Genomic DNA, 134,648 nt, shown 5'->3' with positions numbered 1-134,648 from the left:
AGGGATCAGCCCTGAGCCCCTTCCTTTTTGCAGTGGTGATGGATAGGCTGACAGATGAGGTTAGACTGGAATCCCCGTGGACCATGATGTTTGCAGATGACATTGTGATCTGCAGTGAAAGCAGGGAGCAGCTGGAGGAACAGTTAGAAAGATGGAGGCATGCACTGGAAAGAAGAGGAATGAAGATTAGCCGAAGTAAAACAGAATATATGTGCATGAATGAGAGGGGTGGTGGGGGAAGAATGAGGCTACAGGGAGAAGAGATGGCAAGGGTAGAGGACTTTAAATACTTGGGGTCAACCGTCCAGAGCAATGGTGAGTGTGGTCAGGAAGTGAAGAAACGGGTCCAAGCAGGTTGGAACGGGTGGAGGAAGGTGTCAGGTGTGTTATGTGACAGAAGAGTCTCTGCTAGGATGAAGGGCAAAGTTTATAAAACAGTGGTGAGGCCAGCCATGATGTATGGATTAGAGACAGTGGCACTGAAGAGAAAACAGGAAGCAGAGCTGGAGGTGGCGGAAATGAAGATGTTGAGGTTCGCTCTCGGAGTGACCAGGTTGGATAAAATTAGAAATGAGCTCATCAGAGGGACAGCCAAGGTTCGATGTTTTGGAGACAAAGTTAGAGAGAGCAGACTTCAATGGTTTGGACACGTCCAGAGGAGAGAGAGTGAGTATATTGGTAGAAGGATGATGAGGATGGAGCTGCCAGGCAAGAGAGCTAGAGGAAGACCAAAGAGAAGGTTGATGGATGTCGTGAGGGAAGACATGATGGCAGTTGGTGTTCGAGAGGAGGATGCAGGAGATAGGCTCTCATGGAAAAGGATGACGCGCTGTGGCGACCCCTAACGGGACAAGCCGAAAGGAAAAGAAGAAGAAGAAGACATACATATATATATATACACACATACATATATATATATACACATACATACACACATATATACATATATATATATACATATATATATACACACACACATATACATATATACATATATATTTATATATACACATATATACATACGTGTGCGTGTGTATGTGCATATATATAGATATACACACACACACAAAGTGAGTACTGTATGTCTTGTATTCTTTCAGTTAGCTGAAGTCTCACAAAATTTGCTGACATCATGGATGCTGATGGTTGGAACTAAGTTTGGTTTGACTTTTGAGGCATATCCATCCATCCATCCATCCATCCATCCATCCATCCATTTTCTTCTCCTCACTAGGGTCGCGGGCGTGCTGGAGCCTATCCCAGCTATCATCGGGCAGGAGGCGGGGTACACCCAGAACTGGTTGCCAGCAGGGCTCATATAAAAAAAAAAAACATTCGCACTCACATTCACACCTACGGGCAATTTAGAGTCGTCAATTAACCTACCACGCATGTTTTTGGGATGTGGGAGGAAACTGGAATGCCTGGAGAAAACCCACGCAGGCACGGGGAGAACATGCAAACTCCACACAGGCGGGGCCGGGGATTGAACCCCGGTCCTCAGAACTGTGAGGCAGACGCTCTAACCAGTCGTCCACCGTGCCGCCCTTTAGAGGCATATTTTTCTTCCAAATTCTAACAGATTTGAAGTGTTTGTCTTTGGAAGCTCCAGGTATAAAGCAGGCGCTACAAATGACAGTACTGTAATGACTTTTGATTTATTGTAATAATAATAATAATAAAGTAAATAACATGATGGAAATCAGATGCATTCCTTACAGAGGGAATATATGCTGACAGTGGGAAAAAAATCTGTCAGCCAGCACGCAGTCAGTCAACGTATACACGCATGGTTCATCACTGATTGTGCGTACAGTACGAGTTGATCGATGTAGCTTTAACAAGCAATGCAACATGGCTTTTGTGTACCACTCTAACATTAAATGTACCGTCATTTTTTACTTCGGCTTAGTTCACAGTCATACTCATGTTTTCTGTGAAAGGGAGCAGAATCAAAGACGGAGGACATGCCTGGCGCGACAAAGCGAGCCTCAACATGTCCCGACTCCAACACAAGCACTCAGCGCTCCACAGGAAGCTCTGCAATTCCTAAACACGAAACCGCCCACACTGAGACCAGCAAAGTCAAGAACAGAAAAGAGCACTGGGAAGAAAATCAGCAGTAAGAAAGACAAGTGGGAGGTGGGGGCAAGTGACATGACTGTGGGTACAGTGTTTTGGAGTATAATCTATACACACACTGTGCTATGAGATTGAGGGCAGTCCAGATTGATTTGTCGAGCATGCACAGTTTTGATTTGTTCTCTCTGGTGAATTTAGAAGTTGTGTACCTTTCTCTGAAAATACATGCCCTCACCAACTTATCCCCATTCAGCGGCTCATTCCACTGAATGACACAAACGTGTGGTTGCTGGCAAGGACTGTTTCTTCATCATTGCACAGACAATCTTAGCTAACAGGTTTTGCGATTACAGCAAAAGAACAGTTCTGAACATTAAAAGAACATTGCATGCATGACTCGACCACAGTATAAGGCAATGGTTCTCAAAGTTTTTTACCTAGTACCTCCTAAAAAAATACTTACCTCTCCAAGTACCACCATCATGACCAACAAGCGCTACTCAAAAACAAGAGGTAACATGTAAATGCAAAAGTACTGTATATAATTTAAGTTAAATACAGCTGAACTGTGCTTAGGCAGTGATTCATTCGCATAGCAATAGTGGGAACCAAACTACACTTTGAAAATCATGGTTGCTGCAAATGTGCTAAACAATCATGCTGCAGAAACTCAACGTTAAAGCTATAATCCGCAATTTCTGGCACCCCCTAACACTGGAATTCAGCATTACAACAAAGCCTTCGTCACATCAATATGAGATAGGCTAAATGCTTGTCCGGCTTCCTCCTTCTCCTTCCAACCCCGCATGCTTTCTCTATGGCTCAGTTGACCTGCGCGCTATCCATATACAGTATGGGCCTGCCTGTTCGAAGGTAAAATATGTTATTTCCGCTACGTCATTTTAGAGCCCCACCAAGTGATGCAGCATGGGAATGTATAGGATAGTCACTAAATATAAAAAATGTGTCAGAAGCTAACAGGCTTAATCAGCATTCTGTCATCTACTCTTGTAGTGGCTTGGGTGAAAATTATTAGGATATGTATGAAAATATGGAAAATGTTTTATTTTAATGAATAAAATACTTTGCAATTCTTATTTTGACATTCATAATTTCATTATGACTAATTAACCAATTATTTAGTAACAAATAAAACTTTTTTCAGCAAATATGTAACATTTTATAATTTTTTTAATTGTACAATTTACAATAAATACCTTTAGCAATTATTGAATGAAAGAAATTAATAAAAATAAATTCAATTAAATTGTATTTATTTAGCACCAAATGAAACTTATTTTAACCCACCAATTTTGACACCAAATAAGAAAAAACAAATTTATTTCACAGATATTACAGGACTCTTAATAATATAAATGCACGGCAAAAAGAAAATAGCGGCGCACTGCATTTACTGCATTGTACCCCGTACAACAGGACTCTGGTTGTTACCATCTAGACTGGACCATTTGCACACCGGAATGGGTGGACAATTTGATTCTGACTCGAATGGCAAAATGTTTTAAAAATTTTTAGTCATCTGCAATTTAATACAGATTTGCTCCGAAATGGACTGGGTTCTTACTACCCCACAGCAAAGATGAATAAAAATCAGTTATTTTTAATGTAATCCTACTAACGAACTAAGCACGTAAGTAAATAAATAAATAGCTTAAAGTGTGCCGAAAAGACAGCTAAAAATTGATCGAGAGGAAAAAACAAAAACTACATCTGCTATGCATAGCATCTTTGAACACACCTTTGTTGTGTTAATCCCGCTCACTGGTGAGGTGTCACAGTGTGGGAGATATTTTCTCGGCACACTTTGAGAGTACACACAAGTGAACAGCATCATCATCTTGAAGCTGACAGGACTACAGCTCCTGACTCTTTCAGAACACAAATACTGTATACTCTGAAGGAGATTTGCTGTCACACAACTCATAATATTACAGCCTATAGCCATCTGATTTTACTCAAAGAGCATCTTCAGTTACATTTGTGACTTGGAAGATAACAAAGGCAGGTCAGTAAATCTCCAGCAAATATCATGCAACCTCCAAGTCGAAGGCACCAACAGTCGTATGGTTTGGAGTGGGGCCACACAATTAATCGAATTTTAATCATGATTGCGATTTCAGCTGCCACAATTAAATTAGCCTGATCGTCGGCAATTTTTTACATTTAAAATGCAGCACTGCTGCATATGAAAAGTGTTTCAATTGCAGCAGTGCCCGCATCCTAGTCAACCAGCCACCAGGGGGCAAACGTATGTTTAAGGCTATTAAAAATCGTTGTCGCGGCTGCCTTGACTTGAACTTTTCAGCTGGCCTGACCGCAATGAAAAATAACGTCGGAAGTAAATCCAGAGGGAAATCACAACTGTCCAGTTGTTTGCAGTTTGTGACCGAGCACGACTGACCAATCAAGCAGAACAACGGAGACGTACCTTTTCTTGATAATTAACTATATTGACAGGGATTTTCAAATGAAAAGTCGATCCTTACAGCCTAATGTTTTTGCGTTTTATGGCTTAACTGTATTGCTTCCATTAAGTTGCAATTCCTGATTGCACTTTGTAATAGCCCATTTATTCAGTTAGCACTTGGTAGAGCGGCACGTTGGACAACTGGTTAGAGCGTCTGCCTCACAGTTCTGAGGACTGGGGTTCAATCCCCAGCCCCGCGTGTGTGGAGTATGCATGTTCTCCCCGTGCCTGCGTCGGTTTTCTCCGGGCACTCCGGTTCCCTCCCACATACCAAAAACATGCATAAATTGGAGACTCTAAATTGCCCGTAGGTGTGAATGTGAGTGTGAATGGTTGTTTGTTTGTGCCCTGCGATTGGCTGGCAACCAGTTCAGGGTGTCCTGCCCAATGATAGCTGAGATAGGCTCCAGCGCGCCCGTGACCCTAGTGAGGAGAAGCGGCTCAGAAAATGGACGGATGGATGGATAGCCCTTGGTAGAGTATAATTTTTTCAGGTACATTTATTTTATATTATTATCTATCATTTAATTCTTATTTAAAGATTAATTAACGATACGGCTCGCAAGGAGGCAACAAAACCTTATGTAGCCTAGCAAGCTAGTGCTAGCACTAACGGTTGTACGTAAACATGTTGCCGTTCTGTCGAATCATGCTCTAAGGTTTCTGTGTGGGTGAAGTAATTTAATTACAATAAAGTAATTTAATTACAGTAAGTTATCACCCATTATGGCAGTTAGAGCGTCTGCCTCACAGTTCTGTGGACCAGGGTTCAATCCCCGGCCCCGTCTGTGTGGAGTTTGCTTGTTCTCCCCATGCCTGCGTGGGTTTTCTCCGGGCATTCCGGTTTCCTCCCACATCCCAAAAAACATGCATGGTAGGTTAATTGACGACTCTAAATTGCCCGTTGGCGTGAATGTGAGTGCGAATGTTTTTTTGTTTGTATGTGCCCTCCGATTCGCTGGCAACCAGTTCAGGGCGTACCCCGCCTCCTGCCCGATGATAGCTGGGATTGGCTCCAACACTCCCGCGACCCTAGTGAGGAGAAGCGACTCAGAAAATGGATGGATGGATGGATAGCACCCATTATTTCTGTCATGTTGTAATGTTGGCTAGACCACGATCTGACTAGAGCAGTGATTTCCAACCTTTATGGAGCCAAGGAACAGATTTTACAATTGAAAAATCTCACGGCACACCAACAAACAAAAATGTCCCAAAAAGTGGATACATTATTTACTGTATGTACTTCCTGCCATCTAATAGAAGACCACTCATTTGTTCTGTCTGTCACAATGCCTCACTGACAGATAGAACAATTGAGGAACAAAGATACATTATTTATTGTGAATATAATTTTTTGAGCAATTAAGGACACAAGTATATACAGTAAATGAACAGGTCATTTAAATAAGACACAACTACTACAAGAGTGTACTGTAGAGTGGTACCCTGACTTTTGCGAGTTTAATTTCTTCTGTGGTCCTAACAGTAAAATCAATTTCTCCTACTGAAATAAATTGAAATGCGATTAATCTGTCCAGAACCCCAAAAAACACCACATTTTTGTTTTAAATAAAGAAAATAAGAGAATGTAAACAAAGAAACTGGTTTATTAAACATAATTACTTTATGTACTGTAATATTTCATCCATCCATCCATCCATTTTCTGAGCCGCTTATCCTCACTAGGGTCGCGGGAGTGCTGGAGCCTATCCCAGCTATCATCAGGCAGGATCTATCTAGCCAGGCGGGGTACACCCTGAACTGGTTGCCAGCCAATCGCAGGGCACATATAGACAAATAACCATTCCCACTCACATTCACAGCTACGGGCAATTTAGAGTCTTCAATTAACCTACCATGCATGTTTTTGGGATGTGGGAGGAAACCGGAGTGCCCGGAGAAACCCCCCGCAGGCACGGGGAGAACATGCAAACTCCACGCAGGCGGGGTCGGGATTGAACCCCGGACCTCAGAACTGTGAGGCAGACGTGCTAACCAGTCGTCTACCGTGCCACCTACTGTAATATTTGTGTGTTGAATTGGAGTCGCTCCTTGCGAGTGTTTGACTTTGTCCCATTCAATTGATGGCTAAAAGTGCATAGCCGACTGTGGCTCTCCTTGCCCACCTGCGAGGGTATAAAAGTACCTTAACAACTCTATTTTTTTCCACTTCACTCGAGTGGCACCGTATCTGGAGCCCGCTCAAAATGGTAACGCGAAAAAATCGTCACGGTACCACTGTACTTTGAGTGCAGTGTTTCCACACCTTTATTGAACCAAGGGACATATTTTATGAAACATGTCATGGCACATTACCAAACCAAAATGTCACAAATGTTAATTACGTACCTTCTAATAATGGAAGAGCATTCAATTGTTCTGCCTGTCACTAAACGTCATTGGCATAGCAAATGAGCAAAAATAAATAAACAATACACACATTTTGGACCAATTAAGCGAAATTAGATCATTTCCCAAGGAACCAGTGGTTGGGAATCACTGTCCTATTGTATTTTGAAGCATATGCATCAATGCATCAGTCTGGACTGCTACTTCTGTTGAACCCCTCACACACCCCTCCCTCATACAGAAACACCCTGTGCCCTGTGTGTGTTACAAGCCTGTTATTTCAACTGCTTGTAAATAAAGCGTAGTGAGTGGGATGAAAAGCAACTCAAATGCATCTGACTGAGTTGGCCAATAAAAACAGTACACCGTAATTAGATAGATAATGCGCCAATGGCAAAAGTTGGCGGCCGGTTTGTTCGGTGGAGCACTTCTTTTTTTCTTTTTTTTTTCCGTAGTCGACCGGGTAGAGGCAAAGGCGATGTGACAGCTCACATATTCCACCGCATCCAGGCAGCATACTGACTTTGCAAACACTTATCAGAATAAAGCAACGTCAGGACAACTTTCGCGTTATCTAAATAAGCAGCCCATGCGTCGTCGCCCACATACACGTTCATATGTGAAGCTAGCTTAGAGCGCATAGGCTTCAATGAGTGACAATTGAAGGGGTGCCATTAAAGTCTCCACGAGGGATGTTTTCCACACGCACACGTACAAGCCCCAACTCGGCGAAAAAACTCGGAAAATTAAGGCAGTGAAGGACATGCTCACCTCGTCCAGCAAACTGTCTGTTATTCCGTCACCGCCGCACGGTCCAAAGTTGTTCTTTCTTTCTTTCTTTCTTTCTCGTCGCCTTCTTTTTTTCACTGTGATTCTCTTTGAGGAAGTGTGGTGCGGTGCGGGCGCGCTCCCGACGCCCTAGTGACGTCTACCTGACACACGCACGTGGGCGCGGACGCACGCGCCACTATGTTGGTGCATGCACGGTCGACGCTTTATAAAAAATAAGTCATGTTTTCGCCCTTTTACGATTAAAAAAATTAATATGGAGACATGCTTTTTCTATGTGGATCTTTAAACAAACAAACTAATTATTATAGGATATTAGTCAAATAATTATTACGTCATCTTTTCTTATTAAGTTTTTATTTTGTATAGTATTATCTGTTGTTTTTTTTATCCACTGTAAAGTATTGGTGAAGGAAATTATTATTATTAGTAGTAGTAGTAGTAGTAGTCGTGGCATTGGCATTATAGTATTAGTATTGGAAATAGTATAACTACTAGTATTAGTATTGGTATTTTATTTAATATGTACTGTATGTGTGTTTTGTTACACATACACTGCTCAGCTGCAAGGGCAATATTAGGTACACCTGCGCAATTTGATGCTGCGATACTCACTTTTGTTTGATGTTGACACAGAGGGGTTAATTAAATTACAATATGGTATTTATTATTACATTTGATGTGTCTAATAACACAAACAATTTAGTTGCCTTATTTAGCGAAATGAGAGGTATTCTGCATGTTTCTGTCCCACTGCATCAGTCTCAATCAACAGTGAGCACTGTTTTCAAATATAGAATATTGATAGCGCCCTTGTATTGGAACTCATTAGATTTGGTAGGTGTGTACATACTATATGCTGTAGCCAAATAGTGTATACTTTAAAAGAAAATAGATACAGTCCCTATGGGGGCGGTGGATGAGGCTTTGGCAGTAAACAAGGCCGCACCGCATACACACAAATGGACATAACACATCACACATTTGCTTCACCCTAATGAGGAGGTGGCAGATTTGGTTCCTGTTGCCAGGGGATCTTTTTTTGTCCATAAACAAAATGTCCTCCCACTATAATCTATTTCATGCCTGGATGGCACATGCCAACAATCATATAATTTCCCAAGGCAAAAACAGTTTTTGTGGTCTGAACATATTGGCAGACCAGCAGATTGTGTTCAACCCAACCCTTTGGCTAATACCAACAATCCCGGGTTAAGGGCAGGCATTTACACTGTCACATGGGTTCAGTGTGGTGCATTGCAGCCAAAAGGCAAGTGGACCCAAATACATGAAAGCAGGCTTTCAGATCATAACATACACTTACCTTTAATACAATCCCATCAGTCTATGATGAAAAAAGATAAATAAATGAACACAGAGATGCAGCTGACAGAAGTGAGTTTATGTTCATGATAGAGCGTTGAGTGCAACTTGACCATGTGGTATAACAATGGACTCATACTCAGCTATCTTGCTCCCTTGCAGGGGTATCCTTCACCAATTAACACATGTGGTTAAATATTCATAAAAGTTTCATGTGAAAAAAGTATCATGTGTCTGTGGTTTATTTGTTTACTTACTTGTGTGGCCTCATGATAACAATTTGTGCTTGTCAGAGGTGGGGAGGGTAGCCAAAAATTGTCCTCAAATAAGAGAACTTTTATTTTAGAATTATACTACTTAAGCAAAAGTTAAAAGTAGTTTTCCAAATAATTACTTGAGTAAGAGTAAGTATTCGGTGAAAAAAGTATTGAGTACCTAACTCGTAAGTACTTCACTTTTTAAATAGTGCATGAATGTCAAATAGAAAAAAAATATATATATATAAAATGGGAAATTCAAATATTGCCCCAAAAATCCCCTGATGAAAATATTTTGTTTGTCATAAAATAGCAAACTAAAGAAAAGTCTGCCACAATAAACGGTCTTAACCTTTTTGTTTGTTTGTTGACACGTGAAACAGCACAATAGGCTCACCAGGCAGAGAATATTAATTATATATTAATTTGATTATATTGAACTTCACCCACATTTACCTACAATGCTAACATCTATTTCATTATTTAAAAAACAATTGTTTTGCCAACTTACAACTTTATCTTCAGTACAGTGTATACATTGCAGATTGCTTTTTCTCCCTGCTCCTTTTGAATGTGCAACAACTGCAGTTTGCATTTCCGTGCTACGGTCGACTTGCTGGTTTTATTCCACAGAGCATTACATTTTGAAAATGCAGGCTGAGACAGCCACTTGTTTTCGTCTCAAGTTCCAAGAAGAGTTCTTGTAGGCTGAAATGCTAATATGTTGGATTGGTGAAATAGAGCTATGGGACACAAGTCTCTCTGACTAACTAAAATAGATTGCGCAAGCAACAATAAATACCTGTCAATAAAGATACAAGTAGTGATCAGACTGTAGCTCAATGTAACGGAGTAAAAGTATAGTGTTTCTTCTTAACAAGAAGCCCTCCTTGGTTTTGTTTTATATTGCTTTTAGCAAAGCATGAGAAATAGTGGTACTGTACATGCATAGTTTGTTGCATATGCATCAAACACCCCCTCATATATGCTAAAATTAGCCAGTCCTTAAAATGTGTTGATTTCAGCCTACGAAGTTGAATGTCTTGCTGGTGTGTGCCAATGTACTTGTAGATGACAGAATGGTCACATCACAACAGATAGTATCTAGCTGGAGAATGAGCAGAAGGCTGTGTAGGTTTGTGTCCTGTGGATGGAAGGAGAGCTATATTTAAAGGTGTAACATCCCCTTAGTAGCATGGGCTGCAACGAGTTTGCAAAGTGGGACATGAGAGTGCAATGCGTTCCTCTTTGAGCTTTGCTGCATCCTATTTCCTATTTCTGGAAGGTGAAGAGCAGCACAAGACAAGGCGCAAACCCAGAAATGTCAAGACAACATCAACTGGACACAGTTGTTTCTTTCAATCCCCTCAGCCATTATGTAACATAATCTTTCAATTCTCCCCTGAGGCCGTGCTACCCACACACCCCAGTGAAAGATGAAAAGCAATGTGGTTGAAGTGTCTTCTCAGGCAAGAACAGAGAAAGTCTAACTAAAGGTGCAGTGGTGGGAAGTTTATAAAAAAAAAAAAAATACTTCAATCTCAGTAGATTTATCAGGTATCTGTGCTATACATGAGTATTTATTTTTTTAATGACTTTTTGTGAGTCCCTACGTTTATCTAATTTCTACTCCTTGCTTTCTCAAAATAGGCTGGTTACATATTCTCCATCCATGGCCTTATTTAGGAGATTTGTTTGATGTTGTTGGCTACAATAATGATTTGTGTCTAAAAATGATGAGCTTCTATGTTCCAAAAATTCTGCACGACAAATAATGGACACCTCGTCAGTCATGCCTGCTGTTTCTGATTGGTTGTTTTTCTCAGTTACGGTAGTTTCTTGCAAATCAAACTAGCGGCACAATATGGTGCCAAAGATTACTTTAATCATGTACTACCGTCAAGTCATACTGACAGTTTTAACATCCATCCATTTTCTGAGCCGCTTCTCCTCACCAAGGTCGCGGGCGTGCTGGAGCCTATCCCAGCTCTCATCGGGTAGGAGGCGGGGTACACCCTGAACTGGTTGCCAGCCAATCGCATGACACATAGAAACAAACAACCATTCGCACTCACAGTCATGCCTACGGGCAATTTAGAGTCTCCAATTAATGCATGTTTTTGAGATGTGGGAGGAAACCGGAGTGCCCGGAGAAAACCCACGCAGGCACGGGGAGAACATGCAAACTCCACACAGGTGGGGCCGGGGATTGAACCCGGGTCCTCACAACTGTGAGGCTGACGCTCAGTCGGCCACCGTGCCGCCACAGTTTTAACAAATATGACAAATAGTGATTTGTTTTTAAATTGCAAACTTAACCTTTTAGTAAAGAAGTTTAATCAGTAGTTCCACTTTTAGTCTTTTTTGACACAAGTATCTGTACTTCTACTTAAGCACAGAGTGTGAGTACATTTGCCACCTTTGCAAATGTGATGTGAGACGTCCATGTCCCAAAACTCATAAGAATCCCAGTAAAGTTTACATTTTTGTGGTTGTGTCAGTTGTTCATGTTTTCTTAGTTGAGCGCATTACAGAGGAATGTGTCCAATGTGATCATAGGCAGTGTGGAAGTGGGATTGATTATTTGTTCCACTCTGCATTGCTTCTCCCTGCGGCAACATGTAAGTGGGCTTGGATGATCACACATGCTATTGCAGCACTGAAAAAAAAAACCATCCTCTGTCCACACATCGCTTTATTAGCCCAAAGAGAGCCAATTAAACCAAAGGATTATAATTTCACAATGGATTTTGGCAACTAGTTATGAGCAAACCTGGAAGGTCTGCTTTTAGTTGAAGAAGCTGGTTTCACTTTGAGATTGCACAGTATGCATCTTGACACCTTAACACCATCTCATTACTCTCCTAAGAGGTTCAGAAAGTGCAAGATATGTTTCTTCACACTCATTACACACAGATGTCATTATGAAGACTACACTACACTACCCCGCAGTAAACCAAAAATACACTTAATGATATACTGTGTTGTCCTGACAATGGAAACTCATCCTTCTAAACATTGCCAATGTGGTTTTCATTTCCATTTTCTCCACCGCTTATCCTCACTAGGGTCCGCGGGCATGCTGGAGTCTATCCCAGCTAACTGCGGGCAGGAGACAGGGTACAGCCTGAACTGGTTGCCAGCCAATCGCAGGGCACATATAAACAACCATTCACACTCACATTCATACCTACAGACAATTTAGAGTCTTCAATTAACCTACTATGCATGTTTGTGGGATGTGGGAGGAAAGCGGAGTACCCGGAGTAAACCCACGCAGGCAAGGGGACAACATGCAAACTCCACACAGGCTAGGCCGGATTTCAACCCGGGTCCTCAGAACTGTGAGGCAGATGCGCTATCCAGTCACCCACCGTGCTGCAATGAGGTTTTCAAAACTATTATTATATTTTCAAAACTAGCTATAAAAATTGTCAGACTTGATAACGTAAAATCTCGGTAGGCCAGATAAAAAAACGGAGCAGCCCTATTTGCCCCACGGGCCATATTTTGCCCACCCCTACATTAGAACATGCCGGTGTACCTAATTAAGTGTCCAGTAACCTTGCATGATGAGTTTACTGCAGCAACAAGGTCAAACAAAACCTGCTTGAGATATCCAAATAAAAAGCAACAGAATGGGGTTTAGAAATGGAGAGCAGAGTGATGAATGATCCATCCTCTATATAGGACGAGCCTGTCTGCAACTTCTCAGGCGCCACAGAAAGAAGTAATCCCGCTTGACAATATTCTGGGTCAGCGAGCCTCAGGGAGAGCAAAGAGGCAGAGCAGACATGGCCTTTTCACTGGCCATGCTGTACACTGTTGACATCAGTAAGGGCTTCTGAAAGCACATCGAGCAGATGTTTCCATAATGTACACATACGGTTTGTGTTCTGTCATTAAGTCAATAAAGGCCTTCGGAATGTCAATATTAAGACCGACAGAAATCAAAAGGGTGCAGATGGTTTCCATTGTTATGCTCTTCTTTGCTTTAATGTAATGTTTTGGAAATAGGCTCGATCATTCAACAAATACAGTACAAAGTGCAAAACGCTGGTTATGCCGATCAGTAATTATTGGCTGTCATTTATGTTTACTACTGACTAGACTAGACCAGTGATTTCCAACCAAATGCTGTGGGAAATTCTCAAATTTCACTTAATAGGTCTCAAAATCACTTTTGTTTTACTACAATGAATGTATTTTTGTTCATCGATCTATGCCACCGATGTATAATGACAGATAGAATAATGAAATGCTTTGTGTTCAACTAAACAGGTTCACATTTGACACTAAGTCATTTTGTGAGAAGAGATCATCATTATTTTAGTATATGTAGTTTTTCTGACATTTTCGTTAGGTGGTGTGCCGAGAGATTTTTCTACTGTAAAATACTGTATGTGCCTTGGCTCAAGCAATGATATGTTCCACATCAAAATGGATGAGGAGTATGGCTTTGTTTATGAAAGTATAGCTTTTCTGATGTAGTCATTTTTCCAACAGTGCAAAAAAGTGAAACAAATATTACAGTACAAGACAATACTTCAGATGCTTAATTTTATATAAATGAAACAAGTTGTTGTGTTAATACAGTCAAAGAATATAAACATCAAGGGGAAGACTAAATTTTCTAAAAATGCCTTATTAGGAGGGCTCTGCATTCGTCAGTATTTTTTCTCACCCAGTTAAACAGTGACAATAACCCACCATGCCATGCCCTGGAGTCAGTTAGTGTGCCGATCGGCTGGCAGGTATTTGGGTCAGCGCTTCATGTGGTGCACAGCATCACACCTGCTGCAAGGTTGCAACAGAAAGCAAAAGTGTCCCCCAGATCGCAAAGAACATGGTGTCTTTTTCAATACTTTCCTGCAGTATTGGCCACGGAAGTTCCAGTTTGCAGCCATAATCAAGTTTTCTTTTCCCTTTTTGGCCTCACAGTTTGTTGTTGTTTTATGGAAGGGTGGCATGATCTGCTCCTATAAAACTGTGGCTTCTTCCATGGCGTTGACCCACCTGTGCGAGGAGCAGGTTTTACATGAGGAAAAACTTCTTATAAAATTAGAAAATGCTACTCCCTGACAAATGCGTGCTAATACTGAAGCTGAAATGCCAAATAAAGACATGAATTGAGAATTACAAATTAGCATACAGCAGTGCCTTAAGATACAAGCGACGTGACTTACAGGTTTTTCGAGATGCAAGCCATCATTCGGCTGATTTTTTTGCTTTGACTTGCTAGCAAAAACCTATGATGCGAGCGGTGTATGGTGGAATTTCAGTAAAGTGAGTACCAACTCCTTGCCAGAAGGCTGATGGCCATTGTCATCATTTGAAGTGGACAAGTACGAATGTTTCTCACCTCTGGGCTGTGTAGTTGTCCTCTGCTTTAAACGTGTAGTACAAAGTGTTTTTGTGATAAAGTTGGAACACATTGGAGGCGTCGTCATCTCCTTGGTGGTTGTCTGGTAGCTTCACCGTGAAGCCCAACAAAGGCAAACTCTCTGAGGCCACCTTCTCCTGCAAATGCAACATCACAATGTACATAACAGTTCATATTCCATTGAATGCGTTTTAAAATGTTCTATTCAGGTTCAAGGGGAGTGCATGTGTCCCCTCACCTCTTGGCCCCGGTAGGTGTAAAGCACCTTGTCTTTTAGGAGGAACCACAGTCTCTTCCAGTTCCTCTTGCTCTTCTTGCTGCGATGTAGACTGCCACTGATGGAGCCCTCATCGGACACAGTCATCTGCGGAAGGAGTTTCAGCGTAACAGCGTTTCTGTTTATTATCACTGTGTCTGTGTCTCTTGTGCACAGACAACAATGCAAATCCAGGTGGGCAATGTGTACCTGGTCGAAGGTGAGCATGCCTTTGCGATGCCTCCAAATGTTTGGAGGGTGGATGCTTTGGAACACAGAGGAGAGCGGACGAGTGGAGCGGCTCACACGAGGACTGCTCTTTGCTGGGACGGTGCACGTGTCTTCTCCTGCAGTGTAGAAGACACTTTTTAAACAACTGCGTGTCAAAGTGAAACTGATGATTCACTTCTTTAGAGTGAATAAGAGTACAGTTGTGCTCATAAGTTTGGGGACACTGGAAATTGTGAAATATGGGGGAAAATATGACTGATGACTAAACGGGGACAATCTCATTTTCTTCTTTTTTGCTATGTTTTGTTTAATGATCGTGCTATTCTGAAATGCCTTATAGTTTAATTTGAATCCCATTAAAAAAATAAAAAAGTGTTTTGTCTGAGCGTTCATGTTTTCTTTAAAGAATGGTGCACATCTTATAAGTTCAGCCATGTATGTAAACATATAAGCACAACGGTATGTACACCATATCACCAAGAATTTACTTAACTAACTTAAAATCGAACTTAAAATCATATGTATTTGCAAATGTTAATCACAGTACTTACAAGCTTTTGGTCATATTACAAGTAAATGTTTTTTTGTGTGTGTGTGTACTTAAGATTGGATGCACAAATTGCCATATGCATTCACCAGCCATAATATTAGGGAGACCGGCACACAATTTACAAATATAATAATGAAAAATTTGGACATAATTAATACATAATGCCTTAACTGCACTGCATTTAAGAGGGGGTTTCCATCCATCCATTCGCAACACTGCTTATCCTGTTCATGGTCGCGGGGTGCTGGAGCCTATCCTGACTTCGGGCGAAAGGTGGACTACACCCTGAACTGGTCGCCAGTCAGTTGCAGGCCATACATAGACAAAGACAAACATTCACATTCACACCAACATTAAGTGGGAACTGAACCCACGCTGCCTGCATCAAAGTCAGGCAAATGTACCACAAGACCATCAGTGACTAAGAGGGGTTTCGAATAATGTACAGTATTTTCCATACAGTATTTAGCTTCATGAGTAGGGCAAAGATATTATTAGAATATAGAAATGATATTATTTACAGTAGAAGATGGCTATATGAGAAGATAATAATGTTCAGTTTTTGTGTGACACTGTAAATTATGATTTCACAATATGTTAAATACTAAATATTAAATACTCTTTTAGACCTGCACTGCTCCTCATATAATCAGCATAGTTTTTGGCACATCTTGTCCTTTACTTTTGGACATTATTTTAGAATTTACATTTTTAAAAACCTTATCACTTGCACTTTTGGTCATATTACATAATACCTTGTTTTTACTGTGATTTTAATAGTATATTGTAACCATTTTTAATTCTGGGTGCCAGACTTCTGTTTAGGATAAATAAAGTATCTCCCTAACAGCTCTCAGCACAATGTGCACTCCATTACAAATTACAACCACAATAATGAACATTAATTAATACATTAAGCACAACAAGTCATTATTATTTGTAAGGGCACCATTTTTGATACAACTCTTTTATTGGATCTCATTAATTAATGAGGTGAAAAACACCCTAGCAACGTTATGTATTTTTACAGCGCCTTCTAGTGTTCACAAGAATAATAGCAGTTTTTGCCTCAAATCACCAGTGAGAAAAAGGTGTGGTAGTGATCCTAATTGTAATAGTGAGTCATTTCACACCTCTCTTCTTGAGCTCGTTGTAGCAGTGGTCACACACTTTGGTCAAGCGCTCCTTCATGTACTTGAGTGGATATCTGTTCTTGGAGCAGCTCCTGCAAACAATCTGTGCCACCAGGAGGATATCCACCATAGGGAGTATATTATATATATATATATATAAACAACAAACATGGACATATAATATGCACTATTATTACTAGGCTTATTATGTGCATTGCCACTCACCCTCCCACAGCTGTGGCAGTGATGTCTACGGAGAGTCAGGCTGAAGTCTGACGTGCAGTTCATACACATCATCACTTGGGACACTGGAACAAGTGTGGGGGGCTTTTCTCCTAAGGTGACACGCAGACGATTTCTGGCCTGGACACACACATTTGTACGTTCATCCCAGTATATGGCGTAGTATAGTATTGTGACATAGTGAAGGAGTAATTCTTGTTTACCTCCCCTGAGCAGTTGTTGAATAGCACAGACCCTCGGTTGTGTTCACTCACAGCGCGACTCAAAGTGTAAAACCAGTCCTCCCTTTCAATGAAGGAGCTGTCAAATAGTACACAAACTCTCACTACATAAAGTATTTAAAATAACACAAAGTTTCATTTATTTTCACTGATGATCATCCAATGATCATTCATCACCTACCTTGCAGACAAAGTGATGGAGATGTCAGTTCCCTCCATCCGCAGTGCATGTTGGACATTTTCTATAATGGGTTTACTAACCTGGGCAATCGACCCATGACGTCAATGAATGGGGATAAAAACAACAGATAAGCACACAATGTGAGTGAGAAATACTCATTGTAAAATAAAGTAACATTTGCATTAAAAAACTAGAGAGAACCTTGGGATTAGTTTTCTGGAAATATTTGAACTTTTCATGAGGATTACTTATATCCGGATTTAAACCCCGGTCCTCTGAACTGTGAGACAGGACCTGTGTTCAATCCTCGGTCCCGCCTGTGTAGAGTTTAGATGTTCTCCCCGTGCCTGCGTGGGTTTTCTCTGGGCACTCCGGTTTCCTCCCACATCCCAAAAACATGCATGGTAGGTTAATTGAAGACTCTAAATTGCCCGGTGTGAATGTGAGTGCGGATCGTTGTTTGTTTGTATGTGCCCTGCGATTGGCTGGCAACGAGTTCAGGGTGTACCCCGCCTCCTGCCCGAAGATAGCTGGGATAGGCTCCAGCACTCCCGCGACCCTTCTGAGGATAAGCGGCTCAGAAAATGGATGGATGGACAGATGTAAAAAAACATACAGCATATTTTTTTTTACCTTCAACCCAGTGAGTGACAGAGTGTTCTTCAGTCTGTATTTGCCATCCTGTTGTGGGTAAGTGTAAAGTAACATATCATTCATCTAAAAACACAAAGAGAAAAAATAACAAATTAATAGATTGGCAGTAGAAACACTCTGTTTCATGCAGAACAGTGAATATCATTATTTATTTATAGTCCAAGGAATGCAAATGTAAAACTACTGTATATTTCAGAAACTGCAAGGGAAGCTATTCTCCATTAGGTGGGAGTGTAAACTCTTGTATTGAATCTCAGTAGCTTGTAACTTTGTACCTTATGTCTTGGCTAGTGTGTACACTTAAGGCTCTTTTTCCTAATCTAGCACGTAGAACTTTAGCACGCACTTTAATCATCTGCCACACATCATTGTGATCTTTTGATATGTATAAAAATTTATATACACTTCGCTGTTAACCTTTGTATTATATCAAGTCGGTGTGAGTTTTAGTGTCATGAAATTCGAGCTCCAGCAGGCATGTTTTATTATGCTGTTAATAATAAGAGCTGATAAAACTTGATCACCGTCAAGGTAGAAATACTAGCACGGTAGAAGACAGGCACAACAAACCTTTCTGAGCATTCTTTAAGTGTTTGTGAGTCCTGACAACATATTAAAAACAACTTGGAAGAAGGAAAAGTACTGAATTTTAATGTTGGTATCATTTCTCCGAAATCCGAACATATGGAAATTCGACCATAGTTCTTTGTTTTGCTTTCACTCAAAGAGTGACTAGTACACTAATGAATATATCAGCAGACACCATTAGAGCTCTATAGGTAGCGGTAATTTTGGTCTCAGTCACTAAGTATCTAGTTTTGCTCTTCCCTGTGCTGTCAGTAAATAAATAAATAAATAAATAAAGTGTGTCAGGAAGTCAGCATCCAGAAACATCCTGTCAGGAAACTCTGCTCTTAATAGAGCAGTCTGCACAAAGAAGTAGGCCAGAGGGAAAAAGGTCTGGCTTCTTAAGTCTTTGTATGTACATGACCACGGTTTCTTCATAAAGCAAATACAGTGGTGCCTTGACTTACGAGTTCAATTCGCTCTGTGACCACGCTCGTAATGCAAAACACTCGTATTTCGAATCATCTTTCCTCATTGAAATGAATGGAAATCCCATTAGTCCTTTAAAGCCCACAATAAAATGCTAACCAAAATATTGTAATGGGTTTACTAATAAGAAATATAGCACTTTACATTATTGTACTTAATAATAGCATACAGTAATAACATAATTAAACACAATGCACAGAATTAAAAAGTTTGTTTATCCTGATTAAGTCATTGTGCAGCTCCTTCTAGTCTTTCAGATGTTTTTCGGATATAATAAAGAATATATGCATATGAATAGTTACATTGTCTGCCTACATGTGTTGCTGTACAGTTTGTGTATACTTGTTCAAGTATACGTTGCTGAAAGAGATATAACACTCCCACTATCGATGATATCCGTTAGCCCATCTATGGTGCTTTGCATTATGTGTTCGTATTAGCTAGCGGACTTTCCGAAGACAAAATCCATCCATCCATCCATTTTCTGAGCCGCTTCTCCTCACTAGGGTCGCGGGCGTGCTGGAGCCTATCCCAGCGATCATCGGGCAGGAGGCGGGGTACACTCTGAACTGGTTGCCAGCCAATCGCAGGGCACATACAAACAAACAACCATACACACTCACATTCACACCTACGGACAATTTAGAGTCTTCAATACCCCGCATGTTTTTGGGATGTGGGAGGAAACCGGAGTACCCGGAGAAAACCCATGCAGGCACGGGGAGAACATGCAAACTCCACACAGGTGGGGCCAGGATTTGAACCCCGGTCCTCAGAACTGTGAGCCGGATGTACTAACCAGTCGTCCACCGTGCCGCCTGGTTAAATACACATTGTGTAATTCTCTTTGCTTTGTTTTGTTTGCCAGTAACCCTCAATTGGGGGTTGGAACAAACAGCTTGCAGCAAGCACTGGGCCTCTTTTTTGACAAAATGTCACTATCTCACAAACAGCTGCTTGTTGTGATGTGAGTTGAGCCTCAATTTTGGCTCACAGGTGAACGCAAAAATATCTTACGAGCGACGGCTCGTATCTTGAAAAACTCCCAAGTTGGGTCAGTCATAAGTCAAGGTACCACAGAACAATGGAATGTAAATGTTAGTATTTGCTTGGCATGGGAAACTAAGCATGTCTGTTTAAAGAAGTAACATTCACCAAAAACAGGTGACGAGGCTGTCGACTCCTCCTGCTGACCTTCATCAGGGTGCCCTCCTTCACAAACACCTGGCACGAAGAAACACACCAAAAATGACACACACAATTATTAGTCACTTAGTAATTGCTAATATTAATATTGTTTCAACTCAGGCCAAAAGGGGATTCCCAGCTGAGTCATTGTGCAAAGGCCAAAAGGGGAGCGGCCCACCAAGTGTGGACTGAAACAATACAATGTTATGAGATTCATACCCGACCAGGCTGCAGCAGGTCCCGCTGGCCGTGAACACTGTACTCGATGTTGATCAGACGCAGTAAGTTCTCCTAACACACACAAATAGAAAATAAGACAAAGACGAATGTGGAGCTTTTACCATTACCTTCACCAAGGAAGTAAATTTGCCATTTACTGTGTCATCAAAAACTTCTTACCAGTAATTGTTTTTCTCAAAATTTACTGGACGGCGGCACATTTAATTGTGGTGCAGCATCAACTAAAGGTAATAAGGTATAGTAATAAGTAATAAGTCAGGGTATACGTATGGGGTAAGGTATAGTAATAAGTAGTAATATTAATAAATGAGATGCATCTGCAACACAAATCAGGCTCTAATACTTTGACAGACCATCAGTGGAGTCCAAAACAACTTCTCTCAGAACTGATGACTTCAGATAAAGGCGTCCATGGGGTCTAGCTGAGTTGTGTTGTAGCAAATCATTGTATTTTTACTTTTAGGTTTATATTGCTTTCTTAAAACTTCCTTTGGCCTGCTCCCTTGCTGGTTATTTTGGAGGTGAGGTCACATCCAAGAACTAAAAAGTTGTTTTTTGTAGCTGTGATTTTCCAAACGTGAGTCTTTTTTTTGGCTTGCTCCTTGACTCAGAACAAAAGACCAGCTCATGGGAGAGTCAAGCAGAGAAAGGAGCTGTGCATGTGTCAGTTCCCAGCAGTAGAGTATTGTTGGAGGTAACATTGTGCTCAGCGTCCTGCCCAGTCAGTGTGTTGAGCCATGAAGACACTCACATTCTTCATTTAGGAAATAAATCACTTTCTTGTTCTCCATTTTTTTTTCTTTTTAGTATTTCTGCATAGAAACAGCCATGTTGTCTTGTCTTGGTGAAATTCTCCCATTTAATCATTTGCCAGCATGAAAATGAGCCAGCCACAATAAATGCAAAGTATTTCATATATTAATCAGCCACTTCAAAGCAACACATCTCTTTTACTAAAATTCTAAGTGAATTATTATTTGCTAAAAACAATAAGGTTTATCAGTTTGAACATTAAATATCTTGTCTTTGTAGTGTATTCAATTAAATATAGGTTGAACATGATTTGCAAATCATTGTATTCTGTTTTTATTTATGTTTAACACAGCGTCCCAACTTCATTGGAATTGGGGTTGTACATGAAAGACAAAGGCCTTAGAATAATCCAGATTTGTCAGAGTCAGAACATGTGTAACCAGCATTCAGTCAAATCATCTTGAAAAAAAATATGACATGATACTCACCCCGTGTCTTAAACTGTCATTTGCCTGGTCTGCAATGTCTGCCACAATCACAACAGCAGCTGAATGAAGAATAGGAAAAGGAGGGAAAAAAAGAATAGGAACATTACATGTCATGCCTGCATTAAATGTGTAAGCCACTGAGGAGTAAAGCTAAAGGTTAACTTTGATTGTCTAATTGGCCATTTAGGTTAGAAAGCACATGCCTCATTCTTATATACAGTATTCTATATATTCTCTCCTCTTTGCTCTGTGTTGGTCTTCGCCAGCTCTTACAGTACGGGACTGTTAAATCCTCTATGTTGTATGAAGGGAAGTCAGTAAGTGTGTTCACCTGCTATTTGGCAGACCTGACAGTGTCAGAGCCCTGCACTTCATTTATTATTGTGGTGAAGAACTACTACTGTGGTGAAGAATTGCACCACCAAAATGACAAAAATAACCAAAATATTAGAAAAAGCACTCATTATGATGCACTGCAGTTCTAAACCACTGGAAAACTACGACCACAGTAACAAAGCAATTGCATGGCTCTTCATCACAGATTCTTTTATGCATGAAGCACCTTGTTTACTTGTTTGCTGCCACTGCGATGATTTCCAGTCATAGCAAAAATGACCACTGGTGGCTCACCTTCTTTCTAGTAAAGTCATCTAAATTGGCTCTCTCAAGGCCACCTCTCTATGCCAAATGAAATAAATTCTCCATAAAGTCACGGGCAACAACAATCATACACAGGCCAGTAAGACTCCCTTGTGAGCAACAGCTTGTGTCCATACTGTCTTTGTTCAGCATGTTTATTGTACCTTGGGTGTCCTCATATTCTTGCGAATCAGGGGAGAGGTTGTTCAAGTAATCTGAAAGCAAGAGTGACAAATAAGTTTACTCATAGAATGAAAAAGAAAACTTATTTTTCTTAATAAGTGTAGTACCTGTAAGGATCATGCGGTACTGAGCAACACGCACAATCACCTGCAGGAGTTGTTGCTTGAGAGAAACAGTTTGGCCAGATGGACTCTGCTGCTGTGAACACAAAACATCCTCTCTGTAGTGCTGCAGTTACACCAGAATACTACATTAACTGTGGACAGTAAAAACAGTTTCAGCCTGTTTGCTGAATGTGCAAAATAAATATTCTTCAAACAAACACAAACATTTCAGACAGATTTTACGACGACACACTATTTCAGCTCAGACAAATGGCAGAATTAAACAAGAACGAGGACCGATGATATACAACTACAGTACTTCCATCCATCCATTTTCTCTAGTGCTTGTCCTCATTAGCCTATCCCTTGCACTGGTCACCAGTCAACTGCCGGATCATATAGAAAACAACCATTCACACTTACATTAAACCTATGTGCAACTTAAGAGTCTTCAATTAACCTAACATGTAACCTGTACAAAAATAATACACGTAAAGACATCTACTGCTACATGTTCTTGTGAATGGAAAAGCAGGCGTCTGTTCAAAGTTAATGACGCACTCTAGGAGCATGGTGTATGTTAGCGCTCAGGCCACTATTTGAGGAAATGCAGCATTATCATGTTTGCAGTCGTGTAGAACTACACTGCAGTGCATTGAGGGTTGTTTCTAATGTTCTGCCCCCTCTCATAGAGCTCAGTAAGGTGACCGACATATTAGGAACATCACCCAGTATACTTTTACTCTACAGCAGACCTTAGAATCTTTTGGAGACAAATACTGTTAATGATTTGACTCCAGCCTTTTACAATAGTACAACTACCCATCATCCAGGCTTTAATGCTTTATAAGTTCATATTTCATTTATATTTGCATTCGCTTACACATTTTTCACAAAATAAAAAAGACAAAACTACAGTTTATATTATATTTCTTGGGGACTGCATTGTTTGCCACTGAATAAGGGCAGAGGGCTGGTGCAGAAGAGAGGCAGCAAGGAGTGACACACCATTCTTCAGGGTTGAAAGACCTTTACAACACAGGAAAGTCAGAAAGCACGTGTATGTTGAAATGTCAACTGCATTAAAAGCAAGCTGTTACTGAACTAAGCGGAAAAAAAGCACAGTTGAGTGCTACCCTTTGAGGTTCTGGGGGAAATTCAATTTTATTTTTTTGTGTACCGAGGAAGGATGAACTTTGTATTGTTATGTAGGCGGTACACAAGTGGTGGGCAAAGGATGGCCTGGGGGCCACAAACAGTCAAAATCAAATGTGGCCCTTGACCACAAATGTCTGCAACCCACCTCTGATCTTGACGAGTGTTTCCCAACTTTTATATGTCCCAAATAAAGTATTTACTGTATACTGAAATATTTTATTAATATTTTACTCACAAATGTACTTATTCAGTGTGAAATCTTGGCCTGTTTTATTGAACACAGAACTGATATAATTACAGGAAGGCAGCAACGACATTCATCTATGAATGGCAATATGAATACACAGGATATTATACTTTCTGCCATCTAATGGAAGAACATTTAATTGTTCTACCTGTGAGTTCACATCACTGAAATAAATAAAGAGATATTCTTTATTAATAATTAATCATTTTCTGATAAATAAAGTCAAATGTGATCATTTCTCCGCGGCACCTCTGATGACCTCTTACAGCACACTAGGGCCTGCTGGAGCCTATCCCAGCTATCTTCGGGCGAGAGGCGGGCTACACTCTGAACTGGTCGCCAGCCAATCACAGGGCACATATAAAGAAACAACCATTCACACTCACATTCACACCTATGGGCAATTTAGTCTTCAATCAACCTGCCACGCATGTTTTTGGGAGGAAACCAGAGTGCCCAGGGAGAACCCTAACTCTAACCCTAACGCAGACACGAGGAGAATATTGAAACGCCACACAGGCGAGGCCTGGACTTGCACCCTGGTCCTCAGAAATGTGAGACAGATGTGCTAACCAGTCAACCACCGTACTGCTTTGTCGACATTCATTTTAAATGAAAAAGTATTGGGACACCTGGCCATCACATTGAACGAATGTCCATTCATCCAGAATGTTCACAATCTATGTTCTAGTTCACCCCAAAGGTGTCTGATGGGTTTTAGATCTTCCACACAATCTCATCCAAGCATGACTTGGACACAGTCTTGCTGGAAGAAAGGGGAAAAGGCCGTTCCCCACACTGTTCCCACAAAGTTGGAAGCATGCTTAACTGAAGTACTCCTTAATTATGTGTCGGGCATGCACTGACCTCAAACTGGTGGACGATGGCCGCAAAGGCAGGTGAGGTTCGACAGCTCTCCTCCAGTAGGTTCATACTTCGGTCGTAGTGTCCAATGTAGGTGGTAAAGAGCAAGAACTCTGCCTTCCTGGAGAGGAAGATGTCTGCGATCCTCTGGCACTCATCCCTGCAGTGACAAACAGAGGACGAGGGGAACATACATCTCAAGCTCTCTGAGCACCATTAGTATGTGCAATGAAAGATGTGGAAATTCAATTAAGACGTGACATACTGCATAAAGTGTGTGAATGTAATTTGAACAGTCGCACGTCTCACCACTGCCGTGTTCGATTCTCCAGCTCGGTGAGGATTGTGCGGTGTAGGAGGTAAACATCAGGCAGCTCATTGAGAACCTCACAAAGTATTTTTTCATCCAAAACAGGCTCTCCATTATCCCCAACTGCGGACCCCACTGCTTCCCGAAAGTCCTGTGGCACAGGGGGGTGGTTTATTTAAAAAAATGTACAACCTCTTCATTAAGAAATGTCCAATGAAGGCACACTTTTCTTTTGTGTATTTTCACTTCCTTTGTCTGCAGCAATATAGGTTGTCTGGGTCATTAAGCTAACTAGCAGAATTAAAAGGAAGTGAACCTAACTCGTTAAGCCCTCATTAAAAAAAAATGCAGCTAACATCGGCAATGAGTCTCTTCTAGTGTTCCTAAATGACAATAAATTAAAAATAAAAGGAAAAAGTACATTTCCATTTGATGTTCCTAAATTGGAACTTGCTTTCTAAGCAGAGGGACATTCTTGAGGTGAGTAAGCCAGGAAAAAAAACTAATGAATTGATCAATCACTTACTTCCTGGAGAGACTTGAGTGCTTTTACATGTCTATGAAAAGAGAAAAAAGAAAGATTTGAGCAGGAACACAATTGAGTTTTAATGATGATGAGGTAACTTACAGTCTCTCAGTATCCAATAGATCCATTGCGATGTAAAAAGCTCGGGATCGACCATCGATCTGTAAAGGTTTGCATATGGATTATAACATTTAATTGTTACAAGCCCAGCATAGAAGTAGGAAATGTATACTTTGGCTCCCATCCTAACATAATATGGTCCACAAGCGGACATAAAAAGGTAAATAATAACGGCCTTCGGATTGCAATCCTGTTCAAATTATTTAACGCATTTTACAGGTCCTGTCCCAAACTCAGTCAGTAGTACCCATTATAACGTTAGAAAGATCTTGCCCCCAACACCAGTTCTACCAAGCAACACGAAATTGCGTGGACGTGTATATTATAACATGACACATAAAAACAAGGACCTACATTTGCCCGAAATTGAACAGAAAGTCAGTCATTTTGTTTTGAATCCACCATTTTAGGAAAATTCCATAGTTGGTGCTTGAGTGAACTCTGCCGAGGGAATTCGCCCAAATGAGCTCTGATCGGCAGCAGGTATACTAGACTGTTTGGCAACACTACATTTTTTTGTCTAGGCCAAGGATAGGCAAACTACGGCCCCCGGGCCACATCCGGCCCATTGATCATTTCAATGCGGCCTGCCAAAGATTGGTACAGAATTGCCCAAATCATATCAAATTCATGACTACATTCATTTGACCTTATCCTGTAATGCCCAGTGGGGCCACCCGGTTGTGCTGCAATGCCGAGTGGTTCCACCAGGTTGTCCTGTAATGCCCAGTAGTTCCACCAGGTTGTCCTGTAATGCCCAGTGGTTCCACCAGGTAGCGCAGTAGGTACAGTGATACATTGACTTGACTTTGGCTGTTCTGTTTTTAGTCTGCTACTGCTCTGAACCCTTCTTCAACCATGAGTGGGCCAAAGAAAAGAAAAGTCGACAGTGAGTGCCAATTGTTTAATATAGAATGGACTACTAAATTATTTTTCACTGAAGTCCGATCAAAGTCTGTATGTCTAATTTGTTAAGAAACCATTGCGGTTTTAGAAGAATATAACATCAGCCGTCACATTTCTACCAACCGTGCTGATTATGCTAACAGCCAATCAACACAGGGACTGATGGCTACAGGTCAGCGGTTAAAATCAAGCTTGCAGGCTCAGCAAGACCTTTATCAGACAAACTGCTATCCAAGATTCAGTCACACAAGACCCTGAAACAGCGCCACGAGAGCTGCAGATGGAACTGATTGATTGCCAATGTGATACTGTCTTAAAAGAGAAGTTCAACTCTCAAACTCAGTGCGTTTTATTAAGCGCAGACAAATTTCCAAAAATATGGAAGCCTTTTTTCTTTTTTTTATTTAATGTAAGCATTGGGTCCTGGCTTGCCTCGCCTTTTTTTTTATTTTATTTTTTTATTTAATGTAAGCATCGGGTCCTGGCTTGCCTCGCCTGTCAAATTTTAAACGTCAATGTGGCCCCTGAGCCAAAACGTTTGCCCACCCCTGGTCTAGGCCCTTTAATTGTTTGTTTTTTAATTTAAACATCAAACTTGGATTCTCCATAAAAAAAGGACGTTGCAACCAAAGAAAAACAGCCGTGGATTCTTGCATTTGTACCAAATCATATCTAGCTGATGGTGCTGTGTTTTGGAATAATTTCAAGTGTGTGACTGATTTGGATTGTCTTCTCCACTTCTGTTCTCTGCTGTATGGTGCAGGGGAGCACTCCGTCCCAAGTTGCTGAAGAAATGTTTGTTGGGCTTGCCTAGCAACAACTCATCAACCAAACGTGACAAGACCAGGACATGACCGCAATTGTGATGACCTATACTGCTATCTGCCATATGGCATACATCTTATTGATATTACAATTCATAATAAATAACCTCAATTTAAATAGAACACATTCTTTTTATGGATTCGTTTAACTTAAGTGTAAATAAAAGACTGTTGTTGTTCTTTGCCCAAATGTACCTGTCTGTCATAGTTGGTTTCGCCACCTGCGTCTTCCTCCTCGGAGGTGCGTCCGCCATCTTCATCAGCTGCTGTGTGTCCATTGACAGCACTAATCGGTTTACTTTGTGGACCAGCAGGTATTGCACACACTTTGTAGGCTTCTGTATAGGCGCTGCAGAGACAGAGTGACGCATACAGTACTTTGTTTGTCATCATGGGTTTGCAGCCTGGGATGGATGGCATTAATTTCACAAAGTGAAAATATTAATATGATGAAATTGTTTTGAGTTATGATTCGCCAATCACCCCTGCTGATGCCATTCTGATTAGATGCAATATGCATTTTGCTGCCCTGTACTTGTGACACGTCATATGTAATGACAATAAAGTTGAAGCAATCTAATCTAATCTAAAATTAATTTGAAAAAAATACTGATTTATCCTTTGGGACATTTCAATAATGCTTAAAGGCAAAAAATGTAGGTCTTTATATTCTTTATTCACGCTAAAAATTAAGCAACACGCCAAGCTTCATATTCTCTCTGCTGATTTAGGATCTGTAATGCAAAAATATGTCAAGTTACAAGAATAAAGTCTCAAGAAAAGATACAAACATATAGTTTGAGTCCGCCTTGACAAGATTCAAGATGCGGGTATGATTTTAATACTATGACTTTATTTTTAAAAAAAAGACTACTATTGTATAATTTTTAGCTTTTCTTGTAATATTATAAATTCAGTCGATAACAAAATAATGACTATTATTGTATAATATTGAGTTTTTTCCTCATAATATTATGACTTCAGATTTAGTTTAGGTGGATTAAAAAGATAATTCCAGTATAAAAGCATTGACCCTCCCTCGGATTGTTTCATTTTAATGATTCATAAACATAACCAAAATTAGGCTTGAGATGAAACCATAACATTAGGTATACCTACTGAAGCCAATGAAAACTGGTCCATTTGTACAGTTTAAAAGTCTTTATTCTTATTGATTCTGTCATAGAGCTCATTTAATGGTTTTTACTGTGTATAACTGAAATGGCTCATTTATTTTTTCCTCTGTAAGCTAAATGAGATCACCACATGATTAGAAACAGTTGTGAAGTTCTACACCTCAGCAAACTACACAACAATATTGTATATACATTACTGTAATGCAAGAACTTTGCTATAATTTCTCCATAACTCTTATACTGATCTCATTATTTTGTCCAGGTGTGCAGGTGTGAAGTGTCCAGTGGGTTTACGTGATTAAGGTGCAAATGATTAACAAATCAGATCATTTTTATTAGCCATCCAAGTCCTTCGTGATCCCTCATGTTGAAATATCACCACAATAAACATTTTGAGTGTTCGAAGCGAGTGTGAATAGTTGAAACGCTGCAACTTTACTGCGACCAATAAAGTGGCCCCAGCAAGGCCTGGAGTGACAACTGCACTCAAGAAGTAGAGTCTATTGGCCCTCCTCTACGGGGAGCCTTGGCTGTATGCGTTCATTGGCTGCAACTCGACAAGGAGTATACGCCATATGCAAATAAACTGCCTCTTTACATTACAGCGGTGATGCAATTGTGATCACGGCAACCATCAGTGGATTTCAACCCCACTGAGATGCAAATGAGCCACATATGAACAACATATGTGAGCATCATTACAGCGTCATGGCTCATTACTGACTGCCAGATCAATCTTTGGAAGAGGTACCCAAAGTTGCGCAATGCTCAAATGACATGTGGACACTTTCTATATTTATTTATGACTGGCACTTCCTAAATGTGGACACAGAGCAAAACATACTGCCATAAAACCCTTAAGGAGAGACAAACTATTCATTCTCCTTCTAAAGCAGCTGCTAATAGTATGCTTTCAGGCTATTGCACAGCTAAAGTAAACTAGACTAGCACAGAACTTTTTAAGAGACCTCATGTACTACACTATGCAAAAAGTAAAGTGGCTCCTTGATTACGAGAGACCTGACATACAGTACAAGTTTTTCGATATACGAGCCAGTGCTCTGCCGATTTATTGAAAACTTTGAGATATGAGGCTAGTGTGTTATGTTGTGATGATATGTTGGCAGCAAACTCAACTCACACCACAACAAGCAGCAGTTTGGCAGATAGTGAATAATTGTTCAAAAAAGAGGCTTCAAAGCTATTTATTGTCTCTCCAAGGTGGAGTTTACTGTTAAAGTAAACATAAAACCAGAGAATTACAAATTTTGTATTTAAAACAACCACATAACTTTGCTTTAGGGAAAGACCGTAGCTTAATGTTAACATACGATGCAAAATGTCATAGTAAGGTCGAATGAATAGCATCGATAGTTGTGGTGTTATAACTCTTCGAGCAACAGATATTTGAACACAAACGGTGCAGCAACACATGAGGACAGACAATATAATCATACTCACGGGCATATATTCTTTATCCTCTGCAAAAAAAGAACTAATATTACTGCAGTTTACTGAGTAAGTTGTGACCATCTTCTTTGTTTTGTTTTTTTTGTCTGTATTATACTGGCCCCTGGTGGCCAAGGCATGCACACCAGGAGCAAAATGTGAGTGTGTAATGGATTAATGGCATTTCTATTCATTTCTCCCAGAACGAGTATGGTCACGGAACAAATTTAACTTGTAAGTCAAGGCACCACTGTATTTTATTGAATTAACATAATTTTCAAGATTCCAATGCCCATCAACACTCACTTTTGTCCATTCATCCAGGTACATAGGTTTGCCTTTAAGTTTGCAGAAGATAAAGTGTTTCTTATTCTTCTTCCCTGATGAAGACACGGTGGAAGCGCTACTAAGGAATGCCTACCATCTAGTGGTGAATGGTGTTATTATAACTTAACACTGTTCAGATATGGTAGATGAAACATTTTTATAATTTGAAAAAAATTAATGGCGGGCCCATTCCGAGTGTGGGTGTGTTTCCCATCCCTGCTCTCAATTGTTCACAGGTGTGAATGTGAGTGTCAGTCGTTGAGGACAATGAGGACAGGCGCCATAGAAAATAGATGAATCATGGATGTAAAAAGAACAAAAGATAGCTTTTCATCATTTTTCATTTACTAGATGTATTGACCATGACTGAAGTAAAATCCGTCTTGTATTCAACATCCAATCGATGTAGCTGCACTACTAATTTAAGAGCTTTTTCTAGTGCAGACAAATCACGCTAGCGAGAGAAGAAAGCAGCAGAATGCAGAGAAGATGCCGAAATACAATCTCGTGTTCCCGAGTGTACCACAAAGAGAAATGGCTCCAAAATGCTTTGACTATTAATCATCCCAAGTGGACTGTATGACTGAAGGGGCATTGCTAACAGGAATGCAGGGGAGGTTGGTTTAATGTCTGCACAGCATTGCTGATCATACCAATAAATGCGCTTTAAGCTATTTGTCGAACACACGCTTTATGAATCAAAACATCTCCACAATAACCAAGGGTTTCCTCTCCAAACAGGTGAGGAGAGAATATGTGCATTGTGGTATCACAATATGCATGCAAACGATAACCCAATATTCATGCAATATGATCGTACAAGAATTCATTAAAAAAAACATTAATACTTGGTTGTTGTGATGTCACTGTTTTTTTCCAGCAATAGCTTCATGAGGCTACATCCCCAAAAAAAATTTGAACTCTAAATAAAAAAAATTTGAACTCTAAATTTAGGGATGCATTTCATGGGATGTTTAGCTTTGGAATTTTGTAAATATGACCGAAATTATACAGTATTTTTTTCAAATGACATGAATGTTCATGTCATAAAAATCATGAATGTTCAATAAAATGAATATTCTGTATTCCTATGATTAATTCAGGAATTTTCTAACCATTTTTCACTGACAAAAAAACAATTCTAGTTCTGCACTTTTAATCTCGTATACTGTATGCATACAAATGTGATAGGCTCTTGCTATTCTATTAAGTACAGGCCATAAGTTTTGCATGACAACTCAGGCTTAGTAAGTAGTATAAAATAGCGTGTGAGACCCTGAAGAACATGATTTGCCGTACTAGAATAAAGGGTCGCACATTTTTTTCTTCTTCCTGGGGGGGTCGTAACAGAATACAATTGAGAAGCACTGAGTTAACCTAACATGCATGTGTATGGGATGTGGGAGGAAGACCCACAGGAAAACCCACACAAGCACATGGGGAACATGCAAACTACACGCAGGAAGGCCGGAGAGCTTATACGCAGCACCTCATAGCTGTGCAACACGTTATAACCAGTAGTCAATTTTTCTGAAATTTCCATTCGCTCTTATGGGAAAATTGTATTGAAATTTGAACAAATCAGAGTTTTTACAAAAGGATCATGTTCAACCTCCCACTCTTACTAACCTCTATAATTCCACAAAGACTCAACAACTCACCTCTCTGCTTCCTGTACAGAGGACTTAGTCTTGACGTCAAAGCCAGGGAGGCTACTCATGTCCACATAACCATCCGTCTCATTGGCAGACGACAGCACCCGTGTGGGACGCTCAAAGAAGTCACCCAAAGGCCGCGGTCGCACCGGCCTCCACTGCGGGACCTGAATATTCTCATAGTCCGAGTTAACAGCAGGAACATTTTCATAGTCGGAGGTATCTGCATTGGGGAAGGAGATGGAGCGAGGCTTGGTTAGGGGCAGGGGCGAGAAAGGCACACGGGAGCGCTCCTCGAAAGACTCCACCCGCACCACGCTGCGATTGAGGAAGGCCACGGAATTTCCTGTTCTTGTGGCGTTCGGGTAGAACAAGAAGGAGGGTGCTGGCTCAGGTGACACTTGAGGTTGGCAAGCAGAGTACTGGAGGAGCCGCGGAGAACTAGCAACGCTGTGTCTATCCGGTTCTAGCAGTCCGCTAGTAGTCAGCTGGCTGGACTCTGTTGAGGACTCAGACAAGGACAAGTTGGAGGGCTTGCTCTCCACTTTACGCCTAAACTTCAGCATCAGGAAGCGCTTGATAGAGGATTTCTTCTTTCTGTTCTTCTCTGGGGAGTCTACGTCAATGAGGAGCGAGGGCGAACTCTTGGCAATGGGTCTCTTGGTGATGTAGGCCAGCTCAAAAGGCGGCGGGATGTCCACCACAGATGTAGGTGTAGACATAGCTGAGAATCTAGAGAACCTTCCACAAGGAGAGCCTTCAGTGTCTCTGTGGGCACACACAGGTGTGGATGTGGAGGAGGTAGGGTACAGGGGCAAATAATGAGGTTTTGTGTAGACCTTCAACATGGGGCTGCTACTCAACACGGGTCCTTTCTGACTGAACCTGGGTCCATGGATGAGGCGCCCTCCTGCCTCGCTGTTCATGTGATGTGACATGGAGCGAGAGCGCATTCCCGATGTGGTCCTGCTCAAAGGAAACACATTTTCACCCTCGGAGCTATCATCTCCTGGATCCTCATAAAGGAGGTCATCACTTATGTCTGTGTCAGTGATGTCATCGCCCACAGCATGCATGAAGAATTCAGACTTTCCTGGTACAATCAGTTGGTTTCCCGCGAAAGAGGCGGACAACGAGGTATCAGAGTTGCAGAGCAGACGGAAATTGGGTTGACAATGCATACGATTCAACAAGGCATCCAGTTTGTGCTCTTCACTTGTAACAGACCTACTCCTCTGGTATCCTACAGGGCTTTTTTGGCCTTGACTCATGTGGTATTTCCCTGCTAAGACACCACATTGCCTCTGGGGTGAGAGTGGACTGCCTTGTACACCACAAGCTTTATTATGATTTGGGATCATCTCGCGCTTGATAATGTTCTCTGGAGACACATAATAGGGCTCGTGGCTTTGACAGTCCTCCAAGGCAATGTGCCTCTTAGCTTCATGACAGATCTTCTTCTGGTCACTAAAACGAATGTCATGGTCTTCCTCAATTGAACTGAGCTGCAGGTTTGCAGCATTTTTGTGGTGACCCTTAAGGGTTTTACAGGGGTTTACGTCATCAGAAGTGGGTGCTTGTTCGCTGGGTTCACTAAGGAGATCATCAGTGAGCGACTCGGCTGTGTCGTCCAACTCTTCTCGCCTCAGCGAGATCTTCTTTATCCCGGCCCCTTTTTCCTCATCCACGCTGTTAACGGAAATATCTCCCATTGAGAGGCCGTCCGTATCGGCCAGTGCCTCGCCCGCGTCCTCGTCCATGTCCTCTGTCACATCAGTGGTGTCGATCATCTCCACCGCGTCCTCAGAGTCCGTGGTGAGTCGGTCGCTGCTGGTCCACAGCGTGTCCAAGGAGTCCACTTCCTCTGTGAGGGCGGTGTCGGTTAGTCTCCAGTCCTCGTCCATCTTCGGAACCATCTCTTCTTCCTGGTCCTGTTGGTTCCCTCTTGTGGTTCGTTTTGGTGACAACACTCCATCTTGGTCAGAAACCTCCTTGTTTAAACCTGTCACTCCATTGAGACCCCCATTAATGTATCCCTCTGGGAATCCTGATAGGAGAGGTTCCCTTGAATGGAGCTTCAGGATAGGTTTGGGGGCAACAGAAGGTTTGGGACCCCTGGCTGCGGACATTAGCGTCACACGGGCTTGACAAACAGGTGTTGGCTTTGGAGCGACACAGGCCTTGTGGGCGCAGTCTGAAGGAACAACAGGAAAAGGAAACGGTAAGATGATGTGCCTTAAAATAGAGTACAGCTCACTCGAGGGGTGTCCCTGAAACGTCAAATTGTAATGCGTGTGTGCATATTAATTACAATTCTTATCAAAGTTTCATATCACTGTCAAGTTTGAAAGAATATTTTTTGTCCTTTAGGTATATTTTGAAAATGCTCCTACACCCTTTGAGGAACAATAATAGAAAGGGATTTCCCTGAGTGGCTTCCTGTGATTCAAAGCTTCTTAAAGCAACTGCTCATGCATTTAGAATGCAACCACTGTACTGTATCGTATGTATTAGACAGTGACAAAAGAGGCACTGGAAATGTGATAAATGTGTTTCATTTAAACTTCACCACTCTCAGGGGAGGTCGCTAAGCATGGCTTTGCTAGTAATTTCCATTTAAAAAGACAATTCAAGCGTCTATACGAAGAATTAATTCCTATTGTTGTGAGATAAGCAAAGATAGCAATCGACTAAAACCAATGAGTTATTCAATGCTGCTAAACTCGCATTTTCTTCGAGGTTGACAAAACAAAAAAACACCTGAAATACATATACTTAAGAACTTAATACAGCAGTTGATGAATTTATAATTACAAGAACGTCAATTAAAGCTTTAGCTTACCTGTGCTCATTTTGACGAAGCGAACGTCTCCCACATGTTGTCCAAAGAAGCAGCTTTACACTAACTCAATGTGAAATAAGACCACAAGAAGAAATAAAATGTTCAAATGTCGTTTTTAAGGTGGGAAAAAAAAACCACACCCAAAAACCTCATCTTATGTTCGCTGTGTCCTCATCATTGAAGAGACGCCGCTGCTCTCCTCATGGTCACACACTAACTCCGGGTGTGCGCGTGCGCGTTGGCGCGCGCGACTGCGTGTTTGTGTGTGCTAATGTTGAGCTCAACTACAATATTAAACTCACAGCAATTAAAAAAACACACACATTTGACAACGACACAACAGAATTATTTGAATAGTAATATGATTAATTAATATTAAATTCTAACCATTCATTTATTATTATATATATATATAATATATAATGGTACCTTTCAATTATTTACTAACATACATTGATATGCAAGTATATATTCTGTACTTTCTAATCTTGTAATCATAATTATGAGAGAAATCACATGGCAGTAACCAAATATGGACGGACCGTTGGCCTATTTACCACATATCACTTACTACAGTACATTCAAAACACGCAGAATTGTACACATAACAAACACTCACTGTGTGGTAAATGAAGATAAATAATGATAATGGTGCAGTGTTATGAGAATGAATTTGTAATATTGAGAGGTAAAATGTATTTTTTTAAATAAAGCATAGAAATATTTTTTAAAAATGTTATAGTCAAGTATAGTTATTCGAATTCCTGCATGACTTTAAATGCAATATCCAGCAGCCACTGTCATGTATTCATCGTGCAATATCATCCACAGTTCTTATTTGTTGAAATGTTTTGGAATATGACCACCTTATTCTCATAAACATGTTTGTGTAATATAGTAAATGTATTGTTTATTTTTGTGGCATACACACAAATGTTGAGAATGTTCATACCACATTGTCATCGATATTTGGAAAACAACGACAAAAAGTTAAAATGACTAATTGTGGCATATTTATTTAATAGGTGTAGTGCTTCAAATAAGCACCTTCAAATAATCTGACATAACATCAACATACATATGCATATGCTATGCTCTCGGAGTCTACATTTTTGGATAATGTGCTTCCCTAATCCATTTCCATTTTCCCATAGAAATCTATACAAACACACACCTGATAGTCAGATTACTAAACAATCATCTTCATAACAGGAAGCTGCTCTCCCTGTTTCCTGTACAAGCAAACCTCACATCCTTATAGACATGACATTCACATGTAAACAGCCCGAAATGCAGTTGTGGCTCACCGGCAGTGAAGTCAGGCACATTGTTTTTTTGTTTTTTTTAACTTACAGTATGTATTGTGGTTGAAACAAATGAAACCATTCCCAATGGCTCCCTAACAAATTACACAGTAGTCACATATGAATCAGCACAAGTCGGTTAAAACCCTGCAAATGCAATAATCCTTCACTGTGGCCTTAAACAGCAATGTCAGTGGTGGGCTTATTGACAGTCATAACGAGGCTCCACTTTTGACCCCCATTGGTTGGTGCAATCATTGTGTTTTTATACCAAGCCAATAATTCTATCAGTATGTAATGACAGCTGAATTGAATTAAAGTGAATTCAAAGATTTGTTTCCTAATACATGTTTGAAAATCTGCGATTGGCTGGCGGGCAGTTCAGGATGTACCCCGCCTCTCGCCCAGAGCCAGCTGGGATAGGCTCCAGCAGTGCCGCGACCCTAGTGAGGATAAGCGGTACGGAAAATGGGACGGATCGATGTTTGACAAGAATTGCTGAAAATGTGCAAAGACTGAGAACTATATCGTACAGTACTCAGTTGTGGAGCTACTGCGTTAAACTGTTTTTCAACAGTTCACTTTTTTTGACGCTGGTATGAGTCCACCCTCCCTCACGATATGAGAACTTGAACGCCTTCATTCGTACCAGTGATTCTCCTTTGCAGTTGGAAGTTACTTGACATTACTTTACTTTACTACTTTTTCTTTGGTATTTCCCCTTGGTATTTCTGAGAGAAATTGCCATTTCAATTCACCTCCTTTAAGCACAAACCCAAAGAAGAGGTAACCTTTTCATGCTTTCGTGCTTGCTTGTTTGTGTATGATCCTATTATATTCTAACAAGCTGCGAAGACATGGCAACGCAAAGCCTTGCACACAGTCCAGTTGGCTGTGATCCTTTAAACAGAACAGTGAGAATATACCCTCTCTGGGAACAGTCTTCACTCCAAAGAGGAACAGGAAACAGAGGAAGTACTTCCTGCGGCAGCGTGAACAAGTGCAAACCCACCAGTGACGTTGTCATCTTTTTTTGTAGATACTGTATTAACAGCTCCACCACCTCATTTGGCCTGCACACTGTGTGAATACTAGACTAACCTTCCCAATATTATGATGAAACAGTTAACGTTTTGCCTTCAGTTTATGGAATCATCAGCAAGGCTACATTAACAGACAAACCTTTGGAGGAAAAACAAACTTTCTCTGATCATTCTCAACTGGCAAACTAGTATACATAGGAGTTAACCACTGTGTACTGAAACAAAAGAAAAAAAGTGCATGCCATAGCAATAAATGGTGCTACACCCTCTATGTCGTGTGAAAACCTCTAAAAGCCATTTTAGCCACTTGAGCCACTGAGAACTAGAATGCGCTAACACAAATGTTGTCGTTTTTCAGGAGAGTGAGTTGAAGTTTCAATACAATTTGGGGCATTTATAGTATGGTGATTTATATGACAATGATTTATTCTTCTGGGTGCTTCTTTTTACAGAATTTGTGGTTTTCCTTTAGTGTATTTTAAACATTGGTCAAATTTATCATTATTTGATGAATGATTATAAATAACATTAAGGTGGAAAAGGTTCTTGAATTTTTTTAAGATCACAAAAACCTGCCATTTGAACAGGGGTGTGTAGACTTTTTATATTCTACTGTAAGTTGCGTGTCTGTCGAGTCAGCACGCAGCCTTAAAGAATACATCTTAAGCTTTTTGGTGGTTTTACTATTGTTTAAGAAATTAAGAGTCAACATTGTTGGTTATGTATTCAGCACAGTAAAATGTATGTCTTGTATGATCATTTTTATGCTGGTAATTAGTAAATATGCTTTCAGCTACATGCTATTTATGTTAGCATTTACTTAATCAAAATTATTGTACGGTAGTACTGTTTGTAATTGATATATCATTAATTATTGTACTGAGTGGTCAAACCACATTCATTTATTTTGTTGATATTTTTCCAGATAATTTGAGTTAAACTTCAAATTGTTCCATTTCGGAAGAGTTCTACTGTAAGGTTTCCTCTGTGTTGTTTTATGAATAGCTCTCTGATAGTGACAAACAAAAGAGAGGGTTACCATTTCTGTAAAGGCAGTATATTTTTTGCTATTTTTGTTATAACTTTTGTATTGATGCAAGTGTACCTAAAGCATTGATTCTCAACCAGTGTTCCGTGGCACATTAGTGTGGCATGAGAGCTTTTCAGGTGTGCAATAGTAAATTATCAAATGTCACTTAACGGGTCAGAAAATTATTTATTTACAAGAAATTATATATATATATATATATATATATAAAACAATATTTTCTAACAATGTTTTTGTTCATCTATTTATGCCAGCGATGTATAGTGACAAACAGAACAAATAAATTATGGCAGAAAGTATATAATTGACTTGTGACATTTTTGTTTGGTGGTGTGCCGTGAGATTTTTGGAAGGTAAAATATCTGCCTTGGCTAAATAAATGTTGGGAATCACTGGCCTAAAGTGTGTCACACGTGTCAAACAATCAATCAGGGTGGCTTTCAGACAATTAGTTGGTGGTCGGTCTCTCTCCGTGTCTCCTGTTTGCGTCAGGCGAGGAAGGAGCGTGTGTCCTCCTCTCTGCTGCTCGGAGGTTAAACAATAAGAGAGGCTTAAAAAAGGAACTCCATCTTGATATACTCCTTCCTGTCACTGTTTTGCTGTTTTTCACTCAAACTGGAGCAGGGAGGGTGGAAGTAGGATTGGTGCGCCACCTTAAAAGATCATCAGAATGAACCCCTGTGGGCTTACTTTAAAGGGAACATATGATTAAACTTGACTTTATAATGTTTATATAGAAATAATTAGGTCCCTATTGTATCTGTAGAAATTATTTTTATTATTAGGGCCCAAGCAGTGACCTGCGAGATTTCTTCCGATTGACTTCAAACTTGATCAGTACCATCGCAACAGCTGGGACATTAAAAGTTATCAAAAGTTTTTTTGTCCGATATTCTTTATGCCAGTGGGAGCTCTTCAACCGTAGCTTTTCTGAGGTCGCCGAAAACAGAACATGGTGACAGTTCATCAAAGACCTATTTGCGCTACGTAGCACCTACGCCTACGAAACAAGGAAACAAAGAAATGAGGAAACAAGGAAATGAGGAAACGAGGAAACAAGGAAACGAGGAAACAAGGCAACAAGGAAACGAGGAAAAAAGGAAAGGAGGAAGCAAGGAAATGAAACACTGAAACAAGGAAATGAGGAAACAAGGAAACGAGGAAGGTAAGAAGGAAGGAAACAACAAGGAAGGAATCAAGGAAACAAGGAAGGAAAGAAACAAGGGAACAAGGAATGAAGGAAACAAGAAAACAAGGAAGCATTGTTCCTCAAGGGCCTGATTATAGCTGCTCGAAGCTCTAGTTATTAATTATAATTACTTATCCTTTGTGTATTTTCATTGAAGAATGTTCAAGACACCTGGGGCCTCGTGTACAAAAGGTGCGTACGCACAAAAACGTGGCGTACGTTCTTTTTCATGGCAAAGGTCAGATGTATCAATGACCGTGAAAATGTGCGGTGCCTCACACCAACTGCATGGCTGGCGTACGCACGTTTCTACAGCTTTTGGTGCGTCGGCGACACTTAGAGGTGATGCTGGGAAACTGTTATCATAAATCTGCACATCACAAATGCTGATGTGCTTCTATTTGAATTCAAAAGTTTTTTACAACTACCATACATACATTTATGCATTAACCTTTCTCTCATAGGGCTGAGTGTAGGTTACTGTATGAACACATTTGTTGTGAGTTATAAATATAAATGGTATTTACCTTGGGGGTAATCAGTCAGCCACGTCCTCCCATCACCGCTGAGAGAGCAGTGTCACCCACGATTGCAGCGATTCTCTCCTCGAACAGGGTGAGGGCCTCCGTGCCAGTTGTTCCGTCTGTTTTGGCCACACTTTGGCGGTGGCAGCTGTCCTCTGCTTCACATCCACCTTAATGTCTGACCACTTCTTTTTTTTGTGTGTGCTGTTCTGACTCAAGAGCATTGACATCCGCACACACGCTGTGCCACTCACTCCTCTTTCGCTTGTTGTTAACGCCGGAGGACAGCGTGCCAAAAGACGATTTTCTTGCGTGCAACCACTTCATTGAGCAACTTCACATTCAGAAAAAAAAAAATGTCTTCATTACCTTGCTCATTTTCTTTTTTTCTGATCATGCAGAGATCGGGATCTCAGATGCAGGGTTCATTTTAATATGATCTGCATATTTAAATGTAGGCGTGGACAGGGAGGAGTTCAGAATCATCTTTATTTGCCAAGTATGTCCAAAAAACACACAAGGAAATTGTCTCCGGTAGTTGGAGCCGCTCGAGTACGACAACAGACACCTTTGAGACATAAAGACATTGACAAAAAACAGTCACTGAGCAATAAAGGGTTGCTAGTTATCTGGTAATGCTGGTACAATTATTATTATTATTTTTTGACAATTGTGCAAAAAGATGCTCTAGTCCTCTAGCACTTAGAGCAGTTTGAATGACTAATATAGCAATAGTCCAGTGCAATGACAATTGTGCATAGAGCGCCGATACTTCAAGGAGTGTATGCAGTTCAAAGTGACTTGTAGCGGGATAATTTGGGACAATGTCTATTGTGAAAATGTTGCAGATACTGCTCAATCAGTGTGCAAATGGAGCAGATGCTACTCTGGCATGAGTGGCCAGTATTGGTCAACAACAGATATGCAAATAGTGCAGCGTGGCGAGACTACTACAGTGAGTGCGCGAGTAATGTATAATTGGCCCCACATAAATGTGACAACAAACTCAAGACAAAACAAATTGGCAGCATGTTGCAATGGAATTGTAGGTTAGCTGTTTAAGAAGTTGATTGCAAGAGGGAAGAAGCTGTTGGAATGTCTGCTAGTTCTAGTTTGCATTGATCGGTAGCGCCTACGGAGTACGGAAGGAGCTGGAAGAACTGGTAACCGGAATGTGGAGGGTCAGAGAAGATTTTGCACGTTCTTGTCTTCTTTCTGGCACCGTGCAAGTCCTCAAGGATGGGTAGAACGGTACCGACAATCTTTTCAGCAGTTTTGATTGTCCGTTGCAGTCGGAGTTTATAATTTTTTGTAGCAGCACCAAACCAGATTGTGATGGAAGAACACCGGACTGATTCGATGACCGCTGTGTAGAACTGCCTCAGCAGCTCCTGTGACAGGCCGTGCTTTCTCAGAAGCCGCAGGAAGTACATCCTCTGCTGGGCCTTTTTGAGGACGGAGTTGATGTTGATCGCCCACTTCAGAGAGACTGTAATTCCCAGGAACTTGAAGGTCTCGACGGTTCACACAAGGCAGCTGGACAACGTGAGGGGCAGCTGTGGCGAAGGATGCCTCCTGAAGTCCACAATCATCTCTACAGTCTTGAGCTCCAGGTTGTGTCGGCCGCACCACAGCTCCAGCCGCTCCACTTCCTGTCGATATGCAGACTCGTCACCATCTTTGATGAGGCCGATGACTGTGGTGTCATCTGCAAACTTCAGGAGTTTGAGGGCCGGGTGCACTGAGGTGCAGTCGTTTGTGTAGAGAGAGAAGACCAGCGGAGAGAGGACACAACCTTGGGGTGCCCCAGTGCTGATGCTGCGTGTGGATGAGGTGGCCTCCCCCAGTCTCACCTGCTGTGTCCTGCCCGTCAGGAAGCTGTAAATCCACTGGCAGATGGCAGGCGAGACGCTGAGTTGGAGAAGCTTGGAGGAAAGGAGTTCAGTGATGATGGTGTTGAACGCTGAGCTGAAGTCCACAAACAGGATCCTCGCGTAGGTCCCTGCACTGTCGAGGTGTTCTAGGATGAAGTGCGGTCCCATGTTGACGGCATCATCCGCAGACCTGTTCGCTCGGTAGGCAAACTGCAGGGGATGCAGCAGGGGACCTGTGATGCTCTTGAGGTGGTCCAGCACGAGACTTTCAAAGGACTTCATGACCACAGATGTCAAGGCGACAGGCCTGTAGTCATTCAGACCCGAGATTGTAGGTTTCTTGGGGACTGGAATGATGGTGGAGCGTTTGAAACAGGATGGTACTTCGCACAGTTCCAGAGATCTATTGAAGATCTGTGTGAAGACTGGAGCGAGCTGGTCCGCGCAGACTTTGAGGCAGGATGCGGACATGCTGTTAATCTTTTGTTGTTTAAAGTCACAGGTGTGATTGTGGTCGCTGATGTGGCTGTGTGGGTGTGGGGTGTGAAAGTGTCCTTTTCAAATCTGTAGTAGAAGGTATTCAAGTCGTTGGCTAGTGTGCTATTGTTCTCAGCTTGGGGTGATCGTCGCTTGTAATTGGTCAGCGATTGTAATGCATGCCAGACTGATTTAGAGTCGTTAGCGCTAAACTGTTTTTCCAACTTTGATGCATAGTTTCTCTTTGCAATGTTAATTTTTTGAGTCAGCTGGTTTCTAGCTCGATTATACAGTTGTTGGCTACTCCAACCTGCGCTCATTTCCACGTTGAATGGGATGTACAAAGGAAATGTGCTTGGATTCATGCGTATCCATAGATTCATACATCTGGATATTTTTGTGCGTACGACGTTTTCTGGATTTGAGCGTACGCCATGTTTCAGTAGGAAATCTACGCAAGTCTCTGTACATGAGGCCCCAGGGAACTGCTTTAAATTTCAGAAAAAATGCATGTGTCTCCTTTGAGCTTAGCTGGAGAGAAGGAAGCGCCACAAAAAACAACAACAAAAAACAGATGGACTGTTTAAGGTGTACTGTGTAAGTACTGTTTACTGAAATACTGCTGACGTTAACTTACCAAACCATTATGAACCTTAAAAAACAACAGTGTAAATTTAGTTGGCCTTCACAGAAAGAAAACACAGCTGGGAGGTTGTTTGTGCTCTGTCATGTCATGTGTACTATGGCAGTCTTACAAAGGAAAAATGTTTAAAAAAAAAAAAATTAAATAAAAAATAAAAAAAAAAGTCAGATAGACAGCATGACGTACAAGAAAATACCCTTTGTTTTCTGGAAGAACTTGATGTACAGTAGAAGTAATTGTGTTTTTCCTCTACTCTAACAGGCACCAAGCAGTTATGTATGCACACACACCACGGTCCATAAACAAAGCACACAACGTTAATATGAGAATTTATTCATTAGCTTTGACTTTTGGCCAATTACTCATCACAACTGATTTAAGTGACAGTATTTAAGTGAACGTGGCACCGCCATTAATCTCTTGTAAACATGTAATGACAATATTTATTGGCATACAACACATCACACAAGAACAACATTTTACTGTATAAAGTATATAATCCTTTAGATACTCACTGAGGAAGTTTGAATTCTATTCGGATTGCACAGTGGAGTGTGTTTCAAAGGTTTAGTTTGACAAAATGCAGTAAAACAGCTTCATCCATAACAAATAGGAACAGACAGTTTTAGAGGGAAGATGAATCTTGTAAGGACACAATGTGAAGCAAGCGGTCCATTTGGAGCACGCGCGTACCAATCAATAACGGCCATGCCAAAGTGGAGCATGCAAGAGTGACATCAGAACTGCCAAGAGACATCATTTTCTCCTTTGCAACAGCTCAGTCTAATATTCTATCTGCTTTTTATAGTGTTTGTCCTCATTAAGGTCACGACTCACGAGTGAGCTGAAGCCAATCCTAGCTGACTTTGTGCGAGAGGCAAGTCACACCCCGAACTGGTCGTCAGCCAATCGCAGGGCACATATAAACAAACAACCATTCACACTTACAGACAATTTAGTCTTCATTTAGCCTAAGAAGCATGTTTTTAGAATGTGGGAGGAAGTTGAAGTACCCGAAGAAAACCCAAAGTAGCGCATTTTAGGTTCATCCGGAAATTTCACTAACTTTTTGTGAGCAGTGTATGCCACCTGAGAGTCTTATCAATGCACCAAAAAACACGTACCGTAGAGTAGCAAGCAATCATCAAAACCGAACCACTTTTGTTGCCATCCTCTCCAACTCATCATAACACTGCTCACCAACGCCCAGCACAACAACTCGGACACCACTCGGCATACGGGGCTGTTAACGTCGCAGTACATTTCTGAAAAAGTGACATTAAAATTCAAAGAAAAACCCAAAACATACACAGATTTGACCGTTTGATACTGGCTGAAATGAAGTCTAGCGATGTGGAACCCCAGCAATATACTAGAAGTTCACTGACCCCCATGTGTCCAAAAAGTGTGTCGTTTCAAGACCAGTACTGTGTAAGTAATTAGTTCATATAAAAGAAAGGACCCCCGGAGGTCTGACGTGCAGAATCAGGCTTGATGTCAAAGAATACTTAGAGGACTCGTTGCTGCATCTGTTCACAGCAGGCAGCGAGCATGCTGGGCACTTTCCAGCAAACACAACCACATGTCACTTGAATTCCTTTTTTCTTCAGCTCCCCTTTGCACACGAGCGCAAATGACGAGGCCGTTAGGAGCGTCCATGCGGTGTCAACACTGACCGGCTAATGTCTTGGAAGAGGAAGGAAGGGGGGGGGGGGGGGCACCACTGCATATACGCCACGCTGGAGACTTCACACACAGCTCCACACCTCTCACATGGACATGAAACATGCTGTGGCATTTCTAACACTTTTTTTTCAAAGTTACTCTTCCATTGCATTCATTCATATCTATTCTTTTAGGGTGGGAAGTGCAAGCAATCCATGTTAAAGATGCACCAAAGAGGCCAAAAAATATCTCGTAAATTTCACACGCCACAGAGAAGAGTGTTTTTAATAAGCCTGCCAAAATTGAATGAATTAAAAAAAAAAAAAAATCAGCATGTATGTAAAATAAGGCTCTGAAATCATGAAAAATAAGGCTCGCCCTCGAGCTGCAGGATTGTGTGCTGTGTGGGTGTGTTCCAGTGAATGACAATCAAATATGTTCACTCGTACGCTGTGTGCTGCTGTGGTTACGGTTGCTTAATAAACAGTTAACTTTCCCATGTTTCTGTTGTGTGGGGAGACCCACATACACCAACTCAGAGGGAGGCGCTGACGTATTAAAAGACCCCATCCCGGTTAATCAAGCCTCTTAGCTCTTTAGCTCGCGGGCTAGCGAACATAATAAACAGTTAACTTTCCCATAAGTGTCTCGGTTGTGTGGATCTACACGCGGCGCATGAAGCAAGGCTGCGGAGTATTGGGCGGAGCCAACGCCGGTCCACAAGCCCACTAGCAGCTAATATGTACTAGCCTAGCCGCTAGTAGCAGGCCACTTTGCAGTGGATTTGTCTAACTTGCCGTCGGCTGGCTGCATGAGCTGCACGCGAGTCACCGCAACAGAGACACTAGCCCCAATAATACAAAACACTTCAGGGAAGATGCAATTTTCGGTTTGCAGGCATAACTTGATGGCTAAAAGCAGGATCTAGTGGTGCTAGAAATAGGCCATGATATTATTACTGAGTAATTAAGCAATTCCGACGAATAGCCACACACGGCATTTGTTACTTGTATAGTGCTGTTCCCTGATGGTGATGTCAGAGTGACCCCGTTTTAGCCCCGCCCAAAAAAAAGAGTTTTAAGATATATCTCAACAATTCAGTAATAAATTCAGTTCAATTCAGAACTGTGAGGTAGACACTCTAACCAGTCGTCCACCATGCCGCCATTGTGGGACTAATAAAGGATTATTCTCTTTCTATTTTAAAACAAAATCTGTAAAATTGAATGTCTCAAAGGATGTAAAAGGAAGAAATATTGCTTTAAAGTTACACAAAATTTAAAACCTGAAGAACATAAATTGACCATCGGAGTCATCGGTTTGTGTCAAAGTTAATGCAGAATGTTTTGTGGCATGTCGTGTGAGGCACATCTGCAACTTGAATCACCAATATTATATTACACATTCACCATTTAAGTTAAAGGGGACATATTATGAAAACAGACTTTTGCATTGCCTGTATACACATAGTTGGGTCTTTGGAGCGCCTGGCCACACATCAAGTGTAAAATTAAATAATGGTGTAAATCGTTGACAACAGGTCAAGCTCCACCCCGGTCGTAATGGTAATGAAACTGGTTAACTTACTCTTACACTTATAAGAATGTAAAAACATCAGCTACGCATTTAATAAAGGTTTTAAAGTTTGACCTTGGAACAGTTTTATTTACTTTCCACCATTTCTTATTGGACTACAAAATGCAGACTGTATTATTAATGGACTTGAAATGCACTGAGGATGAAGTAATTTTTTGCATTGTGTATCATGGTTTCAAGTGTGTTTGATAATTTGGACAACCTGATTTGTTGCATTAAGTTGTGTTCACACATAATTCTAGTGAATGAATAGCTTTGATGAATCCTTCTTCAACTTTAGCTCTTCAATTCAGTTCAATAACCCATGAGACATGATCTATAAATGGTCATAAATTGCTATATTTTAATGTAGAGCAATAATAAAAAGGTGTCACTGTAAATGTTAAATTTCACTATGGGACAATAACGTAAACACATTACCTGTTAAAAATATGTTGTTTAACTGATTTTAAGGACACTTTGGTCATGGTTCACGCTCAAACAAGGCCCTCAACGGTGGGGGTTTTTTAATTGAGCCTGAGGGCATTTTTACGATGCTGCACTTTAATGGCCCGAACAGGAAGTGAACTTAACAAACTGAAAGTGGAAATCAAAGCCGTCAATTGTTAACCTTAGGGAAGTTACCTGAGCAACCTGTATCAACACAGAGAACAAAAGCAATTTTATAAAGCAGCCAATTGAAGACAAAAATACATTATGAGGTTTTTGGATTCCTCTTCGAATTGCATGCCATGAACATAAAAACAAGTGGAGCGTATACTGAGAGTGTCATTAGGGATAATAGGTCATTAAAACTCAACTGGTTAAATCAAGCATATTGAGGCAACAAACACATTTACACAAGCGCCCCGGGATATTAAGAGATGGTCTCTTAAAGGAAGCCAATAGTTTTGATATCAGGTTTGAGTATATTTGTAAGGGACTCAACAGTCATACGCAGTTTTCAAGATACTTCATTCAAGTCAGACGCCCCAAAAAGTCATACAATTTGGGTTTCTATCAAATTTTCTGGAAAAATATGTTTCTGTAAAAGATTATCTCCACAAGTGTTTTTTGCTTTTTCTGTGTTATGGGATGCTGCCGCAGGTTTTTGTGATGAGGTATGGTGCTCTTTTGGTGATAAGAAGTGTTGTGTTTGCACCAAACATACCTTTTGCAATTATAGCCAAAAAGTTCAACCTTGTTTTTATTGTCCCATGACAAAATCTCCCAAACTGATGTGGGAAAATATGTGGTGGTGCCACTCATCCTCACTATATTAATATTTAATAGTCATCAGAACAGAGTCAATATGACATGTGCCAACGCACCTGGCGCTGCCAAAACATGATTAAATTAACAGTGTAAAAATGACCACGGTACATATACCAGCGGACATTGCGTCTCGAGAGGCTTCTGTATGCTGACAGTCTTTTTTTTTTTTTTTTTTTCCATTAAGAAAACAGCAGGAAGTCTTGGTTGGATTAAAGTGACATGTCCCTACGCTGACATCATTTCTCAGTGTGGTGGCGCTATGATAGGCAGGGTGGGGAGGGAATGTGTCACTATGACCCCCACCCCTACATAAAAGTTAATAGATGCACTAAAGTGGCCAGTCAGCAGGCCGCTTTTTGAGTGCATGGCAGACTGTCACCTCTGTATCAGTTCGTTTATGGGTGAGAGTGTAGTGGCTGCAAAGTGCCATTTCTATTGTGTTGTATGATGAAGTTGAATAGCAGGCAATTCTTTTTTTGTTTTTTTGAGACAATCACACACAAAAAAAAGTGAGAGGTGCACCATTTGTGATTCGAGCCACATCTAACATCACAGTAGCCATCTAATTGTTCCCCGACTGGCAGTGTAAAACCATCAAAGCTAATGCATCATCCATCCATCCATCCATCCATGCATTTTCTGAGCCGCTTCTCCTCACTAGGGTTGCGGGCGTGCTGGAGCCTATCTCAGCTATCATCGGGCAGGAGGCGGGGTACACCCTGAACTGGTTGCCAGCCAATCGCAGGACACATATTAACGAACAACCATTCCCACTCACATTCACACCTACGGGCAATTTAGAGTCTTCAATTAACCTACCATGCATGTTTTTGGGATGTGGGAGGAAACCGGAGTGCCCGGAGAAAACCCACGCAGGCACAGGGAGAACATGCAAACTCCACACAGGCGGGGCCGGGGATTGAACCCTGGTCCTCAGAACTGTGAGGCAGACGCTCTAACCAGTGGCTCACCGTGCCGCCGACCTTTCTAGAGGAAAGGAACTAACTTCCAGAAAAGAAGTTCTTGAGCCAGACTTGAACCCAGTAGCAGAAAACTCCTAAGTCATCTAAGTCGACTCCAAAATGGACTCAGTGTGCAGGTGTGATCTTACCTGCTGGTGCTGGAGGAGCAGCTGGAACTGGCACAGGTGCTGGAACTGGACTGGGGGTCAGGATGGAGCAGGAATTGGATTCAGACCAGGTGGAGCAGGCACTGGATTCGGTCCTGGTGGCGGAGGCTTTGGACAAGGTGGTGCAGGAGGTTGGTGTTGTTGGTTTTATTAGAAAACAAAAAGAAAGTATCGACATTCACTCTGCCTCTTAAAACCCTATCACCCGACTGGCTTTGTCAGTCAAGGACCAGGAGGGCTCCACCCCGGCACCTAGAGTCCAGGCAGTGGAGTGGGAGGTGTGCCTGCAGGTTTTGGGGCTGGTATGACAAATGTATAGTTTATATGGTGCAATTTTCTAAGCAATATCACTCAAAAGTTCTTTTGGTGTCCTCATCAGTATCACGGAATCATCGTGAAAATGTAGTAGAACGAAACTGAGGTCTTATTATAAGTGGCCAAACACGCACACTTACCAGTACAATGTCTCTTAAAATATGTTTCCTTCATTTTATACCCATTTTTATTTCCCATTGCATGTAAAGAATTTTGGTATGTCTGACAAACTCACTCTGCTTGCTTCAGTGTGTGTAATACGTGGTTAACTGACACCAAAACACATTTTTGCATTTTCTTATTGTCAACAACTTATTTGATAAAACATTTATCATCTATATTACATTTGCATAATCATATTGAGCATTTTACATATGCACTTGAAATTGTTTTCCATGGGGTAACTGCCCCTTCAAGAAACCCTCTGATTTTTTTAGTGACATCACGAACAGAATTTTCTACAATGGAGGCTCAAAACGGGGGATATCCATCCATCCATCCATTTTCCTCACTAGGGTCGCGGGCGTGCTGGAGCCTATCCCAGCTATCTTCGGGCAAGAGGCGGGGTACACCCTGAACTGGTCGACAGCCAATGTCAGGGCACATATAGACAAACAGCCATTCACACTCACATTCACACCTACGGGCAATTTAGAGTCTTCATCATAATGTGTGTAGTTGGATGTTGTCAAGCTTAAGATGCTTACTTCATCATGGTGAAATATTAAGAAGAAAAACCTTTCAGATATTTAAAATATATTTGTTATACATTACAGTCAGCTTGTTAACTGAATAAGGTTACTAGGTGAGGGACTCCCATGTGCTCATTAATTACTAACATTAGCCCAAAATGCCCACCCAGTTGTTGTCCACCTTGTCAGCAAACTCAAACAGTTTGCTGTTTGCATGTACACTGTCTGCTTGTAGTTACTTATAAAATAAATAAATAAATACAAATAAAAATAGTGTGGGAGCTTTACCAATATGCATTTCTAACAGCATAACATCTACTTAACAAAACAAATATTAAGCTCAATGGAAAATCTCAACTTTTTGGGGTAAATTGTGGAAGCCACAAAGGCACGTTATGATGATTTTGACTATCATTGTCATATCCTACTGAGTTTAATTCCATGTACTGTAAATGCTCCCGTTTTAAACCACTGCAGTACTGTAAACAACTTTTTGATAGCAGCAGCATCTAGTGGCTGTCGCTTTAATAGTCACACACTCACTGGCCTCATCAGGAACACTTACACCATCTACACATCCATTTTCTCTAACACTTGCCATCATTTGGGTTGTGGGTGCGCTGGAGCCGATCCGAGCTGACTCTAGGCGAGAGGAGAGGTATGCCCAGGATTGGTCGCAAGTCAATCACAGGGCACATAGACAAATAACCATTCACATTCACATTGACTTGCTGTACTGACAATTTAATGTTAATGTGAGAGGAAGCTGGAGTAGCCTGAGAAATCATGGGGAAAACATGCAAATTCAGGATTTCGACCCAGAATCTCAGAAATCCACACTTGATCATCGTAACAACAAAGATCTTGCCTTTACAAAGATGGGAAAGGTAAGTTCTGATTGAAGCACTGATTTAATTTTTCACTGTGATTATAATTCACCATGATGTGCAACTATTCTTTATTATTTGTCTATCAAGGCACAGCTCTTGTATTGGAACTTACAGAGTGGATTTGAGGTCTTCCTCTATTTGTGTTCTCCCAAATGAACCAAATCACAATCATGTCAAACCTGTCTATTTATTACATACTTAAACCACAGAGGTGTAATATTTCACAATAGCCCTGCAAGGCCTGAGGGGTAAAGTGTGCCAAATATCATTGCGGGTGATACAGTTGCTTCCTCATGTGTGTCCTTGTTGTGAATTTCCTATAAGAAATAAGCTTTTTTCCCCCTTTTCCTACACACAGGTATCAGGTGGCATTCCTATAGAAGGACAGCATGTCGTCCAGACTTTGGGAGGGACTCTGAGGTGGCTGCTGAGCCTGGTCAGACTGACTTGGTTGAGGAGGTGCCTCAGGCTGGCTGGGCTCTGTGGGTTTGGGTGGCAGGTGGGGCTGGTTGGGCACAGTGGGTTGGTGGGGCACCTGTGGCTGGAACTGGCTCGGCATTGGGGATGGACACTGAGGGGGATACTGGTTTTGGTAGTGTAGGGGAAAGTGAGGAAATGGGTAAGCTGGGTGGATAAAGTGTGGAGGAGCAAATGGAGGGTAAAAAGGAGGAAGGGGGTACTGGAGGTTGGCGGGGGGAGCTGGAGGGCGACATGGGGGCGGAGGCTGTGGCTGGGTTGGAGGATTTTGTGGTGGCGAAGGATATGGAGGGGCAGCTGTGGGGGGAGGGCGTGGATCATCATCCTGGCTTTCAGTGCTCCCACTTGGGACTTGTGCCCACGTGAAAGACATTTGGGGATTTTTCTTCTCTGGTATTTGAGTCTTTGCGGGTCTTGGGCGCTTCTGGTCGGTAAAGTATGCAGAGGGAGGTGCAAACTCCGAATCTCGCTCTGACTGGCGCCGGCTTTTCCACTCACTAAACATGGACTCTTGAATACAAAAAAAAAAAAAAAAGTTGGAAGAACGTGAATTGAAATGTCAGGAGGCAAAATCTCTAATAACTTTTATATGACTGTTTCTGATGGTCTTTTTTTTTTTTTCCAAACCAGCAGAATACTTTTCACAGCAGGGGCTCGAGAGTTGTTAATTATAAATAAATAGTATGCCCTTTCCACAGAAAAAGGCACATTTTTCTATGCGTTTTAGCTATTTGTTCACATGCAAAAGTTGTTTTTTTGTTTTGGAAAACTGTCTTCAATGTTCGTGTGTCAAGGGGAAAACTGACACTTTGTGGTTTATATAATTTGAAACTAGCAACATTTCCTCAGGTATCTAAACATTATTTGTAGAACATGTCAAATAATGTCATCACTTTACCCGTGTATAAATTTTGAGCAATGATGCAAGCGCGACAAGCCAACACACACAGATGATTAAAGAAAATATATTCATTCATGTTGTCTCTCGAGCACTGACTTTAAATATACATGAGAATGATGGCAACATAATGCACAATTAAGTCAGCTGACATTGATTCTGATTAGCCAAAACGTACTTGAGACAAATGTTTCAATGTGAATAAAGATCTTTTTTTTTTTTTTTTTTTAAACTGTTGTGTGTGCGTGCACGTGGACCTTTTTTTTTTTTTTTTTTAAATATAAAAGTATTTTGTTCTTAACCATAACTTGGTTTCCATGACTCCTTTACATTTTTATTGTTCATGATAATCTACTTTCAGAACCAACTAAAGGACTTGATGCCTTGTGACAGCTCTAGGTGAGTGTCTTTGGACGCTGTAATGCAACAAGAGCAATACGCAAATGTACCTTTGCCTCTGTCCCACTCTCGGACATGAGGGACTCCAGGTTTGGTGTCCCTTCTTTCCTGAATCTCCACTTCCACCTTCTTCACTCTGCTGACCTCTGGTGGATCCCTGGGTTGAGGCGAGGGCACCAGCACGTCCTCGTCTACAAATTCACCATAATCACACAAGCAGACGTTTTACCAAATGAAACAACCAAATCGGAATTTGACATTGTGGTGGATTGTAACCTTTATTCTCCTCCTCAAGCTGCTCTTCCTCTACAATACCGCCCTTGGCCTTCAGCTTCCTCTGCTTTATTTTGGCCAGCCGTGCCTGCAGAATGTCCTTCTTCTTCTCTTTCAGTCGCTCTCTCTTGCTCCGCTGGTCGGTCGTCTGAAAGATGGGACATCATGTTTTTCAATGGAGCATACTAGGTTTTTTTTCTTACTCAACTGGCATTTTGCAGGCAGGGTAAAGGCATTACAGGAGGAGGGGGAGGGGGGGGGGGGGGTGTCAATGCATACTGTGAATATTTTATAAAAATGTAATGTAATTTTAGAAAATTGCATACTAATGTATCTGCAGGTCTAAAGTGGTCAAATGTATGACTAAGACAACTCATTCATAATTGAGGCCTTTAATAATAACGTCACAAAATAACTTTTGTATTACCCGCTCTGTTGCTCCCTTTCTCAGTTTTTGGGACATAATGTACAGTGCAAGCTTTATAGATGCCAAGTCTGTTATGCAGGTCGTGCGTTTGTGATAACAATGTCTACCATGGCACATGCTACCAGTTTTAGTAAAAATAATTACAGCCACTGTGTGGGTAGCCTACCACTTTTTTTTTCATAGTGTAATGTTTTTTTTACATTACACATTGATACATTAGTTATAAAATGCACACATCCATGATGAGCGGCTCACCTGATCCCTGAGCATGTCCAGAGTCTCCCTCTGCTTTCTGCGGTGCTCCTCGTCGTGAGAGAAGGCAAAGTAGCCCACGCCAAGCTCCCGAGCCTCTGCAAGATGACACAAAAGCACCGAAGTGAAGACAAGGACTTGCGCCCCCCACCAGAGGAGCCCCAACAAGAACTAACCTTGAGCCCTGATGTCCTCGTAGTGGATGGGTCCAACTGGCTTCTTCATGGCTTCCTCTTCTTCTCGTTCCCACTCTTGTCTTTGCAGCTCTCTGCGCATGTCCTCTGACAGCAAGTCAGCGGAGACTTTTCTACATACAACAAACACATACTCAACTCACAATCCACTGCCTATTAAAATATTTTACCCATTTGATTACCCATTTCCCTTGAATTCGTGGTCCATTTTCATAAAATCTGGCAAGTCTTTCTTCATACACCTTCGAGATCGTCCCAAAGCATCCACAAAGTCCACCCTTCATAAAAATAAAGTACAACATTTCGTTTTGATGACTTACCTGATCATCAGTACAATAATGGAAGCAAACTCATGGTCAAACACATAAATGAATATCACCATTCTTCATCTGGGTTCTGAGGAGGAGGCATAGGGGACAACCTGCCCGTTTCCTCCTCCTCACTGCCAGTGTCCTTCTGTAAGTGCGTCTCTCTTCTTTTGTCAAGAATCTTCTGTGCAAAGTCCACTAGGAACAACCCCTCAGTTTCTTCATCTGACAACAAGTTAAATATCATTTTCAACAAAGCATCATTTTAAACCAGATATAGGTTGCGCGTCATTCATAATCGACCTGGAAAGTTTCCTTTTGTCATCTCTTCGTACAGTTTGGCTTTCTCCTCCAGCTTGCTCCTGATAAGAAAATAATTACATATATGATGGTTTCAGTGCTGTATCGTGACTTCAGTACTGATAACTTACTTTGCATTATCCAAGCTTCTCTGCTCCTCAGCCAGCTGCTCCGCATCTTTCTCAGCTCTTGCCGAAATGCCAGAGTTTTGCTTGACCCAGACATTTGGTTTCTAGACAGGGGATACGGCAGCAACTTCAGTAGACAGCCCGTTTTAACATGGCAAAGTTTAAATTTACATTTAACCAACCTTAACTTTGGGTTTTGGTTTGTGTCCAGTGCTAGCACTTTCTTGTCCAAGTCGCTGCTGTTTGAATTGTTCCTGCTTTCTGTACAGCTCAGCTTTAAGGTCCACCAGCTATGAGGAACCATACGCGTTCAATAATCAAATTAAGACTTTCTGACGCTACTTTAACTAGTGCAATTTAATTGTTACCCAACTAGCATGTTTGCTAACATGAGCTGGGTTTCTCGCGTCGTTAATCGTCGTGCGACATCGATAGTATGCATACTAAAAGCACAACTTACCGAAGAGGCAGTCACGTCAAATGGTCTTTTTTTATCCATTTTAAAATCTTTTCGCCATCAAATTTGGAGAGATTTGTCGTAACTAACGTATAAAATTATCTTTGATCTTCTTCTACGGTTTTTTTAGCTGGTAAATTTTATATTACCGCCAACTAGTGGTAATGCCGATCGACTGCCCCAACCTTTTTACTTGACATTTAGAACCGATTTTGTCAATTCAAAAATGGAAGTTACAAAATGACATGTGTTAAGAGTAGTTAATGCATTCTATATTGTATTATTCAGAATTACAAATACCGATTTAAGAATGTAAAATTGTAGTTTCGTTTTAGTAACAATTCTATTTTATGTACTTATATTTTAGTAATAATTCATATTTTTTTATAATAGTTGTAATCTACCAAAGTAAAAAAAACAACTTTTTAGTGTTTCATTTACAAATCAATTGATCAATTACTGATTTAAATTAATTTTTAAAAATACTTTAAAAAACCGCAGCACGGTGACCGACTTGTTAGCGCGTCTGCCTCAGTTTTGAGGACTAGGGTTCAATCCCCGGCCCTGCCTGTGTGGAGTTTTCATGTTCTCCCCGTACCTGGGTGGGTTTTCTCCAGGCACTCCGGTTTCCTCCCACATCTCAAAAACATGCGTGGTAACTGACAACTCTAAATTGCCCGTAGGTGCGAATGGTTGTTTGTTTATATGTGCCCTGCGATTGGCTGGCAACCAGTTCAGGGTGTACCCCGCCTCCTGCCCGATGATAGTTGGGATAGGCTCCTGCACGCCCGCGACCCTAGTGAGGAAAAGCGGCTCAGAAAATGGATGAATGGACTTTGAAAAACCAGCTTAATTGCAATAATGAGCGGCCTGTTTCCCCACCTTTGCATTCAAATACTCACTCTTTTAACACACAGATTTCATCTAATTTGTTTTGAATCTTTGTGGCACATTCCCTTCAATTCCACTAACACAAAACATTTATTACCCATGATGCTTTGAAAGAAAAAAAAAAAAGGTTAAACTAGCAGAGAAAAACTGCAAAACCTTCATTTCTGTCTAGAGCAAGAAGGTCAGACATCACAGCAGAGGTGGATGTGTTACCGCATGTATTGGGCACATGTGCTCTGACCTACATGTTGGACTTGTATTTATTTACAAACTGGGAACAGCACACCCCAAACCGTTTTCAATGAGTCAGAGCCATCAATGTCAATTCTAGACCTTGCTTGCTCAAAATCAAAAGCCCTCAAACTGAACATTTAAGTGGAAATGTGCTTGTCCCTCAGAGGTACTTCATTCCTGAAATCACTAATGCACTTTAAATACATTTTGCTTGTCTACTTCACATCTTAATGTACTGCTGTGTCTTCTTGTGAGCACCGCTGCATCAAAAACAAAACTACATAAGTATTTAATTTATTTGACATGCTGTCAAACCAAATCAAAACAGACCAGATAAAACATGTTAAACCAAGTAAAACAACAACAATGTTGGATTCTAATAATAACTGCTTATAATGCAACAGCACAATGTACACGTATAAAACTAGAGCTACTCAGAATGATTAGTACGGAGCCACAAACAAACCAGCTCCAAGCAAGTTGACTTTTCTAACATACAACACCATCCTCTCTGGCACTCAGATGCCGTAAAGTTGAGTGGTGTTGTTTCGGATGGTGGTGAGCACGGTGGGCATGTCCTCCCCCTTAAGCAGACTAAGCTCCTGCAGTGTGTGGATGCCCAGTCCTGGATGGGAAAATCTGCAGAGATCTTTGTTCACCTGTTAGAATGCAAGAAAAATATGACCTCTGCTGCACAATAACAATAAAATTGTAGCCCACGTTTAGCGTGCTAGGATAAAATTACTTGTGAATCAATAAATTAAAAACAATTCCCTTCAACCTCTAATGTGACTACATTACGGAGATTTTTCAAATTGGCATTTTCTATTTAATACAGAGCAGTGATTCAAGTGTATAAATAAAGATAAGGTGGCTGCAAACTCAAAAAGTAAGTGATCCTGCTATATTACCTCATCAATTTAGCCTATCTTGGTTGATTGGTCATGCTTACGAAGTGTTAGTAAATTGATCAAGCTGCAGCACCACTAAATATGAAGTACTATACCTCATTTGAGAATGTTCTGTTTGTGAAAGTGTAGCGAAAGTAAAACAAGGTAACTCATCTGGTGAGACTTGGGAGCGAATCAGCAGTTTACAAGAGAATACATTTTCTTCAATGCAGTAAAATTACAGTGAGTACGGAAAGGTTTCAGACCATCTTAAATTTTTCACTTTTTTATATTGCAGCCATTTGCTAAAATAATTTAACTTCATTTTTTTCCACATTAATGTATACACAGCACCCCATATTGACAGAAAAAAATAAAACAAAATTTGCAGATTTATTAAAAAAGAAAAACTTGAATATCACACAGCCATGAGTATACAGACCCTTTGCTCAGTATTTAGTAGAAGCACCCTTTTGAGCTAATACAGCCATGAGTCTTTTTGGGAATGATGCAACACGTTTTTCACACCTGGATTTGGTGATCATCTGCTATTCCTCCTTGCAGATCCTCTCCAGTTCTGTTAGGTTGGATGGTGAACGTTGGTTTGCAGCCATTTCCAGAGATGCTCAATTGGGTTTAAGTCAGGGCTCTGGCTGGGCCATTCAAAAACAGTCACGGAGTTGTTCTGAAGCCACACCTTCGGTATTTTAGGTGTGTGCTTAGGGGTCATTGTCTTTTTTGAAGGTGAAACTTCAGCCCAGTCTGAGGTTCTGAGCACTCTGGAGAAGGTTTTTGTCCAGGATATCCCTGTACTTGGCCACATTAATCTTTTCTTCGATTGCAGCCAGTCTCCCTCTCGCTGCAGCTGAAAAACACACCCACAGCATGATGCTGCCACCGGACTGTATTGGACAGGTGATGTGGCCGCATTCATCTTTTCTTTGATTGGAACCAGTCTCCCTGTCTCTCCAGCTGAAAAACACACCCAAAGCATGATGGTGCCACCACCATGCTTCACTGTTGGGACTGTATTGGAGAGGTGATGAGCAGTGTCTGGTTTTCTCCACACATGCCACTTAGAATTAATTCCAACAATTTCTATCTTGGTCTCATGAGACCAGAGAATATTGTTTCTCACCATCTTGGAGTCCTTCAGGTGATTTTTAGCAAACTCCATGCAGGCTTTCATGTGGCTTGCACTGAGGATAGGCTTCCGTCAGACCACTCTGCCATAAAGTCCTGAGTTGACTTTCTAGAACTTTCGCCCATCTCCCGACTGCATCTCTGGAGCTCAACCACAGTGATCTTTGGGTTCTTCTTTACCTCTCTCACCAATGCTCTTCTCCCCCAATTGCTTAGTTCTAGGAAGGGGTCTGATCGTCCCAAATGTCTTCCATTTATGGATTATGGAGGCCACTGTGCTCTTAGGAACCTTAAGTGCAGCAGAATTTTTTTTTGTAACCTTTGCCAGATCTGTGCATTGCCATTGTATCTGAGCTCTTCAGGCAGTTCCTTTGACCTCATGATTCTCATTTGCTCTGACATGCACTGTGAGCTGTAAGGTCTTATTTAGACAGGAGTGTGGCTTTCCTAATCAAGTCCAATCAGTATAATCAAACACAGCTGGACTCCAATCAAGGTGTAGAACCATTTTAAGGATGATCAGAAGAAACGGACAGCATCAGAGTTAAATATATGAGTGTCACAGCAAAGGGTCTGAATACTTTTGGCTGTGTGATATTTCAGTTTTTCTTTAATAAATCAGCAAAGATTTCAACAATTACGTTTTTTTTTCCTGTCAATATGGGGTGCTGTGTGTACATTAATGAGGACAAAAAATTAACTTAAATTATTTTAACAAATGGCTGCAATATAACAGAGTGAAACATTTAAGGGTTTAAAATTTAACGCTCCGTACCCACTAAGTTTTTACATCATTATATGTATTTTTGAATTTTTTATTTTTGCATCGTGTGATACAATAAGGTATTCTTCACTGCCAGGCGCAGGATTATAACTGAATGGATATCAAAGCCAAAACTGATGGTGATGTTAGAAACTGCAGTACGGCCCGCCTAATTCCACAAACAGCATCAGTAGAGCCACAACTCAATTTTGTTTAACACATTTATTCATCGTTTGATATATGTATAGAGTTTAATGCTGAAGGAGTCTATTTAATGAAGTTCCATATTTTGGTATACACGATCATTTATGAGGATTAATAATATTTAATGTTATAATAAAATACATCAACATAATGTTGCTAATGCTCAGTTTGTCGTTAAACACAGAACAACTGTTTACATTTTAACACTTAAATGTACACATACCAGTCTTGGCAGGAAATACGGTGCGTCTGTCTCCAACACAATGCGGTCAAGAGGGATTTTGCGGACAGCATCTCGGGCCTCCATGGCACTGTTATAGGTGATCAAGGCTGTGAAGCCCACATACAGGTTGGGGAACTCTTCCAGGAAAGGCTCGATCACTCGATAGCTGTTTGTAAAACAGTGCCTACAATCAAACATAAAAGCACAAAAAACACGGCGAACTTGTCAAGGAAAAGGATTGTCGCAAGGAAAATGGGCGAGAATAGGGAGAGACTCCGGATATTATGAGGCTGTTTGCAATGACCAATTATATACAGTATATAAATTAAATCGCAGTATGCTGCAGGGCTTAAGTTTGATATCTTGTATCATTCCATATGTGTTACATTTTTTTTTTTATTTAAAAAAAAATAAAATAAAAACATATCTTGTAACATGGAACTTCCATCCATCCTTTTTCCGGACCCCTTATCCTCACTAGAGTCGCGGGCATGCTGAAGCCTATTCCAGCTATTTTTGGGCGAGAGGGAGGGTACACCCTGAAGTGGTCGCCATCCAATCGCATGGAACATACTACTACATACAAACAACCATTCGCACTCACATTCACACCTACGGACAATTGAGTCTTCAATTAACCTACCATGCATGTTTTTGGAATGTGGGAGGAAACCAGAGTACCCGGAAAAACTTACGCAGCCACGGGTAGAACGTGAATTCCACATAGGCGAGGCCAGATTTGATCAGAACTGTGAGGTAGCTTTGCTAACCACCACCAACATAGAACTTTTCAATTTATTTTCATCCATCCATCCTTTTTCTGAGCCACTTCTCCTCACTAGGGTCGCAGGCGTGCTGGAACCTATCCCAGCTATCATCGGACAAGAGGCGGGGAACACCCTGAACTGGTTGCCAGCCAATCGCAGGGCACATACAAACAAACAACCATTCGCACTCACATTCACACCTACGGGAAATTTAGAGTCTCCAATTCATGCATGTTTTTGTGATGTGGGAGGAAACCGGGGTGCCCGGTGAAAACCCACGCAGGCACGGGGATAAATGCAAACTCCACACAGGCGGTGCCAGGGTTAATTTATTTTCATTTTAAAAAATAAAAATAGTCAATACCTCATAAAATTCTACTTTAAAAATGTTAAAAAGCAGTGTAATATCCTGCAACATTTTTTGTTTTAATTCCAAATAAAAAATACAAATAAAAAAAATGGTGTCAAATGTTCATTACATTTTTTAAATAAAAATAAAAAAAAGTGAGGTTATCTTTTAATGTGAAGCTTTCTTCACTATTTTAACTTAAAAATAGTGTCATAGCTTTCAACAGTTTCTCATCACAAGCGGGCAATGTATTTCACTACTGATGAGAATACGCAACAGGCCAATAATAAATAAATAAATAAATAAAAACGTGTAGCGTGCTGAAAGTGGCCCCTACTTTGGACAGCCCTGAAAATCAGGTAGTAAAATGTCAAGAGCCAAAAAGACCAAGTCAATACAAACCTGTGAATTTTGTAATCTCTGGGGACGCACTTCTTCAAGATTGTCATCAGGTCATCATCTGCATCCCTGCAGTGGATGACCAGAGGCTTGTTCATGGCCACAGCCCACTGCAGCTGCCGCTCAAACACCTTCACATCAAGAGAAGGAGTCATGGCGACTTTATTCAATTCAATTCCGATTAGAAATACCGACCCTACCTCTTTTTGCTTGCGGGTGCAGGTGGAGTTTTTGTGGGAATAGTCCAAACCCATCTCGCCAAATGCCACGGCTTTTGGATGCCCCATGGCTTTCAGTATGCTGCGCTCATTGACATTGGAGTACTCGTGAGCAAAGTGTGGGTGGCACCCAAAAGCCCCCCAAACAATGTCTTCATCCAGGAGACCCTCCCACAGGGCTTCCTTGGACATGAGCCGTGGGTTGCAGAAGTCCGCAATACAGCCTTGAAACTCAGACGGAAAGCTGCTGCGGTAGAGACTTCGGAAGCGGCCAAAAGAACCACGGAAGCGCAGTTTTCCGTACAGCATGTCAAGATGGCAGTGTGCATCTATAAAGCCACCGGCACTGTGGGGGTAACTTGACCAAAGGTGTTGAGGCTCCCCCATGGACAGTCTTGTTTTAGGTGGCCTGTCATGTTGAAATGAGTAGCGCGGGGAATGGACGGAAGAGCCAGCGTATGACTGTCTGCGTGTGGCTGCGGTGGTACTCTGGCTACTGTTCGAATATAGTGGCAGAGCAAAGGGGTCTGCTGAATCCACAATGCTTTTAAAGTCGAAAGTATTGGGGTTTAGAGTCTTGGGATCCACTCTGGCCACTGCTGAAGGACTTCGGGTTTCTTGCTGCGTGTATGAGACAACAAATGCTCTCTGTGACATGGGGAAAGAACTCATCGCCCTCAAGTTTCCACTGCATTCTGTTGGGGATGAAGAGGGAGCTGTAGCACCAAAGCTATTATTCACTGGCGGACTCAGACATTTCCAGCCGTCAGCGGGCTCATCCTGAAGAGTTATACAGCAAGACAAGGAATCTGGAAGATACTCAAGAGGAGGGAATGAAGATTCAATGTCCCGTGTTTGAGGTTCAGTCTCTGAAGCAGGTACGTTGTCTTGGGAGTAATGACGACCTATTACAACTTCATCCAGCACAACACCCTGAAAGACAACAACAACATTGAAACTATTATGAAACATCACTTTAACATAAATATATGGAGCTTGACAGTAAATCACGTCAGCGAGAACAGAAGGATTCGAGATGCAGTTTTGAATTAAAAATAGTAGTGGTAATACTGAAATCACAGAACCCATGAAGCACCTGAGGCTTGCAGGGCTTATACAGAAAGACAACCATTCACACTCACATTCACATGGACAACTTGGAGTCTCCAAACAACCTAACGTTTGTTTTTCAAACGTGGGAGGAAGCCGGATTACCTGGAGAAAATCCACGCAAGCATGAGGAGAACATGCAAACTCTACACAGATAAAGGCCGGAGCCCAGATTCAAACTCCCAAATTCGTAACTGTGAGGCCGATGTGCTAACCACTCAAACAACGTGTCACCACCTGAGGTGATGCAATCTTGGCGGATGTGGTAACCACTCAAACGCGTTACTACCTGAGGGGATACAATCTGGAAATTGACAAACACTTGTGGGGAAAAATGCACATCTTATTCTAAAATATAGAGACAGACCAATATGTTTTTTCATGGCAGATACCGATACTAATTATTAGTAGTCAAGGAGGCCGCTAACCGATATGGAGCCGATATTACTTTGCAGTAAAAAGGAAAATATTGGCGTCTTAAATTTTTGGGCAAGACAAACTCCAACAGTTAACATTTTTTAAATTCCTTTTCAGCATATGTTTATTGAACAGCTTTTCAGATTTGCAACGTGTGAAAGGTTTTATTTTATTTTTTGTATCTTAGACCATAGACATTTTTGTTTTAAAATTCTAACAAAGTGCAAGGAGCACCCAGGCTCAGCAGCATGTGCACACAGTAAAATGAAAACTTAAACAATAAACAGCTTTCTAAAGTTTTACAAATTATCTTTTTTTTTCCAATTTTTTTTAAATCCAACTGAAATGTTAATCTTTCACATATCTTTGTTTTACGTTCAAACAGAAACATATGTTATTCCTTCGGTCAGCAGCAGCTCTTGTAGAGTTAACTGAAAATGTAAATAGTTTCCTAAAGTTTATCCAATTTTAAATTGCTCTCTTATGAGCATTTTTTTTTTTTTTTTTTTTTTTTTTTTTTTTTAAAAAGGCAGACGCCGATATGAGTCAATGTCAAACATAGGCGCCGATAACTGGTCTCTCGCTATTAAAATATGGACCACTCTCACTTAGTTGTGATAAGATGCATATACAGTGTTTTACTGTCATACCATTTTACATTTGAATTGTTCAGCGCTTTTTAAATTTGTGTGACATATAAGAATGTTAATAAAACTCCATGACATATTGTACATTTATCATTTAGGATAAGACTTTTAACATCCAGCTCACACCCAAATGTATGTGACTCTAAAAATAAATAAATAAATAAATATTTCCGGCGGCCGACTGGTTAGAGCGTCAGCCTCACAGTTCTGAGGAACAGGGTTCAATCCCCGGCCCCGCCCGCCTGTGTGGAGTTTGCATGTTCTCCCCGTGCCTGCGTGGGTTTTTCTCCGGACACTCCGGTTTCCTCCCACATCCCAAAAACATGCATTAATTGGAGACTCTAAATTGCCTGTAGGTGTGAATGTGAGTGCGAATGGTTGTTTTGTTTGTATGTGCCCTGCGATTGGCTGGCAACCAGTTCAGGGTGTACCCCGGCTCCTGCCCGATGATAGCTGGGATTGGCTCTAGCACGCCCGCGACCCTAGTGAGGAGAAGTGACTCAGAAAATGGATGGATATTTCCCTCACTCCATTGCTCAAATGCCTCGATGATATAAAGGCCTGGCTGGCTCTGAACCTTTTATTTAAGTTGCAACGCTTTGGTGGCTCTACTGGGAACACTGTTAGATCTGGGTTCCTTGACCACTATAACCAAGCCAACCATTTCATTAGATCCATTGAAAATTGTTGTATTTGCTTTTAAATCACTAAATACTCTTGTCTCTGCCTACCTCTCTGAGCTTCTTCACTCGTTAGAGCCTGCTTCCTCTTTCAGCTAAGCTGGTCAGCTGATCCTGACTGGGAGAAAAACTAACCAGGGTGAGAGGGGAGCTAGTCTTTGACGTTGCCAGTCCAAAATAGAACAAACATCCTCAGCACAGGACTCTTCTTTATCCGTTTTTAAATGTCTACTACTTGGCCTTTGACAACTGCGATTTTGACTTATTTAAATTATTATTTTTTATTCCATTGATTTTATTTCTCCTTTTAAGACCGGCATTGGTATATTTATTTATTTACCTTTGTTTTATGTGAACCTCTTTCGTCTTACGTGTTATTTATTGCTTTATATATCAATTTGGTGCAATGTGCTTGCTTTAAAAGTACTTATTAAAGTTGAATTCGATTCAATATTAACAGCGGTTACCTTATTCTTACACTTGTATAACGATTAAAACATTACAAAAACATGTCTGTACAGTTAAGAAAGGTTTTACCAGGGCAAAAGTAATTTATAATTCAGATTTTCAGAGGCTTAACAGTAACAGATTGGATTCAAACTTCCAATGTACTATATAGCTCAACTAATCAAAAGGCTCCAGGTTTGATGCCCTGACTGGCTTCAGCATATGGGCCTGTGGAGTAAAAAAGCCCCTGTATTCCCTTCCCGCACTGGCAGAGGTGCCCTTGAGCAAACAATTTACTCAACTGCTCCCAAAGCAGTACAACGCTGGGCAATGCACCACCATGCGTTGTTGTTTGTTTACTCGAGCCACTTTTACACCGCCAGTGAAAGCCTGCAGTTTCCACTTTTTGGTCACTGTCATTTAATAAACATCAAGGAAATCCAAGACAGAAAGTTGGCCAGCAAATATATTACCTTTGAGGTAGCATCAGACCTGTAACACAGGCGGGAGGTACTGCGTGATGCTGGGACCAGGGCATATAGTTTAGTACCCGAGATTACAGTTCTGATCATAGGCAGAATTGCCAGGACCACTTTGTCTTCCCATTCTGTGGCAATACCTCTTATACAGAACAGTTATACGGAAACAAGGTGGAAAAATGCCACCTTTTACGTCTCCGCCCAGTCCAGAGTGAACCGGCCTCTCAAAAGACAGCTAGGATAGACTCCAGCTTCCCTGTGACCCTGAACAGGATAATCAATATACAGTATGAAATGACTGGGTTGATGGAAATTTGTATGTACAATACCCCTTTGAAAAGTAAGCTTTTAATCCATTACTCTGAAAGGGGACTCAAGGTTTTCTAACCAATTCGTTTGGGTGTCCTCTTTTATGACAAGCACTGTATAGAAGAATAAAAACAATCGGTTTCTATTGATTAATTGGGACTTACCCTTTCACCCCCTTGAGAGACCGTGCCATCTTTTTGGTCAACTGAAATCACAACAGCCCGAGAAGTTGAGATCTGATCTTCACTGACATCACACTTTTTTCCCAGCTGTGGTGACCAGCAGCGTGTGAGCGAAGTCTGACTGTGTTCTTCAGTCTTCATATAAGGGCTTGCAGGGCTCAAAGACCGGCAGCCAGTGTCAGTGCTGCATTTTGCAGGGGTGCTCTTCAATCCCCTGCTCCTCACGGCTCCAGATAATGCCATCTTGTAGATTGCCTTCAAGCCCTCCTCTGGCGCGCTGTCCTTCTTCTTGAAGAATGAGTGAGAGGGAAGCAGGGATACGTCGCTCTGTGTAGCCTCCAGCAAATCGGTGTCCTGTGAGATGCCCAAAGAACAAATATTGTTAATTAAGTCGCAGGATTCCCCCGTAACATCATACACGGCATTTCTACTTGGCTTCCATCTCATAATGTCTGTTCATGTGAATTTAATTGTACAATAAAAATCATCAGGATGACTTACTGCACATAGTCACCTGGGATGTGAATGTTTCGAAAGACTTCTTGGTGCGCTTCCTCAGCTCGGCTTTGCTTTGCGAGGCAACAGCATCAGGGAACGCCTCGGCTTTCCTCTTTGGGGTGTCCAGACTCAGCTCGCCAAAGCCGCCTGGTCCTGGAGAGTCTCTGAGGGACAACTCTGCTTTAGGGAACACTTTCGGAGGTGTGAGTGTCACATTTCTTTGACTGGCACAAAGGGGTGTGGAGAAAACTCTTTGAAGCTTTGATATCTTAAAAGCCACCTTCTTCCTGCTGCTGTCCATCTTGGATGACCTAGATACAGATAGATAATTCAGGGGGAAATTGACCATAACGACCTGTATTACAAAACAAAACAAAAACACACAACAGTCACAAAATAGGATACAAAAACTGCATCAAAGATTGAAGCATGCAATTTAACAATTTTTTTATAAATGTGGTTGTAAATGTAGCTTTAAGCAGATGTTTCTAATATTTTGTTTGGAAAACAGGGCCATAATATTCGAACGAAAATTAGTCCTAGCTGGGATAGGCTCCAGCATACCCGCGACCCGAGTGAGGATATGCAGTGTAGAAAATGCTTGAAAATAGTATGACGCAATACTGTAATGTCCTTGTACAAAATGGAGTCCACCAAAGATTAAGCCACTTGGTAAACATTCTACTGCCAGTGAAACATAACAAAAAATAACCCAGGAATTATGTAATTTTTGTGCGGCAACTAACAAATATATCGGAACTTTAATATTCTCGGTAGTCAGCTCGCATTCGGCTATTAAACCGACTAATGAGCTAGCTCAGCATTAGCCATTTTTGAGCGCTACCTGTAGGCCGACAGTAGACTGAAAAAGGAAACATGACATTTTAAAGCGAAAACATAAATAACCGCACGTTTCTAGTTTTGAAAGGTACGCACATGAAAATGAAAGTGTGTGTAAATTAAGTTTTAAAATATATCATCGACAAAAGTTACCTTCTCTCGACGGAATAAAATGTAGGAATGTTAGTAGATTTCGGATTACAATCATCTGTGTCCACTCCGTTTCGGTGAGTCAATATCTACCATAAAGCTTGGACAGTTTTTTTTTTTTCGACAAGAAACTTGACATGTTTTATTTACGAATAAAATGTTTGGCTGTAGCGTTTTCTAACGCTCGATGGAGACAGTTGTGTGTTGGCCTCGCGAGAATTGGTCAAGAAAACAGGTGCGACCATTAGAGTGGGATTTACTACTACTACTAATACTACTTTCATTCATTCGTTTTTCATACGAATATTTTGTTGTATTTGGGTCATTCCTGGCTATTGGTGCCTTTTCCGTCCCAATAAAAACACTAATTTCCACACTGTTAGGCTAAACTATGAAAAACCTAAACTACATTATATACACGCACACACGTATACAATGAAAAAGTTCTTTGTGAACAGATAGCTAGCTAGAATTTGCTGAGTCACAGAGCACTAATCTGATGAAAATAAAATCCACCCTGGTTTTAATCATCAAATGCTAATACTAAATACTAATACTATTTTTTCTCCTTGAGTTCTACCAATACATGTTCCCGAGGTTAAACATGTCATATCTAATATAATTTTAAAAAATAACAAATGTCTACTATAATTATGACATTTTGAGGTTACAAACTGTGTGCAATGAACTACAGTAGATCACTGGTGTGAGACGTTATGCTGCACAACAAGGCATGCTCAGTTACCGCCGTACTTAGTTTTATATTTTGATTGTTTGATGTTAATAGGGCGGCACGGTGGACGACTGGTTACAGCATCTGCCTCACAGTTCTGAGGACTGGGGTTCCACCTGTGTGGAATTTGCATGTTCTCCCCGTGCCTGCGTGGGTTTTCTCCGGGCACTCCGGTTTCCTCCCACATACCAAAAACATACATGGTAGGTTAAGTGACAACTCTAAATTGCCCGTAGGTGTGAATGTGAGTGCAAATAGTTGTTTGTTTATATGTGCCCTGCGATGGGCTGGCAACCAGTTCAGGGTGTACCCCGCCTCCTGCCCGATGATAGCTGCAATAGGCTCCAGCACGCCCGCGACCCTAGTGAGGAGAAGCAGCTCAGAAAATGGATGGATGGAGTTAGGTAGGTTAGTGATACAGCACGTTCGAGTTTAGTTGAAATTCGTACATAGCCACTGTAAGAACAGAACTCTGTCATAAAAAAAGGACCCATCAAGTTTTAAATAGTACATACAGATGGATACAAAGTTTTAAATTAGTGCACTCGATAACTGGCAGTGAGAATTCATAATGCAATTTGTTTCTTTTACGAGAAAATAAATATAAAAATTTACACAACTAGCATTTCATAATATCCTACTAGAAAGGAAATTAACATATTGCAAACATTACAAAGTAAACAAATCACACTGGGGTATAATTAATTTTAAAGGGCTTCAGAAACAACTCATAATAATTAATATGCAATCAGTCACTGCAAGATTAAAAATGTTGGATACCTTATTTAGCTCCAATGTAGCGACAAAATATCATGAACTACCAAGCATCAAACCTTACTGAACACATCCACTGAAATGTCGTCATACAGCTGCATCTCAACAAATTAGAACGTTGTTATGAAAAGGTCATTTATTTTAGTTTAACTCATAATGTAAAACTCAAAATTAGATAAACTACTACTACTTTTTACTACTACTGTACAATAGTTTCCCCCTTGCAAATAATGGAAATAATAATCCATTGCAGGGTGAAACTGTTGCCATTGTAAAACATTTATTAACTGTTTGAAATAACATTTTAACATTCTTTACTGTCATAGAAGTGTAAAAATAAGCTAACCACCATTACCAGTCACAAGAAAGCAAAACACTGCACAATAACGTTGATAAATGGTGGAAATGTGTAAGTGTGGTCTCAAAAAGCCAAGAAAAAACATTTCGAGTTTATCATTTCATGCTAACTAAACTGTGGTCCTGGGATATTTACTAATGTCTTGCGTGATTCATGATGATTCAAACCTGTACAACCTGTTCAATCAGCACATGATTGAAATTTTTGAACTGTTCAAGTCAACGTAGTGGTTAGAAGTACTGTACTGTCGAGAAGTTTGAATCTCGGCTCCCGCTTCCCTGTGTCGGGTTTGAATTTACTTTATGCTGGCTTCCTCTCACATTCCAAAACATTCATGTTAGGTTAATTGGAGACTCCAAATTGTCCATAGGTGGGAACGCAAGTGTGAATGGTTGTACAGGGTGTTTCAAAAATCACTCATGGTTTTTGTATTGTTTATTGAAAATCTAATTGAAAGAAACTGGATGAAATTCACATGGTCAACATTACATTAATTGAGAATATTTGTGGTACCATTTTTGATTTGCAATGTTCATCTATGCCTGACCAACATCAGACAACTTGTCGGTAGTCACTGAAGCACATGTATTTCTGATGTGTTCTTCAAGCTTTGGGAGAGTCTGAGGGCTTGTTCCATAGACTTTGGACTTGATGTAACTCCACAAGAAAAAAATATGGTGTATGATCGGGTGAAAGGGGAGCCCATTCCATAGGACCACAATGACCAAACCACCGATCCGGGAACTGCTTATCCAGTAATGCTCGAACCTCATGCGAATAACGCGCTGGGGGACCATCTTGTTTTCCTCACTAGGGTCGCTGGCGTACAGTAACCTATCCCAGCTATCTTCGGGTGAGAGGCAGGGTACACTGGCACATAGAAACAAACAACCATTCACACTCACATTCACACCTACGGGCAATTTAGGGTCTTCAATTAAGCTACCACGCATGTTTTTGGGAGGTGGGAGGAAACCGGAGTACCCGGAGAAAACCCACGCAGGCACGGGGAGAACATGCAAACTCCACACAGGCGGGGCCGGGATTTAAACCCCAGTTCTCAGAACTGTGAGGCAGATGTGCTAACCACACGTTCACTGTTCCGCCGTGCCAAATTCAGCCACATCTAAAGACAAGTTCCATCCAATAAAAGTTCCACCTTAAGTGCAAAGGTGAAAAATAAAAATAAAAAAGAATGTGTGAACGTTTTTACTAAACTCATTAAACACAAGGCATAGGATTGGGAAATTAAAATCCTCTCAGACTTTGGGTAATCCCAGGGCTGTTTTGTAGGTACCAAGGCTGTATCGTTTATCTGTAATTGGATAAATATTGATGTTTTTAAAACTATCGTTATTTCAAAGAACATTAAACTTTAAAATGATACCTAATGGATATCATAGACAAGAGATTGGTCTAGATTACTGCATCGGAGGTGGGACCAAGTCATTGCTTTGCAAGTCACAAACCAGTCTCAAGTCCAGAGTCAAGTACGGTAGGAGATATGTTGCAGAAGGAAGTCAGACCAAGACTCACATGTGGAGTCTTTCTTTTCCACCAGCCAGTAGCAGAAGCCCCTCCCGGCACGTTCATTGAATACATTCCTGTACTGAGGCATGTTGAGGCATGTTGAGGTGGGAGGGAGCGTGTCACTGTTTTACAACACTGACCTACAAGAAAGGATACTGCCATTGAGACAATGATTAAAAAACAGTGTCAAAAATTATTTCAACAACTGTGTGTTTCCTTCCAATTCAAAGATGGTAATATTCTGCTGGTGGTACAGTTTACAGCACCTATGAGGAAAAAGCAGTTTAAAAAAAAATAAAAATACTGGGTATACAGTACATTGGTATAACATAACTAAACTTTGGTCAACTACAGTATGTCAGTGACTCCCAACCGTGTTGTGAGCGATGCTGCAGAAAGTCACCCACTTGCACTTAATTGGTCTGAAAATTACTATTTATTTACTACAAATCATGCATTTTTATTAATCCATTTGTGTCAGTGATGTAAAGTGGTACCTCTGCTTACGGCTTTCAATTAGTTGTATATCAAATCAGTTTCCCTATTGTAATGCCATTAATCCATCCATCCATTTTTTGTAAAAAATAAAAAACATTTTTAAATAGCACTGTATTGAGGGTGATTCATCGAAAACAGTGGACCCACACTATTTGCGGTGGATAGGGACTGGGCCTGACCAAGAATAGTGAAAATCCGCCAATAATTGACACTCGACATTCATTATAATTGCCATGGAAAAAAACAACTAAATGGGAGGTCAGGGCTAAAATAGTGAAAAAGCGAGGTATCGTTAAAATAATAATAATAATAATAATAATAATTAATAAATATATATAAGGCAAATTGGACAACGGGTTAACACATCCGCCTCACAATTCTGAGGACCCTGGTTCAAATCTGGTCTCGCCTGTGTGGAGTTTGCACTTTCTCCCTGTGCCTGCGTGGGTTTTCACAACTCAAAAACCTGGCATTTGAAAAGGGGTGTGTATATACTTTTTATATCCTCAGCAGCCTTGTTCCTGTTTTTGTAATCTGCCTGGTGAGCCTACAATATTGTGCTGTTTAACAAGTGGGAACAGTATAGTATTAGACCATTTCTTGGAGCTGAATTTGCCTTATTTTGTTATTTTACAAAGATTTTATTTGTTTTAGATTAAGTGATATTGTTCAGCAATGTGAACTTGCCCATTCATATATTATTTAGTTATTTTTATTTTATTTGACATTCCTGCTTTGATTAAAAAAATAAATCCAAAGTTACACACTAGTTCGTACTTGAGTAGCTTTTTCACTTAATACTTTCTTACTCTTACTCAAGTAACTATTTGGAGGACTACTTTTTACTTTTACTTGAGTCATATTATTCTAAAGTAACAGTGCTCTTACTTGAGTACAATATTTGTCTACTATAGCCACCTCTGCTTACAGTGGTCTCATAGGGAGCTTTTTAATTTCGTATTTGTGTGTTTGACTGTTTGTCTCATTCCATAAACGGCTGAAAGTGCATCAGCCACTGAGCGGTCATATATATATATTGACCAAATGGCAGCTCGTAACTGCAAAAACACTAAAGAACAGGCTCTCAAGAACAGGCCCAGATTTCACAGTGAGCAATTAAAGTTGTGCCGTGAGATTTTTCTAATGTAAAATATTTGCCTTAGCTCTATAAAGGTTGGAGAACACTGATCTATGGAATAGTTTACACACCTGTCTTTCAAAAAGGCAGATGGAAGTGATGTAAGATACACTGGTACCTATACGTGGATATAACATTAGTGACGTTACGCCAATGTTAAGAAGAGGAACATCTTACCATTGTTTTCATCTTGCTCCAGTGATCAGTCTGGAGATGGGGAAGCATGACAAGATCATTCCTTGGCCAAAACGTCATGCTGTGAAAGCATCATGACGACGATATTAGTTGGCTCACAGCAGCAAAACAGACGTAGTGTATGACATCTCCGCTCGCCTGAAACGACTCGAGTCATAGCTTTGTTGCTTTAGTCCGGCCTGCATATCCCTGCCGTTTCTGCACCGAGCTCACTCGCTCTCACAGAGAAATTGATTGTGTTGCTGAATGGTCGAGCGACACTATTTGCAACCCTACCGCTGCAAAATCAAGTGCACGGTAATGTGAGCTTTCAACATCCATTCATCCATTTTCTGAAGTGCTTGCCCTCATTAGGGAGAGCTACAGCCTACGCAGCTGATTCTGGGTACACCCTGGACTGGTCGCCAACCAATTGCAGGGGTGAATATAGAGAAACAACCATTCCCACTCACACATATGGACAATTTAGAGTCTTCAATGAACCAAGGTTTTGGAATGTGGGAGGAAACCGGAGTACCCAGAGAAAACCCACACAAGATCCCATAACAGACTGCATTGAAACCTCCACTGTATTATAGTTCTGGTGATGAAAGGGCCCCAGGTTTTATCCTGACTGGCTTTAGCAAATGGCCGGGTGGAGTGAACGAGCCCCTGTATCTCCTCCCTACAATGGCTGAGCAATGCAATTTACTCAACTGCTCCCAAAGCAGTACAAAGCTGCCCACAGCACCACCCTGTCATTAATTGTTTGTTTACACAAGTCCCTTTTACAGTGCCTATAAAAGTAAGATTATTCTGTTTGTTACCCCCTGCCGTTGTTCTTAATAAACATCAAAGATATGGAGTGATTTGGAGCCAAACATAACACATCTTCCCAGGTGTTTGGGAGATTTTGTTATGGTCCAGTGAAACCAAGGTTGAACGTTTTGGCCAGAATTCCAAAAGGTAGGTTCGGCGTTAACACACAAAGAACACTACAGTGAAGCATGGTGGTGGCAGAATCATACCCTGGGGCTGTTTTTCTTTAGCTGGAACGGGGGCCTAGGAGGAATTATGAACAGATTGTATTAGCAGTCAGTTTTAGCACAAAACCTTCCGGCTTCTGCTCGAAAGTAAAAAACAAAACAAAAAAACAGCTGAATTTATTTGAGGTTGGCACTTTTATATGACAGCTGTGTGCTAACTACCATTTACCATACGTTTGAATAGGTTAATTCTGAACACAACCACATCCCAAGTTGTAGGACTGTGTGCACATTTGTGCAACCACAGCTGTTTATTTTTACTTCGCCTCTCAAAAAGATGTTTTTTTCCCCAATTAAGACAGACTTTTTCTACCATTGACATTAATAGTAGAAAAAGTTTTTAAATGACTTATCTTGGTCTAATTTTATTATCACAAAAACCTCATATTTGAACAGGTGTGTTGACTTTTTATATGCACTGTATATGTTAGCACCTTATTATAAAATAGATACAATTAATTTTCCACCAAAAATACACACAACACCCCATAATGACCACTTGAAAAAACTAAAATACAAAACTAAGCAATCTCATGTACGAAAGTATGCACATCCTTATACTTAATTGATGCACATTTGTTAGCAAGTAAAGCCTAAAATCTTTTCTGAAATCACGGGCAGTTTTGCCCATTCCTCTTTGTAGCACCTCTCAAGCTCCATCAAGTTAGATCGTGAGGGTCTGTGCGTAGCCATTTTCCCATCTCTGTAGAACTGTTTAAAATCAGATTCAAGTATGGGCTCTGGCTGGACCACAAAATATGACTTTATTCCATTTTGGAGTAACACTCTAACATAAAATGTGGAAAAAGGAAAGCGCTATTAATACTTTCTGGATGCACTGTACAATCATACTTGTAAAAAAAAAACGTCTTCAAATGCTTGCTCAATAGATATATGTAGCAAATATATACAAAATAGTGAGACTGACTTCTGTATTAGATTTCATGAGTGTGATTGAATTTAAATTCTCTCTCACACATTAACAGATTGTAACTTAAACCAAAGCTTTGACAAATAAAGGCACATACAGGAGAAAATGAGTAACATTTAATATAATGCAAAGTAAATAGCATATGTTTACAAAACCTACACGCCAATATATTCTCACCTGCATTTGATAAGATTTCATACAAAAGTCCATCCATCCATTTTCTGAGCTGCTTCTCCTCACTAGGGTCGCGGGCGTGCTGGAGCCTATCGCAGCTATCATCGGGCAGGAGGCGGTTTACACCCTGAACTGGTTGCCAGCCCATCGCAGTGCACATACAAACAACCAACCATTTGCACTCACATTCACACCTACAGGCAATTTAGAGTCGTCAATTAACCTACCATGCATGTTTTTGGGATGTGGGAGGAAACCGGAGTGTCCGGAGAAAACCCACGCAGGCACGAGGAGAACATGCAAACTCCACACAGGCAGGGCCGGGGATTGAACCCCGCTCCTCAGAACTGTGAGGTCATACAAAAGTAAATCTACATATATAAATATTTAACTGAGGATGAAGTCGTACATTTAAATGTTACTTATTCCAACGTAACAGGAGCATAGCACAAATAATAAGGCAAAAGCCCAGCAACAGTTAAGAATGTTAAAAAGATTACTTAAACATAACATTTAAGAGCTAATAATGGTTTTATGATGGTCGTTGTTCCCTCTGAGATGTTTTGTTTTGAAATATTAACACCTACATCCTGGGATGGATTGTGTTTGGCTTTAGAGGTTGCACTGCATTCATTTGGAATTATAATGTATAGAAGACGTCATGTTCATTCCGTAATTCTTGTCTCTCTTCTGGGTTCTGGAGGCCAGCATCTATGTCTTTGGGTGCTGAAAGCTCCTCTATAGATCATCGTCTTACTGCTGATGGTCCGGGCTGACTGTCTGGTGCCGGGTTCACAGTGAGAGAGAACCTCTGAAGACCAAGACTTGTATAGCATATTTTTGAAGCGCACATCCTACTTGGGAAGCACCCCATTTGTCATGAAGGCAGATAAGGTTGCCCATGTTCAATGGACCAATAAAAATGCAACTTCACAGAAGACATTTTTATCTAACACAGCCCACATTCCTCTTACTGAGAGGAAATGGAGCTGACAAAGAGCAACAGATTAGCTAAGTAGGATCTTCAGTCATAATGAAAGGTGGACGTTTCTGAAACAGCTGTTCGAACAATCCAACAATGAAAAGGAAAAGCTTAGTCTTTATCTGCTTGCCTTGTTGCTAAGCTACAGTCCAAGAGTGATACAGATCACTCCCCTAGGCCCTGGATTCTGTCGAGTAGATGGCGCTCTACACGTTGATTCAACCGCTGTAGACTTTTCAACAAACTGGGCGGGTCTTCCAGCTCCTCGATGAGGCACCGCGCTATTTCCAAACTTCTGTAGTCCTCGGGCCGTACCAGGTGTCGGATCACCTGAAGGGCGCGCTCCTTGAGGCTGTAAACTGTGAACACATGCAGGTTAAATATGTGGTGAAACTGTAATCATTGTTCTGATTTAGGCATGGGCAATATGGCCTAAAAATAAAACATTAAATTTAAAAACAATATAGGATTTCTGATTTTAATCGCTTCAAAAATAGACAGAGCAAATGACATTATTAAAAACATGTTTTGCCTTTGTTTTTCCCCCCTCTTTTGGGAATTTGATTCATTTCTCCTGATACCAAAAAAGCTTATGCCACCAATTACTCTAGCAGCATTTCGGCAGGTTACGAATATAACATTCATTTGACAATTGCATTCACAAAGCACCTACAAATATAAAATTATTTGGACATTAAACATGGTAACAATACGTTTTTAGCAATCTGTTACAAAACCTTTGAATTTCATTTCTGTCTTTTTTTTCCCCAAGTGTTAGATCAGGCACTGTTTTGGTGCTAGTTCCATTTTAAAAACAAATAATGGTACCCAAAACCTAGTTCTTACAAATCCAAACCTCTTGAATAAGACCACACAATATTTAAATAATAACTGAAGCGGACTCATGGAGGCAACAGCGTGTGTGTGTGTGGCTAAACTTACCTGGCAGAGTAATATTTACAAATGCAGCACTTCCACCATCTGCCAGAGCAGGCAGGAAGAGCTCTTTGTTGTTCACCCTCAACAGGTCATCACTCTCTACATCTTTGAACATCCACGGGTGGCCTGAGGAAGGGGGGGTGGGGGTGGTCACATTCACGAACACAAGTCAACAATATTCTTAAGTTACACCAGTGATTTCCAAACACTGTGCTGCAACACATTAGTCTGTCGTTAGAGACCATCAGGTGTGCTGCGGGAAAGTATCCAATTTAACTTTTTAACCATTTATGTACTCTAAATAATGCATCTTTGTTCATCCATCCATGCCAACGACGTATAGTTACAGGCAGAACAATAACATGCTCTTCCACTATATGGCAGAAGGTACAATAAACCTGTGTATCCACCAGTCGCTTCATACAACAGAATACAGTGGTACCTTGACTTAAGAGTGCTCCAATTTACGAGTTTTTAAGTTACGAGCCTTCGCTCGGTCAATTTTTTTTACTTTGTTTTGTGAGACAAAATTTGAGGTACGAGCAACATCGGCTATACTGGAGTGAAATGAGGGAAAAAAAACGGATTATTCAAAGTACAGTAATGCGCTCAAATTTGATCAAGGAGAACCTGGACAGCTGCCGATGCACTTTCCGTCGATTATCGAATGGAACAAACAGTCAAACACACAAATACAAAATGAAAACATTCACAGCAAACTGCTGTATGCTCACGCCCAAACACTCACGAGTAGACTAACCGGCCTACCCAACACCAGCTCCTGATGTAAATCACTCAATAGGCCACACCCCTTAAAAGCACACATCCAATACATGAATACTACAGTTGTCTGTACAGTAATTATACTTTTGAAAAAACAGTTTATTTAGTTGCCTTCTCTTTTATCATGTTTTCATGCAATACAGTTTTATTTGTACTTATTAAGAACAAAAAGAATCATGGTGTTTTGGGGGGCAGGAGGGAATTTATGGCATTTCAATTCATTTCGCAATTGAGTTGAGTACACTAAGTTACGAGCTTGCTCACGGAACAAATTCAACTCCTGAGTCAAGATACGACTGTAAAAGCTTTGTGTTCAGCTTTCACACCAAGTCCATTTGTCAACAAATCATCATTCAGTATTGTTGATAGATTTTTGTGACAACTTTGTCTGATGGTAAATCATGATTTTTCCAAGTAAAATGCGTGCCCTGGCTCAATAACGGTTGGGAAGCACTGAGTTTTTCCCATACAGTCAGTCACCTAACTTTGACCAGTTGTGAAGGGTAAACCTTACCCACGTAGGTGTTCATGATTCGTCCCGTTCTCGGCTGCAAATCGTTGTACGCCCGTGGCTCCCCGCGGAAATCAATCCACAGTGGCCGTACCACTCGAGGGCTGCGGTTGCAGAACACGAGACTCATGGGAATACGGCTGTGTTGGGAGCGAACCAGGGGCAGAGACGGGTCCCCATCTTCCGACATCCGGGCTGTTAGCCAACTAGCGCGAATGCTAACTTGTTTTCCGACTGCAGTACGGGGAGTCGCGTCTAGAAACGCGGACTAGCCTCCAAACGCTTACAGAAACAGAAATTATAGGTCTGTTATCACTAAGTTGCAGCCTTTAAAACGATAACATAAACACAAAACAAACAAACAAAAATCTTCCGCCTCGACTCGTTCGTTTACAAGGTTCACGTTTCCGGTTGGAAGTCACGTGACACCACACTCGTTGTTGGTTCGTGACGTCAGTGGGCGGGCGACGAGCGAGCATTTGGTATTAATGACTTCATTTTATTTCGGAAATTCTTTATACATAAGCAATAATTTTTGGATTTTAAACCAACCACAATTTTTCCTTGACTTTATCTCCCTTTAAAATACATTAGCCTTATTTAACATAGAATGGAGCCCTATGGGGGGCACAAGCCAGTGCAAATGGTAGGCCGCTCCCAAGCCCGGATAAATGCAGAGGGTTGCGTCAAGAAGGGCATCCGGCTTAAAACTTTGCCAAACAAATATGAGCGTTCATCCAAAGAATTCCATACCGGATCGGTCGTGGCCCGGGTTAACAACGTCCGCCACCGGCGCCGTCAACCTGCAGAGCGACGGTGGAAATTCAGCTACTGTGGGTCGAAGTCGAAGAGGTGGTGGTGGAAAGCGGGTTCTTCGGCAGAAAGAGAAGAGGAAAGCACAGAGCCTAGAACTGAATGTGTAGTTGTTACCATGTTTAATGTCCAAATGTTGGGACTATAACAGGAAAATCTCGGGAGTTGGTTGACATGATGATTAGGAGAACGGTTGATATATAGTGTGTCCAGGAGACCAGGTGGAAAGGCAGTGAGGCTAGAAGTTTAGGGGCAGGGTTTAAATTATTTTACCATGGTGTAGATGGGAAGAGAAATTGAGTCGGGTTATTTTAAAAGAAGAGTTGGCTAAGAATGTCTTGGAGGTGAAAAGTGTATCAGCTCGAGTGATGAGGCTGAAACTTGAAATTGAGGGTGTTATGTATAATGTGATTAGTGACTATGCCCCACAGGTAGGATGTGACCTAGAGGTGAAAGAGAAATTATAGAAGGAGCTAGACGAAGTAGTTCTGAGCATCCCAGACAGAGAGAGAGTCGTGATTGGTGCAGATTGTAATGGACATGTTGGTGAAGGCAATAGGAGTGATGAAGAAGTGATGGGTAAGTACGGCATCCAGGAAAGGAACAGATGGTGGTAGACTTTCCAAAAAGGATGCAAATGGCCTTAGTGAACACTTTTTTTCCCAGAAGAGGCAGGAACATAGGGTGACCTACAAGAGTAAAGGTAGAAGCACGCAGGTGGATTACACCAATTAGTGAAACTAATTGAAGGCAAACAGTGGTTAAAGAAATAGACGTGTGGGCAGCAAAGTATGATTATTATTATTAGTTATTGAGCCAAGAAACATTATTTCCATGAGAAAAAAATTCATGGCATGCCACCAAACAAAAATGTCACAAAAAGTGGATAATTAACATCTCGTAGAAGAGCATTCAACTGTTCTGCCTGTCACTATATGTCGCTGGCATAGATAAATTATGTGTAATAAATCAATTTACTGTAAGACACCTAATGATCTCTCGTGGTGCACTAATGAGCCTTGGGATACTCGTTGAAAGTCATACTGTGCGTAACACGTCTGCCTCACAGTTCAAATTTTGGCCTGATGTGAGGAGTTTGCATGTTCTCCCAGTCCTCTTGCGGGCTTTCTCCTTTGTACTTTGGTTTCCTCCCACATTCCAAACATGTTTATTGACGACTCTAAAGGTGTGAGTGAAAATACTTTTTTTGTCTTTACAATATGTGCGCTGCGATTGACTGGCGACCAGTCAAGGGTGTACCCTGCCTCTCACTCAAAATCAACTGGGATAAGCTCCCGCATACACGCGGCCTAAACGAGGATAAGCGCTACTGAAAATGTATGGATGGCAAGAAGGTTTGTGTTATTATGCTGCCATAGGATAAAGCTATCAATGTGGAATTTTGTTGGAGGGACAGCAAGTACAGCAACACCTGAAAGTTAAAAACTGTAACTGTTACTTTTAAAACACTTCTCATATATATTCAAATGTAATTAAAACAGAACAAGCAAATGAATAGTTGAATTAAATCAAACTGTCAAGACAACCTTATTTGACTTTTAACACCTCAAACAGAGAGGTGTGATGTGTATGGGGATGTTGTGACTCATACAGCCTTATCTCAACCCAGTTGAAGAGACTGTGTGAGATTTAAAACCCACGCCATGGGTAACGCTTACATCACGACATCAAAACACTAAATTAGCAGCTGCATTTCTAAAAGATGATTCATGGCCTGAAACTGGGGGCCAAAGATAGTTCAATCAAAAGATGTGTTCTCGAGCACTGTGGATGAGCCTACGGAGCATCCGTATTGTTCTGTCTGTCTGCCTGCCTGCGTCTGTCTGTCTTTCTACAGTGGATATAAGTCTACACACACCTATTCAAACACTAGGTTTTTGTGATATAAAAATGAGACCAAGATAAATCATTTCATGACTTTTTCCACCATTAATTGTGGTGTATAACTTGTGCAACTCAATTAATTATATATATATATTTTTTAAACTTCTCGAGGGGCGGCGTAAAAATAAACAACTAAAAATAATGTGGTTGCACAAGCTAGTGTACACTCGATTTCATAACTGGAGTAGATGTTCTAGTAAGCTTTCTTTACATTTTTCTTGTCACATCTTACAGCGCAACCGTGGTCTGCAGAGAGTTTCCATAGCACCAGAGGGATGTCATTGCTCAAAGGTAGCTGTCAGGAGAAGTGTACAAAAGAACTTACAAGGCATTAAATATACTATGGAACACAGTGATGACAGTCTCAAGTGGAGAAAATATGGCACAACAATGAGCTCACCGAGACCTGAACATCACTCGAAAATTGGTGATAAAGAGAAGAAAACTGGTCAGGGTAGCTGGGTCAGGTCAACAGCAACATTGAAGGAGCTGCAGGAATTTCTGGCAAGTACTGGTGGTTAAGTACAAACCCAATTCCAATGAAGTTGGGACATTGTCCATCCATCCATCCATCCATCCATCCATCCATCCATCCATCCATTTTCCGAGCCACTTCTCCTCACTAGGGTCACGGGTGTGCTGGAGCCAATCCCAGCGATCATCGGGCAGGAGGCGGGGTACACCCTGAACTGGTCACCCCATCTTTGCTTGTGGATGACTGAGCAATTCAGGGAAGCTCCTTTTATACCCAATCATGGCACCCACCTGTTCCCAATTAGCCTGTTCACCTGTGGGATGTTCCAAACAGGTGTTTGATGAGCATTGCTCAACTTCCTCAGTCTTTTTTGCCACCTGTCCCAACTTTTTTGGAACGTGTTGCAGCCATAAAATTCAAGTTAATGATTATTTGCTAAAAACAATCAAGTTTATCAGTTTGAACATTTAATATCTTGTCTTTGTAGTGTATTCAATTAAATATAGATTGAACATGATTTGCAAATCATTGTATTCTGTTTTTATTTATCTTTAACACAACCTCCCAACTTCATTGGAATTGGGGTTATACATCTCCCGTCTTCTTCATCTGTCTGGGCTACGCAGGCTGGTAAGATGGAAGCCTTAGCTTACAAAGAAAAAAAATCTAATTTGAAATTTCCCAAACACATTTCTTATGGTCTGATGAAACCAAGGTTGAACTTTTTTGCCATAATTCCAAAAGGTTTGTTTTGCACAAACAACAACATTTCCCATCATTCTTTGGTGTTGTTTTTCTTCAGCTGGAACTGGGGCTTTAGTCATTGTGGATGGAATTATAAACAGTTCCAAATAGCAGTCACTGGTAGCACAAACATTCCACGCTTCTGTTCGAAAGTACAAAAAAAAAAAACGTTAGGAAAAGGCATCTCGAACATCTGAACAGAGCAGAACTAATCCGAGGCATTTTTACTGACTCCCATTCAACATGAGCTTGAATGTGATTGGTTAAGTCTGAACACACACTGAGGACTGCACACTTGTGAAACCACATTATCCCAGTTGCACACCGCCTGGTACCGGTGCACCGTCATGGCCACGATCATGTAGGTGGACGAGAACATGCCCAGAACCTGCAGGTACTTCACCAGGCGGCAGACCAGGTCCGGCCCAACGAACCCGTCCGTGATTTTACTTCCCCTCTCTAAAGGGTTGTTTCTTTTTTCCCCCCATTGAATGATTTAGGTCACATTCATGGTGGAAAAACATTCGAAATGATTTCTCTTGGTCTCATTTTTTATATGACCAAAACCTGGCCTTTCAACAGGGGTGTGTAGACTTTTTATATCCCTTGTATCCATCTGTCTGTATCGAGCATCAGTATTTTTATGGATATACTGCATGTATTTGTCTGTCTAGCGACTGTATCTTTCTATTATGTTAAACATAAACCCAGTAAACTTAAAATATGAAACCGACTGTACAACAGTATGAAATGCTTAAGTGTACTGCAAGAGATGCTTCCCGCATACAGTACTCACTGTATGTCATCAGTTATAAGTTAAATGTGTAATCCGCACAAAACTGGTTGCTGTGCCAAAATAGGAAAATGAAGTTGAATTCGTTGCTGCTGTTAATAATAATGTTCCTTTATCAAATGAAGAGCACGAATGGAAGCTCCACCCATGTTTCAGAGTCACATAAACCAGTGGCGCACGCACACTTGATGATTCCAACCTGCGCTCACTCACACTCTGCACCTCTGACTTTGGAAGTGGTGCAAAGTAGCTACAATTCCACTTGCACACAGCGGACAGCAAATTCAGTGGACTTTCAGAATATTTGCATGCGAGCTGAGCTTTTTTGTTTGTTTGTTTGTTTGTTTGTTTTGTTTTGTCACATACCTCCACGTCTGGCCGAGAGGATGTCAGCGGGAATCAACGACAGCGAGCAGGCGGAGCCGAGAGACGAGACCCTGGCCAGGGTGGAGATCACTCTGCTGGGCATCATCTTCTTCAGCGCCGCCGTCCTGAACGGCGTCCTGGTCCTGGTCCTGTGGCGGCAGCGCAAGCACGTGAGCCGGATGCGCGTCTTCGTCTTCCACCTGGCCCTGGCCGACCTAGTGGTCACTTTCTTCCAGGTGTGCCCGCAGCTCATGTGGGACATCACGGACAGGTTCGTTGGGCCGGACCTGGTCTGCCGCCTGGTGAAGTACCTGCAGGTTCTGGGCATGTTCTCGTCCACCTACATGATCGTGGCCATGACGGTGGACCGGTACCAGGCGGTGTGCAACCCCATGGTCAAGTTCCAGCGGACGCAGCGGCGCGTGAACGCGGCCGTGTGCGCGGCGTGGGGGGTGTCCCTGGTGGGCAGCCTGCCCCAAGTGTTCATCTTCTCCCAGGTGGAGGTGGCGCCCGGCGTGTTCGACTGCTGGGCCAAGTTCGTCCAGCCGTGGGGGCTCAAGACCTACATCACGTGGACCACCGCGGTCATCTTCGTGGTGCCCGTCATCACGCTCGTCTTCTGCCAAGTGCGCATCTGCAGGGCCATCCAACAGAACCTGCACCGGAAGGCGCAGCGCGGCGTGGCCGGCGCGCTGCCCCGCAGAGCCAACGGCGTGGCCGGCATGTCCAAAGCCAGAGTGAAGACCCTCAAGATGACCGTGGTCATTGTGCTGGCCTACGTGGTGTGCTGGTCCCCCTTCTTCACCGTCCAACTGTGGTCCGCGTGGGACACCGACGCACCCAAAGAAAGTAAGAGTAACTCTATCAACATAAAATCAAATTAAATCAATTAATACCTTTATAAACACACTGTGTGTGAGTGTGTGTGTGTGTGTAGACTTCGATGACCACATGAATTCAACTGGGCAAAAGTTTAGTGCAGACCGATACACAGAATGTGCATGTTTTGCCAGGGGTGTATTTCTGTGGGTAATACGGCTTTCTCTCACATACAGGCACATTCCCAAAATATGCATGTTTGGGATGTCAAACCCATTTCCCCCGCGGGCCACGTCCCTAGTGACGTTATGACTGTGAAAAGCTACCCCATCATATTATTACACATACAATTGATTATTTTATACACATTGTTGCAACAAAGTCGATTTGAAATCAGAAGTCATGGAAAATTGTGGCATGGAAACATTTTAGTGTACACTGTTAACGAATTTATGTGCTGGAATTTGGGTGAAAATAAATGTTTGTAAACCCCGTTAAAGTGAAGAAAATTGCAATTTATGTACCGATTTTCTGCCAGAATGAAAAAACAAAATCAATTTAACAAGAAAAATAAAGTAGACACTTGATTTGTTGTAGTGGGCTATATAAAATGATATGGCAGCCAGATCTGGCCCCCGGGCCTTGAGTTTGACACCCACGCTCTACCTTGTGAATGTGAATGCTTTTTTTTTGTGGATATTGTATGGGCCCTGTGATTGACTGGCGACCAGTCAAGGGTGGATTCCGTCTGAAGTCAGCTGGGATAGGCTCCAGCTCACCTGCAAACCCTGAATAGGGTAAGAGGTATAGAAAATAGATCAATAAATGCACCAAATGCTCCACACCCCAAAATATCACTGTACTGCATGTTAATACGTGCATCTCGAGTATTCTAAATGTATAGTTGATTAGCATGATCCAGAATTCTTTAGAACGGTGCTAAGGATTTTCCTCAAAATTATTGAATCAGATCGTTATCTATCATTTCAATAATTAGAACATGTAACACTGCTTCTTATTTCCAGCAAACATATAACTGTTCAACAAGAAGAAAACTCAAACTGTGGCCAAACACATTAGAGATTAGAATTTTGGATACAACGTCCTTGTCATTAGATTGTGCAGGTTCACCTAATGTTGTGACCTGTTGTCATTGCAGGTGCCACCTTCACCATCCTGATGTTGCTGGCCAGTCTCAACAGCTGCGCCAACCCCCTCATCTACCTCCTCTTCAGCGGTCCGCTTCCTCTGAGGCTCCTAAAGCCAGTTTGCCAGCGGCGCTCCTTCACCAAGGACTCCACGCACGATGAGGTCAGCACCTTCTACACCAGTTTTAAAAATCTCACAAATGACAATTGAAGGAAGGGTGGAGGGGGCAGGCGGTGAGGTGAGGCAGGCGGTGTTGACGCCTGCTGCGTGCCGTACAGATCCTAATCCTCCAGGGTCTCTAGACTGGAAAGATATCATTTGTCAGTGACACAAGATATGTTAAATATGGCAGAAGTGTGTTCCAGATGCAGGATGTTGGACAATAACAAACCCAAGAAGAGGGGGACTGTGTCTGAGTGAGGTGCCAGAAAAAAGAAAAAGTCTACATAAGAGTAATGTTCCATTCCATTGTGTTGGTGTCACTTGAGTAGTAGAACATTGACCAGACAACTGCACAATGAAGAACCGATACAGTGGTCCCTTGAGATTCAAGAAACACTCGTATCTTAAATAATCTTTCCCAATTGAAATGAATGGAAACGCTAATAATCCATTCTAGCCTGCCCCCCCCAAAAAACAACAAAACTGTTTGTAATGTGCTTTCTAATAAGAAAAATAGCACTCCATAATATTGCACTATAATAAAAACATTGAACGTAAAGTATTAAACACTGCATCGACAAAAATTCATTGCGTCTCCTTCTGTTGTGCAACCTGGCCAACCGGGTGCAGTTCAATACAGTCATACGGAAACAAACGAAGAGTATCGCAACTACAATAGGTGACTCAGTAAGCTGCAGTAATAGTTGGTGGAGTATTGTTAAATTGTCTGTCTACATGTGTTGCTTCACAGTTTGCGTTCAAATATCCATTGCTTTAAGTGTTACAACACTGTCATATAAATGCTATTCGTTAGACCGACTATGGTGTTTTGCAATGTTTGCTAGCATTAAGCAAAGCGGATTTATGGATAAATTATGTGGTTGTATTAGATACACAAAGTGTAATTGTCTGTTTTATGTTTAGTTTGACAGTAAATTTCAACTGAGAGTGGCATTAAACGTCGAGAAGCCTCTTTTTTAAAGACTTGTTCACTATCTGCCAAACCTGTTGTGAAGTAAGTTTGAGCTCACTGCCACCATACAGTGTTGTCAAATTTTTGCTTGCAATTCAATGCAAAAAAAAAAAAAAATCATCCGAACAACTGCTCTTATCTTGAAATATTTCTAAGTAGAGTCACTTGTATCTCAAGGCACCACTGTCCTGTGCATTTATTCCAAGACACAGTCAATCAAGCATGAGTACCATTATCGAGAAGCTGCATTTTTGAGTACTTGATTATTGAACCTATTACATGTAGTGTCTCATGAGAGGTGGGCTTAGGTAGCCCTAAGCATGATTTATTTTATATTTAATACAGAACAGCGATTAAACTATGAAATTAGCATGAATGAATAAAATGCTCTCATAAACCTTATAATGTTGGTTTTGGAGTCCTTTCTTTGTATGACTGTCACCAGGGTTTGAGAGAGTCCACAATTTTATGATTATTTCAGTCACTAAATTACAAGTACACAAGGCCTCAACAGCCATTTTGTTATTCGTGTACATTTTGATCATCTAGTCTGAGCAATGCAGCTACAGTGGATATAAAAAGTCGACACACTCTGTTCAAATGCCAAGTTTTTGTGATACAGACAATTATGGCCAAGATAAATCATCAAAAGATTCACCATTAAATGTGACCTATGACCTATACAAAACAACAGATTTGAAAAAAAAATATTTTCGAGGGAATGTGGCTGCTCAGAATTAACTAATCACTTTCAAACACGGTAAACTGTAGTCAGCACACACCTGCCACAATTTGAAGTGCCTCTTAGTGATCCCAAATAAAGTTCAGCTGTTCTCGTTGGCCTTTCTTGATATTTCTTTGCTTTCTAGCAGATGCCTGAAGGTTTTGTGGTAACACTGAGTGGTATAAGGAGCTATTCATAATTCCTTCCACCCGATCTAAGGTCCCAGTTCCAGCTAAGATTAAAGCATTACTTAAATCGATGCTGTGACACACGACCAACCAGTTTTATAGAGCATGGGACTTCACTGGAGGGAAACACAAGCACTTGAACCAAACAAGACAGCTTTGGTATGTCAAGCAAAGAGAAATGTGCATGTGCTGCGTGTCCAGAACTCTGTATTAAACCTCACTCGGCTCCAAATGCTCCTCTTGGATGTCATCTGGGAGGCCCAGTGGGCTGCATGTGTCACCCTAGCCGCAGGGATGCGTCAGACCCTCACTGCGCCCATAAGTGAACCACCTGGTTCCTCCCCCATGTGGTTCCTCTCTCTGCACAATGTACAGTCTAACACCGCACACTAATGCAAGCCATAACACCCCATAGCTTTATACTTCTGTCCCAAATCAAATGAGTCGAGTTGCACCTCCAAAGCCGAACGCCACTGAGGTTGTACAAGTTGGGAGTTTAATTCAGGTGACCATCAAAGAACTAACTCTACACACACACACACACACACACACACACACACACAAACGAATGTGCAGTGTGTTAAGGGAAGAAGAACTTTAAGAGAGGAAGAAAATACCTTGGAAATTATGTGAAGCAGACTGATATCAAAAGACGGCAGCTTCACCATATGCATCGCGAGCTCAGTTAAGGTAGTGTTTGATTTGTTTTTACATTCAGATTCAGACTTATTAAACTTTATGTATTCCCGCAGGGAAAAGTTACAATTTCACATTACATTTTACAGTGTTAATAAAGATTTTATGTCTGCGACAGTTTGATTATTTCCTATGGGAAAAATAGCTTTAAAATGCATCCTGAAACAGATTGTTCGACCATAGAGGTTCTACTCTTACACTGACTTAAAAAACAAAACAAAAAACGTTTTCTACATTTTGTAGTTTTTGGGACAAACACACCAATATGTGCCATAAGTGCATTATATGTCAATGTTGTTATATGGGCGGCACGGTGGACGACTGGTTAGAGCGTCAGCCTCACAGTTCTGAGGACCGGGGTTCAATCCCTGGCCCCGCTTGTGTGGAGTTTGCATGTTCGCCCCGTGCCTGCGTGGGTTTTCTCCGGGCACTCCGGTTTCCTCCCATATCCCAAAAACATGCATGAATTGGAGACTCTAAATTGCCCGTAGGTGTGAATGTGAGTGCGAATGGTTGTTTGTTTGTATGTGCCCTGCGATTGGCTGGCAACTAGTTCAGGGTGTACCCCGCCTCCTGCCCGATGATAGCTGGGATAGGCTCCAGCACGCCCGCAACCCTAGTGAGGAGAAGTGGCTCGGAAAATGGATGGATGGATGGATGGATGTTGTTATATGAGAACATAATCTCTAGTTTTAACACATTTAAATTATTGTACATAACTTGGCTAGCAACAGACAAGGATATCAGTTTACTGCTTAAATACAAATGACTAGCCAGCCTAATCGTTTAAAGACATAACTGGCAACATAGTAGCCACAGACAGCAGATGGTGCAGCTACTATACTGTACAAAGCGTGTAAATACAGTAGCTAGCATTTTCTAGCTCTGGTTCTTTCCATTTTAGGAATAGAGGAGATGTTCACACATCTGTGGGTCATTCTTCACGCGTTTTGTTTTGGAGGCTAGTCATTGAACATCATAGTCCATTATGCAGTGATAACGATGTCACAGTGTGACATGATGACTTTTTGCAATGTGAAATAGCTTTCGTTTGGGTTATGTGCTTCATTGAGACTAATGCCACTGATATTCTACAGACTACACAATATCAAGTTAATCTGTCAGGACAGCTGGGCATAAACTGCGAGTTAAAAAAAGGAGTTCAATTATTCCTCACTGTGATATGATCATTTGGTGCATTTGGCTCACTGACAGAATTGAGGGCGGTCCCTCTTTTGTTTCAACATCTTAGACCGTCACAACAGTTAAAAAAAACTAAAACGGGTGGTGACACTCAATTTTCTAATTCTCTGGTTAATTTTTAAACACAGATCCAAAAGCAGTCAATGGATGCCAACAAAATATTCACGTTCTAAGCCATGGCGCATATTGCAATCAGTGCAATTTTAATTAAGATAATGTATTACCATGAACCAGCATCTTGCAGCACATTTTGTCAATGCCGAAAACAGCAGCTTTACAACCTTAAAAGAACCCAATCAAAGCACAGACTTAGAAATGACATCATTTTGCCATTTGTACATTTCTTGCTTGAGGAGAAAAACGATTCAACAGCTGTAACATTCTAAATGATGGTTAAATACTCCTCTCCCACTTAGTCGAAATTAACCTTTAAAAGGGTTGTTACGACCATTAGAGCATAAAGCACCCTCCATTCACAAAAAGGTCCTCACATAAGTAGTCCATTATAGTCATCACCAACTTATCTGCATACAAAAATACAACCCATAAAGTCAGCTTGAGCGTATTCAAGCAAACATTGACTATGACAGGCATCAATAAAGCAACAACAAAAACCAAATAAATTTTTTTTTTTAAATAATAATTAAAAAAAAAAAAAAAAAAACGCTCTCTCAATGAGATTTATGATTCTTTTTGCGCAGTACAACCGATTCTAGTGTCTGAAGCAGACTGGCTGTTCAAGCTTCAACCCCCCCCCCCCCCCGCCACGTGGAGGACAAGAGCTGGAGGGCCAAAGCGTGACACACTCATTTTGCTTTTCAGTCAGAGTGCCTTTAAACAGCTGGACAGAGGCGCACACAACGGAGCTACACGCTCAAAGGAGCACGAATGGAAGCATGTATCTTTTGTCTTCACGAGTGCATCCATATATATAAATATATATATATAAAGAAGCTTCAAGAACAATCGACCTTCCTCCTATAGCATATGCTGCTCAAGTACCATGTAAAGGTTGGATGACCTTTCCGCTAATATGATGGATTTACTGCCAAGGGTGACAGCTTGTGATGTAGTGATTATTTGGAGGCAACACAACCAGACAGGACTCAGTTTTTACATGACGAGGAAAAAAGGTCAGATGTCACAGGCAGAAGAGGCGAGAGCTGTCCCGCCCGTCGTCGCCCTCGCTGGGGGGAATACGGGGGAGCATGGCCGAGCGAGTCAGACCCCAGAAACGAGGTGGAGACAAGTCCTTCTTGGTGGCCGTGAACTTCCAACCCATGTGAGAGCCACAGGTTCGGCACTGGGCGATTGTCCAAGCGTACCTGAGCAGAAGAGGTGTACTGCATTCAGAAGTCATCCATACATAGGTTTTATTCCACCCTTTATCCTGTTCAGGATCACAGGTGAGCTGGAGCGCTGGAGCCAATCCCAGCTGATAAGAGGCGGGGTACACCTTGGACTGGTGACCAGTCAATTACAGGGCACACAGCAATTCATACCTAGCGTGCCCTAAAAAATGATGTGAATCCTACCTGATTTCAGATTTTTTTTGCTTGCATATTTAATCACACTTGAATGTTTCAGCTCATCACACCAATTTTATTATCTCACAAAGACAATCCAATTAAATATAAAACATAGTTTATAACTGACTTTATTGACAAAAAATATAAATAATATATATAAAATATTCCCCCCTTTATAAATAGAATTATTTTTTGAAATATTGTTGTCACATATAGCATGCGCATTTTATACTGCCTATTCAAGTCAGGAATTAGCACCCTTGTCTCTGGGTGGCTGTTGCCCATAAATGACAGGGACACGAAATGGGGAGAAGTCACTCTGCCAATATCCCAACGTTGGAGATATTAGCAGAGACAGAATGGCGCCTTTGTTAGTGGTGAATGTTTATTCCGTCTTAATTTGCTTAATCTTTGGTGCTTTCAGGCATGTTCTTGATTGTGTTGGAAACCAGAGTTAACAGAGAGGTCATTACTGCCATTAGCAAGCATGCAAGCGTAGCCGGCAACATTGCAAACTCCACACAAAAAGGCCCCAAACTGGAATTGAACCATGGACCTTTAGCTGTGAGCTCACCATGCTCAGGAAGCACAAGTTAGATCATGGACCACAGTATCTAACTGTAAGATGGCAAACAGAACTGAACTACATGGCGGAAAGGCAGCTTTTGTGACAGGGAGCCAGCGGCACACTGTGGCAAAACTTCAACATTTTAGTACGATACAGGAGAACAATTTGATTACATGGGATAAATAACAGAGTACCTTGTGTACAGTTAGTGTATGGATTAGAGTATTTGTATGCACTGAAAACATTGATCGACAGCAAAGGTTGTTTGGGTTCCTTGAAAGGCACTATACAAATCCAAGCTTCTGTATTATCATTATTATTAGTAGTAGTAGAACAGTACATGCTGTGAATGTAAACTGATTTGCAGACGGGCAGATCATGTGGCTTTATACCGGATAATAGCGTGTCGCTACTTGAAGTTATGTCATAGAAAAAAGCAAGATGACACTTCTGAGTCATACAAAAGTTTTCGTATTGAACTTGTCACAGCGGGGTGTGGGAGCTACGAGCGAGTTACCCTGGAAACCAGCTATGGAGCGTGGACGGCCTGCCGACCAGGTTGAGGTTGTTAGCCTTGTAGACAGTCAGAGTCTCGTGGACGTAACCGTGTGGATTGACATAGGCAGCCATGGGGCCGTACAGCGACAAGCTGGAGGATGATATAGACACACAATCGGGTGGAGAAAACAATCGCTGTATGAAAGAACAATTACAAACTGAGACCTCAGACACCTAAAATTTTTGTTTTCTTTCCGTGTTCCAGTAAGAAAGCAACAAATTCCAGTAACACTTAATAACTCCAAAAATGTATCTTTGGTATCCCATTTAAAACAATTTTTTGTTTTTTTTTAAAAAACAACAACAAAAACATCAATTTGATGGCCCAATGTCCAGAACTGCCCCTCCATCTCATTTCATGTAACCTGCAAAAGTTTTCTACATTTCTTCCATGACCACTGTTCAAAAATACTTCCATCCATCCATCCATCCCGCTTCTTCTCACTCAGGGAGCGGGTGTGCTGGACCCTATCCCAGCTAATTTTGAGCGAGTGGGCTACACCCATCCTAAATATGATAATCATCAAATGGAGGGGTAATTATGAAATATGATGGGGTGATTATTGGGTAAAATATTCGGTAAAAGACAGGATCTCTAACTATCTCATGCTCTGGCCACACACCAAGTGCATAAACAAACACAGCACAGCTCAGCTTCTGGCTAGCACACGTCGTGGCTAGCGTTAAGCTTTTGGCAGAATGTCAGTCTTTGAAATGCCATCACGCGAATGTGAATAGCAGCAGTGCAGCAGAAAAAAAAAAGAAGTAGTGCGGGTAACTTCCAGCTGCATTTAAATAGCTTCTCCCAGGCTCTTCAAGTGGAGCCAAACAAATAACGAATGCCATTTTAAGTGTGTTTCTAGTATAATAATTTACACTGTTGATACTGTTGATACAAAACATCTATCAAATGCATAACCAGTCAATGAATGCAATTATTTTAGATGGATATAAGTTCAAGCAGTTCGGCTCCAGTGTGTGTCTGGACAGTTTTAAGAGTGTTACACAAATGAAGCGTCATGTCACTGTTACATAAGGTTGGGCCATGTTATGATGTAACTTCAGCTTCCTGGGAAAGTAATAACTTCTGATGTCATTGTAATTTAGCTGATTACAGCCATAAAGGTTGGCTATCCAGAAGTGACAAAGAATTACACTTCAGTATTGTTCAAACTGACCATTAGCAGATATTAATTAGAAATGACCCAATCTGCAAAGTGCGGTTCCAATGTCGACAGCGAGGTCTTCATCACATAATGACTGTGTGGAAAATTATGTTGCAAAAATATGTTCAATGCCAATAACATTAATATAGTATTTATAAAATATTGTTCTAAGAACATTGGTGTACCTTAACACTTATAACAACCAACTAATTGGTTTCTTTTCTGCAGTATGTCTTTGTATATATTTTCCACCAAATGAATGATGGTTTCCATCTTTTAGTAGGTAAGGATATACAGCTTAGCCTTAGCATAGAACTGATGACCATCACGTTAAGGCCAGAAAAGTCCAGCATTATTCTGCAATTGTACTTCTTCCAAATTATTATTATTATTACTATTGTTTAATATGTACATTCACTGGTTTGGCTTCTTTGTTAGTCAACAAACACAATTTAGCACTGTCGCCTAAAAGTAAGTATTACCTCACAACGGAGAAAAAAATGTTTTTAATAGGTCTACCTTAAAGGAAGAGATAGCAATTTAAAAAAAACAAAAACAAACAAACTTTGTAACACTTGTTAAAACTGTCAGCCTGACTTGATAGAAGATGAAAATGAATGAAATGATCAGTGAAAAAAAACAAAAAACAGCCATCTCTGGCACCATCTTGTACCTCTATAACTTAAGAAACCACCATGCTCGAGGAAAAACAACCAAAGATAGAAGGCTTGACTGAAGAGGTGTCAATCATTTGTTGCTACAAAATATAAAACTTGAAACCCCAAAATAACATTTGGTGTTATAGTAACACACCATTACACGTGAGGGCCATCAGAGACTTGAGTTGAGTTGGTGGGGGTGATTAGGGAAGTGAGGCTACATACAACCCCAATTCCAATGAAGTTGGGACGTTGTGTTAAACATAAATAAAAACAGAATGCAATGCTTTGCAATTCATGTTCACCCTATATTTAATTGAATACACTACAAAGACAAGATATTAAATGTTCAAACTGATAAACTTGATTGTTTTTAGCAAATAATCATTAACTTGAATTTTATGGCTGCAACACGTTCCAAAAAAGCTGGGACAGGTGGCAAAAAAGACTGAGAAAGTTGAGGATTGCTCATTTACCACTGTGTTACGTCACCTTTTCTTTTAACAACATTCAATAAACGTTTGGGAACTGAGGACACTAATTGTTGAAGCTTTGCAGGTGGAATTCTTTCCCATTCTTGCTGTTCAACAGTCCGGGGTCTCCGTTGTCGTATTTTACGCTTCATAATGCGCCATACATTTTCAATGGGGGACAGGTCTGGACTGCAGGCAGGCCAGTCTAGTACCCGCACTCTTTTACTACGAAGCCACGCTGTTGTAACACATGCTGAATGTGGTTTGGCATTGTCTTGCTGAAATAATCATTGCATTCTGTATTTATTCATGTTTAACACAACGTCCCAACTTCTTTGGAATTGGGGTTGTACAACAGCTAACCGTTTCAAAACTGCTAACTCCCCTTTATGTGCTACTTTTGATATAATGAATTAATAAAAATGACTTCCAGGGGGAGGTCTTATTCTCTGGTACATTTAGCTCAACTTATGACTTTGGCTGATGAATAACATCTTTTGAAATATGATCAAATAAATGTTATGCTCTGCTGTAAAACACAATTGAGAGACTTTAATAAAATGTCAAGCACATACATGTTGCCTTACCTGAAGATCTCTTTTTTGGTGGTGATTTCAGTGTCTTGGCACTGCTTACAGCATAGTGATGTGCACTGAGGAAACAGAATAATCATTCAAAGGAAATAGAATAGAATAGATCATTAAAAAAAAGATATAGCAATCTTCCACAGGACTTTCAATAGGTACACTTGCACACGTTGTCATCTAAGAAGTATGGGGGGGAAAAGTATCATATGTTCATATGGGAAAATAAGTAAAGGGAGTATAAGAGGGTTTTTTAGGTCTTGTGCATCACACACCTCCAATAGAATAGCGGTGAAAGTGAGCATAATATGTTCCCATTAAGGCTGCTTATTATCATTTATCACACAGTAACAAAATCTGTAGTAACTGACTGGCTGACACATTCGGGAAGTACTTTTGTTATTGCTTCAGTTGGCCAGTGGCAACAACAATTTTTTTTTTTTTTTAATGTAACAGCTTCAATTGACATTGATCTGTGCAAACAATGAACTGCAGCTCCAAACATAAATTACAGAAATGTATAATTTATGCAATGACCAGATATATTAAAATTTAAAATACAAAAATCACGGTGCACCAAAAGTAGTATGAATCACAACGTAGCCCTAAAAGGTAACAGCGGATCTACTGAAATCCTTGCGTGGCTCAAAAAAAAACAAAAAAACGCTGCAAGCACTGACACACACACATAGACAAAGCAGGACAACAAAGCTGTCATTTCCATAATCTAGATCCTGTAACACTAAAAACAAAAATTTTTAAGGATTTAAAGGAGGAATATTATGAAAATAAACTTTTTGATTGTTCGATTACAAAATGTCAGGTCTCTGGAGTGCCTGCCCACAAGTGTGAAATTAATACGCCAGTGGTGGTTTTGTGCAAGTTCTATTCATTTGCAGTCTGGACGCTGAGGGGTGAACATCTGCTTTGCTGGAGGGGGTATCAGAGTCTCCAAAAGTCTCAAATAGCATCATAAAAGCTGTAAGATTTGCTGCTCACTGCTTTAATTTTAAAATTGCCGCTCGAGGGGTTGGAAAATTTGCTACCACAAAGTCGATAAGTTAGCATTACAAAATAGCCGCTTGCGTGATCGCTGTGCCCTTTTTTTCTGGCCAGGTCGTCATAGTAACAAAAGCCATAATTGTCATTTGCATGAGAACAAACCAAGGAAGAATGTCAAAAACACTTTTATTCTGACAACAGAGAACTGTTTTAAATTGTGACAGAATTGTCCCATTGTCTCCTTTAAGAAACATCACCAGCTGTTTTTCTGTGTACGCTATGCTCTAAGTAAATGCAAATTATAAATAGAGCAGAACAGCAATCAAAATTTGTTAAAAGTCAAATATATCAAACCGAATCGTGCATCTGATACACGGGTCTTGGTCTGCAAAGACTGTCTCATGGAAGCATACAACAAGTGCTATTGATATTACAATATATTTGACTGATTATTTATTCTGTCACAAATTTATTTTCATTATGTATTATACTGATTATAATCACTCAAGGGAAAATTCAATTTACACTCTGCTATATACAGCCCCCTCCAAAAGTATTGGAATGGCAAGGTCAATTCCTTGGTTTTTATACTGAAGACATTTGGGTTTCAGATCAAAAGGTGAAAATGAGACAAAAGCTCAGAATTCCAGCTTTTATTTTATGGTATTTACATCTAGATGTGTTAAACATGTACATGTTTACATGTACATGTTTAACATCAAACTACACGCAATAAAATTATCAAACACAGAAGCAGATGGCATCTGTGGCATTTTTCGTTTAGTGCGGGTTGGGTAAGTTTGGATTTTTATTTCTTAAATACGAGGACTCAACTAGACTGAGTATTTTATTTGAAATTAAGCATCAACCAAGTGTAAAATGCTTTTTGTAACATGCAGAAATAAAATTCAGTATTTTCTGCAGCAGTTCGTTGATTTCATAAATGCAACATAGTTTTTTGTACATAGCATACAGGTTTTATATATACATGATGTCAAAATGGGTTGTGGCTCCAAGTGCTTTCTTTTCATTGGGAGGCGTTCCCAAATGGCTCTGAGTAGAAAAGGTTGCCGACCCCTGGCTTAAACATTAGATAGTGCTTGATTTTGGCTTTGGGTTTCACCTTTGAAAACTGCATTTACTGTTAAGCAAACATAAAGACCAGAGAGCTGTCTATGGGAGAAAAGCAAACCATTTTGAACCCAAGAGGAGAGAGAAAATCGATCAGAGCTAGTGTACAAACATTGGGCATAGCCAGTACAACAATTTGGAATGTCCTGAAAAAGAAAGAAACTACTGGTGTACTGAGCAACAGACATCGAACAGGTCGTCCAAGGGTATCAACAGCACTTGATGACAGAAACATTGTGAGAGCTGTGAAGAAACACCCAAAGACAACAGTCAATGACATCACTGCCAACCTCCACAGAGCAGGGGTGAAGGTATCACAATCCACTATTTGAAGAAGACTTCGAGAGAAGAAATATACAGGCCACACCACCTGATGCAAACCACTCATCAGCAAAAAGAATCAGAAGGCCAGATTGGCCTTATTTTACAAAGAAGTACACAGATGAGCCACAAAAGTTTTGGAACAAAGTTTTTTGGACTGATGAGACCAAGATTAACCTCTAACAAAGTGATGGAAAGGCCAAAGTATGGAGAAAGAACAGATCTACTTATGATCCAAAACACACAAGCTTTTCTGTGAAGCAAGGATGGAGGTAATGTCATGGCTGCTTCTGGAACGGGCTCACTAGTCTTTATTGATGATGTAACTCATGATGGTAGCAACAGAATGAATTCTGACGTCTACAAAACCATTTTGTATGGCAATTTACAGAAAAATATATCCAAACTAATCGAGAGAAGCTTTTTCATGCAACAAGACAATGACCCAAAACACAGTGGAAGGTCTGATGAAAGAAACTGAAACTGAACTGCAGAAGCTGCAAGAACTGAAAGAGGCTGCATTAAAGGCCTGGAAAACCATTTAAAATGAAGGATGCAACAGTATGGTGAAGTCAATGGGTTACAGACTTGATGCAGTTATTGCAAGTAACCGTTATGCCACCAAGTATTAAATATTATTCACTTTAACTTTATTTAATAATGTATTTTCCAATACTTTTGCTCACTTGAAAAGTGGGTGGCTTCAAAGAAAAGTTGCTCTGTCCTGAGTTGTTTTTAACACATCTAGATGTAAATATGAAATAAAAGCTGGAATTCTCAACTTTTGTCTCATATTCATCTTTTGATCTGAAACCCAAATCGAAGGAATTGACCTCGCTGTTCCAATAGCTTTCGAGGGGACTGTATATTTGTGGTAAAACACCACACATAGAACAAAATCGCACACATTCACTACATCCGCGCCATTGTTAATTTACAAGACCAGATATTGCAATATATAAAGTAGTTTTTTTTGTTTTGTTTTTTTTATACCCGATCCATGATGTCCAGCTCACAGCGAAGCCTCTGAATGGCACTGCCGATCTTCAGAAGCTGGAGCCTGAGCGAGTCGTCTATGGGCAGACAGGCGGCAACTCTGTAGGAAAAGTCTTGACAGTAACCAGACAGGAGGAGAGGAGGGAGGATAGGGAAGAAGGAAGGAGAACACACAGAACACAAACAAAGAGGCAGATTCCATGCGTGTACGTGTCTGTCATCGTTGTGCAATAAACAGAGCTGGGACTGACCTACGGCGTTTGTAGGGAGAGAGTCATCCTTCAGATTCTCATCCCACTCGTGGAGTTGCTTCTTCACTCGGTTCATGAGCGACTCCTGCAGGCAGGGAGATCACAAGGTTTACATTCACATTAGAATTGCTGATATTGGCTTGAAAATTTACTGTTAGGCTCTTACAGAGTCGTAGAGGGCATAGACCCACGGTGGCCAGGGGGTCAAACTGGCACAGTAAAACTTTCTCTAAGATAAACAAAAGATGGCGATTATGTTAAAAAAAGATCAGAGCAAAAGTAAGCATACATCCACCTTCACTGTATTGTACAAATAGATAAAGTTAGACTGTTGTGTAAGATAACAGGACATGACACAAAAATTAATTAATATTGTTAATGCGATGGGAGACTTTCTTGCTGAATGTGCAGAATTCTTGTTTCAATACCAGGGTCATATGTAGAAGATTAATGCTACATAAAAGAGTTACTATAATGGGGATGTATTTAAGCTTCCAATAGTTGACGTTTTTTTTACACAGTAAACTACTCTGAACAAAAATATAAACATCACTCTTGTTTTGCTCTCATTTTTCATGAGCTGAACTCAAAGATCTAAGAGTTTTTATAGGCCTATTTCTCTCAAATATTGTTCACGAATCTGTCTAAATCTGTGTTACTGAGCATGTCTCCGTTTCCGAGATAATCCGTTCACCTAACAGGTGTGGCATATGAAGATGTTGATTAGACAGAATCATTACTGCACATATGTGCCTTAGGATGCCCACAATAGAAGGCTACTCTAAAATTGGCAGTTTTATTGTATTGGGGGTTGTCAGAGAACCACTGTGACCATCATTTGCCTCACATAGTGCAACACATCTCCTTAGCATAGACGTAATCAAAAATGTTGATTGTGTCCTGTGGTATGTTGGTCCATTCCTCTTCAATTGCTGTGCAAGGTTGCTGGATATTGGCAGGAACTGGAACACGCTGTTGCATATGCTGATCACGAGAATACCAAATATAATGAAAGGGGGGACATGTCGGGTGAGCATGCTGGTCATGCAAGAACCGGGATGTTCTCAGCTTCCAGCAGGAACATTCAATTCAAGGGCAACAGCTCTGCTCCACATTCCTGCAGTCCGCATGCCAATTGCACACTTGCTCAAAACTGTATAAAAAAACTGATAAAACTGCACATTTTACAGCGTCCACAGCTGAGATGGATGGATTATCTCAGCAAAGAAGAGGTGCTTGCTGACACACAGATTTAGACAGATTTGTGAACAATATTTGAGAGAAATGGGACTTTTGTATAGATAGAAAGTCTTACATCTTTGAGTTAAGGTCATGAAAAATGGGAGCATGCGTTTATATTTTTGTTCAATATAGTTTAGACTATCAACAGTGCGTCTGCTGGTAGTGCGCTCCAGATAACTGACAAAGCAAAATTGATTTTCCTAACAATATAGTGTCAAATAGTTGATGAAATTGCACTGGAATATTTGAGGTCAAACAAAATCCACTCCGGGGTGTAGGTCAATCACCAGTTTGTTTGAATTTAGGACTAATGTGGCCATCGGGATTTTTAATTTATTTTGAATTCATCCATTCTGAGGTCAAATACAAATTATAAAACATTCATTAACTGTAAAGGCAATGTTTGGACTAAGTAATAATTTGCAAAAAGAAGTGAAGAATACACAGAAGGATAAGTCTCTTCACGTTTAACAGTAAACTGAGCTAACTTTGCAGCATACTTTCTGTTCTACTTTTATTATTGATGTTCCGTTGGCCATATTGCACTGAGCAGCCATGACAGAGAAACCTTGACTTCGGGTTCTATGGTCACACTTTCTACATGATCAGATTTTTTCATTATCCCTTCTGTAAAAAACACAGAAATGCTAAAGATAAAGCGTGCTTAAGTGTATACATAATGGTACATACATACATATTGGTGGGTCCAACTCTTGTATTTTTTATGTGTGTGGAATATTTGCCCTCTTAGAATTTTGGTTGAACTGAATTTTATGACTGCCAGGGCGTCCGACATTTTGAAGGTTTCTTGACTGGGTAATTAAAGTACATCAAATGTAAATTTTACCTTTTGGTAGCTATTCCACCAGCATTCCGCCTGCTTGCAGCTCTGAGTTGGGGGCTTGGAGGAAGGGTGCACAACGAGCCTGGAGAGTGGAGTTAGCTGAACAGCAGATACAGGATCAGGAAGGATTCGTTCTGGAAGGATTTGGACTTTGGCCTGTCGAATCCTGGAAAAAAACAACACCACCACAATGATAGACTGTACACAATAATAAAAGGTTTCACTTTTGACGCAAAAAAGGTACATGAAGAAAGATTGTGCATTATGGAAACAAGTTCATTATGCTTTATGAAAATATCATCTCAGTCTGATTGCATATCAGCTAATTTCATTCAAGAAAAGCTTTGTAGTGGAATGACAGCTTTCATGTCACCCTCACTGGAGCCACTTGGCGTACAAAAAAAAAGGTTAACAGGATAACTTGGTACCAGGTCATTTGTGAGCATTAGAGGCGCCATTAGCAAACAGCGGAAATGTGTCTTTATGAGCAGTGAGCTTCACTTCCTTCCTTAAACGTTTGGACTGAGGGTAGACATCGTGACTACGACATAGAAGAGGGTTATTTTTCCTCATAGACGCCGTTGTAGTATGCAGCGTATAAGATATATTTCTACGCTGCTGCCTGCAGGACATTTCCCCTGCAACGCCGGCTGGGCAACTTGCTCGTAATTCCTTACATGCGCATCAGGAAGCAAGGAGGAGAAGTAAAAGAAAGCCATTGCAAAAGTTAAAGTGATACAAAAAGTGCTACTAACCTTTACAGAAATCTTTTTAAGCAACATGATACCTAATATGTGTCATTACATAAGACAAAACATATTGCGCGCATCCTCAAGAGTAAATGCAGGTGAGAAATTACTTAAAAGCTGACTACAAGACTTCTGTATTACAGTGTGTCTGTCCTCTAGGTGTTAATTGTTATAGTAGAATTTCAGATTTGCAAATCCTCACCAGTGATTATAATTGCATGCACAAATCATTATTTAACAGTTCGTTGATACTACCTACGTGGGCTGCGGGTGTCAATTACACAGAGTACAAGGATGATTCCTGCAATTAATTATTAAGCTTTACTCATGCTTATGTATGTTATAGAAATATAATGGAACACGCGCTAAGGTTTCAATTTCATTTCAAACAGACGTTCCCATTGGAATGTTTGCAAAACGATACTGACACCTATCGGTGTTTATTTTGCTGGCATTAGTGTACAGTGGAAAATCTATTTAACGGACTAATTTGAGAGGCTGTTATTTGTTTGTTAATTTGAAGTACTTTTTTCCGTGGCTTGAAAACACACAGCACCAGTATTTAAAAATATATTGTAAATAAATGTAAATAAAGTCTATAGAGTGGCTGAAATAAGTATTTAACATGTCACCATTTTTCCTCAGTAAATATACTTCCAAAAGGTGCTACTGACATGAAAATTTCACCAAATGTTGGGAACAACCCAAGTAATCCATACATACAAATAAGATCAGAAATGAAGTTGTGTGTTATAATGTGAAATGGCACAAGGAAAAAGTATATAACACACCAACTGGTATTTATTTAATATTTTGAACAAAAGCCTTTGCTTGCAATGACAGCTTCAAAACGCCTCTTGTATGGAGAAACTAGTCACGCCCATTGCTCTGGTGCAATTTTCGCCCATTCCTCCACACAAGCTAGCAGTCTTCAAATCTTGAAGGTTGGGCTACTTTAATGGACCTTGAGTTTCAGTTATTTTCCATAGATTTTCGATTGGATTCAAGTCAGGTGACTAGCAGCTTTATTTTTTTCCTTTAAAACCAATTGAGAGTTTCCTTGGCAGTATGTTTTGGATCATTATCCAGATGAAATGTCCACCCTCGTTTCATTTTCCTCATCCTCGTAGATGACAGCAAATTTTTGTCAAGAATGTCTCGGTACATTTGTCCATTCGTCCTTCCTTCAATAATGTGAAGTACCATTTGCTGTAAAGCGGCTCCACACCATCATGTTCCCACCTCCGAACTTCACTGCTGGTATGGTGTTTTTAGGGTGATGTGCAGCGCCATTTCTCCTCCAAGCGTGGTGCGCATTATGGCATCCAAAGACTTAATTTTGCTCTCATCAGACCAGACGATATTCTCCCAGTATTTAACTGGCTTCGCCAAAGGTTGTTCCGCAAACTTTAAACAAGCTTTGACATGCTTTTTTTCAGCAATGGGGTCTTGCGTGCATATAGGCCATGGCGGCGGAGTACATTACTCACTGTTAACCTAGTGGCAACAGTACCTTGCTAATTCCAGGTCATTTTGAAGCTCTCCTTGTCTCTTGGACAACTCTTATGATTTTTCTTTCCACTCCTCTGGCAGAAATCTTGCGAGAAGCACCTGATCGAGGCAAATTCATGGTGGTATGGTTAGGGTTTTATGGCCCCAACCGTGCTCACTGGAACATTCAGAAGCTTAGATATGCGCCTGTAACCAATACCATCATTATGTTTTGTAGCAATTACTTTGCAATGGTCTTGAGACAGCTCAGTGCTCTTACCCATCATGAGATGTGTCTTGACTCACACCTTGGCAATGAGACCTTTTTGTACACCATCAATCAGGACTGAACCAGCTGATATTCATTTCCACTGACACTGGGCTGGATTGCTGTTTGATTATTGATACATTTTAGGTGTTGTCTTGGCTTTCCATGCCCTTTTGCACCCCCCGTTCTTCATGTGTCCAATACTTTTTCTCTGTCATTTGACATTATTACACACGTTAATAAAGCTGGGACAGGTGGCAAAAAAGGCTGGGAAAGTTGAGGAATGCTCATCAAACATCTGTTTGGAACATCCCACAGGTGATCAGGCTAATTGGGAACAGGTGGGTGCCATGATTGGGTATAAAAGGAGCTTCCCTGAATTGTCGTCACAATTCACACATTCATAGGCAAAGATGGGGCGAGGTTCACATCTTTGTGAACAAGTGCGTGAGAAAACAGTCCAACAGTTTAAGGACAATGTTCGTCAACGTACAATTGCAAGGAATTTAGGGATTTCATCATCTACGGTCCTCAATATCATCAAAAGGTTCAGAGAATCTGCCGAGGAACCAAAACCTTTCCTCTATTACAAATAAGCTCAAACTTTAGCTCTTGGTCAACACTGGTACTTTGCTGTGACGGCGTCGAAAGAAAGATCGAAAGAAAGAAAGAAAGAACAAAATACAGGCAAAGAAAAAAGCAAAAAACACTTTAGGTGCCATGTAATAAATGATGGTGGTTCATTTCTGATGAATATTTTTTCCAGAAATTTATGATTGAACTCCATTTCTACATGGATAAGAATATAAGTTCTAATTTTTATAATTAGATAGATTTTTTGGTTCATGATTTATGAGATAATTCCAACATACCCATCTGCTTGAGTTCTTATTTCATGGACTTTGAATCTCTGTCTGCCCACAGCTTTCACTTTGACGGTCTCAATGCCGTACTCCTGCTCCTCCCGGTATGCGTAGATTTCTGCTGTAGTTCCGAACTCTGCGTCTGGCTCGCCTGCATCACTGCAAGAATCAATATACAATACTGTACTAGTGTGAACTCAAGCAAATGGCACGCACCTTTGCAAGAAAATGCAATGCCTGGTGTCCCTGAGGCAAGTGTCTTTTCATATTGTTCTCATCAACAGCCCGCAATGCCAGGTTTGTCAGTCAGTATGTCATTGTAGTTAAACTCTAGCATAAAAGAAAATTAAATCACACGACTGTATCCATGTCCACGGTCTTCAGCCCCAGCCTCTGCCGCCACCACACCGTTTCTGGAGAAGGAGCTCTCGAGTTGCTTACCCAGTTGCCCTGTATGGAGCTACAGCTACTTTGCGGCCACAAATGACTATTTTCTAGCCACAAATGAGCATTTTGTGCACATGTTATACAGTGCCGTGAAAAAGTATTGGCCATCTTCTTAAATTCTTATATTTTTGCATAGTTTTCCCACTTTGTTTAAGATCATAAAACAGAGGTAAATATCAGAGAAATTAACTTAAAATGCTGTTTTGACATGATTTAATTTATTAAGGAATAAACATTTTCTAAGTTACCTGGCCTTGTGTGAAAAAGTAATTAGCCCCCTTGTTAAATCATGAATTAATTGTGGCTAATGACAATTTTTGGTTAATTTTCACTGATCACACCCAAGCCTGATTACCTTCAGGCCTGTTCAATCAAGAAATCACAAACAGAATCTGTCCCGACAAAATCAAAATCAATCAATTAAAAAAATTGCAGCAAAATGACACGATTCAAAGAAACTCCAGAACAGTTGAGAAATAAAGTAATTGACAGTCTGGAAAGGGTTACAAAAGCCATTTCTAAAGCTTTAGGATTCCAGCAAACCATAGGGAGAGCAGTTATCCTCACATGGAGAAAACATGGAACAGTGGTGAACCTTCCCAGGAGTGGCTGGCCTACAAAGATTACCTCAAGAAAACAGCAATGACTCATCCGGAAGGCCATAAAGGAATTCAGGACAACTTCTAAAGAACTGCAGGCCTCCCTTGCCTCAGTTAAGGTCAATGTTCCTGACACAGCAATAAAAAATAGATTGATGAAAAATGGCATTCATGGCAGAGTTCAAAGGCGAAAACCACTGCTGACAAAAAGAAGATATAGGCTTGTCTTACTTTTGTGTAAAAAATTTTTAAAAAGCTGAATGATTCCCAAGACAAATATACATATAGCATTTCAGAAAGAGAACATCATACCAACAGTCAAACATAGTGGTGGTAGTGTCTTAGGTGGTAGTCTTAGGCTGATTTTCCCCTTCAGGACCTGGACAACTTGCTGTGATTGATGAAACCATGAATTCTGCTCTTTAACAGAAAATCCTGAAGGAGAATGTTCAGCCATCAGTTTGTGACCTCAAGCTGAAGCACACTTGGGTTCTGCAGTAGGATAACGATAAAAAAACCAGCAAGTCAACTTCTGAACGCATTAAAAAAAAAAATGACGGTTTTGGAGTGGCCTTGTCAAAGTCCAGACTTGAATCCAATTGAAATGCAGAGGCATAACCTTATAAAGGCCGTTCGTGCTCGAAAACCCTACATTTTTGCTGAATTCAAACAATTCTGCAAGGAAGTGGGCTAAAATATCTCCACAGAGATGTGAAAGACTCATTGTCAGTTATAGAAAACTCTTGATTTCAGTTGTTGCTGCTGAGGATGGCCCAATCAGTTATTAAGTTTAGGGGGTCATTACGTTTTCCACACAGGGCCAGGTAACTAGTATTTTTTTTCCCTTCATAAATGAAATCATCCTTTAAAAACAGCATTTGATATTCACTTGGGTTATATTTGTCTGATATGTACATTTGTTTGATGATCTTAAAGTGGGGAAACTATGCAAAAATATAAGAATTTGAGAAGGGAGCCAATACTTTTCAACGGCACTGTATCTATATTGTGGCCACAATAAAAAAAATAATAATAATAATAATTTTCCCCAGGACATGTATGGGGCTCTGTAAACATTATTTCCTGAACAGTGTAAAAAGCCAGCAGCAGGCAGAGCAGGAACACACTACACACTAGTCACTCATAGTAGTTTCTGGTATGAGCGTTATGAACGGCTACACAGGACGACATTTCTGGCGGGCGGCGACTATGCACTCCCCTTCAAAATAATGAATGCTAAGTGAAATGGTTTTCTATTGGAATCATAGCATGTAAATCATTAGTGTTGAATTTAAAATTAGCGCCCCTTGTGGAGACATTATAAGGTGTCTTCAAGGATTTTGCTAATAAACGTGTAGAGGTTATTAACGATCATAAATTGCTTTTTTCTGTGCTTTTCCGCTGCAAATTAATTGACATTACATCAAATTAAGAGTAAGTTAGTATTCTTAGAAAATGCTGGTGGTACTGCGTAGATCTACTGAAAGTTTAACAGTAAAAGTACTCAATGTACATTTGAATGGGTCCTATTTTACTGTTTATTTGTGCTCTTCCTGTATTGGCGTCGTTGAATTTATAGCATTTAACAACATGTTCTTTTACATGCTAATCCATGCATGTTCTACATCAAAATTATACTGTATTGGGAATCAGCAATATTGTGGAGCAACTCCTGTGATTGAAAATTCTCACAATGCAAGATTCATTCGTTCATTCATTCATCTTCCATTCTGCTTCTCCTCACTCGGGTCGCGGGCATGCTGGAGCCTATCCCAGCTATCTTCGGGCGAGGGACAGGATACATCCTGATCTGGTCGCCAGCCAATCGCAGGGCACATGTAAACAAACAACCATTCGCACTCACATTCACACCTACAGGCAATTTAGAGTCTTCAATGTTGCATGTTTTGGGGGATGTGGGAGGACACTGTAGTACCCGGAGAAAACCCACGCAGGTACGGGGACAACATGCAAACTCCACACGGCAGGGCCGGGATTTGAACCCCCGTCCTCAGAAATGAGGCGGCTATGCTAACCAGTCTGTGTGTGTGTGTGTGTGTGGTGGGTTTTAAATTTGAATACCTGCCAGGTAAAGACCTCTGCACAGACCTGTGTAGGAGCACGATGGCCATGTACCTGTGTGCGAGCACAGCAAAGGTTCGATCCCTCTGTATAACGCTCCTCATCATGCTGACCTCCTGCGGCCTGAAGAGCTGCAGGGGCAGGGTCTGTCCAGGCACCAGCATCACAGCAGTGTGTGGCAGCACAGGGATGGTCTGACAACTGTCATCGTCGTGGACGGTGCGGCCGTGAAACTCCTCCATGTCCGAGCCCAGGTACTGTTAACACGAGACAGTGTTGAAGCCAAACAAGTGTTGTTGAAAAAAAAAAAAAAGTTAAGGGGGGAAAAAAACAAGCTGTTTGGTGACTCACAGCGTGTGAAGTGGGTAGACTGGGGTCGAACGTGATAATGCTTGGCTTCGTTGCCTCCTCATTGTCTCGGTCTTCAGTCTCCATGTCATATTCCTCCTCCTCTTCCTCTTCCTCGTTGCCTGTTATTGCAGAGCAAGAAATGAAAGTCGCTGAAGAGGAACATTATTGCGAGGAGAGATAAAAGCAGCTGAAGAGGCTGCGTTTAGACTGAATATGGAATTATGTTACTGCGATAAAAAGAGCCAAGCTGTTAGCTGGATACAATTTCCTCCCGGGAGAAGACGAGCAGAGAATCCCTTGAGCCGGCGAGTTGTCCGCTTACCTGGAAAGAGCTGGAGCTGGTTGCCCATGTTATCGTTAACGTTGTCTTCGTCTCCACCCCTGTCGTCAGCCATATCCTTGTGTTTACAATGCAACTCTTCATCTATGGTGTGATGTTTAGTCACGCAGCAGCGCACGGGCTCACGAGCGCCCCCGTTCGAGATGGCCGAGGATACAGTGAACAAAATTTATATTGGGGTGTCCAAACCTTTACGACTGAGGGCCATTGCCACATACTTGGTGTTAATGAAACATGCTAAAAACCAATTCGATGTGCTTTAAGTCAACATATGCTTAAGTTAAACATATTTAAAGAAAAAAATAGTCTAAATGCCCTTTTGGTGTTATGGATGACAAAACAAAAAGTTATTAGTGCATATTTAAAAAAAAAAAAAAAGTTGGCAATACGTATACATCAAAACATTTTTAAACAGTGTGATTTCCTCTAATAAAATGAACACAAAAGAAACGTTCGGTTTTTTTTTTAAATTGAAAAACTAGTGCCATCTTCCAAGAGTTTCTCATAACCTTCTGATGAAACAAGCCAGTTTGAAAACCCCTTATATGCAACACACACATTTAGGTACTCTTTGCAAAATCTGGTCACTTATGCGCTACATATTCCAAATATATCCATTTGTATTTCCCAGTATAACAGTTAAGTCAGTTTTCTCTTCAAACTTGTGGCTTTGATGACATTAAGGATGTTAAAATTGACATTTAAAACATGAGCTGGAGGCTGCAATTGCTCAACACTCAAAATGTGATGTTACTGCTGATCAGTTTAGTTGACACCCTAAGAAATTGACTTTCAGCTCACCACTCTTGTGCATTGCATAAACACAGCTCTTATGGCTTATTTAACAGAGGTAACCAGCACTATTCATCAAGTTTCACACTGCAACTGCAGCCACAAGCTCAAGCATTACCTTTTTAGAAGATTAATATTTAATCGCTTAATATTGGTCACAGCCTGACTTAATCATGTTTAGACTTCCACATTTGACAAGCCGTGAGTTGATATAGCTATAAACCATTCAATCGTACCTGAGTCACCCAATTAAAAGACTGACACAGTAAAGTTTGGAACAGTGTTCATTTATTGTTCAATACACCATGACAGTTGCCAGATAAACAAGATGTTTCATGGTCCATGAAGCAAAACAGCAGCTCTGATGTCTAGTGCCAGGGTTGGTGCCATCTTGTAGACTTTCACAGGTAGGTGGATGAGGTGTTGCTGTCAGAAACCAAGTTGGAGGTGGCCCAGTGGATCCAATTCAGTCATACAAGAAAGTCCAACAGGCTGCAGCTGACACGATGAGGATTTACTTTGACCTCTGCCTCATCTTTCTCCTTTTACGCTTCAGCCTGAAAATAAGGGGCGGGGGGTAGTTTTAGGACAGTAAAGTTTAGTTGATAACACCTAGAGCACAACTTTAAAAACAAAAGCACATAATAGTTGGCACTTTGGAAGCATGTGTCATCATACATGAGACTGATGGAAGTTCACAACCGAAGTTGCTCAAATCTTACCAACATTTAAGTCGAAGCTTTAATATAGGAACCCCAACAAATTTAGTCAGTCAATTATTTTTTTACAATAAATCAGATAAAACTTATTTCCATCCTTTATTTAAAAAAAGACCTAACAGGTACTGGTTTGGTCTGTAAATGGGCAACAATGTTGATCAGTTTTCAAAAGCTAAAGCAGATGTTTGCAAATGTCTTATTTTGATTAAACAAAGAGTCAAGTTTGCGTTCGAGGACTACAGAAATCCTAGAATATTTACTGTTGAGAGGATGAAATTATGGATTTTGACAATTTGATAATTGATTAGTTGTCAATTGTTGCACCTCGATACAAACACCTCAGTAATTCTATTATACAATACATAACAGTAATCAGTTCGCTGGTAGCACCCAATCAAACTACCAAGATCATCCTGCCACCTTTAAAGAAAGGACGGTGAAACAATCGACTCAAGGAATACATGCAAATCTTAAGAACTTATTCCCATTTTAAGTGAAAATGATCAACCTTTGGACATTGGCCTACAAAGACTTGCCATACAAGTCAAATCCAGGCGCCTTATTGCCACACGAGACTACGAAAATACATTTTGTGCTTACCTGCGCATGCGCTTCTTCCTCCACTGCAAGAAAAGAAATGGTTACATGTTAACCAACACGTGCAATACATGCGCTGCATGCCTCGAACTATGAGCGAGCGGTTCAAGTCCCAATCTCAATTTAAATGAAACAATATTCCTACAGTTTCCTTAAACATACGAGACAGAAGCCCACATTGGAAGTCAACCACTCACTGGTTGTCCATTACTAGCACACGACCCAGCGGGCCCTGCAAGTAGCATTAGCGTAAACGATACTATGCTCAATTGGTTTAGTTACGCTGTTAGTTTACGAGTCGCAGACGACGAGAATAAAATGCGAAACATTTCAGCGATAACTTGCGCCATTTAACAAATACAGAACCAGTATAGCGGCAATTGTTTCTTGTTGGTGGTTCTCAATGAGGGCGACAAACAAAACGATCTCACCTTAGCTCTCATCGTGCGGAGAAGAGTCTGTTCAAAGGAGAAATAAAACAATGTTAGTGTCTGTGGATGGTGAATAAACTTTGAGGATTTGATTGGATTGCGATGGGAAGAAACAAATTCCAATACCTCACAGCGAAAAGGGCAACGGAAAGAGGATGTGACGAAATACGAGGGTTGGATTTATAACGACGGTGACGTCACTTTCAAGCGCCATCGACTAGGAAATGCAATTTGACGCTCTCACTGCGCTCTGAGAGTGCTGTGTTCAACGAGCCAGAGCGCGCTCAATTTTCTATGAATTTATGAGCGAACGAGCGCGTCCACCATATTGAATGTGTCACTTCTGCCTGTAAACATTTCGTCCTGCCTGACGTTCCGGCCGCTCTGTCTACTCAGTCAGAGCGAGGGAATGAATAACCGAACGGCACAATTTAACAACTCTCTGAGTTGCCGAACGTTCCGGAGAGAGAGCGCACTTGGAGTGAATTTCCGAACGTACCCCTAGGATGGTGTCTTTGTAATGACGGGAGTTGTAGTTTCATAGGTTGACGCCAGTGTTTCTTCGACGTTTTACATCAAGTTACAAGTACCACATCAAAAAATACTTAGCTCTCCAAGTACCACCATAATGGCTAACATTAAAATACAGTATCGTAGTAGGCCCAAGTGCTCATTAAAAAAAATATTAATTTTCAATGTAATACAACGTAACTGTATTTAACAAATGTACTGCATTGGATAAAAAAAAAAAAAGACAATATAACATGCAGTTTGAACATTTATTTCAGTGATTCTTTCACACACCACGTGAGCGAGCCTGCTTACCATGCTTTTAAAATCACTTACATCTTATTGCTCATAAAAAAATTAGAAAATAACCATTGTTAATTTTACATGAGATTATGTAGTACGAGTACCAAGTGGAATCATTGCCAAAGTACAGTTATATTTAAAGGGGGCATATTTTGTCAAGGCGGCACGGTGGACGACTGGTTAGAGCATCTCCCTCACAGTTCTGAGGACCGCTACCTTTCCGCTCCTGAGCCAGCGCTGTCAACATAACAAATGCATGTGCTCTCACAAGTGGGTCTTCTACACGGACGCAACCAATCAGAGGAAAGGGGCGGTGTTAGCCAAATATGGACAAAGCGGATACAAAACTGGGTCAAACAGAAGTAGCTGTCAGAGGGGCCTTTTCTGTACTCGTATGACAAAACCAAGGTGTTTTTTTTTTTAATTTACACTTTTATACTAAGTCCAAGTTAGTCACTCTATGGCGGTCTAAATAGCCAAAATACAGGACTTTTAACTTTTTAGTACAATTTTCTGTGCAAATACTCTGTGTATGTTACAGTGCCTTGCAATAGTTGCATGAACACTTGGACCTAATACGCCACTGTATTTTAATGTTGATCATGATGTTGGCAACTGGCGCGCTCAGTATTTTTTGTGGCACTTGGTGTAAAAGGTTTGAGAATGACTGCATTATAATGGAGAATTAGTTACATTATACATTTATGCAACCATTCACGACTATTGCACTTGGGTTGGACAGAGACCAGGAGAAATGCACATCACAATAAAGAAAATTGTAAATGTTAGGCATAAATGTGCCTTTATTGAAAACAAAGGAATATGAAAACGTTTGTTGTAGTCTGTTGAAAAGTAATTTGCCCTCTGACTGAGCTACAATGCAGGATTGCAGATTTGGACAAATCGGAACCCACAAGGTCTCCACTCAAATCTGAGAAGCTCTCTTCAGAAGCAGAAAATCTGCATAGCTTCTCTCGTCAACATTTAATGGCAGTAAATTTAGCATTTGTTCCCCAACACCCGTTTTCCCTTTTACTTTCACTTCGCAACTTGGAAGTGGGAATTTTCTTTGAAAAATATGATCTCTGACCAAGATGACGCACGTTGTCTATGACATACAAACCTTGTAAATACTGTCATTTGCACTCTACACTTGTGAAACTATTCTGTCAGTTTTCATGAGTGACAAGCACCAAATACAACCCTTTACTGCATGTCCATCGAAATGGCCGATGAACAACAGGGTAATAGGACTGATATGATTGAACAAGTCATTCAGGAATTTGAGAGAAACATGGTCACAGACACACAGTGTATTTCGATTGGATATGTGCTGAAAGCAACAGCTCCAAAAATTCTTTAATCACATTTGGACATCAAAAACAAATTGTTAGTCCCGTTAATGCCCAATGTAAGCTTTAGATGTTTTAGAGGGTGAATATTTTAGCTGTAACTAGTACAGTAAAGTAGATTATTTTTTAGAAACAAGCACACTCACTTAACCTTTCTTTATGTCCTTTCCTGTAATGCAGTAAAGGGTTTGGCATCCATGACTTCAAGAAACAGAATGTCGCTTATGAAATATTCACTTCCAGTTCTTGCTTTTATAAATTGGACAAATTGTGAAATCAGCTCTTCAGAGTGACTGGAGGACAGCGGGGTCGATTTCTTGCTTCTCTTTGGGCTCTTCTTGCATGGGTGTCATCGCAGTTATTTATTCTGCTGCTTCTGTTTCCTCACTTGGCTGTCCTGCTGCGTTTTCTGCTGTCTTTGAGGCCTGAGGGATGTGACAGCAAAGCAGTGGATGAGCAAAGTACAGCTAATTTATTCCGTTTTAACAATAGTTTAACAGCGATCAAATGTGGGTAATAACTTGATGGGACAAAGATGGTCTGTAGAGAATAGAATTCAGTTTAGAGAATACCTTCTTTTTCTTTTTCTTCTGCGTTTTCCGGCTTGCAGAGCTCTGTAACAAAGTCTAGAAAGGAGACGAGTATTAAATTGAAAAATAATTCCTGCACTTGTATAGAATCTTAAGTGGGTTGTATGAATGCTGACAATTGGGTCAAATGAGAACATTTGCTTCCAATCAAAGTCAGCAAAGGCCTGATTCTTAAATGTCAGGAAAATTTATCCTGATTTTTTTTAGTTGTATTTTTTCCCCCCTCCATAATCTGCTCAGAAAATGGTCAGCCACCAATGCTTAAGGCAGAAAATCTGACAAGTAAGCCACCCTCACCAGTTTTTGGCGCTACACTGCGGCACTTTCACAAACGGGTGAATAATCACGTGCATCAGAAAGAAAAAAAGATCCTTGTTCACAATTATATGTCATTGTGTTAAATAACATTTTGTGTATCAAAAGTACTAGTGGTATCCATACTCTGTATCAGACCACTCAAGAGTAAATACTGTTACTGTATCAGTCTGGAAAAAAAAAAGTGGTATCGAACATCCCTAAATCAAAATGATGCGGTTGTTTTATATACGCAACGTGTAATTTTCGTTATTTTTAGTTTGACAGTAAACATGATCTGGGAATGCCAAACAGCTCGACGCCTTTTTTTTAATTATATTTCCATTATGCCAATCTGCTGCTAGTTGAGTTCGCCAACACCATCTCGTGCTCGTATCTTAAATTTCTGCTCGCGAGCCAAAAAATAAATGAATAAAAAAAATTCACATGAGCAATGGCTCATATCTCCAAAAAGTTGGGTGACTCAAAAGTCAAGGTACCACTGCATTTTTATTTCGCTTAACACTACCTAACTACACACTTTTCTGCTCAAGCACTCACTCGTACCCTGAGCTCTGCGTCCTGGACTTCGTGCTCTGACTTGTAGAACTCTGGCTCAAAGGGCCCGCTGGTGATCCTGTGAGGTCCATTGGCCATCAGCAGCACTGTGAACTTAAACTGTGCTACAAGCTCTCCTGAGACAAAGAGGGAGATCAACAAAAAGTTCAATCAAAAGGTAAAGTGTCAAAGCACATCCGAGGTAAATCCTTACCCTCTTTCTCGTGTAGCACACTGAAGGGCTGCAGCAACTCATGCTTAGCACATTCCACTACTCCCAGCCGGGCTTTGGCCTCATCCTCGAATGCTCTGAGTTAAATAGAACAAAGGCACGTGGTATTGATGCCTATTTCTCAAGAAATATTTTGAATATTATAGAAGGCAGTCGTTTTTCTTTACCTAAGAGTGAAGGGCATGGCATCAAAGCGCCGTTCGACCTCACTGAAGAAAGTACGAGAAGTCTTCATCTTCAGGCCGTACTGCTTACTGGGGTCCCGCTTATAAATGGTGGTCCTCAGACCGCCATCTCGGGCCTGACGGTAGACATGATCAACATTTATGTGTTCAGCGCACAGCACTCGTGCTAATCTGACAGTTTCAGAAATGCCAACCTAACTGAATTAACAGATTACCCGGAAGGCAGAATTCAGTGCATGTTCTCTTGCCAAACAAAGTACTTCCATAAACGATGCACCTCTACATTACCATGAATTGTGAATTAAGGATGCACTCACACTGGGCTCAACACTGTCTGTGTTGCACTGTCCTGCATAGGCAAGCATACCATGGGCTTTGACTCTTGTTGTCTTAACTGTATTAAGGGAGCACACTGTGTGGGGTCGTGTGTGTACATTAACTCAAAATGTACAGTTAGCGCAGAGATGTTTGCAACCCACGTGGTGGAAGAGCTCACAGACGCACAAATGGCACATTATTTTGGAATCGAAAGGATCTATTTGACATTCACGATGCGCCTCCTGTGCATTCTGGGAAATCTGGATGGTTGGCTTTTCTGCAATATTAGGTAACTGACCTTCCCTTCTCCTGTGCTGACCAAGACGTCCACAGCGTAAACTTCGTGCACCTCAAACTCTGCCTTCTCATGATCCTTCCTGGCACCAACAAAACAGTCAAAAGGTGAGCGCGTCAAACATTTGACTGGTTCTCAACCCGCGCCCATTAGTCAAATATTAATTAAACCAGGGGTTCTCAAACTTTTTGGATCCAGGGACCCCCTACAGTGAGTATTTTTTCCAACCACCGCCTCATAATCATAACGCCAACCAAGCATAATTAGTGACAATGATTACTCCTAAATCCCATAGGAATAATTTATTTATTGAAACCTCAACACCCATATTTCCTCAGTTAAGCCGCTTCGGGTTTAGCAGCACTCGATGAAGTGGACATATTTATATTATCCATCGTCCATACAGAAACGCTGCAAGTCAAGCGATCCATGATTAAAGCGACTGAGGGAGGCATGACAGATTTGCGTGATACTTCGCAGTCATATCACAGCTTTTAATTGGCCCAATGCTAAGGTAGGAATGTAATTGGCTTAGTCTGTTTGTTTTATTGGTGCACTTTAAAAACAAATATTTTGTGGACAGCCACTAGAACCATGGCAGTCCCCGGACCCCAGTTTGAGAACCCTTGCTTTAAACTGCCGTCCTCGCTTTTCAAATGCAAGAAGTGGTTGATGTCAAGAACAAGATTCACCTTTGTAAGCATTATATTCCACTGTGTTTAAGGGCAGAACTAGCACAGCTTAAATGAAATTTGCTGGAATACAAAGAGCGATGCAAATAAAAAGATAAAAGAACCTTTGCTGGTCTGTTGGGTTCTGAATGATGGTCTTCTCTCCATCGATGACATGCTGCTTTAGCTGATGAGACAGCATACCTTCAAAACACAAGATATCTTACACATCAATAGTGAAATACCGAGAAATATAAAGTAGCAAGATTTCCAAACATGCTTCAAGCTCAAGATCAACGACGCAAAGAGGTACACATCGAGGTACTCACCCTCGATAGGTGAGCACTTGAATGACTGGGAGATCTTGCCCCATGCCTCTGTCACCTGGGTGTTCTGAATTTAAGCAAAATTAAAGCATATCTCATCTACTTCTTCGGTGGATTGAAAACACTAATGCAAACGTACCTGGTTACCAGGTTTGACGAGGCGAAGCGCGGCTTCGCCGCACAGATGGGCCGCTTTGATAACATCAGCTTTGCGGCCTGTGACAGGGTTCTCCTGCAGAGAAGTCAAGAAGTTCAAGGTGTGTTCTACGGAGATGAGGCCAAATAAAATGATACGCTGTGCTTTTAATGTCCTCACCTTAGAGGCTCCCACCACAAAGCTGTGAGCAACGTTGGCAATGAAGCCATCTACGTGAACGCCGAGGTCACTAGAAAAGCAGAGATAAACAATCCCTTTTAATGAGATGACTTTTATTCTGTTTCGATTGTGGTATCATTCAGACAGCCGTGAGGCCCATCAGCATTTGACAGTTTTGGGAAGCATAATATTCCATTGACCATAGTTGTCCAATTCACATTGAAGCAGTGATGCAAAATTACTGCCTCACAAGAAGGTTTTCAATCCCTGAACGCAGTTCAGCACCAGTTTGAGAAGGTTTATGGCCGTCAAACTGGTTACAGTTACACTATTGATGGAAAGTTTCTCAAAACAGGATTTGTTGTTGTCAAACCACGCAGCAGATGGTCTGCTACTACCACCACTGATGAAAACACCAAACTCCTAGAGCAGGTGTTCGCACAAAGCCACGGAAAGTGATAAAGCTTTACCCGTACTGACTTTAGCTTGAGCATCATAATCTTGGGCTCGAAGCCTTTGAACAGCCTGAAGTCCTTACAGGTAAAGCTTTATCACTCTACAAAGCATTCTGAATTGACCTTTTGTTGATAGCGATTCAGCGCAGCCCTCCAGATAGACTTACCCTGGCTTTGCATGAACGCCTGCTCTAGAAGTTCAGCTGGATGGCTTTTCAAGACAGATATCCTGCTTCCAGAAACTTACCAAAATGCGTTGGAGCAATGTGACAGCCATAAAGCTTCTCAAACTGTAGAAAAACTTCTTGCCAGTCAGCAATTTTGGCATTTTGCTCCATTGTCAATTGGCAGCCAAGGGCAAGGGAATGATATGCCTGCAAAGCCTAAGCTGCCAGGTGCTGATGGCCTCACATACAGTATATTCAAATGATAACTGAAACAAAATAGAAAAACGGAAGTGTAAAGTTACTTATGGGACACCCTGTATGTGCATTAAATACAAGATTGAACCATCATGGTGAACACTGCAAGCACACAGCTTTGAAATGTATTCAATCAAGAATACTTCAACTGCCAAAAATAAGCAGAATTAAATAAAATTTACTTAAGACTATGTCGGCGCCAGCTACCGTATTTCCTCAAATAGCAGCCAAGGGTGTTAAATTACCTAACTGCAGAGTGTAGCAGCTGTCCATGCCTTATTTGGTGAACTATTAAACTATTAAAGGACGTTGCACCCAGTGACTAATTCATGTCTATTGGAGTGGAGGCCACTGTTCGAGTAAATGTGCCGTATTCTTGTAAAATGAGACTTATACATCCCCAAAGTGAAATTCACTCATGTTGCATGTCAGTGAAGGTAAAGCAGGATTAATATAACTGACATGCCCGCTGGAGACTCACCTAAAGTGAGTTTACATCTCCCAGAGCCACATTAGAGCTCGAAAAACACTAAAACATACAAGCACAAAAGACATTACAGAGGGCGAACACAAGTGGCAATACAACAAATAGGATTTATCTTGCACGAAGGATGAGAATTTTGCCAAAGGCGGGCCATTGAGGATAAAGTTTATATAAAAGGTCCAACCTTACTTGTCGTTTACCACCAAGCAAGACAGGACGACAAGAAGGAAAAGGCCACAAACCCCAACAAATATGCAGGACACAAAGAGGAAAGGGACAAAAACGCTTAAGATACAGAGAGAGGGGAAGGTGTGAGGGGCACAGTGCCTACATTTTGACCAGATCTCCGTCTTTAAGTGTGTAGTCAGGGTCACTCTTCAGGGGGGAGAAGTGGCAAACACAGTTATTAACCGAGACGCTGGTAGGAAAGGCAATGCCTAGAAAAAGGAAGAAAGAACCGCTACGTTTTCATTTGGAAATCCAGATCATCAAATAACTGAATTTTGAGTTGTAGTTCACCTTTATGGTATTCTTACCTTTCTTCATGTCCTTCTCCTTCTTGAAGACCTTCCCAGTTTCAGCCATTATGTAGGCATCGCCCTTCTCACATAGGCTGAGCACAGACACTCCGGCCTTGGCCGCTTCCACAACCAGACGCAAAGCCTCTGAATGGGGAACCACGTAAAATAGGCAGCCATTAAAAGCAGAATGATAAGGAATATAACTGTGAATCAAGATCTGCAGTGTCTGTAGAAGACAAGGAATCTCCCAAATGCACTTGAATGATGATGTCAACCACCTCTGACTTAGTTCAAGTGGGTTGTTTGTATAGTTTCTATACTTAATACCTATACTGAGCGCTTGCACCAAGTTAAAAGGAGCGTTTAGATTTAAAAAAAAAATAAAATTCTGCTCTCATGGGATCTCATTAGAATATGCAGGTCTACCGATTGCAGTGTCCGATGACTGGATACTCAAGACCACTGCAGGACTTGACTCATATCTTCAAGTAGTCGCTAAATGTCAACAACATATGTTTATCAAGTCACGTTTAGGCATCTAAAGTTTTTAATTCTTTTATTCCCAACCATTGCGCCGGTGCCCATTAATGAGCCGTGAGAGATAAGCAGATGTGCTATGGAAAATTATCTAGTTTCACTGACTTGGTCTGAAAATTATTTAAAACAAACAATGTATTTGTATTCATCTGTCTATGCCAGTGTCATATAATGACAGAAACATTAAATGTTCTACCACCAGACAGCAAATCTACAGTTCACCTACGTATCCATCATTATCCAAGGATACAGTAGATATTTTCTTTTGTTTGGTGGTGTCATGAGATTTTTATAATGTAAGCCTTGGCTCAATACAAGTTGGGAAGCACTGGTTTAATACACCAAATACACACATGATCGATCTGTTACATCCATAGCTATAATAATCCTAATTTGAGCGACTGTGACACACTTTAACCACTGAATTTCCATTTCCTTATTTGAAAACATCCTTATCCGGGTAAAGTTGTGAAAAATCAGTTCATGGTATAGTACAAGAGCATTTTTGAGCTGTACATTTGTCAAATTAGTTGAATGCAGAAGCTAACTTTCCTTTAGCAACTAAATCCTGCAATGTTATTTACTCCTCCAACAGGCGTCAATATCAACAAAAGCGCTCACATTACATGAGGCGAGGCTGGAAGAGCCTTGCCTGCACCTGCTAGCCAGTTAGCATGCTAGCAGCTATCTCGAGTAGCATACGTGTGTCTCGCATGTCAACCACATGGCTGCACTTGCACAGGCCAGCACGAGCAGCTTGCACGGAAGACCACTCACGGTTGGCTATGTCGCCGCCCATCTTGTACTTGGTAACCACTAGGTCCTCGGCAATGGTCTGCTCCTGCTCGTCGTCGGACATCTCGACAGAGTAGGAGTTGCGAATCGAGCGTAAAAGTGACACAAATCCCTGCGGCTCCTCTCTGGATGGTGTCGACTGGCCTCCTCCTCACTCAGCCCGGTCGCTTGCCGCCACACCGGAGCGCGTCACCCCCCGAAAGCCCCTCCCACTTGAAACCTACGTTCTTACGTCACGTCTACTACGCCAAACACCCGCCAAAATGTGGGTGACCTTCTCTACCATAGATATAAATATTGTATATGCACGCCTCTTGATAAGATACGTCACTTTGTCTGCCATACTGGATGTGGCATTAGCTTGATGAGCCGTCAGGGTGGGATAACACAGGCAAGACCTTCTCTGCTGGGCTGGGCTAACCATAGCTACATATACCTCTATGGGGCTAACCATCCTTCCACCATCCATCTATCCATCCATCCATCCATTAATTTTCTTTCGCTTATCTGAGGTCGGGTCACGGGGGCTGTAGCTTTAGCAGGGAAGCCCAGACTTCCCGCTCCCCAGCCACTTCCTCCAGCTTTTCCGAGGGGATCCCGAGGCGTTCCCAGGCCAGCTGAGAGACGTTGTCTCTCCAGCGTGTCCTGGTTCGTGCCCGGAACACCTCACCAGGGAGGCGTTGAGGAGGCATCCTAAACAGATGCCCAAGCAACCTCATCTGGCTCCTCTCAATGCGGAGGAGCAGTGGCTCTTCTCTGAGCACCTCCTGGATGACCGAGCTTCTCACCCTACCTCCAAGGGAGAGACCGGACACCCTGCGGTGGAAACTGGTCGCTTGTATCCAGGATCTTGTTCTTTCGGTCACAACCCACAGCTCGTGACCATAGGTGAGGGTAGGAACGTAGATCGACTGATAAAACAGAGAGCTCATAAAAGTTATGAACAGAATCAGTGACAAAGGGCAGCCTTGGCAGAGTCCAACCCTCACCGGAAACGAGTCCAATTTACTGCGGGCAATGTGGACCAAACTCTGACACTGGTCGTACAGGGACTGAACAGCCCGTATCAGTGGGTACGGCACCCCCACAGGACACACCGAGGGACACGGTCGAACGCCTTCTCCAAGTCCACAAAACGCATGGAGACTGGTTGGGCGAACTTCCATGCACCCTCGAGGACCCTGCCGATGGTGTCGAGCTGGTCCACTGTTCCACGGCCAGGACGAAAGCCACACTGCTTCTCCTGAATCTGTGATGAGACTTCCCGACGGACCCTCCTCTCCAGCACCCCTGTATAGACCTTACCAGGGAGGCCGAGGAGTGTGATCCCCCTGTAGTTGGAACACACCCTCCGGTCCCCCTTTTTAAAAAGGGGTACCACCACCCCAGTCTGACAATCCCGAGGCACTGTCCCCGATATCCACGCTATGTTGCAAAGGCGTGTCAACCAGGACAGCCCCACAACATCCAGAGCCTTTAGGAATTCCGGGAGAATTCATCTACCCCTGGGTCCTTGCCACCAAGGAGCTTTTTAACCACCTCGCTGACCTCAACCCCAGAGATAGGCGAGCCCGCCTCAGAGATCCCAGACCACAAAGTCGATCATCGAACTGCGACCTAGGGTGTCCTGGTGCCAAGTGCACGTGTGCACATCCTTATGCTTGAACATGGTGTTCGTTATGGACAATCCGTGGTGAGCACAGAACTCCAATCACAGAACACCGCTCAGGTTCTGATCGGGGGGGGCCGTTCCTCCTAATCACGCCCTTCCAGGTCTCACTGTCATTGCCCACATGAGTATTGAAGTCCCCCAGCAGAACGATGGAGTCCCAAGGGGGAGCGCTCTCCAGCACCTCCTCCAAGGACTCCAAAAAGGGTGGGTACTCTGAACTGCTGTTTGGTGCATAGGCACAAACAACAGTCAGGACCCGTCCCCCCACACGAAGGTGGAGGGAGGCTACCCTCTCGTCCACCGGGGTGAACCCCAACGTACAGGCATCGAGCCGGGGGGCAATAAGTATACCCACACCTGCTCGGCACCTAACCCTGACAGAACGATGGAGTTCCCAGCAGGAGCGCTCTCCAGCACCCCCTCCAAGGACTTCAAAATGGGTGGGTACTCTGAACTGCTGTTTGGTGCATGCTTACCTACACCTGCTCGGCGCCTCTCACCGTGGGCAACTCCAGAGTGGAAGAGAGTCCAACCCCTCTCAAGAGGACTGGTACCAGAGCCCAAGTCATGCATGGAGGCGGGCCTGATTATATTAAGGCGGAACTTCTCGACCTCACAGACCAGCTCGGGCACCTTCCCTCCCGGAGAGGTGACATTCCACGTCCCTAGAGCCAGTTTCTGTAGCTGGGGATCGGATCACCTAGGTCCCCACCTTTGGCCACCAACCAGCCTACACTGCACCCGACTCCTATGCCCCCTCCCACAGGTGGTGAGCCCACATGAAGGGGGACCCACTTTACCCTTTTGGGCTGTGTCTGGTCGGGCCCCATAGGTGCAGGCCTGCCCACCAGGCGCTCGCCTTCGAGCCCCACCTCCAGAGGTGGGCCCCTGTGACCTGCGTCCGGGCAAGGGAAACCTAAGTCCATTTATTTTGTTTGTCATACAGGTTTTTGGAGCTGTGCTTTGTCTGGTCCCTCACCTAGGACCTGTTCGCCATGGGTGACCCTACCAGGGGGTTGAAGCCCCAGACAACTTAGCTCCTAGGATCACTGGGACACACAACCCCCTCCACCACGATAAGGTGATGGCTCAGGGAGGGAGGCGGCTAACCATTGGGATAAACAAAGGGTCGGTACTCTAAACTGCTGTTTGGTGCATAGGCACAAACAACAGTCAGGACCATAGAGACAATAAAGGGTGAGTACTCTGAACTGCTGTTTGATGCATAGGCACAAACAACAGTCAGGACCATAGAGATAAACAACCACTTGAGAGGCTAACCACTGGCAGTCCAGGAATGTGCGGTCAGGGGAGGCAAAGCCTCACCTGCATGTGCAGAGTAAAAATAAATAAATAAATAAATAAAAAAAGACAAATAATAAGTTGCATTAAATTATTTCTCATTTTAGTTCTCTGGTCTGTGCTTTATATTAATTTAATTTTTAATACAATAATGTCCATGATTTCATTAAGTTGCTGAATTTGCCTATTTGTATTTTCAGAACCCTTGAACCCACAGTGCTGCCTAGTGACTGGAGGGTGTAATTGCGCTGCAAGGTTTATAGGTAATTCCACCCAAATACTACCAAACATTTCATCCAAATATTACTTTCTCCACAGCTAAACCAATTTCATTATATCCATGCAATTTATGTAATTTGCAAAATCTGCAATTTTCCCCTTTGTGGGACAATTGAAGGTTATTTTATGGATGAAAGTATTCTCTAGATTTGCTCTATATAAAAAGTACCCTGAGAGACTAATAGTTTCTTATGTTAGGATTTGGCGTACTAAAAAATAAAAAACATGGATGGTAGGTTAATTGACGACTCTAAATTGCCCGTAGGTGTGAATGTGAGTGCGACTAGTTGTTTGCTTGTATGTGCCCTGCGATTGGCTGGCAACCAGTTCAGGGTGTACCCCGCCTCCTGCCCGATGATAGCTGGGATAGGCTCCAGCACGCCCGCGACCCTAGTGAGGAGAAGCAACTCAGAAAATGGATAGATGGATGGACGTTTGAGCTCCCGCCTTCCCGTCCTCTCCCAAAAGACATTTTGACATCTAAATTGCAGAATTGAGCTAGACTGTCCTTCTAAATGCTGTTATCTCAACAGCCAGACAGGCAGGATCCTTGTACAGGATCTCAACAGGCAGACTCAATATATTTAATGGATACATAATACTCAAATAGAATTGTAATGTTTTTTCTTTAGGTATGCCATTTTAGTCGTTGTCTTGATTGGGGGGCGATTTTAACCACTAGATGTCATACGACGTTGTTGTTTTTTTTTCTCTGTACAGGACATTCAAACACCAGCGCGTTATTAAGATTCCCACGCATTTGTAGGCAGGACACGCCCTGCTCAAATATTACTGGTTTCAGGACACGCGCCGCTGCACTCTGAATGGCTGCTGTATCCCTGTAGAACAAGCAACTGCTTCCAGACAGGTAGACACGTATGTGAGTTAAGTGTGGTGGCGTTAATAGTTTCCTACTAACCCTAAATCCATAACCCTAGCCCTAAACCTAACAATAACAAACTTTTCATTTCGTACAAATGTGATAGATGTTTGGGACGGCCATCTCGTTACATCGACGGAGCCAGCCCTTCCTGCGGCGTTGGAGCCAATCATGTTGCAGTGGGGCGTGTCCTGCCTGGAAACTGTGTGGCTGCTACACGGTTAACCCCCCCCGTCCATTTACATCATCGCCTTGTAATATTAATTTAGTCGGCGGGCTTTTGTTTTTTTATTTAAAAAATGGTTAATTGAAATGTATTTCTTGATTTTGATTTATATGGATGGATTTTTCTAATGAAATAGATTGATTTTGTTGTAAAAAAAAAAAAAAAAAAGTACAATTTTGAAGTACATTTAATGAATTTCTTAATTAATACTGTAAAAATAAAAGATAAATCTTCTTTTCCTTTCGGTTTTTCCCTTTAGGGGTCGCCACAGCGCGTCATCCTTTTCCATGTAAGCCTATCTCCTGCATCCTCCTCTCGAACACCAACTGCCATCATGTCTTCCCTCACGACATCCATCAACCTTCTCTTTGGTCTTCCTCTAGCTCTCTTGCCTGGCAGCTCCCTCCTCCATCATCCTTCTACCAATATACTCACTATTTCTCCTCTGGACGTGTCCAAACCATCAAAGTCTGCTCTCTCTAACTTTGTCTCCAAAACTTGGCTGTCCCTCTGATGAGCTCATTTCTAATTGTATCCAACCTGGTCACTCCGAGAGCGAACCTCAACATCTTCATTTCCGCCACCTCCAGCTCTGCTTCCTGTTGTCTCTTCAGTGCCACTGTCTCTAATCCGTACATCATGGCTGGCCTCACCACTGTCTTATAAACTTTGCCCTTCATCGTAGCGGAGATTCTTCTGTCACATAACACACCTGACACCTTCCTCCACCCGTTCCAACCTGCTTGGACTAGTTTCTTCACTTCCTTACCACACTCACCATTGCTCTGGACGGTTGACCCCAAGTATTTAAAGTCCTCCACCCTTGCCATCTCTTCTCCCTGTAGCCTCACTCTTCCCCCACCACCCCTCTCATTCATGCACATATATTCTGTTTTACTTCGGCTAATCTTCATTCCTCTGCTTTCCAGTGCATGCCTCCATCTTTCTAACTGTTCCTCCACCTGCTCCTTACTATCACTGCAGATCACAATGTCATCTGCAAACATCATGGTCCACGGGGATTCCAGTCTAACCTCATCTGTCAGCCTATCCATCACCACTGCAAACAGGCAGGCAGGCTCAGGGCTGATCCCTGATGCAGTCCCACCTCCACCTTAAATTCGTCTGTCACACCTACAGCACACCTCACCGCTGTTCTGCTGCCCTCGTACATGTCCTGTATTATTCTAACATACTTCTCTGTCACTCCAGACTTCCGCATGCAGTACCACAGTTCCTCTCTGGGTATTCTGTCATAGGCTTTCTCTAGATCTACAAAGACACAATGTAGCTCCTTCTGACCTTCTCTGTACTTTTCCATCAACATCCTCAAGGCAAATAATGCATCTGTGGTACTCTTTCTAGGCATGAAACCATACTGTTGCTTGCAAATACTCACTGCTGTCCTGAGTCTAGCCTCCACTACTCTTTCCCATAACTTCATTGTGTGGCTCATCAACTTTATTCCTCTATAGTTCCCACAGCTCTGAACATCACCCTTGTTCTTAAAAATGGGCACCAGCACACTTTTCCTCCAATCCTCAGGCATCTTCTCACGTGCTAGAATTCTATTGAACAAGCTGGTCAAAAACTCCACAGCCACCTCTCCTAGATGCTTCCATACCTCCACAGGAATGTCATCAGGACCAACTACCAACTTTCCATTTTGCATCCTCTTTAATGCCTTTCTAACTTCCCCCTTACTAATCATTGACACTTCCTGGTCCACCACACTTGCCTCTTCTACTCTCCCTTCTCTCTCATTTTCCTCATTCATCAACTCCTCGAAGTAGTCTTTCCATCTATCTAGCACAATACTGGCACCACTCAACATATTTCCATCTCTATCCTTAATCACCCTAACCTGCTGCACATCCTTCCCCTCTCTATCCCTCTGTCTGGCCAACCTGTATAGATCCCTTTCTCCTTCTTTAGTGTCCAACCTGGCATACATGTCATCATATGCATCTTGTTTGGCCTTTGTCACCTCTACCTTTGCCCTGTGTCGCATCTCAATGTATTCTTTTCGCCTCTCCTCGGTCCTCTCATTGTCCCACTTCTTCTTAGAAGTGGGAGACTTCCTTTTTCCTTGTATGATTTCCTGTACTGTGAGGTTCCACCACCAAGTCTCCTTCTCTCCTTTCCTGCCAGAAGATACACCAAGTACTTGAGCAAGACACTGATACCCCGAAATGCTCCCCGGGCGCTTCAGCTGTCCCCTGCTCCAGTGTGTTCCACTAACATGTGTATGTGTTCACTATGATGGGTTAAATGCAGAGAACAAATTTCGTGTACATGCATGCATGTTCATGACAATAAAAGATGATTCTTCTTCTTCTCCCCCCCTCCACCAGAGTCATCTTACACACCACCATCATATGCTGTCTAGCCAAACTCTCCCCTACCACTACCTTAAAGTCAGTAACCTCCTTCAGATTACATCGTCTGCACAAGATGTAATCCACCTGCGTGCTTCTGTAGGTCCTCCTATGATCCTGCCTCTTCTGGAAAAAAGTGTTCACTACAGCCATTTGCATCCTTGTTGCAAAGTCTACCACCATCTGTCCCTCCAAGTTCCTTTCCTGGATGCCGTACTTACCCATCACTTCTTCATCACCCCTATTACCTTCACCAACATGTCCATTACAATCTGCACCAATCACGACTCTCTCTCTGTCTGGGATGCTCAGAACTACTTCGTCTAGCTCCTTCCAGAATTTCTCTTTCACCTCTAGGTCACATCCTACCTGTGGGGCATAGTCACTAATCACATTATACATAACACCCGCAATTTCAAGTTTCAGCCTCATCACTTGATCTGATACTCTTTTCACCTCCAAGACATTCTTAGCCAACTCTTCTTTTAAAATAACCCCGACTCCATCTCTCTTCCCATCTACACCATGGTAAAATAATTTAAACCCTGCCCCTAAACTTCTAGCCTTACGGCCTTTCCACCTGGTCTCCTGGACCCACAATATATCAACCTTTCTCCTAATCATCAGGTCAACTCCCGAGATCTTCCTGTCATAGTCCCAACATTCAAAGTCCCCACATTCAGTTCTAGGCTCTGTGCTTTTCTCTTCTCTTTCTGTCAAAGAACTCGCTTTCCACCTCTTCTTCTTCTTCGATTTCGACCCACAGTAGCGGAATTTCCACCGGCACCCCGCAGGTTGACGGCGCCGGTGGCAGACGTTGTTAACCTGGGCCACGACCGATCCGGTATGGAATTCTTTGGATGAACACTCATATTTGTTTGGCAAAGTTTTAAGCCGGATGCCCTTCCTGACGCTTCCCCTTGCATGTATCCGGGCTTGGGACCGGCCTACAGTTTGCACTGGCTTGTGTCCCCCATAGGGCTGCATTAAAAATCAAAGATAAATAATACATACAATTTGAATCAATTATTTTATTAATAAAATAGCAATAGACTGACATTTTTAAAAACATTTTACCTCATTGACCAATGACATCGCCCATCTGTGTGATTTAAAAATCAAATGTGACCCTTAAGCTCAATGGCCACATCAAGAGGAGACCCTATACAGTAATCTACTATGAGCCAATCCTCCAACCCCATGGTAAAATTCTGCATTTTGAACATAATATTCACCATCATTGGGTATCCATTTTACAGTGTTTATTGTTGTAGTATTTGCTCTATTAAAGTTTATATAGTTTTATTGAAAAAAAAGTAGGATAACTGAAATGAAGTCCTTCCATTTGTCAGAAAAGTAACCTAATAGGCACAATACGTTCCGGTTTGATGTAGACTTTATTACGCGAAGAAAAACATTTAACGCAAAATTGCTTACTGTCGGTGGATTGTTGGAATTTGCTCGTGACCGTAAGTTGTGATGGGGAAAAAAAGGCAAAAACATCATCACTGGATAAAAGCTTCTGTTTTTTTTTTTTTTTTTTAAATCAAGGATATCCATCCATCCATTTTCTGAGCCGCTTATCCTCACTAGGGTCGCGGGCGTGCTGGAGCCTATCCCAGCTGTCATCGGGCAGGAGGCGGGGTACACCCTGAACTGGTTGCCAGCCAATCACAGGGCACATACAAACAGACAACCAGTCACACCTACGGGCAATTTAGAGTCTCCAATTTATGCATGTTTTTGGGATGTGGGAGGAAACCGGAGTGCCCGGAGAAAACCCACGCAGGCACGGGGAGAACATGCAAACTCCACACAGTTGGGGCCGGGGATTGAACCCGGGTCCTCAGAACTGTGAGGCTGACGCTCTAACCAGTCGGCCACCGTGCCGCCAAATCAAGGATATTATTTTTTTATTTCAAAGGAGAAAGACATTAAAACTTATATCAGTTAATGAATAAAATTTGCCCCTAACATTTATAAATAAATGAATGTTGAATATTTAAAAAAAAAATGCTAATCTAAATAAGTCACATTTTAACAGTGCACCATCTCGAGTTTGGGGGGGAAACTAGGCCGTCTAGTTTTGCTCAAGGCTCTCCCAAAAGTAGTCACAATTGAAGAAGACTAGCATTTCCCCAATTGAGCTGCTATGCATGAGCAACTATCTTGCAAAATTTGTACAGAAGGAACTTCAATTAGCAAAGGTTTTCTGTTAAATGTCGAACAGAAGATAGCAGGGATAGGCTCCAGGATGCCCGCGACCCGAGTGAGGATAAGCGGTACAGAAAATGGATGGATGGATTCTGTTGATTGACCAATAATGCATCATATACACCATTTCACAATCGGCACTAGGATACTTCCGGATGGCAGAGAAGTCATCAACTACGGCTGACCTGAACTGAAACGATGACAAAAACTTAGTGCTTGGCGTTTGCGGCGCCAGATGTACCCCACCCAAAAAGTTTTTTTTTTTTCTATTAAAAAAAAAAAGAAAATCTAAATGACCCAGCAGAACCTATGGGTGAGGAGGATAAATTGAATGGATGTCGTAGGTAGTTGTACAGAGACAATTTCAAGAAGTAGTAGCCACGGCTGGCGACCAGTTTTGCATGAAAAGGTACCCCGCTCTTAGCCCAAAGTCCGCTGAGATAGGCTCCAGCTCACCTGTGACCTATAGTGAGGTTAAGGTGTACAGAAAATAGTTGGATGAAAGAATAGACAGTCCCTCAATGATCATGTTAACTATGTCTTGATTTCCACCACGTCTATTTTTGAATTAACTTACCTGTTGAAATGTAAATTCCGTTGTCGTTCCAAGCAATTTACCTGGAATTTTTTCCCCCCGACAATGTCACACATTGAAACTACGGTGGTGGAGAAGGCTAAAATCACCATTTACCTAGTTTTCTCAATCCCTTTGCATTGGTCAAATGAAATGGAAGGGCTTGTTTACTATAGTGCTGCCATCGGAGAAGGGTTAGCTAGTCTTTGTCATCTGGAAGTACATGCAAGATCATAGTGAAATGTCCTCTAAGAGTACTAAAACATTGTAGAGGTAGGAAGCAGGTTAAGACTATATGAAAAGAGAATGTAATAATGAAGACAGAGTGAGGATGGTTGTCCTTCCTGGCTTGTTTTGTTCACTGTACAGTGAAGACACCCTCTTCCCAGCTGGACTGGTTGACCAACACATCTTCATGCTTCAAGGAGCCAAGTAGGTACTTGACCCCAGCCTTGACGCCTGTTTTGAGACCGGCCCCGATAGCATAACCGGCCACGCCAGCGGCGCCACCTGTGGCGGCCATGAGGGCATCTGTGCCGAGGTCCACGGCAGTGAGTACGGCTCTTTCTTTTGCTGTTTCGGAGCAGTTGACCGATGCGTAATACACCGCTGTGCCCAAGTTGTAGAGGGTGCTGACTGCGGGGATCCACTCCACCACTTTGTATACACGCTCCTCCTTTTGGTTAATGCATCTCCTCTGGAGATCGCGTCGCAGCCGTCGAGCGGAGACATCGGTGCCTGAGAGCTCTGCACTACACTGGTAGATCCAACTGTCAGTAGCTTGAGAGGGTAGGATGTGACTGCCTTTCTTGAACACCACCTGATAGCGTCCAGGAAGTCCACCGCTTGTGACCCCAGCACACGTGACCCCCATCCTCTCACAGGTGTCCATAGCCTCCTCCAGCCCACTGTTGGCATCCTGGACAACTTCTCCAAGCAGCATGGTTCCATTAACCCGGGTCCAACCGTCGCAGTTTTGCCTCTTCTTAGCTCGTCCCAAACTCTTTCCCACCGTGGCCAGCTGCTGAATGTTGAAAATGACAGCTTCTAGGTGGCGCCCTGCTTCATCGCTCTCCCAAGTGAGTTTTGTAGGTTCAGATGGCAACTTCGTCCTCCTCTGGATCAGCCCTTCCACTTCCAGAAGGAGTTCGTTGGTATCAGCCATCCCCAGGAGACCATACAGCTTGACCACCAGGGTGTGCGCCTCCCGTGGGCAGCTTGCCACCACCAGCACTGGCACCAAAGCCAGACCTAGAAGCTCCTGAGGGAACCTGGAGGATAAAGGGTCATCCAGAGCACTGGCTGAAAGTAGTTCCCCACAGCTAATATTCCTCTCATTATGGACATCTGGAATCTTCCCTTGTAGCTTTGCCTTGAGGACGGATACTATGCGTTTGGCTGAATTTAGGCTCTTCTCTGCATGTGTAAGCGTTGATTCGGGATCAGGCTTTTCTGCAATTGGGAGACCAAACTGTGGCTGCGTTTGAGGATATGGTTTGGCTGTCTCTCCTGCTCCAAGGATTCCATTCGCTGGTGAACAACTAGAAGGGTGCACCGTGCACAGAGCTTGTTCATTTAGCAGGAGCTGTACCACGATCAGCCACTTCAACTTGGAGGACATCATTTCGCTCCTATTAAAGAAGACACTAAAGTAAAGAAACAAACACATACGATCAACTTCCTCTGCAATACTGCTTGTCAGATATGGGACTTATGGGAGTTATTGGGACTATCCTACCAGAAACCTAGTGCAAAATAGTCACAAGAAAATAATGCAATTCACAGTATTAACACCAAGTATAAACATGTTCTGTTACCATTGCAAGAGATTACCTACCTCAGTTAATAGATGCAGAGTCCACACGATAGACAGGAGTAAAACTGGGAAGACTGCTGCTTGTAGGATTCTTCTTTTTGTCCTCTCCACGGGTTTGCCTCAAATTCCAAGCAATCTTTTCCCGAGCCGCCAATGAGAATCCCTTTCTTTACAGGACATCCCATAGCCCTCCTCCTTCGGCCTAATCTGTCTTTTCAGCTCCATGGCTCACAAGGGAGATGAGGTCTGGAATATTGATTTATGGGGGAAAGTCCATGAATTGCTTACAGTTTTGTTTGTCTGCCCTGCTCACGTCTCCTCCCCTCACCAGGTTTTGTTTCTGACCCAAATAATTGAAGCACTCTCCCTTCGTGCCGCCAGCTAAAACAGCGGCCGAAATAAGTATTTAACACGTCACCATTTTTCTCACTAAATATACTTCCAAAGGTGTTATTGACCTGAAAATTTCCCCAGATGTTGGGAACAGCCAAAGTAATCCATACATACAAAAAAAGTAGAACAAATAAGCACAGAAATTCATTTGTGTGTAATAATGTGAAATGACACAGAAAAAGTATTAAACACGCCAACTGGTATTTATCTAATACTTTGTACAAACGCCTTTGTTTGCAATGACAGCTTCAAGAGGCCTCCTGTATGGAGAAACTAGTCGCATGCATTGGTCTGGTGTGATTTTGGCCCATTCCTCCACACAAGCAGTCTTCAAATCTTGAAGGTTACAATGACTTGTGCTTTTGAGTCAATGACACAATATAGTGATTTTAGAAAGACATATCTCTCTCTTACAATAACAGAGAACAAATAATTCACACAATGCCAAATACTCTCATTTTAATGAAATTCACGGATAATGTTGCAAATATTTTTTGAAATTAAAAGGAAAAAAAATTGACATACTGCAATAAATATCTGCATTAAAAGGTGCCATGTGAAGGGTGAAATGTGTAATAAAACAAATAAGCAAAAATAGTCAAGGATTGTACTGACTTGAGTAATAAGTCTGGGGTTGAATTTTGTATTTCCAAATGTTTTAAATTAAAGTAGGTTTGTCAGCAAGAATACTGTCAACACCGTCTGCAAACACCCCATTTGGGTGACGTTAAAAAGACGAGTTGGTTTTATTTGAATTTAGCTGTATTATAGAGTATCTAACTGAAGTTTAAACTTGAGTAACTTAAAACATTTGGCCGTACAAATTAATGGGTTTTATACTAAGTTTCAAATGTACACTTTACAGCTTGTAAATTTACAGTATATACTGTATATTTATTATAAACTTTTGTATTTGCAATCAAAGTGAAACAAATGTACAATAAAATATGCTTTATTTATAGTGATTAAAGTACCGGTAGCAATTCAAAACAACACCATTATAAATAAATTGCAAACGAATACAGTACTGTACACCTTTTAACAGCTATTCCATTGTTATCGGGAGCAGATTGTCAAGAAAACAAAATAAATTTCGAATGAAACAAAACCTGAAATTCTTGTATCTGTATAGAAATGGCTAGGAAAGGGACAGGTACTTGGAAAAATTTTGAAAAGTGAAACGTGTAATCAAAAGATTACATAGGTTCCTGATGAGTAAACTACAAACTGCAGATGAAGCCTGTAATTGTTCAAATGGTCCGGCTGTTCACATGCTTATCGGTCTTAAGTTTGCTTTAGCAAAAATCACTTGCCAAATGACTGTATCTTTAAAAATGGTGCTCACTCGGAAGATGAATACAGAACACATCTGTTGTTTGCCTACAACTAAGCCTCTTTAAAACCAATCATGTACAAAGACCGGTTATGCTCTCTACATACAAATAAATCTATAGTGAATAACATGTGCTCTTGGACAAAATGAAGCTGTGTGGTTCCATTTCCTATAGGCATTTGAATAGGTACCCACACATGTTCAAGTTCAGTGAGAAAATTACCTTGGTTAGTGGCTTGAACACATTTAGGGGGTTCTGGAAAAATAAAATACCAATTATCTAGATTTGTTTTTATTTTGACATCACTGTGCAAATTCACATGTGGGCCTAGCACATACCAAGACGCCCACAACCAACAGAGCTATGATGCCTCCGTATTCTGAGGTTGTCCTTTTCCACAAGTAGTGCAAGCCAAGTGTGTGACATGGATGGTTTAGTAGAGGCCTTCTTTCTTTGGACGAATGATGGACCACTGGAAAGGTTTGTTTAACCTCCAGATGCATCAGCATCCTCTAAGTGTGCAGTCGAGCAACAACATTTTCTTTTTTTTTGTTTCCTGATTAGACAGACGTTCAGTTGGTGTCAATCGCTGTGTGGTCTGGATGGAAGCTTAACAGATCTGAGCAAGCACAGTGCAACTTGAGGTGGCCAAGTATATAAAAGGAAGCTTTAAAATTGAAAAATCAATCTGTTCTTTCTGCCCTCAAATGTGGTGGAAGTGTGCTGAATGCGCTGAAAATGCCTAAATACTACTTCTACAACCTAGAAAAATGGATGCTACCTTGTGTAGTATTTTCCTTATGCCCTTTGGGACAAAGTATACTACAATGAATTGGACAATGTTGAAGGTGATGCTGGAAAGGTATCCTTCCTGTTGCTTTTAACACTATGTTGTGCGGCTTTGTGGATGCACACAATTGTGGCAAAAATCCTACCTTCGCTGGTTTGTGTGTAAAAGGCAATGGCGATTAATTGTCCCATGTTGTTACAGCTTTGATGTACTTATTTTGAAGGCTATGGCCTGTTCCCTAAAATGGCCGAAGAAGAAACAATTGAAGGGGAAGTACTTCCAAATTTCCAACAATGTAAATGCTAAAGAAAGAGAGAAGTTTGGTCCATCCTAATTCTAAACTAGATAACAGTTTACCGTCACAACCTACAACACCGAATGAGTCTTCCTTTTTCTGCTGTTGGTCACTTGACCGTAACAAGTCTGCTTTCATATTCATAGTCAAAAATCGATCAGGTAGGCTGGAGTTCATTTTGTTACTGCTGGCTTGTGCATTTAAATTTGAAGGTTAGAGGCCGTTTCACTGATAAGAGACTTGTTGAAAGAACCACACTCATCTACAAACTAAACAATGAATACGTATTTAAGGGTTATTAAATCCAAATTCTTCGCTCAAGGGAATATATTCAAATCCACATTCCTATGTAGAACTCTTTGACAGCTGAATGGAATATGAGTTATGATGAATGGTTTGTCATTAATTAACAGTTGTTTGGTTTGTTCAAGGTGTGTAGCAGTGACGATAATGCATGTGAGGATGAGGTCCAACCGGTTTGTTATCCAAATAAATGTTTTATGTTTTGAACAATGGCACAACTCTAGCTGGTAGTCATAGGAATACAAAAGGTGCTTTTTAAAAGAATGCAGCTGAATTAGTCTGCACTGACATGACAAACTAGAAAAGTGGTGAGGGTGAAGCTGATGTCTAAGACTAGTCTCACATTTGTTATTTTTTGTGTCATTCAAATAAGAGCCAACAAATTCTTCATTAATGATCAAATTGTTTCTCACACCCACACAGTCCTACTGTTGTATGGCAGCTGGAGGCAGGGAATCATCTGGTCTCTTTTCAGTAATTACACCTTTTTGTTCATTTTCCTGAGAAACATCTTTGCTCTTTTTTTGAGCAACAGCAACATCAACAGCAACAGCAGCAGCAGCATCCTTGGAGCTTAACTGCTCATAGGCGTAGCCGAGCGGGGTGGGAGGCTGGTAACGGTATCTGTAGCCAAAGGCACGCAGGTGATAGGCGTAGTACTCCAATAAATACATGTTGCTGTCATGCACATAGTGGAAGGACACAGACAGGTCCGAGCAGCAGCTTGGACCCTGGGGAAAAACAATTATAATTGTGTGGTTACGCGACATACAAAGCAACAAAGACATCCTCTTATATTATTACTAGTTAATTACCAGGGCTACTCAATCAATCAGCACGATTAAGGAACAAATCACTGTTTCTGGAGCCATTACATTTAGAGTCAAGATACATTTAAAAAAGTTGATAGGGATATTACACACAGTCACCATTGTTTTTAAATTTTGAAAATGATTTATAACCTTTATCCTTGACAACGTTGAAGAAACCCAAGAGCATAATTTAGAGCAGTGTTTCCAAACCAGTGTGCTGTGAGATGAGAAATTAGGTTAAATGATGCAATTTCCATTTTTTCCTCATTTCATTTTCACCAAATGCTTACTTCCTACAAATAATGTATCTTTGTTCATCTATGCTAGAGTGACATATAGTGCCAGGCAGAACAATTGCTCTTTCACTCCACAGCAGAAGGTCCAAACAATCTATGTATCCAACTGTTGCCACTCATACAACAGAATGATAACTTTGTCTTCAACTAATCAGGCCCCCGTTTTACACTAAGTATATTTGTGGGTAAATTAGACAGATCATTATTTCAGTATTGTACTGTATAAGCTTTTGACATTTTCGTTTGGTGATGTGCCCTGAGATTTTTTTTGACTTGGCTGAATAAAGTTTGGGAAACACTGGGAAAATTACATGCAGTCTCTTTGATAATCATCAAAGCTTTTATTAGCAAAGATCTTTCAAGGTGATGTCACATAGAATTGAGAGACACTAGTTCTCTCTTTGACTTTTGAAAGAGGAGCTTCAGAACACAAAGCTGGGAAACATACAGTTAGTCCTCTTCCTTTTGGCTTGTCACGTTAGGAGTCGCCACAGTGTGTGTCAATAACAAGTCCTTCACCCTCGCTATCTCT

The 134,648-nt window shown here is 41.4% G+C and overlaps 10 protein-coding genes and 1 long non-coding RNA gene across 21 annotated transcripts in view; 1 reads left to right on the top strand and 10 right to left on the bottom strand.

The window, feature by feature from the left end:
• The window catches only part of prkcda (protein kinase C, delta a), a 29,833-nt gene extending 21,968 nt beyond the window's left edge, over positions 1–7,865 (bottom strand). Inside the window, exon 1 of the mRNA XM_061785661.1 lies at positions 7,694–7,865. The gene's annotated coding sequence lies outside the window, so the exon portion shown is untranslated. The remainder of the gene's footprint in view (positions 1–7,693) is intronic.
• A 5,969-nt stretch (positions 7,866–13,834) lies between these two features.
• On the bottom strand, positions 13,835–35,391 carry LOC133483944 (FYVE, RhoGEF and PH domain-containing protein 5-like). 3 transcript variants are annotated; one of them, XM_061785848.1, is made up of 21 exons: positions 35,159–35,391; positions 32,323–34,510; positions 27,945–28,098; positions 26,002–26,060; positions 25,900–25,930; positions 25,373–25,524; positions 25,067–25,223; positions 22,798–22,888; positions 22,672–22,722; positions 21,869–21,927; positions 20,607–20,678; positions 20,355–20,423; positions 18,123–18,206; positions 17,490–17,569; positions 17,291–17,387; positions 17,070–17,207; positions 16,845–16,947; positions 15,141–15,277; positions 14,913–15,038; positions 14,654–14,811; positions 13,835–14,307 (listed from the first exon to the last, which is right to left on the bottom strand). In XM_061785848.1, exons 1-21 carry the CDS (start codon positions 35,166–35,168, stop codon positions 14,271–14,273), a joined length of 4,053 nt encoding a protein of 1,350 aa, XP_061641832.1. In that variant the 5' UTR covers positions 35,169–35,391; the 3' UTR covers positions 13,835–14,270. The 3 variants fall into 3 exon arrangements, with proteins under 3 accessions (XP_061641832.1, XP_061641834.1, XP_061641833.1); XM_061785850.1 differs by having other exon boundaries at positions 14,940–15,038; XM_061785849.1 differs by having other exon boundaries at positions 22,798–22,885.
• Positions 35,392–50,969: 15,578 nt separating this feature from the next.
• ccdc174 (coiled-coil domain containing 174) lies at positions 50,970–55,084 on the bottom strand. Its single transcript, XM_061785964.1, has 11 exons — positions 54,918–55,084; positions 54,640–54,747; positions 54,461–54,561; positions 54,333–54,391; positions 54,101–54,254; positions 53,904–53,999; positions 53,704–53,834; positions 53,531–53,625; positions 52,852–52,996; positions 52,626–52,766; positions 50,970–51,788 (listed from the first exon to the last, which is right to left on the bottom strand). Exons 1-11 carry the CDS (start codon positions 54,954–54,956, stop codon positions 51,163–51,165), a joined length of 1,695 nt encoding a protein of 564 aa, XP_061641948.1. The 5' UTR covers positions 54,957–55,084; the 3' UTR covers positions 50,970–51,162.
• A 1,233-nt stretch (positions 55,085–56,317) lies between these two features.
• tatdn2 (TatD DNase domain containing 2) lies at positions 56,318–67,017 on the bottom strand. 5 transcript variants are annotated; one of them, XM_061786309.1, is made up of 8 exons: positions 66,758–67,017; positions 66,045–66,075; positions 65,781–65,928; positions 65,249–65,620; positions 60,978–61,928; positions 60,781–60,908; positions 59,263–59,446; positions 56,318–56,698 (listed from the first exon to the last, which is right to left on the bottom strand). In XM_061786309.1, exons 1-8 carry the CDS (start codon positions 66,810–66,812, stop codon positions 56,558–56,560), a joined length of 2,010 nt encoding a protein of 669 aa, XP_061642293.1. In that variant the 5' UTR covers positions 66,813–67,017; the 3' UTR covers positions 56,318–56,557. The 5 variants fall into 5 exon arrangements, with proteins under 5 accessions (XP_061642293.1, XP_061642291.1, XP_061642292.1 ...); XM_061786307.1 differs by having other exon boundaries at positions 65,781–66,119; positions 66,758–67,011; XM_061786308.1 differs by having other exon boundaries at positions 65,781–66,075; positions 66,758–67,011.
• A 6,733-nt stretch (positions 67,018–73,750) lies between these two features.
• On the bottom strand, positions 73,751–77,761 carry vhl (von Hippel-Lindau tumor suppressor). Its single transcript, XM_061784619.1, has 3 exons — positions 77,329–77,761; positions 76,035–76,157; positions 73,751–75,451 (listed from the first exon to the last, which is right to left on the bottom strand). The coding sequence occupies exons 1-3, from the start codon at positions 77,513–77,515 to the stop codon at positions 75,258–75,260; spliced, it is 504 nt and encodes a 167-aa protein (XP_061640603.1). The 5' UTR covers positions 77,516–77,761; the 3' UTR covers positions 73,751–75,257.
• Positions 77,762–82,129: 4,368 nt separating this feature from the next.
• avpr2b.1 (arginine vasopressin receptor 2b, tandem duplicate, 1) lies at positions 82,130–86,300 on the top strand. Of its 2 annotated transcripts, XM_061784618.1 has the most exons (3): positions 82,130–82,591; positions 82,658–83,270; positions 84,400–86,300. In XM_061784618.1, the coding sequence occupies exons 1-3, from the start codon at positions 82,160–82,162 to the stop codon at positions 84,597–84,599; spliced, it is 1,245 nt and encodes a 414-aa protein (XP_061640602.1). In that variant the 5' UTR covers positions 82,130–82,159; the 3' UTR covers positions 84,600–86,300. The 2 variants fall into 2 exon arrangements, with proteins under 2 accessions (XP_061640602.1, XP_061640601.1); XM_061784617.1 differs by having other exon boundaries at positions 82,133–83,270; positions 84,400–86,299.
• LOC133483418 (uncharacterized) lies at positions 83,100–84,486 on the bottom strand. The gene is made up of 3 exons (XR_009790108.1): positions 84,372–84,486; positions 83,907–84,028; positions 83,100–83,233 (listed from the first exon to the last, which is right to left on the bottom strand). It is a non-coding gene; the product is annotated as an uncharacterized LOC133483418 (long non-coding RNA).
• Positions 86,301–88,517: 2,217 nt separating the features above from the next.
• Positions 88,518–106,972, bottom strand: crbn (cereblon). 3 transcript variants are annotated; one of them, XM_061784614.1, is made up of 11 exons: positions 106,832–106,972; positions 106,510–106,628; positions 106,213–106,415; positions 103,040–103,189; positions 99,663–99,825; positions 97,740–97,802; positions 97,574–97,658; positions 97,320–97,435; positions 93,876–93,940; positions 90,950–91,081; positions 88,518–89,660 (listed from the first exon to the last, which is right to left on the bottom strand). In XM_061784614.1, the coding sequence occupies exons 1-11, from the start codon at positions 106,902–106,904 to the stop codon at positions 89,477–89,479; spliced, it is 1,353 nt and encodes a 450-aa protein (XP_061640598.1). In that variant the 5' UTR covers positions 106,905–106,972; the 3' UTR covers positions 88,518–89,476. The 3 variants fall into 3 exon arrangements, with proteins under 3 accessions (XP_061640598.1, XP_061640600.1, XP_061640599.1); XM_061784616.1 differs by lacking the exon at positions 90,950–91,081; XM_061784615.1 differs by lacking the exon at positions 97,740–97,802.
• Positions 106,973–107,912: 940 nt separating this feature from the next.
• LOC133483748 (proliferation-associated protein 2G4) lies at positions 107,913–118,776 on the bottom strand. The gene is made up of 16 exons (XM_061785410.1): positions 118,535–118,776; positions 117,236–117,364; positions 117,031–117,136; positions 115,339–115,408; positions 115,162–115,254; positions 115,026–115,089; positions 114,822–114,900; positions 114,029–114,107; positions 113,395–113,528; positions 113,210–113,304; positions 113,005–113,132; positions 112,126–112,179; positions 109,515–111,978; positions 109,389–109,415; positions 108,961–108,983; positions 107,913–108,198 (listed from the first exon to the last, which is right to left on the bottom strand). Exons 1-13 carry the CDS (start codon positions 118,614–118,616, stop codon positions 111,916–111,918), a joined length of 1,176 nt encoding a protein of 391 aa, XP_061641394.1. The 5' UTR covers positions 118,617–118,776; the 3' UTR covers positions 107,913–108,198; positions 108,961–108,983; positions 109,389–109,415; positions 109,515–111,915.
• A 7,529-nt stretch (positions 118,777–126,305) lies between these two features.
• Positions 126,306–130,242, bottom strand: apof (apolipoprotein F). 2 transcript variants are annotated; one of them, XM_061786095.1, is made up of 2 exons: positions 129,915–130,242; positions 126,306–129,723 (listed from the first exon to the last, which is right to left on the bottom strand). In XM_061786095.1, exon 2 carries the CDS (start codon positions 129,699–129,701, stop codon positions 128,436–128,438), a length of 1,266 nt encoding a protein of 421 aa, XP_061642079.1. In that variant the 5' UTR covers positions 129,702–129,723; positions 129,915–130,242; the 3' UTR covers positions 126,306–128,435. The 2 variants fall into 2 exon arrangements, with proteins under 2 accessions (XP_061642079.1, XP_061642078.1); XM_061786094.1 differs by having other exon boundaries at positions 126,306–129,708; positions 129,915–130,240.
• Positions 130,243–130,728: 486 nt separating this feature from the next.
• c1galt1lb (core 1 synthase, glycoprotein-N-acetylgalactosamine 3-beta-galactosyltransferase 1, like b) overlaps positions 130,729–134,648 on the bottom strand; it is a 12,197-nt gene continuing 8,277 nt past the window's right edge. Inside the window, exon 4 of the mRNA XM_061785402.1 lies at positions 130,729–133,739. Coding sequence (XP_061641386.1) covers positions 133,434–133,739 — 306 coding nt within the window. The 3' untranslated portion in view covers positions 130,729–133,433. The remainder of the gene's footprint in view (positions 133,740–134,648) is intronic.

The sequence above is a fragment of the Phyllopteryx taeniolatus genome, chromosome 9, assembly GCF_024500385.1.
Source record: "Phyllopteryx taeniolatus isolate TA_2022b chromosome 9, UOR_Ptae_1.2, whole genome shotgun sequence".
In the NCBI taxonomy this organism is placed as follows: Eukaryota; Metazoa; Chordata; class Actinopteri; order Syngnathiformes; family Syngnathidae; genus Phyllopteryx; species Phyllopteryx taeniolatus.
This window is presented reverse-complemented; position numbering and strand designations above follow the sequence as displayed.

Bases quoted from the DNA above. Each gene is read 5' to 3' on its own strand.
- LOC133483944 (XM_061785848.1), bottom strand. The intron at 25,931-26,001 runs GTAAGTTACCTC...CTCTTTTCATAG, and splicing joins CTATTGGATACTGAGAGACT to ACATGTAAAAGCACTCAAGT. The intron at 16,948-17,069 runs GTGAGTGGCAAT...CTGGTGGCACAG, and splicing joins ACTGCCACAGCTGTGGGAGG to ATTGTTTGCAGGAGCTGCTC.
- ccdc174 (XM_061785964.1), bottom strand. From the start codon at position 54,956: ATGGATAAAAAAAGACCATTTGACGTGACTGCCTCTTCG. The intron at 54,748-54,917 runs GTAAGTTGTGCT...GGTTCCTCATAG, and splicing joins TTGACGTGACTGCCTCTTCG to CTGGTGGACCTTAAAGCTGA. The intron at 54,562-54,639 runs GTTGGTTAAATG...TCCCCTGTCTAG, and splicing joins AACCAAAACCCAAAGTTAAG to AAACCAAATGTCTGGGTCAA.
- tatdn2 (XM_061786307.1), bottom strand. From the start codon at position 66,113: ATGGTCAATTTCCCCCTGAATTATCTATCTGTATCTAGGTCATCCAAG. The intron at 59,447-60,780 runs GTTTGTATTGAC...GTTTGATTGTAG, and splicing joins AGAGATTACAAAATTCACAG to GCACTGTTTTACAAACAGCT. The intron at 56,699-59,262 runs GTATGTGTACAT...GCATTCTAACAG, and splicing joins CGTATTTCCTGCCAAGACTG to GTGAACAAAGATCTCTGCAG.
- vhl (XM_061784619.1), bottom strand. From the start codon at position 77,515: ATGTCGGAAGATGGGGACCCGTCTCTGCCCCTGGTTCGCTCCCAACAC. The intron at 76,158-77,328 runs GTAAGGTTTACC...CCCCTTCCTCAG, and splicing joins AATCATGAACACCTACGTGG to GCCACCCGTGGATGTTCAAA. The intron at 75,452-76,034 runs GTAAGTTTAGCC...ATGTGTTCACAG, and splicing joins TGTAAATATTACTCTGCCAG to TTTACAGCCTCAAGGAGCGC.
- avpr2b.1 (XM_061784617.1), top strand. From the start codon at position 82,160: ATGTTCCTTTATCAAATGAAGAGCACGAATGGAAGCTCCACCCATGTT. The intron at 83,271-84,399 runs GTAAGAGTAACT...TTGTCATTGCAG, and splicing joins CACCGACGCACCCAAAGAAA to GTGCCACCTTCACCATCCTG.
- crbn (XM_061784614.1), bottom strand. From the start codon at position 106,904: ATGGCTGACGACAGGGGTGGAGACGAAGACAACGTTAACGATAACATG. The intron at 106,629-106,831 runs GTAAGCGGACAA...CTGCAATAACAG, and splicing joins CCAGCTCCAGCTCTTTCCAG to GCAACGAGGAAGAGGAAGAG. The intron at 97,803-99,662 runs GTAAAATTTACA...TGTTTATCTTAG, and splicing joins GGTGGAATAGCTACCAAAAG to AGAAAGTTTTACTGTGCCAG.
- LOC133483748 (XM_061785410.1), bottom strand. From the start codon at position 118,616: ATGTCCGACGACGAGCAGGAGCAGACCATTGCCGAGGACCTAGTGGTT. The intron at 115,255-115,338 runs GTGAGGACATTA...ACTTCTCTGCAG, and splicing joins TTGTGGTGGGAGCCTCTAAG to GAGAACCCTGTCACAGGCCG. The intron at 113,529-114,028 runs GTCAGTTACCTA...GTCTACCGTCAG, and splicing joins TCAGCACAGGAGAAGGGAAG to GCCCGAGATGGCGGTCTGAG.
- apof (XM_061786095.1), bottom strand. From the start codon at position 129,701: ATGATGTCCTCCAAGTTGAAGTGGCTGATCGTGGTACAGCTCCTGCTA.